Source organism: Mesoplodon densirostris, chromosome 12, assembly GCF_025265405.1.
Source record: "Mesoplodon densirostris isolate mMesDen1 chromosome 12, mMesDen1 primary haplotype, whole genome shotgun sequence".
In the NCBI taxonomy this organism is placed as follows: Eukaryota; Metazoa; Chordata; class Mammalia; order Artiodactyla; family Ziphiidae; genus Mesoplodon; species Mesoplodon densirostris.
Window position 1 is genome coordinate 12103386 of NC_082672.1, and position 140080 is coordinate 12243465.

The 140080-nt window shown below is 39.4% G+C and overlaps 1 protein-coding gene and 1 pseudogene across 1 annotated transcript; both read left to right on the top strand.

Annotated features, from left to right (window-relative positions):
* The first annotated feature begins 40682 nt into the window (after positions 1 to 40682).
* On the top strand, positions 40683 to 59231 carry LOC132499805 (BTB/POZ domain-containing protein KCTD5-like; annotated as a pseudogene).
* A 2777-nt stretch (positions 59232 to 62008) lies between these two features.
* On the top strand, positions 62009 to 120340 carry NOX3 (NADPH oxidase 3). The gene is made up of 13 exons (XM_060114976.1): positions 62009 to 62056; positions 62667 to 62762; positions 62879 to 62989; positions 63987 to 64071; positions 72087 to 72232; positions 74712 to 74893; positions 78414 to 78543; positions 83656 to 83748; positions 85889 to 86142; positions 92410 to 92572; positions 103913 to 104059; positions 108805 to 108929; positions 120214 to 120340. Exons 1-13 carry the CDS (start codon positions 62009 to 62011, stop codon positions 120338 to 120340), a joined length of 1707 nt encoding a protein of 568 aa, XP_059970959.1.
* Positions 120341 to 140080: the final 19740 nt, after the last annotated feature.

Genomic DNA, 140080 nt, shown 5'->3' on the forward strand with positions numbered 1-140080 from the left:
CTATGCCAATAAAATGGACAACCTGGAAGAAATGGACAAATTCTTAGAAATGTACAACCTGCCAAGACTGAATCAGGAAGAAATAGAAAATATGAACAGACCAATCACAAGCACTGAAATTCAAACTGAAATAAAAAATCTTCCATCAAACAAAAGCCCAGGACCAGATGGCTTCACAGGCAAATTCTATCAAACATTTAGAGAAGAGCTAACACCTGTCTTTCTCAAACTCTTCCAAAATATAGCAGAGGGAGGAACACTCCCAAACTCATTCTACAAGGCCACCATCACCTTGATACCGAAACCAGAGAAGGATGTCACAAAGAAAGAAAACTACAGGCCGATATCACTGATGAACGTAGATGCAAAAATCCTCAACAAAATACTAGCAAACAGAATTCAACAGCACATTAATCGGGTCATACACCATGATCAAGTGGGGTTTATTCCAGGAATGCAAGGATTCTTCAATATATACAAATCAATCAACGTGATACACCATATTAACAAACTGAAGGAGAAAAACCATATGATCATCTCAATAGATGCAGAGAAAGCTTTCAACAAAATTCAACACCCATTTATGATAAAAACCCTGCAGAAAGTAGGCATAGGGAACTTTCCTCAACATAATAAAGGCCATATATGACAAACCCACAGCCAGCATCATCCTCAATGATGAAAAACTGAAAGCATTTCCACTAAGATTAGGTAAAAGACAAGGTTGCCCACTCTCACCACTCTTATTCAATATAGTTTTGGAAGTTTTTGCCACAGCAATCAGAGAAGAAAAGGAAATAAAAGGAATCTAAATCAGAAAAGAAGAAGTAAAGCTGTCACAGTTTGCAGATGACATGATACTATATATAGAGAATCCTAAAGATGCTACCAGAAAACTACTAGAGCTAATCAATGAATTTGATAAAGTAGCAGGATACAAAATTAATGCACAGAAATCTCTGGCATTCAAGTTCACTAATGATGAAAAATCTGAAAGTGAAACCAAGAAAACACTCCCCTTTACCACTGCATCAAAAAGAATAAAATATCTAGGAATAAACCTACCTGAGGAGACAAAAGACCTGTATGCAGAAAATTATAAGACACTGATGAAAGAAATTAAAGATGATACAAATAGATGGAGAGATATACCATGTTCTTGGACTGGAAGAATCAACATTGTGAAAATGACTCTACTACCCAAAGCAATCTACAGATTCAATGCAATCCCTATCAAACTACCACTGGCATTTTTCACAGAACTAGAACAAAATATTTCACAATTTGTGTGGAAACACAAAAGACCCCAAATAGACAAAGCAATCTTGAGAATGAAAAATGGAGCTGGAGGTATCAGGCTCCCTGACTTCAGACTATACTACAAAGCTACAGTAATCAAGACAGTATGGTACTGGCACAAAAACAGAAAGATAGATCAATGGAACAGGATAGAAAGCTCAGAGATAACCCCATGCACATATGGTCACCTTATATTTGATAAAGGAGGCAGGAACATACAGTGGAGAAAGGACAGGCTCTTCAATAAGTGGTGCTGGGAAAACTGGACAGGGACATGTAAAAGTATGAGATTAGATCACTCCCTAACACCATACACAAAAATAAGCTCAAAATGGATTAAAGACCTAAATGTGAGGCCAGAAACTATCAAACTCTTAGAGGAAAACATAGGCAGAACACTTTATGACATAAATCACAACAAGATCCTTTTTGACCCACCTCCTAGAGAAATGGAAATAAAGACAAAAATAAACACATGGGACCTAATGAAACTTAAAAGCTTTTGCACAGCAAAGGAAACCATAAACAAGACCAAAAGACAACCCTCAGAATGGTAGAAAATATTTGCAAATGAAGCAACTGACAAAGGATTAATCTCCAAAATTTATAAGCAGCTCATGCAGCTCAATAAGAAAAAAACAAACAACCCAATCCAAAAATGGGCAGAAAACCTAAATAGACATTTCTCCACAGAAGATATACAGATTGCAAACAAACACATGAAAGAATGCTCAACATCATTAATCATTAGAGAAATGCAAATCAAAACTACAATGAGATATCATCTCACACCAGTCAGAATGTCCATCATCAAAAAATCTAGAAACAATAAATGCTGGAGAGGGTGTGGAGAAAAGGGAACACTCTTGCACTGCTGGTGGGAATGTGAATTGGTACAGCCACTATGGAGAACAGTATGGAGGTTCCTTAAAAAACTACAAATAGAACTACCATATGACCCAGAGATCCCACTACTGGGCATATACCCTGAGAAAACCATAATTCAAAAAGAGTCATGTACCAAAATGTTCATTGCACCTCTATTTACAGTAGCCGGGAGATGGAAGCAGCCTAAGTGTCCATCATGGGATGAATGGATGAAGAAGATGTGGCACATATATACAATGGAATATTACTCAGCCATAAACAGAAACGAAATTGAGCTATTTGTAATGAGGTGGATAGACCTAGAGTCTGTCATACAGAGTGAAGTAAGTCAGAAAGAGAAAGACAAATACCATATGCTAATACATATATATGGAATTTAAGAAAAAATAATGTCATGAAGAACCTAGGGGTAAGATGGGAATAAAGACACAGACCTACTAGAGAATGGACTTGAGGATATGGGGAGGGGGAAGGGTAATCGGTGACAAAGCGAGAGAGAGGCATGGACATATATACACTACCATACGTAAGGCAGATAGCTAGTGCGAAGCAGCTGCATAGAACAGGGAGATTAGCTGGGTGCTGTGTGACCGCCTGGAGGGGTGGTGTAGGGAGGGTGGGAGGGAGGGAGACACAAGAGGGAAGAGATATGGGAAAATGTGTATATGTATAACTGATTCACTTTGTTATAAAACAGAGACTAACACAACATTGTAAAGCAGTTATACTCCAAGAAAGATGAAAAAAAAATATATATAAAATAAATAAATAAAAAGATACCTGGAAAAATCACCAACTATTTGGAAATTAAATAACACACTTCTTAATAATCCATGTGTCAAAAAAATTATAAGGAAAATGAGAAAATATTTTCAACAAATGATAATGAAAATACAACATTTGATATTTGTGGAATGTAGTAAAATCAGTGCTTAGAGGGAAACTCATAGCTTCAAATACTTATATCAAGAAAGAAAAATGGTCTAAAAATTATTATCTAAGAAATTAAACTCAAAGTAAGCAGAAGAAAGGCAATAATAAGAAAAGGGACTATGAATTAGAAACGGGACAAACAATAGAGAAAAAAATCAGTGTAACCAAAAGCTGGTTATCTTAAAAAAAGAGAAAGAATATAAATTACCAATATCAAGACTAAAAGAAGTGACATCATTGCTGATTCTGTAAATTTAAAAGAATAATAAGAAAATACTATAAACATATTTATACTAATAAATTTGACAGCTTAGATAAAATGGAAAAATTCCTTGAAAGACAAAAATAATTCACTCAAGAAGAAATAATGTTGAAGACCTATATCCTATTCAAGAAGTTGAATTTATAATTTAAACACCATTCCACAAAGAAAATTCCAGGCTTAAGTGACCTTATTGGTAAATTGAACCAAACATGAAAGGAAAGAATAACACCAAGGCTTCCAGAAAACAGAAGGGAAAGGAATATTTCCCTAAGACCAACACTATCCCAATTCCAAAACAAGACAAAAAAATATTACAAGAAAAGAAAACTACAGTTGAAGATCTTTCATAAACATAGGGGTAAAAATTTTTAACAAAATATTAGGAAATCAAATCCAGCCATATATAAAGACAATTCACCATGACCAAGTGGGATCTATTTCAGGAATGCAGCATTCAAAAATCAATGTAATTCATCATATTAAGATGTTTAAAAAAAAAGCAAAACTACATGATCATTTCAATAGATACAGAAAGAACATTTGAAAAAATTCAACACATACTCGTATCAAAAACTGTTAATAAACTACAAAAAGAAAAAACCTTCCTCAACTTGATAAAGGACATCTACAAAAAAAATTCTTCAAAACACACTGTAAAGAAGTTAAGTCACTCTTGGAGGAGATATTTTCAAAACATATATCTGATAAAGGACTTTTACCCAGAATATCAAAATAACTCATAATTTGTTAAGAGGAGAATCCAATAAAGACTGGGCAAAACATGTGAACACTTCTTAAAAGAAGATATACAAATGGCAAATAAGCACATCAATAGGTGCTCAACATCATCAGTCATTAAAGAATTTCAATTGCTACTAATGCCCACTAAATTGGCTAAAATTAAAGACTAATGCTACCAAATGTTATTGAAGATATGGAATAACTGAACTTTCTTACATTGCTTCAGTGTATAAATAAAACGAAACTTGCTATAGCTACTATGCGAAATAGTTTGGCAGCTTCTTACAAATGCTGCAAGTACATTTACCATACTACCAGAAATCCCACTCCTATATATTTACTTAAGAAAAATGAAAATATATGCCATGCAAAGATATATCTGAACATTCATAGCAGTTTTATTCATAATAGCTCCAAACTGGAAACAAACCAGATGTTCCTCAAGTAATGAATGAATAAACAAATGGTATAACTATACAGGTGACTACTACTCAGTCACAAAAAGAAATACTGAAAGACTTGAAGCATAGATGATTCTCAAATGAATAATGCAAGTGAAAGAAGCCAGACACAGAGAATCTACAGGCCAAATGACAAAGACAAAACTAATGCCATGCAAAGATCAGGAGTTTCCAGGGTCCAGAGCAAAGGAGAGACTGAATGCAAAGGGTCATAAGAGGATTTTAGGGATGATAAAAATGCTCTATATTTTGATTGTGGTGATGTTTACTTAGCAGTATTCATTTGTCAAAATTATACATTTGATTAATTTTATTATTTAATTGTTCATCAATAAAGCTTATTCTTTAAAAATATCAGAAGGAAACATAATAAAAAGAAGCCATCATCATTTATTTAAAATTCTATGTGAAAAGATATTGCTTTTTTTCCTATTATTGTGTGTCCTGAGGTGTGTTTTATCTTTTATCGAATAGGGGAAAAATCAAGCTATTTTAAACTGAGATTATGTGGAAAGAGCTTCAAGTGGTATAAATACATTTATATTAAAATTAGAGTACTTTACAATAACTAATTGATGGTTTTTTAAGATATATTTTAGAATGCAAAGAATACACATGGATGCTTATCTTTTTTAAAATTAATTTTTATTGGAGTATAGTTGATTTACAATGTGTTAGTTTCTGCTGCACAGCAAAGTGAATCAGCCATACATATACATATTGGATGTTTATCTTCATTGTGATTTATTAAGTAGTTGGATGGATCTACTCAAATCTCAATATTTACTACTTTCAGTACTTCATTTGAATTACAGTTTCATTTAGAGAATTCTAATTTTTATAATCAATAAGTCATTACTTTTCATATACAATTATAATGAACATAACATTGGGATAACATTATGTTTACTGTTTTGCAGTTTCACTTCTAGACTATTTCATAAAAATTTGAAAAACAAATTCACTGATGGGAATAGATTTCCTCTGCTTGGCTTTCAAATTCATTGTAATCAATCCTGTAACATTAAGCACATTTCCTCATCAATATGAAAATTAAACTTCAGGGACTGACCTTATAAATAGATCAGAGAAAGCAGAATGACACTGAGAATAAGTTAACATATCCAAATAATCAAGCCCAATAAAAATGTAGTGTTTGAATATGAATTTGCAAAATAAATGAAATTCAAAGGTACGTTCCCAGACTTTAAATAGCCTATGCTGAAAGAGAAAAGAGTAACCTAGTAAATCTTGATCACTTTAAATTGGCAACACCTTGAGTGTGCTCTACAGAAGGTTTGTGTTAGATAGACACACACACACACACACACACACACACACACACACCCCGTGAGTTCATTATTAAACCAATCACAATAATGTAGTGTAAACAAAATAAAACCAATTTTCTCACATCAGGACGTCTCAGAACCTTTAATATGCTAATCTACATTGGGATTCTTACTAGAGAAAGTTGCATGTACCACAAATTATTTAACTATGAAATCTTTTATCCAGGATCAGCTACTGGAGTTTGTATTTGAAAAACGAACTTTGGGAAAGCTGGCCTAAAGTGGTATTTATTTTCCCAGAAAAACTCTTACATATGTGAGCACAGTTCTCTAAACCACATCTCACTTAATCTTTTAATAGGTATGTTGTTTTATTTGTTCTGTTTGGTAAATGCCCGAAATAATTATTTTGTTGCTTGTTTTTTAATAATCTCTTGGAAAGTGTTTATTTGTACACATTTTCAATAAGTAAATAATTATAAAATGTATGTATATAATTTAGCTAATTATGAATGGCTCTATAACATTTTCTAAACCTAGGCAAAGCTAGTCTGCTTTATAGTAGATAGGCATACCCTCTTATCTACAAAGGGACACTTTAAACAAGAACAGTTGTTAGAAGACAATTCTCCATGGATCTCATGCATTTCTGCATGTCTTATGACCAGAGTCATTGACAATTTTTTCAGTACTATCTTTTGAAAGACATTTGTCTAGCAAACAGCCTTGGAAGATACAGAGTCTTCCTCTGGGGCACAGTACTCCAGACAAAGGTTGGGCAGGTTTGCTAGCAGTCCCCTTCAAAAGAATAATTCCTTTAAAGTTTGGTCCCTGAACTCCCTTTAAACACTCAGGGCTTCTCAGCCATGAGACAAATGCACTGCACTGGAGTGTCCACCTGGGCTGCTCCATATCACACCCACGGGCCTCACGGTGCAAGAGAAACATTGTGAACATGAAGTTCAAGCTTCCTGCTGTGCCATGAGTAATAAGATCCTTTGTCTCTGACCCAGGAGTCTCGTATCTGCAAGCATCCATGAAACTGTGACAGGCTAACGTTAGCTTGCAAATAGGATAAAAGCTCAGACTTTTCATAGTTTTTGGCAGCTGTAACATTTACACTGAGGTGACACTTTCAGGTGAATAACTTCCTGTATAACAGCAAGAAAAGTTTGAAGATGTCAGTGGAGGATTGGACAGCACAAGACAGGGAAGGAGTAAGGAGGCTTAGTCTTTGATTTTATTTTATTTTTATTTTTTGGCTGTGTTGGGTCTTCATTGCTGCTCACAGGATTTCTCTAGTTGCAGTGCACGGGCTTCTTACTGCGGTGGCTTCTCTTGTGGCGGAGCATGGGCTCTAGGTGCACAGGCTTCAGTAGTTGTGGCATGCAGGCTCAGTAGTTGTGGCACATGGGCTTAGTTGCTCCGTGGCATGTGGGATCTTCCAGGACCATGGATCGAACCTGTGTCCCCTTCATTGGGGGGCAGATTCTTAACAGCTGTGCCACTAGGGAAGTCTCAAAGGAGGCTTAGTCTTATTGAAAGAACCAAATACATACCATTGTTTCCCAGGAATGACCAATGTAAGACACAATGACAAAGTCAGAAAGAAATGACAGAGGCAGAATTTCAGAACACAGTAGTTTTGTTTTCATGGTCCAGCTGTACCTTCTACACAGTTTATGGGACTTACAAGCAGAAAAGAGTGACAGGAAGAGTCAGGACAAGTCTATTCTATAGGTCTGCAAGAAAAAATCTAAAAAGCTAAAATGGTTCTATGTGTAAACTATAGTACATCTTATTTTGGTTGCTCTGGCATGATCAGAATACATACTTCATGCTTGCAATTCTAGAATGGAAGAAAGGACTTGAAAGGTAACTTGGAATAAGGACAAACTGCAAAGGAGAACATTCCAGAAAAATAAGTGCTCTAGAATTAGAGAAATAAGATCCTACTGTCTACACTCACGGTTAACACCTAACAAGTTATTCCTATACCATTTTGTTCATTTTATTCTTTTAGGACCCAAAAACCAAAAATCCCGAAGTTTTGGATGATGAAACTCTGGGTCTTATTATTCAATACTGTGGTAAGCAGAATGATAACCCCATAAATATTCATGCCTTAATCCTCTGAACCTGTAAGTAAGTTGCAGTACATGGCAAAAGAGACCTTTCAGATATAATCAAGGTTACAAACTTGAAAATGGGGAGATTATTCTGCCTTGTTTGGGTGGACCAATCTAGTCACACAAATTCCTGAAAGCAGAGAATTTTTTTCCAGCTAGAGGCAGTAAAGATGCAGCAGTGGGAAAGTCAGGGAGATTTGAAGCATGAGAGGGACTCAACTAGTTGTTGCTGTAGGGGCACCACATGGAATGCATGAGAAGGAATGTGGGCAGCCTCTAGGAGCAAAGACCAGCCAGGGGCAAGACCTTTGCTGACCATCAGCAAGGAAAGGGAGACCTCAGTCCTACAACTTCAAGGAACTAAATTCAGCCAATGACCAGAATAACCTTAGAAGTGGATTCATTCCAGAGCTTCAGAAAGGAGTGTAACGCTGCCATCACATTGAATTCTGCCTTATAATCCTTTAAGCAGAAGACCCAGCTAAGCTAAGCTATACCTGGAAATTCTGACCTATAGAACTGTGTGATAATAAATGGGTGTTGTTTTTTTTTTTCATTTTACAAATTTAATCAGTTATACATATACATATGTTTCCATATCCCCTCCCTTTTGCGTCTCCCTCCCACCCTCCCTATCCCACCCCTCCAGGCAGTCACAAAGCACCGAGCTGATCTCCCTGTGCTATGCGGCTGCTTCCCACTAGCTATCTACCTTACGTTTGGTAGTGTATATATGTCCATGCCGCTCTTTCACTTTGTCACAGCTTACCCTTCCCCCTCCCCATATCCTCAAGTCCATGCTCTAGTAGGTCTGTGTCTTTATTCCTGTCTTACCCCTATGTTCTTGATGACATTTTTTTCTTAAATTCCATATATATGTGTCAGCATACAGTATCTGTCTTTCTCTTTCTGACTTACTTCACTCTGTATGACAGACTCTAGGTCCATCCACCTCATTACAAATAGCTCAATTTCATTTCTTTTTATGGCTGAGTAATATTCCATTGTATATATGTGCCACATCTTCTTTATCCATTCATCCGATGATGGACACTTAGGTTGTTTCCATCTCCGGGCTATTGTAAATAGGGCTGCTATGAACATTTTGGTACATGTCTCTTTTTGAATTATGGTTTTCTCAGGGTATATGCCCAGTAGTGGGATTGCTGGGTCATATGGTAGTTCTATTTGTAGTTTTTTAAGGAACCTCCATACCGTTCTCCATAGTGGCTGTACCAATTCACATTCCCACCAGCAGTGCAAGAGTGTTCTCTTTTTTCCACACCCTCTCCAGCATTTATTGTTTCTAGATTTTTTGATGATGGCCATTCTGACTGGTGTGAGATGATATCTCATTGTAGTTTTGATTTGCATTTCTCTAATGAGTAAAGATGTTGAGCATCCTTTCATGTGTTTGTTGGCTGTCTGTATATCTTCTGTGGAGAAATGTCTATTTAGGTCTTCTGCCCATTTTTGGATTGGGTTGTTTGTTTTTTTGCTATTGAGCTGCATGAGCTGCTTATAAATTTTGGAGATTAATCCTTTGTCAGTTGCTTCATTTGCAAATATTTTCTACCATTCTGAGGGTTGTCTTTTGGTCTTGTTTATGGTTTCCTTTGCTGTGCAAAAGCTTTGAAGTTTCATTAGGTCCCATGTGTTTATTTTTGTCTTTATTTCCATTTCTCTAGGAGGTGGGTCAAAAAGGATCTTGCTGTGATTTATGTCATAGAGTGTTCTGCCTATGTTTTCCTCTAGGAGTTTGATAGTGTCTGGCCTTACATTTAGGTATTTAATCCATTTTGAGCTAAGTTTTGTGTATGGTGTTAGGGAGTGATCTAATCTCATACTTTTACATGTCCCTGTCCAGTTTTCCCAGCACCACTTATTGAAGAGACTGTCCTTTCTCCACTGTACATTCCTGCCTCCTTTATCAAAGATAAGGTGACCATATGTCCATGGGTTTATCTCTGGGCTTTCTATCCTGTTCCATTGATCTATCTTTCTGTTTTTGGGCCAGTACCATACTGTCTTGATTACTGTAGCTTTGTAGTATAGTCTGAAGTCAGGGAGCCTGATTCCTCCAGCTCCGTTTTTCGTTCTCAAGATTGCTTTGGCTATTCGGGGTCTTTTGTGTTTCCATATAAATTGTGAAATTTTTTGTTCTAGTTCTGTGAAAAATGCCATTGGTAGTTTGATAGGGATTGCATTGAATCTGTAGATTGCTTTGGGTAGTAGAGTCATTTTCACAATGTTGATTCTTCCAATCCAAGAACATGGTACATCTCTCCATCTATTTGTATCATCTTTAATTTCTTTCATCAGTGTCTTATAATTTTCTGCATACAGGTCTTTTGTCTCCTTAGGTAGGTTTATTCCTAGATATTTTATTCTTTTTGTTGCAGTGGTAAATGGGAGTGTTTTCTTGATTTCACTTTCAGATTTTTCATCATTAGTATATAGGAATGCCAGAGATTTCTGTGCATTAATTTTGTATCCTGCAACTTTACCAAATTCATTGATTAGCTCTAGTAATTTTCTGGTAGCATCTTTAGGATTCTCTATGTATAGTATCATGTCATCTGCAAAGAGTGACAGCTTTACTTCTTCTTTTCCCATTTGGATTCCTTTTATTTCCTTTTCTTCTCTGATTGCTGTGGCTAAAACTTCCAAAACTATGTTGAATAAGAGTGGTGAGAGTGGGCAACCTTGTCTTGTTCCTGATCTTAGTGGAAATGGTTTCAGTTTTTCACCATTGAGGACGATGCTGGCTGTGGGTTTGTCATATATGGCCTTTATTATGTTGAGGAAAGTTCCCTCTATGCCTACTTTCTGCAGGGTTTTTATCATAAATGGGTGTTGAATTTTGTGAAAAACTTTCTCTGCATCTATTGAGATGATCATATGGTTTTTCTCCTTCAGTTTGTTAATATGGTGTATCACATTGATTGATTTGCGTATATTGAAGAATCCTTGCATTCCTGGAATAAACCCCACTTGATCATGGTGTATGACCTGATTAATGTGCTGTTGAATTCTGTTTGCTAGTATTTTGTTGAGGATTTTTGCATCTATGTTCATCAGTGATATTGGCCTGTAGTTTTCTTTCTTTGTGACATCCTTGTCTGGTTTTGGTATCAAGGTGATGGTGGCCTCGTAGAATGAGTTTGGGAGTGTTCCTCCCTCTGCTATATTTTGGAAGAGTTTGAGAAGGATAGGTGTTAGCTCTTCTCTAAATGCTTGATAGAATTCGCCTGTGAAGCCATCTGGTCCTGGGCTTTTGTTTGTTGGAAGATTTTTAATCACAGTTTCAATTTCAGTGCTTGTGATTGGTCTGTTCATATTTTCTATTTCTTCCTGATTCAGTCTTGGCAGGTTGTGCATTTCTAAGAATTTGTCCATTTCTTCCAGGTTGTCCATTTTATTGGCATAGAGTTGCTTATAGTAATCTCTCATGATCTTTTGTATTTCTGCAGTGTCAGTTGTTACTTCTCCTTTTTCATTTCTAATTCTATTGATTTGAGTCTTCTCCCTTTTTTTCTTGATGAGTCTGGCTAATGGTTTATCAATTTTGTTTATCTTCTCAAAGAACCAGCTTTTAGTGTTATTGATCTTTGCTATCGTTTCCTTCATTTCTTTTTCATTTATTTCTGATCTGATTTTTATGATTTCTTTCCTTCTGCTAACTTTGGGATGTTTTTGTTCTTCTTTCTCTAATTGCTTTAGGTGCAAGGTTAGGTTGTTTATTCGAGATATTTCCTGTTTCTTAAGGTGGGATTGTATTGCCATAAACTTCCCTCTTAGAACTGCTTTTGCTGCATCCCATAGGTTTTGGGTCGTCGTGTCTCCATTGTCATTTGTTTCTAGGTATTTTTTAATTTCCTCTTTGATTTCTTCAGTGATCACTTCGTTATTAAGTAGTGTATTGTTTAGCCTCCATGTGTTTGTATTTTTTACAGCTCTTTTCCTGTAATTGATATCTAGTCTCATAGCATTGTGGTCGGAAAAGATACTTGATACAATTTCAATTTTCTTAAATTTACCAAGGCTTGATTTGTGACCCAAGATATGGTCTATCCTGGAGAATGTTCCATGAGCACTTGAGAAAAATGTGTATTCTGTTGTTTTTGGATGGAATGTCCTATAAATATCAATTAAGTCCATCTTGTTTAATGTATCATTTAAAGCTTGTGTTTCCTTATTTATTTTCATTTTGGATGACCTCTCCATTGGTGAAAGTGGGGTGTTAAAGTCCCCTACTATGATTGTGTTACTGTCAATTTCTCCTTTTATGGCTGTTAATATTTCCCTTATGTATTGAGGTGCTCCTATGTTGGGTGCATAAATATTTACAATTGTTATATCTTCTTCTTGGATCAATCCCTTGATCATTATGTAGTGTCCTTCTTTGTCTCTTCTAGTAGTCTTTATTTTAAAGTCTATTTTGTCTGATATGAGAATTGCTACTCCAGCTTTCTTTTGGTTTCCATTTGCATGGAATATCTTTTTCCATCCCCTTACTTTCAGTCTGTATGTGTCTCTAGGTCTGAAGTGGGTCTCTTGTAGACAGCATATATATGGGTCTTGTTTTTGTATCCATTCAGCCAGTCTGTGTCTTTTGGTGGGAGCATTTAGTCCATTTACATTTAAGGTAATTATTGATATGTATGTTCCTATTCCCATTTTCTTAATTGCTTTGGGTTCGTTATTGTAGTTCTTTTCCTTCTGTTGTGTTTCTTGCCTAGAGAAGTTCCTTTAGCATTTGTTGTAAAGCTGGTTTGGTGCTGCTGAACTCTCTCAGCTTTTGCTTGTCTGTAAACGTTTTAATTTCTCCATCAAATCTGAATGAGATCCTTGCTGGGTAGAGTAATCTTGGTTGCAGGTTTTTCTCCTTCATCACTTTAATTATGTCCTGCCACTCCCTTCTGGCTTGTAGAGTTTCTGCTGAGAGATCAGCTGTTATCCTGATGGGGATTCCCTTGTGTGTTATTTGTTGTTTTTGCCTTGCTGCTTTTAATATGATTTCTTTGTGTTTAATTTTTTACAGTTTGATTAATATGTGTCTTGGTGTATTTCTCCTTGGATTTATTCTGTATGGGACTCTCTGTGCCTCCTGGACTTGATTAACTATTTCCTTTCCCATATTAGGGAAGTTTTCAACTATAATCTCTTCAAATATTTTCTCAGTCCCTTTCTTTTTCTCTTCTTCTTCTGGAACCCCTATAATTCGAATGTTGGTGCGTTTAATGTTGTCCCAGAGGTCTCTGAGACTGTCCTCTGTTCTTTTCATTCTTTTTTCTTTATTTTGCTCTGCAGCAGTTATTTCCACTATTTTATCTTCCACCTCACTTATCCGTTCTTCTGCCTCAGTTATTCTGCTATTGATCCCATCTAGAGTATTTTTTATTTCATTTATTGTGTTTTTAATCGATGCTTGATTCGTCTTTAGTTCTTCTAGGTCCTTGTTAACTGTTTCTTGCATTTTGTCTATTCTATTTCCAAGATTTTGGATCATCTTTACCATCATTATTCTGAATTCTTTTTCAGATAGACTGCCTATTACCTCTTCATTTGTTAGGTCTGGTGGGTTTTTATCTTGCTCCTTCTCCTGCTGTGTGTTTTTCTGTCTTCTCATTTTGCTTATGTTACTGTGTTTGGGGTCTCCTTTTTGCAGGCTGCAGGTTCGTAGTTCCCGTTGTTTTTGGTGTCTGTCCCCAGTGGCTAAGGTTGGTTTAGTGGGTTGTGTAGGCTTCTTGGTGGAGGGGACTACTGCCTGTGTTCTGGTGGATGAGGCTGGATCTTGTCTTTCTGGTGGGCAGGTCCACGTCTGGTGGTGTGTTTTGGGGTGTCTGCAGACTTTTTATGATTTGAGGCAGCCTCTCTGCTAATGGGTGGCGTTGTGTTCCTGTCTTGCTAGTTGTTTGGCATAGGGTGTCCAGCACTGTAGCTTGCTGGTCGTTGAGTGAAGCTGGGTGCTGGTGTTGAGATGGAGATCTCTGGAAGATTTTCGCCGTTTGATATTATGTGGAGCTGGGAGGTCTCTTGTGGACCAGTGTCCTGAAGTTCGCTCTCCCACCTCAGAGGCACAGCACTGACTCCTGGCTCCTCAATTTGGGATGATTTGTTGTCTATTCATGTATTCCACAGATGCAGGGTACATCAAGTTGATTGTGGAGCTTTAATCCGCTGCTTCTGAGGCTGCTGGGAGAGGTTTCCCTTTCTCCTCTTTGTTCTCACAGCTCCTGGGTCTCAGCTTTGGATTTGGCCCCGCCTCTGCGTGTAGGTCGCCGGAGGGCGTCTGTTCTTCGCTCAGACAGGACAGGGTTAAAGGAGCAGCCTCTTCGGGGACTCTGGCTCACTCAGGCCGGGCGGGAGGGAGGGGCACGGAGTGCGGGGCGAGCCTGCAGCGGCAGAGGTCGTCGTGACGTTGCACCAGCCCGAGGCGCGCCGTGCGTTCTCCCAGGGAAGCCGCCCCTGGATCCCGGGACCCCGGCAGCGGCAGGCTGCACAGGCTCCCGGAAGGGCAGTGTGGGCAGTGACCTGTGCTCGCACACAGGCCCCTTGGCGGCGGCAGCAGCAGCCCCAGCGTCCCACGCCCGTCTCTGGGCTCCGTGCTTTCAGCCGCGACTCGCGCCCGTCTCTGGAGCTCCTTTATGCGGCGCTCTTAATCCCCTCTCCTCGCGCACCAGGAAACCAAGAGGGAAGAAAAAGTCTCCTGCCTCTTCAGCAGCTCCAGAGTTTTCCCGGACTCCCTCCCGGCTAGCTGTGGCACATTAGCCCCCTTCAGGCTGAGTTCTCGCCGCCAGCCCCAGTCCTCTCCCTGCGCTCTGACCGAAGCCCGAGCCTCAGCTCCAGCGCCGCCCGCCCCGGCGGGGGAGCAGACAAGCCTCTCGGGCTGGTGAGTGCCGCTCGGCACCTCTCCTCTGTGCGGGAATCTCTCTGCATTGCCCTACCCAGGTATGTGGGGAGTTTCTTGCCTTTTGGGAGGTCTGGGGTCTTCTGCCAGCGTTCAGTAGGTGTTCTGTAGGAGTTGTTCCACGTGTAGCTGTATTTCTCATGGGTGTTGTTTTAAGTGCTAAATTTGTGGCAATTTGTTATGGCAGAAATAGAAACTAATACAACACTAAACTCCCTCTGATGGACAATTTGTCTGAAGCTTTTATATTTGAGGATTCAAGCAGTGATGACCCGATAAGCAAACCTATGGAGATGGTGCCAGTTTTTAATTCCAGTGTCATTTATTTGCCTACAGACATTTGTCTAGTAAATGAAATAACTTGGTGAATAATTGAAACTTTGCTATTTGATACCTTTTCAATTATTCAGTAACAAAAGAGAATGACAGTATCATTCCCAGAGAGTTTAAATAAATATTTCTCTCCTGAATTTATTTAACTCTTACACTGTGACCATAATGTCAAGGCTACCAGGCTGACAGTGAAGATTGGAAAACTTCCTTTGAATTATTCTTTTGGGCATTGCATGTGAGGTCGCTGTAGGTTAGTGAAGCACATAGGTTAGTATTTTCATCAAGATGCAGTCCTTCTAAAAGGATCTTTCTTGTTCCTTTGAACTAAGGAAGCTAACTTTGAGAATAAAATTCCTTGACAATCTAAACAGTAGAATTGGAGTGTTGTAACTTTGGGGAGATGGTTATATAGCTGATCATTAGTTAACTCACAGCAAGATTATTTTTATTAACAACACAAGAATAGTAGTAAAGCATGGAAAAGAGAGGAGTGGTCTCTCTAGGATACAGTGAGTGGTTTGGAAAGATCACGATTATTTATGTGGTAACTCTGAGTCAATACTCCAGAGGAGGGAATGCTTTTCAGTATCACTAACGAGGTCTTAACCCTTCACATGGTTTCTCCCCATCCTTTCATTTAATATTATAGTACGTTAGCTGATAATAACAGATTACCAATTACCTCCTTCCAAACATAAATTTCAGAAGCAGAAGATTCTATTTTCTGTCTTCTGACCTTAACAACAAAACTAGAAGAGAAAAAGATGCTGGTACCTGCCTAGAAAATGTTCTGCACTGCAGAACGTGGTAGAGAGAATTAAACCCCTGCCAGGAGAACTTCCACTTTGATAATAAGAATACACCATATCTCACTTACAATGTATGGTCTCTAGTAAAGGAGTATCAGAAAAATTGAGGGGAAATTCTCCTTATTGAGTCAACATTTATTTTTTAAATTGTACCCGGACATCTGTAAAGGGCAAACTCAAAGTGGAGCTTAAGAACTAAATGCTATGTAATATGTCCTCTTTTTAAGAAGGACAATACCATCTCAAGTGGATAAAATTTCCTGGTTTGAAAAAGTCCTCTAGAAAGGAGAATTTCCCAGTGTCCTATGGCAACTCATATTGATACAGCATTTTTGGAACACTTACTGTCATATATAACTCAGCTGTTGAAGTCTGCTTCTTCTTGAAAACTCTTTCAGTCAATCTTTATTAAGTACCTACCATGGTCTGATTCTTCCTATCTCTTTAAATAAGAGACAAAGTTATTGAGCTATAATTCACATACCAAAAATGCACCCATTTAAAGAGTTTTTAAAGTGGTTTCAGTGTATTTAGAGTTGTACAGCCATCATCCCAGTCTGTTTAGAACATTTTCATCACTCCAGAAGGAATCCCATTAAAAGTCTTTCCAGCATTCTTTCTTCCCCCCAGCCACTGGCAACTACTAATCTGCTTTCTGTATCTGTAGATTTGCTTATTTTGGATATTTGATAAATATATGGAATCATATCTTTAAGACTGTTTTTTTTTCACTTAGCACAATGTTTCCAGGTTTATCCACACTGTGGTATGTATCAGTTCATCATTCCTTTTTATGGCTAGATAATATTCCACTCTATGAATATATAACATTTTATTTAACCATTTATCAGTTGATGGACATTTGGGTTATTTCCACTTTTTGGTCATTATGAATAATGCTGCTTTAATCATTCATTTGTCACACAAGTTTTTGTGCAGATGTATGTTTTCATTTCTCTTAGATACATACTAAGAGTGGAAAGAGGGATCATATGATGTGGTTAACATTTTGAGGGACTACCAAATTTTTTCCCAAGGTGGCTACACAGTGTTACATTCCTACCAGCAATGTCCTACACATCCTCTCCACACTTGTGATTAACTGTCTTTTTTCTTACTGCCATTCTAATATCCACAATCAACTTTTCATGTGCTAATTAATCACTTATATATCTTATTTGGATAACAGTCTATTCAAATAGTTTGCCCATATGTTAATTGGGTTATTTATCTTTTCTATTATTGAGTTGTAACAGTTCTTAATATATTCTGGGTACAAATATTTTATCAGATGCATGATTTTCAAATATTTTCTCCCATTCTGTGGGTTGTCTTTTCATTTTCTTGATGGTATTGTTTGCCAAAAAAACTGTTTGTTTCTCTGTTGAATTGTCTTGACACCCTTGTCAAAAACCATAAATGTATGGGTTTATTTCTCAACCTTGAATTCTATTTCATTGATCTATATGTTTATTTTTTTTGCAAGTACCACACTACCTTGATTACTGTAGCTTTGCAGTAAGTTTCAAACTTGGGAAGCAAGAGTCCTTTAGCTTTCTCTTTTTCAAGATAGTTTTTGCTATTCTGGGCCCCTTCAGATTCCATATGGATTTTAGAATCACTTTATCAATTCCTACCACGACCAAAGAAAAAGCAGCTAGGATTTTGACAGAGATTGTTTTGAATCAGAAGATCAATTGGGGAAGTATTGCCATTTTAACAATACTAAGACTTCTGTTTTGTGGTTTGCACTTCTTTTGTTAATTTGTTTCTTTTGTTAATGTGTTTTACAATCAGTCCCATGAATTAACTGTCACTGTGCCTACTGACCAGGCAGTTTGACTTGTTATGTATAAAAGCTCTTTAAAGCTGCAAATTCTCTTTTCTGTTGACTTTAAATCTCCCACAGTACCTGGTTAAAGTATAAGATACTCCACAGAAAGTTAATTTGTAAGCATTGAATAAATAACTTTTACTGAAAGTTAATTTATTACACATTGTGGGAGCTGAATGATCCAATGATCACGAACGTGGAAATGAAGACAATATGCCAAAAGATATTGGAGAAAGTCACCCCAGGAGTGGTTGCTGAAGATAAAAGATGCAGTCCTTGACTTATAAATGATCTTTGGCTGTATAGCAAATGCTGTGGCTTATACATTTTTTTTCCACCGCCAGAAACCCAGACATCCATAAAGGCGGGGGCATAGGCACAAGAAGCCTCTTCAGTCAATAGCAGTGGTCAACATTTTTATTCTAAAAAGGATCAGATAGTAAATATGTTTCGGGCTATCTGTCCTCTGTTACAACTACTCATTTCCACCATTGTAGCACAAAAGCAGACACAGACAATACGTAAACAAATGAGTGTGCCTGTGCTCCAATAAAACTTTGTTTATAAAAATAGGTAGCAGACCAGATTTGGGCAGCAAGCAGTACCTAGTCAACTCCTGGTCTATCGTGATGTACCTAGAACACAGTGCTGTCATTACAGACCTGTTTAACTAAACAGCATGGGCAGAGGGTGCTAGTTCAAAGAGAAATATTTTTCATTATTACAACCTAAAGTATCAGAAACACATCTGCATCAGGCATTCAGCTGACCAAGAGGAAGATAGACTGCTGATTCTATACCTTCAGTGACGACTGACTCCTGAAGAGGGAGCTGGGTTCATGCAGCCAGAGAATGGAGAGCTACAACTGCCCAAGGCTTCTGGATTAGTTTGCTAGGGCTGTTGCCACAGACTGGGAGGCTGAAACAACAGAAATTTATTTTCTCACAATTCTGGAGGCTAGATGTCCAAGATCAAGCACGTCAACAGGGGTTGGTTTCTTCTGAGACCTCTCTCCTTGAAATGTAGATGATTGTCTTCTCCCATGTCTTTACATGATTTTCCCTGTGTGTCTGTGTCCAAGTTTCCTCTTCCTATAAAAACACCAGTCATGGGCTTCCCTGGTGGCGCAGTGGTTGAGAGTCCGCCTGCCGATGCAGGGGACACGGGTTCATGCCCCAGTCCGGGAAGATCCCACATGCCGCGGAGCGGCTGGGCCCGTGAGTCATGGCCGCTGAGCCCGCGTGGCTGGAGCCTGTGCTCCGCAACGGGAGAGGCCACAGCAGTGAGAGGCCTGCATACCACAAAAAACAAACAAACAAACAAAAAACACCAGTCATATTAGATTAGACCCCACCTTAATGACCTCAGTCTAATTTAATCATTTAAAGACCTTGTCTACAAATAGTCACATTCTGAGGTACTGGAGGTTAGGACTTCAGCATATGAATTTGAATACAATTCAGCCTGTAATACTTCTCTCAGAGAAAACCCAGAAAAACTTAAGTGTAAAACCAGCCCCTATATTTTCCTTTTCTTTGTTTCACCTGTCTCTGTACCTGTACTTCCCACTTCCCTTTCCATGGCCACCACCAGCTGTGTAGGATCTGGATTTCTTCCCATCCTAGTCTACCAAAGAACAGATAAAATCTCCCAGCTTCTTTCTTATTTCTCCAGCCTATAAAGCATGCTCATAGCCATCTGAAGATTTCCATATGTTTAAAGTAGTGTGTCATAAATATTCTTTCCCTCTTTCAGAACTTAAACCTTGTTAGGACAGACATAGTTATACTAGAAGAGATCGTTTCATATATAATGGACAGAAGAAAGATTTGTCTAGTTTACTGTTAATAACACTGACTCACATTAACATCGAACTTTGCCAGCCACCAAAATATACATATACATATATCATCACTTTTGATCCTTATGGTAGCCTGTGAGGAAAATAGGTCAACCCCAATTTACAAATGAAGGATCGGAGCTTTAAAGAGTTTCAGTGATTTTGCCTAAGATTATACAACTAGGTTATACAACCAGAAAAATCCCATGGCTCTGACAAAGACTTGGGGTTACTTGTTCCTGATATTGCTCAGATATTCAAAGCTAGAAACTTCCTTTTAAATGTAAATGAAAGTGTGTCATTTCTGTCCATCAACAGATGAATGGATAAAGATGTGGCACATATATACAATGGAATATTACTCAGCCATAAAAAGAAATGAAACTGAGTTATTTGTAGTGAGGTGGATGGACCTAGAGTCTGTCATACAGAGTGAAGTAAGTCAGAAAGAGAAAAACAAATACCGTATGCTAACACATACATATGGAATCTTAAAAAAAAAATGCTACTGATGAACCTAGTTGCAAGGCAGGAATAAAGAGGTAGACATAGAGAATGAACTTGATGAATGGGGTGGGAGGGCGAAGCTGGGGCGAAGTGAGAGTAGCATCAACATATATACACTACCGAATGTAAAATAGTTGGCTGGTGGGAAGGAGCAGCATAGCACAGGGAGATCAGCTCGGTGCTTTGTGACCACCTAGAGGGGTGGGATAGGGAGGGTGGGAGGGAGCCTCAAGAGGGAGGGGATATGGGGACATGTGTATGCATCTGGCTGATTCACTTTGCTGTACAACAGAAACTAACACAGTATTATGAAGCAAGTATACGCCAATAAAGATCTATTTTTTTAAAAAGTGTGTTATGTCTGATTGAGAAAAAGGAGGTAAGGATGGAGGATAGATTTGCCCAAGGACTAATGAGCAGATTCAGTCCTAGGAGAAAGGGAAGAAAATAAGTAAGGTAAGTAGGCTGCAATATTCAGAAAGTACAATACAAACCCCAACCAGGAGGGGAAATAGTGGGCTTCCCCTCCCCCCACCTCTGCTAGGCTGAGGGCCCCCAGACAAAAGTCTGAAGTGCTAGCTTAGGGGAAACATGAGGGAGAAGCTAGGCAGAGCAGCCTGGGCTTCCCAAAACCATTTTCTAAAAGGAAAGATGGCAGAAGGCTATCCCAAGAGGTAGCTGCTCCCACGACCACGGGGGAACAGGCTTGCAGACCTGTTTCAGGTGTTCCAGGCCAGTGTTCCTTAATATGCAGCCAATGTATGTCAGACACAAGTAAGCCTGGATCTGCCTGCAGCCTGTTGACAGAAGAAATGGTCTGTCTTAGGTTTATCTTAGCGATGAACCTAAGAAGAAATCCTCACATTGGAATACTCTGTGTTGAAAAGAAATTGTACAATCCTTCCCTCCCTGTCCTCCAGAAATGGCTTTTTATTTTCTAAAGGGCATGATGCTTAAATTGTTCCAACCAAGGCTGTGCAGAGCTCTTCAAAGGGGCTTCTGCGGCTGCCCTTGGGAGACAGTGCCAAAATACATTAGATTTTGAAGCTCTAATTTGAAAAAATGTTTCTAATTCAGATCCTCCAGTTTCCTTTAGTAAATTTCACAGTGTTATTTCTCGTTACACTTCCTCTTGGCACTATATATAATCCTACCCTTCTTCTTACCCTTCAGATAGCAGTCAAGAGTTATTGCATCTCTCCAATTCATCACTTAGTTAAGATGTATAAAGCATAGTGAGTTATTTTAGCCACCTTTCTCAGGCTTAAATCCTTAACATGGTCTCTTTATCGTCCCTAGCACTTTTCTGGCAGAAGATCTCAAAGTTGGGAGAAATTTTAAAGATCACCTTAGTCCAGCCACCTAATTGATATCTAAATCCCATTCACCCAGAAGACCAATAAAAAGAACCCCAAATGGCTACTCAGCCCTCAGGTAACTCAGTACCTTGTGAAGCAACTCTTTCTTTGGACAGTGGATATGGTTTTTCTGTGTGTTTTTTTGTTCTAGTGGGGAAAAAAAAATATCTGTGGCTTCCAAATATTGTTCCATGCTTTAGCACTAAACAAGAGTCTATTCTTTACACATGCAGCCAATCAAGTATTGAAAACAAGTTTCGAGCTCATTGACTATCCCCAAGACTCTAGCTAAGGTCAGATAGCAAGGGTGTACATTAAATTTAACTATGAAGTAAGCAAATTGTCTACCTACTTACTCATTAGCTTGAGTGGAAAAAACACAAAGAAAGCATCCAAGTGCTATTTACGGAATTTCCACCCTCCCCATGCCTTTTCTTGGTCAGTGTCCTGCTTGTTCTCCCTGGAGAGCCTTTACTTTTACCTTTTCCCCCATCATTAACCTGTATTTTCCTTAAGTCCCTACTACGTAATCGGTTAAAAATCTAACATGTGAATTTGGACTACTAAGTGACCATGACAGAATGACTTAGTCTTCTCTGACAACACCATTTTATGAGAGACCATCAGTATTTCACACTAATAAATACAGGATAGTGCAAACACCAGATGACCTAATAGTTTGAAAGGGGTGAGACCCTGAGCTCTGGAAAGTAATTTTGACCTTTTTAAAAGTACATTGTTTGTCTAGCCTAGGGCTCAGTGCTGGAGAATAATAGTAATGTATTTCAGATTCTTGAATAAACCTCCATGTCAACGTTGAAGAATTGCTTATGTTTTTTTGTTTTGGGAGATGACTCAACACTTCCAGGGTAAGCTGCAAATCAGCTCAGCTGAATTGCATTTGCATCTGGGAAGTAAGAAGCTTACCATAAGCATTCTCCCTTGATTAGTCATATATTCAAGGGAAGAAAGGTCTTGACTAAATCTTTACCCTCATTTCTAGAAATCCCTTCATTCTATGGACAGAGAGACCCATTAGCTTAGCTGTTTCTCTACCAAGGCAGCACTCCTGCACCTTCTCTGACTGATGAGAAGTTAAGGGTTTCCCAGGAAGCAAGTGCCACTGACTCCTGTGGTTACCTTTGTCAGCGTGGCACTTAAATATGCCTGTATGTCGCCCTGCACCTCCCACCCTGATTGCAAACCCTCTGAGTCTCCTTGCCTTTTTCTATTCTCCCCATGAAGGCATTTTTCACCCTTCTGGCCCTGACAGATTAATCTTTGCTGGGCCAGCTCTGACCTCAAAGAACTCCAGATGTTCCATTTGCTTCCAGAGTAAAAGCCAAAGTCTAACCAGGCATTCCAGATTCTTCGTGAGTGAGCCTCTTCCTACCTTTTTGGGCTGACCTCCCACATTCCCTTCACAAATCCTCTTAGGCAGAGCTAACCATTGGGATCACCTCCCATAAACACAGACCCTTTCACACCAGCCCTTGATGTCCCTTCTGCCTGGAACTTCCAAAGGGATACGTTCTGCCGCCCTTCAGAATCTAACACTAATGCTGCCATCAAGGATTCTTTGATATTGCTCATAACATTTCCTTCTAAACTCTCAGGAGATTGGCTTTATTACTTTTTTGTGGTACTTACAAATAGCCTAACTTGCACTATTTTATCATCTTCCTACCTGCCTATAATAATGTCTTACACCAGCACCTAGTACTGTGTTTGAATCCATTGGCGCTCAATAAGTGCTTATCAGATGGCATCAAGCTAAAGCCATTAACCTGAGTTTATTCATAAACTTAAATTCCAATGAAAAAGAAATAAGAAAGAATAAATATATAAATGACACATATACATGTTCATTTTAGGCCCAAGACCAGCTTTTTAGAACATTGACCTTGGGCACTTGATCCAAGGCATTTTTGTGGTTGTATCACTGAGTCCTATGTTATTTATATATTTTGCTATTAGAAGAAAATGAAAAAAGCTCATCACTCACTCCCACCAAGTTTTAGTACTGATAAACCACCCTGGAAACTCTTTTGTGTTTCATTCATTGCTGGCTCTGTCACAATGTTGTATTCCATTGGTGCTCTTGCTTTCCTTTTAACATTTCTGCGTTGTTCTCTTAAAGTCCTTGGAGTTGTTGCAGAATATCATTTTGTCTTGTAATCACTGAGAAAAATGGAACAATTCAAGTTCCCACCAACATAACTCTGGGTAATCCTCCTTTGCTGCTAGTTCCAGAAAGTACCAGAAAACACAAAGAAAACATCAAAGTGCTATTTCCTGAAGTAATTCCATTCTCCTCAACACCTTCTCAAAAGTGAAGCAGAAGCAGAAGAAACAAGGTGCAGCTTCCAGAAGCTAATGACAGTGCCGCAATCCAGGACTGCAATAACTGAGTTTTAATGTTCTGAGCTGTTGCTTGTCATAAATCCTCTATATGTAAAACGCTAGCCTCTGCTAGGCGAGATGAATGGTTAGCAGTGTATATATTATTTATTAAACCTCTTTTTATGTTGCTTGGCAGTCTGTGCTACCTTCAGACAAGTTGAAATAATTGACATTTAGCACATCAACCTGCTTTTGACTGAGAAGCATGACATTCATGTAGATAGTAAACATTTGGCAATTGCTGTAAATGTCTCCAAATTTAACGTCATGACCTTTCCTCAGGTAAATGTTTTTGGATAAAATGTAAATAATGATTCACTGTATGTCAAATACCACAGTATGTCAAATACTGTGCAGTGTCAAGTTTACTGTCTTGTTACCCTCCAGAGGTTCATAGATTGGTTGACCTGTTGCATCTTTCAGTGAGTTTTATATTAAAACTCACCATTATTTATTATAATTTATTGGCTTTCCAAACTTTTCTCCCCCACAATAGTTCTGATTAAGAAGAAGTGTGGTTTGCTTTCATTGTTTAATTAAATGAAACTTGGCATTTTAAAAATCCATACTGCGGCATGAAAAAATTAATTCTATTTCAGAGGCTTCTAAGCACAAGGATACACACATGCCTCGGAGTCTCTGGAAGTAGTGACTGCAAATCAGCAAATAGAAAGTAAGACTAACGGATTCAAGGGGCCCATTTTTTACCCTCCAACATCTTTGGGCTCTTCTCCAATCACATAACAAATGCTGATGTTATGAAAGTATAATGTAACTGCATCTAATCGTGCTGCTTTATAAAAATTCATCCTCATTCATCACCATGAAAAGGATCACTCTAATTAATAATCCATAGGGCCTTTGTTACTGCATTTAAATCCTTTCCCTAAGAAGAGTTCTACTTTTCAGATGGCGTTCTCTTTGTACATGCTAAGTGCACATGGAATTTTTTTCATGCATCTTCCATTCCTTTAGTTTAACAAAGTATTCTAGACAGAGTATTTTGCAACTGTTGAAGTGGTTCAATTAGACTCTTTTAATGTAGCAGTAGAAATAGATATGCATTGACATGCTAAGAATAAAATGAAATCTATTTAAATTTTTTTTCTGATGTTGAAAAATAAGATAAGCAATTCGGTCAAATTTCTAGAGAGGTTCCTACAGAGGAACTCAGATAATCAGTTAAAGAAGAAATAGGTATGAATTCTGTTTTTAAACTGAAGTTTAGTTGATTTACAGTGTTTCAGGTATACAGCAAAGTGATTCAGTTTTATACATATATATAATACATATATGTGTAAGTATGTATATATATATATACATTCTCAAATATATATACATATTCCAAAACAAGAATTTTAAAAAAAGAAATGGCTATGAAGACCCATTGTCTGCCTGATATTCATTTTGCATTTTGATGACCCTTTATTCAACAGTTTTTTCAACAGAATTTTATTAAACCCCTACTCTGGGCAAAAAGTCACTCTAAACCTTGTGACTTTCACTCTGGATGAGGCATTGGGGTGTCTTCCTCACAGAGCTTACACTCTGGGGGAAACTTTACATTACACAGACTCACCCTCTCTTTGTTTTCACAACACCAAGGCACAGTTAAAACTGTTGAAGCCTAAGAGATCACTTCTTCCAACACCTTCATTTTCTATATGGAAAACTTTAGTCCCAGGATTTCTCTCTGACTTGTCCAAAGTCACACACTTTCAGCAGAATGAAATGAGAATGGAGTTCTCCCACCTCCTTCAGGGTTTGTGATCATCCCACTGTCCACCTAATTCATCTTCTAGTCCATTTAAAATTCAATTCAAAATGGCACCTCATACAAAAGTTTGGGAAAAATTATCTTATCCTTATGCAATTGCCATTATGGGAAAACACAATAAACTGCATAGATATTTAAATATCTCTTAGGAATACTGTCAAATTGTGGTTAAAAATAATAGTGATGATGATAATAATATTAAACTCCTTTATCATGCCTCTTAGCTTCCAGATATACTTCTAAGCCCTTTACATATATTAACACATTGAATCCTCAAAACACTATGGGGCAGGTCTTATTATCCCCACTTTACACAAAGACACAGAAAAGGCACAAAGAAGCAAAGAAACTAGCTCTTAAAATATTCTTCAATTTAATGAGACAGTGAGGCATTAAAAATAATAAGCTGACAATGTGTACATACTGTACACGTTATTGATACTGTAAGATTTCCATAGTTTATTGTTAAGTGAAAAAAATATGCATTTATGTATGTGTGTAAATACATATATGTATACATATGTACATATATACCTGTATATGTGTGTGTGTTGCTATTGTTTGTTTTCTTTTAATCACCAGAGAAATTTGTCAAAAATATACTTTCCACACTAGTCAGGCATAAAAAAGAATGAAATAATGCCATTTGCAGCAATATGGATGAACCTAGAGATTATCATACCAAGTGAAGTAAATCAGAAAAAGAAAGCAAATATCATATGATATCACTTACATGTGGAATCTAAAATATGACACAAATGAACTTATCTACAAAACAGAAACAGACTCACAGAGAGAACAGACTTGTAATTGCCAATGAGAGTGAGGGGATGATTTGAGAGTTTGGGATTAGCAGATGCAAATTGTTATACATCAGATGTAGAAACAACAAGGTCCTACTGTCTAGCACAGGGAACGATATCCAATATCCTGTGATAAATCATAATGGAAAAGAATATGAAAAGAATGTATATACATGTATAACTGAATTACTTTGCTGTACAGCAGAAATTAACACAACACTGTAAATCAACTATACTTCAATATATACAACACTGTAAATCAACTATACTTCAATAAAATAAATTTAAAATAAAAAAATTATATACATACATGTGTATATACATATACTTTCCAGTGTCTTAAATCTAACCTATCAAATTAGAGTATCTCTGGATGGGGTCTACACCAACTGATTCATAAATAGATGATGCATCTAAGCACTCTTGGTTAGGATTGCCTGCCCTAGTGTAGTCGAACTCAGCAGGGAAACAGCATTCTAATTAACTGATTACAATAAGTTATATTAAGTTATGAAATCCAATAATCTTAAAATTCTCAAGACTTATTTACATATATATAAATATATCCCACATCGTGTACAAGGAAAGAACACATGAACAGGAACAAGAGCTTTCAGCCCATTGCTAACAATGGGCATCCATGAAATCTTTCCTGTCACTAATACACCAGAAAAGCAGGGTTCAGAATTTTAATTGTTAATCCCTGATTTAGACCATTGAACTGCAATGCCCTTTAAGGCTAAACTAAATTTTAAATTCAATTCACTTGAAGGAGTTCATTGGTGACCTTTGAGAAATCAATTGTGTAGTATTCCAGGTAAAAAGATGATCTAACTTCCCTGTAAATTGATGACCTTAAAAGACAAGTGCCATCCCTACCAAATATATTGGGAGCGCACTTTCACGGTTCAAGTTCGATGACAGACTCTTATGTCCTAATGGGAAACTTTGAGTCTCCACAAAAAGAGGGATGAACTCTGAGAGCCAGCTCTGAGTTTGGTTCTCTGGAGAAACATTTAGCAATTTTTATAAACACTATTTTGGCCTCACCCGCTCATTGTTTTGATTACTTAAATAAAAATTAAAGTCAGTCCTTGATTAAAATCTTTATTTTAAAAGTAATAACTGTTCTGTTTTGGAAAAATAAAAGGTGAAGTTTTGTCGCTAGACAAACTTTAGAGGTAGTCATGGAGACACAATTTTCAGTATGTAGATACAGAAAACAGTAGCTGTCACCATGAATTTTCATAACACTCGAATGAGTCCACCTCCCACAAGTTGCCATGGTCTCACCACGTGCTTTCTGTCTGTCAGGGGCCCAGGATCCCTGAACATCCAGATTCAGGAGTTCCTTTCCTATGGCTGAACCTTGTTTCTATTAAATTTCATATCAAGATCAGTGGACCTCCCTACATGATGTATGACCTGTTGCGGAGAAGCTCCCTCTCCAGAGACAGCTGACATCCAAGCAGCCCTTGTCCCATGGAAATGCAAACCAAGCTCCAGTATGTTAGCCGGGGTGGTGGCCATCCCTTGAGATAACTCCATGATTGACTACAACTACCAGTTCCTAATATTACTGGCACTTATTAGTTTAATAAATCCACTAATGAGGTAAACAACCGAGTACAAAGTTTAGACAAAACAAGGAGATGACCCCTGTTTTGTGAGATCAGCAGAAGCTTAGAGGAAAACAGAACTGGTCCAGAAGATAACGAAAGTGTTAAGATGCCCCACGTTTCATTTGTTTTCAAGGAGTGTTTGTGAGCTCCCCTCTGACTCTCAGTAAACAGCGGCCTAGGTCCCTGTTCTATCTGCCCAGCCAGCAGAGTTAAACACTGCTTCTCAGGACAACCTTATATAAATAAGTTATGGACAATATATTGCCAGCTTCCACCACCTAATAACATCATGTATTTTTCATGTATTGTTGGGATTCATAAGTTGGAGGTATATCCATTGAGATGGATAATGGCTGTGCTCTTTTATTTTATTTTATGCACTTAGCCTTCTTACTGAGAACTGCATTAATCTCGTGTTTTATAATGGTGAATGCCAAAGATGTGTCTCTCCTTCTCCGATTACAAAAAAAAATCCTGTTTTGACTTCTAATATACTTGCTACTTCTGTTCATCTCCTGCTTAGACATTTTTTATTAGTATAATTGTTTTTAGAGTCATAAACCAAAAGCTGAAATCTAAGGAGATCAAATTCCTACGGAGTAGATTTATGATCCAATAAGAAAAACTTTTGTACTTTGAGATGCAGTCCCCAAAGTCAAGAAGGATTTGATGTCGGAATGTTTTTAAATCATTTCCTAGAGGAGATCTAATACAAGTGCCTGGAAACGCTAGGGCTCCAACAAATGGAGTTAAATTTCAGATTAATTTGCATTGATATCAAGGAGTATTAGGTGATTTAACCATCACTAGTTTCAAATTGTTATACAGATTAAGTAGCTATTTTATCCTAAATGCAAACACAATGGCAAAACACAGAACTATTATTTAATTGTTTTAAATAGGCTGTAATTTTGAATATTTCTAGTATGACAGATTTTCTCAACCCCTCTGAAATAAGCAATGCTGCAAATATGTGAACAAAAACCAGTTAGTGCAAACACACCATTACACCGTAGAAAAGAAAGCTTCTGCAGATATAGGCTTTCTGCAACTACACATCTATGTGGACTTTCTAACAAATTTCTTAGCTTACAAGACATCAGAGACCAAAGGGACTGAGAAAGATAATCTAGTCTTGCACCCTTATTTTACACTGGACATATCTGAGTGGATAAGTGGTCATCACACAGCTGTTTGAAGGAAGAGATTATGTAAGAATACAGGACTCTGTCTTCTACGACAATATTGTTTCCACCAGACCCTCTCATGTCTACATGACCATAGAAAAGCAAAGTGGTAGAGTGTATGTGAAATTTTTTGCCATCCGTGAATAAAAATTTGAAGGACTCCATGACTACTATAATATTTAAAAAAATAAAACTAGGTAAAAACCAAATTGTTCTTGGGTGTTACATACAATACCAGCCACTTTTTTTTCTATTTTTGTTGTTTTATTTTTACTGATGGTTCATGGAACTTATTTTTACTGTTTCTCTAACCTTGAAACTATCTTTTAGAAAGCATTGTTTTCTGATCTTTGTTGTTTTCACTTAGGGTGCAGTGATTGTGAATACTTTGTTAAGATTTGAAAAGGAATATCTGAGGCATTGTGACAAAGCTATTGAGAGCTATTACATCTATACCATCAAATGACTCTATTAGACATACACATTTTCATACTAAGCCTAAAAATGTGATTAAGACCACCAGAATGAGAACCAAGAGGACAAATCTAATTGTTGTACTTATATCAGTAGTTAAGATTGCACTGTTGCACTGTTGACATGTTGCATGTTAGTAGAAATGTAAATTGGTGCAGCCACTATGAAAAAGAGTATGGAGGCTCCTCCAAAAATTAAAAATAGAACTACCATATGATCCAGTAATTCTACTTCTGGATATTTATCTGAAGGAAATAAAATCATTATCTCAAAGAGATATCTGCACTCCCATGTTAAATGCTGCATTATGTACAATAGCCAAGACATGGAAACAACCTAAGAGGCCACTGACAGATAAGTGGCCAAAGAAAATGCATATATATATATATATATATATATATATATATACATTCAACCATAAAAAGAAGGAAATTCTGCCATTTGTGACAATATGGATAGAAGTTGAAACATTATGCTATGTGAAATAAGTCAGTCAGAGAAAGACAAATCCTTGTATGAGTTCACTGATATGTGGAATCTTAAGAAAGCTGAATTCAGAGATACAGAGAACAGACTAGTGATTGCCAGAGGCAGGAGTTCAGGGTTGGACAAAATGGGTGAAGGCAGTCAAAGGTACAAACTCCCAGTTATATGACAAGTCCTGAGGATGTAAGGTACAGCATGGTAAGTATAGTTACCAATACTGTATTGCATATTTGAAAGTTGCTAAGAGAGATCTTAAAAGTTCTTATCACAAGAAAGAAAAACTTTGTAACTATGTCTCATGATGAATGTTAACTAAAAATTATTTTGGTAATCATTTCCCGATATATACATATATAAAATTATTAGGTTGTACACCTAAAACGAATCCAATATTATATGTCAATTATATCTCAATTTTTAAAAATTAAAATATATATGTGTAGCAATAGTTAAAATTTATTGAGTATCTATTGTGTGCCAAGCCCTTGTGAAGGGCCTTATATATATATATATTTTTTCATTTAGTTCTCAGCACAAAACTACAAGGTGGATAGCACTACTGCTCCAGTATGCAGTTGAAGAAAGAGAAGGTCAAAGAGAACTTGATCAAGATCATATTGCTTGGGAGTTCGGGGTTTTTGAGCATGAGCCACCAATTCTTGCTTGGCCCTGCAATAAATCTTTCTCTGCTCAAAAAAAAAAATAATTAAAGAAAAGAAAGATCATATTGCTAACCAAAGATAGGTCAACGTTCAGATCCTGGCAATCTGGTTCCAGAGACTTTGCACTGAAGGAATCCAATGGAAACTTATTAAGAACTTCACTTGGAGCACATTTAGGACCAGTCTATCTTCTAATATGCAGGTAACAACTTCATGAGATTTGAAAGCTCTTTTTCCAATAGGCTCATCAATTGCTTTCAATTTCTTATGCAAAGGAATTTACAGATATGTAAATGCAAGCTCAAAGCAGAAATGCAAACCTAATAAATCTGTAATGAATGCAACCTTTATCAACAGTCTATGGTTCCAATGAGAACTCTTCCTATAATTTACAGCAGTGGCGTAATTATTCTATTTCCCATAAATGGCTACCATAGTGATACCAAGTTTGTAGCTTGTCACATGGATGACAGCACAAGTCATATACAGCTGTTCATTTTTAACAAGTCAGATACATTGTGGGTATTCCCTAGCAATAACATTATGAAATATATTTATGAATGTATGGGGACATTTACTTAATGGCACAAATTAAAACATTAAATAAGAAGTAAATATGATAAACAATGAACTGCAGCATACAAATAAAATGTTGCTATACATTTTGTCACTTTTGCCTTGCTACCTCTATACTTATTCATTTGTGCCATGTTTTTAGTTAATGTCTGAGTGACAAATGTCACCACAATTAATCCTCCGGTGAAGAGAACTATTTCTATCAATGTAGTTATGAAAGGAAGAATGATATCTGGAAATACTTTGGAGTCCTATTTCTGAAATATTGGTATTAAATACCAAAGAATGGCTTAATTATCTTATGTCATTATTTTACTTCAAAGTCTAAAATATTGATAATGAAGTGATTCACAGAGAGTGATGACAGTAACCTTTTACCTTTGTTATGTCTTGAAAGGTCACTTGGTTTTATGGACTTCTATGGTCACTTGTTTCAAGTAATTGTATACTATATATATCAGTGAAATCAGATGTATAATGCCAGAAGAGAAAAAATGTTCCAGCCTAATTTTACCCTATGTCTTCTAGACTGAAGGTCACAATGATGTGTTTTCACACTCACTTAGTTTGCTCAAACAATTACATCTTGGATACCTTCAAGATGACAGAAAATGGTGTAATGAATCTTAAGTGTGTGATCCTCATGTTTGCCCCATAACACTGTGTTTTCTTCTGTCTTATTGCTCTGTAATTGTCCATTTATTAATTTAGGGGTCCTATCTCCCCCTAAATTATAAGTTCCTTGAGATGATGACTGTGTCTTCTTCCTCTTTGAATCTTCATGGTCCTCTTTGGATTTTGAATACAGGCACATTACCTTGAACACAGTAGGCATGTGACATCCATTTGTGGAGAGAAGAAAGGAGAAAGAGGGAGAGAGGGAAAGAGTGATGGAAGGGAGGGAGAGAGGGAGGGGAGGAAGGAAAGAAGGAAGGAAGGAAAGAAGGAGGAATGAATTCTGCTGCATCCTCTTCTTAAACTAACAGACTCCCTCCTTGTAGTCCTAGCAATGACATACATATGAAGGAAATGTGAATTCTAGATGAAGATATCACACAGATACACTTGATACCAACAAAAGACATCAGCACAATATTCTGCTGCTATGAAACTTAGAGAAAATTCCTCTGGTTACAGTGTACTTGGAGTTCTATTTAATTAAGTTAATCAAGCATGAGATCATACTGATCATTGTTTTATTTTTTTATACATCTTTATTGGAGTATAATTGCTTCACAATGCTGTGCTAGTTACTGTTGTACAGCAAAGTGAATCAGTCATATGAATACATATATCCCCATATCCCCTCCCTCTTGAGACTCCCTCCCACCCTCCCTATCCCACCCCTCTAGGTTGTCACAAAGCACTGAGCTGATCTCCCTGTGCTACGCTGCTGTTTCCGACTAGCCGTCTATTTTTCATTTGGTAGTGTATATATGTTGATGCTTCTCTCACTTCCCCCACCCCCACCCTGCATCCTCAAGTCCCTTCTCTATGTCTGCATAATTTTAAAATAGTCAAGTAGTGTTTATTAAGTGTCTAGCATAAGTCTGATATTATGCTATCCACTGAAAGAAAAGCAAAAGAAGTTGTGCAATCATCCATTCATTCAACATTTATTATTTAGTAATTTGCCAGATGTGTTAAACACTTTCCCTGCCCTTGAGATAATTACATTGTTCCTGGGAAACAAAGGCCTGCAAGTGTAAAAGAGGACACTGAGAACACTGGGATAAATATAAGCATTTAATGATAAAGGTAGTATTAGCCGACATTTAGTAAGTGCATACTATGTGTCAGTCAAGGTGTCAAGCATTATACGTGCATTACTTTATTTAATGTTCACAGTACTTTATACTCATGTCATTGAAATACCCATTTTATAGCTGAGAAGTCTCAGTCCAAAGCATTTAAATAATTTGCCAAAGGCATCACCAATTAATCTGAACCAATGATCTTTCTGGCTCCGAAATTCATGCACTTAAACATTATGCTCTACCATCTCTGGTCACCTGCCTAAATTTTTGGAAGTAGACAATATACTCTAAGGAATAGAGACTCTGTTTTGGCTAAAATTAATTTTTTTAAGTTTCATGGAATAGACAAAACTTGAGATACAGGTCCTGAAGTGTGTGCATGATTTATATTATTTGAATAAATAGAAGAAAGAATTGGTAACATCAAAGTGAAAGTGTGGAATAGTAAATCCAAAAACGTCAATGCAAATTTATGTGAAATGATGAGATCTGTCTAGGAGCAGATAATTTCATGGGATGGAGGCTTTTGGACCGTGAGTCTACCAAGACCAATGGATATGCTCAAGATGGCAACCTAAAACTAATGAACCCCCATTCTCCCCTCCTCCATCAGCCCTTTCTTAATGACACCAGGTTCTGTTCACTTAGCTTTTGAATCAGTTTTCTCCTTTCCATGTCCATCAACAAAACCTTAGTTCCCAACTACACAGTTTCTTCCTTAGATTTGTGCTCCAACATAACTACTTTCATGCAAAGTATTAAATCTCTCTCTAATCCTAAGTTTTCCTATTAGAGAAGTGAATAGGAGAATAAAACCTGTTTCAAGGCTAGTATGTGCACTGAATAAAACAATACATGTAAAGTACATAGCTCACTACTATTTGCCTGGCACATAGTATGAACTCAATAAATATTAGTTTGCCATCTTCTTATCTCATCTTTTTATAATGTCTCCTCTGTTACCTATCTCCTAAAATACTGCTAGAGTTAATGTTTCCCAAAATGCACATCTCATCATTTCAGTTTGCTGCTTTAAAATTTTCCAGTGAGAGGACCTTCAAAATGTTAGAGGAGTAAGATGTGGAGATCACCTTCCTCCCCAAAAATACATCAAAAATACCTCTACATGTGGAACAACTCCTACAGAATACCTACTGAATGCTGGCAGAAGACCTCAGACTTCCCAAAAGGCAAGTCACTCCCCACGTACTTGTCATGTAGCTGACAGTGTCTTGGTGCTCTGGCCAGGTGTCAAGCTTATGCCTCTGAGGTGGGAGAGCCAAGCTTAGGATATTGGACCACCAGAGACCTAATGGCCCCATGTAATATCACTCGAAGAGAGCTCTCCCAGAGATCTCTGTCTCAACACTAAGAGCCAGCTCCACTCAATGACCAGCAAGCTCCAGTGCTTGACATCACATGCCAAACAACTAACAAGGAACACAACCACATCCATTAGCAGAGAGGCTGCCTAAAATCATACTAAGTTCACAGACACCCCAAAACACACCACCAGACGTGGTCCTGCCTACCAGAAAGACAAGATCCAGCCTCATCCACCAGAACACAGGCACCAGTCTCCTCCACCAGGAAGCCTACACAACCCACTGAACCAACCTTAGCCACTGGGGGCAGACACCGAAAACAATGGAAACTACGAACCTGCAGCTTGCGAAAAGGAGACCCCAAACACAGTAAGTTAAGAAAAATGAGAAGACAGAGAAATACACAGCAGATGAAGAAGCAAGGTAAAAACCTACCAGACCAAACAAATGAACAGGAAATAACCTTCAGTCTACCTGAAAAAGGATTCAGAGTAATGAGAGTAAAGGTATCCAAAATCTTGGAAATAGAATGGAGAAAATACAAGAAACTTTTAACAAGGACCTAGAAGAACTAAAGAGCAAAACAAACAATGATGAACAGCACAATAAATGAAATTAAAAATTCTCTAGAAGGAATCAATAGCAGAATAACTGAGGCAGAAGAATGGATAACTGACCTGGAAGATAAAATAGTGGGAATAACCATCACAGAGCAGAATAAAGAAAAAAGAATGGAAAGGAATCAAGGACAGCCTCAGAGACCTCTGGGACAAATTCGAATTGTACCAACATTGTACATGTTAGTACAACATGGTAAATGTACCAACATTCAAATAATAGGGTACCCAGAAGAAGAAGAGAAAAAGAAAGGGACTGAGAAAATATTTGAAGAGATTATAGCTGAGAACTTCCCTAATATGGGAAAGGAAATAGTTAATCAGGTCCAGGAAGTGGATAGAGCCCCATAAAAGATAAATCCAAGGAGAAACATGCCAAGACACATATTAATAAGGCTATCAAAAATTAAATACAAAGAAAAAATATTAAAAGCAGCAAGGGACAAACAACAAATAACATACAATGGAATCCCCATTAGGTTAACAGCTGATCTTTCAGCAGAAACTCTGCAAGCCAGAAGAGAGTGGCAGGAAATATTTAAAGTGATGAAAGGGAAAAACCTACAACCAAGATTACTCTACCCAGCAAGGACCTCATCCAGATTCGATGGAGAAATTAAAACCTTTACAGACAAGCAAAAGCTGAGAGAGTTCAGCACCACCAAACCAGCTTTACAACAAATGCTAAAGGAACTTCTCTAGGCAAGAAACACAAGAGGAGGAAAAGACTGACAATAACAATCCCAAACCAATTAAGAAAATTGTAATAAGAACATACATATTGATACTTACCTTAAATATAAATGGATTAAATGCTCCAACCAAAAGACATAGACTGGCTGAAAGGATAAAAAAACAAGACCCATATATATGCTGGCTACAGGAGACCCACTTCAGACCTAAGGACATATACAGACTGAAAGTGAGGGAATGGAAAAAGATACTCCATGCAAATGGAAATCAAAAGAAAGCTGGAGTAGCAATTCTCATATCAGACAAAATAGACTTTAAAATAAAGACTATTAGAAGAGACAAAGAAAGACACTACATAATGATCAAGGGAACAATTCAACAAGATATAACAATTGTAAATATTTATGCACCCATCATAGAAGCACCACAATACATAAGGCAAATGCTAACAGCCATAAAAGGGGAAATCGACAGTAACACAATCATAGTAGGGGACTTTAACACCCCACTTTCACCAATGGACACATCAACCAAAATGAAAATACATAAGGAAACACAAGCTTTAAATGATACATTAAACAAGATGGACTTAATTGAAATTTATAGGACATTCCATCTAAAAACAACAGAATATATTTTCTTCTCAAGTGCTCATGGAACATTCTCTAGGATAGATCATATCTTGGGTCACAAATCAAGCCTTGGTAAATTTAAGAAAATTGAAATCATATCAAGTATCTTTTCTGACCACAACACTATGAGACTAGATATCAATTACAGGAAAAAAACTGTAAAGAATACAAACACATGGAGGCTAAAAAATATGCTGCTAAATAGTCAAGAGATCACTGAAGAAATCAAAGAGGAAATCAAAAAATACCTAGAAACAAATGACAATGAAAACACGATGGCCCAAAACCTATGGGATGCAACAAAAACTGTCCTAACAGGGAAGTTTATAGCAATACAATCCTACCTCGAGAAAAAAGAAAAATCTCAAATAAACAACCTAACCTTACACCTAAAGCAATTAGAGAAAGAAGAACAAAATATCCCCAAAGTTAACAGAAGGAAAGAAATCATAAAGATCAGATCAGAAATAAATGGAAAAAAAAGAAGGAAACAATAGAAAAGATCCATAAAACTAAAAGCTGGTTCCTTGAGAAGATAAACAAAATAGATAAACCATTAGCCAGACTCATCAGTAAAAAAGGGAGAAGACTCGAGTCAACAGAATTAGAAATGAAAAAGGAGAAGTAACAACTGACACTGCAGAAATACAAAAGATCATGAGAGATTATTACAAGCAATTATATGCCAATAAAATTGACAACCTGGAAAAAATGAACAAATTCTTAGAAATGCACAGCCTTCTGAGACTGAACCAGGAAGAAATAGAAAATATAAACAGACCAATCACAAGCACTGAAATTGAAACTGTGACTAAAAATCTTCCAACAAACAAAAGCCCAGGACCAGATGGCTTCACAGGTGAATTCTATCAAGCATTTAGAGAAGAGCAAACACTTATCCTTCTCAAACTCTTCCAAAATATAGCAGAGGGAGAAACACTTCCCAACTCATTCTACGAGGCCACCATCACCCTGATACCAAAACCAGACAAAAACGTCACAAAAAAACAAAACTACAGGCCAATATCACTGATGAACATAGATGTAAAAATCCTCAACAAAATACTAGCAAACAGAATCCAGCAGCACATTAAAAGGATCATAACCATGATCAAGTGGGGTTTATAACAGGAATGCAAGGATTTTTCAATATACGCAAATCAATCAATGTCATACACCATATTAACAAATTGAAGGAGAAAAACCATATGATCATCTCAATAGATGCAGAAAAAGCTTATGACAAAATTCAACACCCATTTATCATAAAAACTCTCCAGAAAAGTAGGCATAGAGGAAACTTACCTCAACATAATAAAGGACATATATGACAAACCCACAGCCAACATCGTTCTCAATGGTGAAAAACTGAAACCGTTTCCACTAAGATCAGAAAGAAGTCAAGGTTGCCCACTCTCACCACTATTAGTCAACATAGTTTGGGAAGTTTTAGCCACAGCAATCAGAGATGTAAAAGAGACAAGAGGAATCCAAATTGGAAAAAAAGAAGTAAAACTGTCACTGTTTGCAGATGACCTGATACTATACTTAGAGAATCCTAAAGATGTTACCAGAAAACTCCTAGAGCTAATCAATGAACTTGGTAAAGTATCAGGATACAAAATTTGTACACAGAAATCTCTTGCATTCCTATACACTAATGATGAAAAATCTGAAAGAGAAATTAAGGAAACACTCCCATTTAGCACTGCAAGGAAGAGAAAAAAATACCTAGGAATAAACCTACCTAAGGAAACAAAAGACCTGTATGCAGAAAACTATAAGACACTGATGAAAGAAATTAAAGATGATACAAACCAATGGAGATATACCATGTTCTTGGATTGGAAGAATCAACATTGTGAAAGAGACTATACTACCCAAAGCAATCTACAGATTCAATGCAATTCCTATCAAACTACCACTGGCATTTTTCACAGAACTAGAACAAAAAATTTCACAATTTGTATGGAAACACAAAAGACCCCGAATAGACAAAGCAATCCTGAGAAACAAAAACGGAGCTGGAGGAATCAGGCTCCCTGATTTCAGACTATACTACAAGCTGTAGCTTGTAGTGCTCATGATTGTATGGTACTGGCACAAAAACAGAAATATAGATCAATGGAACAGGATAGAAAGCCCAGAGATAAACCCACGCACATATGGTCACCTTATCTTTGATAAAAGAGGCAAGAATATACAATGGAGAAAAGACAGCCTCTTCAATATGTGGCGCTGGGAAAACTGGACAGCCACATGTAAAAGAACGAAATTAGAACATTCCCTAACACCATACACAAAAATAAGCTCAAAATGGATTAAAGACCTAAATGTGAGGCCAGAAACTATCAAACTCTTATAGGAAAGCATAGGAAGAACACTCTCTGACATAAATCACAGCAAGATCCTTTTTGACCCACCTCCTAGAGAAATGGAAATAAAAACAAAAATAAACAAATGGTACCTAATGAAACTTCAAAGCTTTTGCACAACAAAGGAAACCACAAACAAGACAAAAAGACACCCCTCAGAATGGGAGAAAATATTTTCAAACTAAGCAACTGACAAAGGATTACTCTCCAAAATATACAAGCAGCTCATGCAGCTCAGTATCAAAAAAACAAACAATCGAATCCAAAAATGGGCAGAAGACCTAAGTAGACATTTCTCCAAAAAAGGTATACAGATTGCCAACAAACACATGAAAGGATGATTAACAAAATTAATTATTAGAGAAATGCAAATCAAAACTACAGTGAACTATCACCTCACACCAGTCAGAATGTCCATCAACAAAAATCTACAAACAATAAATGTGAAGAGGGTGTGGAGAAAAGGGAACCCTCTTGCACTGTTGGTGGGAAGGTAAATTGACACAGCCACTATGGAGAACAGTATGGAGGTTCCTTAAAAAACTAAAAATAGAACTACCATATGACCCAGCAATCCCACTCCTGGGCATATATCCAGATAAAACCATAATTCTAAAACAGTCATGCACCACAATGTTCATTGCAGCACTATTTACAATAGCCAGGACATGGAAGCAACCTAAGTGCCCATCGACAGATGAATGGATAAAGAAGATGTGGCACATATATACAATGAAATATTACTCAGCCATAAAAAGAAATGAAACTGAGTTATTTGTAGTGAGGTGGATGGACATAGATTCTGTCATACAGAGTGAAGTAAGTCAGAAAGAGAAAAATAAATACTGTATGCTAACACATATATATGTAATCTAAAAAAAAAAAAAAAGGTTCTGAAGAACCTATGGGCAGGACAGTAATAAAGACCCAGACATAGAGAATGGACTTGAGGACACAGGGAAGGGGAAGGGTAAGCTGGGACAAAGTGAGAGAGTGGCATGGACATATATACCTGACCAAATTAAAATAGATAGCTATTGGGAAGCAGCCCCATAGCACAGGGAGATCAGCTCGGTGCTTTGTGTCCACCTAGAGGGGTGGTATAGGGAGGGTGGGAGGGAGACGCAAGAGGGAGGGGATATGGGGGATATATGTATATGTATATATATAGCTGATTCACTTTGTTATACAGCAACAACTAACACAACAAAGTAAAGCAATTATACTCCAATAAAGATGTTAAAAACATAAATAAATAAGAATAACAAAAAATTTTAATTAAAAAAGAAATAAAAACTTCCAGTGATTTCTCATTGCATCCAGGATGAAATTCAAACCGCTTAGTCTTATACTAGCCTTGTAGGCCATTCATTCATTGGTAGATTAGTTTCATTTTAAAAATAAATAAGCACCTCCTATGTGCCAGGAACTATTCTAGATGTGCAAACAAAAACAACTACAAACTTGGTAATTCAAAGTCTAGAGCGCAAGATGAAGTTCTGGACTAGAAATAGTTTGGGGTTCATCATCATTAGGGTGAAACTATAGGTCTGGTTGAGATTGCTGATGGAGAACATGAAGCTTGAGAAGAAAAAAGGGTCAAAAATAAAACCTTTGAGATAACCAACATTTGTTGTGATGTTGATCAGGATAGACAAAGAAGAGTTCATGAAGGAAATTAGAAGGAACAATGGGGAGAAATACAATGGGAACATATGAGGCTGACAGTAAAGTCAAGGAGGAGGAAGAAAGGAAGGAGAGAGTAGTCAACGACATAGGTAAGTAGACCCTGCAATGAGAAAGCCACCAGTAATGTGTGCCCTGGCAAGGGTAGAAACCTACCTGCAACAGCTAGAAAAGAGAATGGCAGGTGAAACATTGAAAGCAAGGTTATGGGCTACATTCTTAGGCGCTTCTTGGTGAAATGAAAGAGATACATCCCTCTATGCCCACCCCTGCATCTCCACACAGCCAAGAGCAGAATTTTCTTTAAAGAAAGATTTCATTTGCCAGGAGCTTTCAACCCTGACTGCTAATTAGAATCACTTCAAGATGGTTTAAGAAATAATGACACTGTGCCAAAATTCTTATCCAGTTGATTTTGAAATAGATCTGACATTAGTATTGTTTTAAAGCTTCAAAAGTGATTCGAATTTGCCGCCAGGTTTAAGGACCATTGTCATAGGCAACAAGGAAGAAACGAACCACAAGTCTTCTGGCTATCTCATGAAAGAAATGGGTAGAATCCTGATGCGTGGCAGGGACTTTGAGTAATAATAACTAATATGTTTTATGCGTTTATGCTGCACTGTGCCCAGGAGTTGATGTACACCATCTTAATGTATCCTTACCATCACCCTGTGAGTATGAGTATGATAATCATCCCCATTATATGGCTGTGGAAACTGAGGCTCAGGAAGGTTAGGACTTTAGCCAACATTAGCCAGCTGGTAAGAGCAGAGCCAGGTTTCACAGGAACCCAGTCTGTTGATTCCAGTTTCCTGTATGCCTAACCTGCTCAATCCCACCACAAAAGCACTGTGGCTGACAACACAGAATAACCAAATAATTCATTCCTGTGACTATACAGACAAAAGCAAAAAACCAGAAGTGAAAATTTAAGACTAACAACACAAACCAACTCTATTGTAGGTTCTACTAGAACATTCAGAAGTACTATGTTGTTAATTTCCAAAGTTATCCCTACATCATTTACTTGGCTAACTCTAGACTGCAGAAATTTAATTAGCAGGTCCAACACAATCCAGATAAACCACTAGACAGATAATTAATTTTGCTTAAACTAACACTGAACCTGAATGGCACTTCTATTCTACCTTCCTAAGTGACCCAAAACCGAATGGATGCGATGACATAAACTTAAATAATGATTTAGTAGAGCAATTACCAGAAGTTAAAAATTTTCTCCTAAATGATCTGCATGATAGAGAGTCCTAAATTTGCATGTAAGTGAAAGTTTATAAATTATTCAAGACAGGTGAGTGGGAGAGTATCACCAGCCGCCCTAAATTGTAACTCATTGTAACTAAAATTCATTTCATGGCACACACATATACAAATCATGCCTGTCCTCAAGGAGTAGACATAAATATATTAGCATGTGTGTGTATGTGTGCAGTATTCACATGTTCCCTAACATGGAAGAGCTTAGGTCAGTCACAGCATCTACAGTCGCACTGACAGCCACAGCATTTTAGGGGCTAAGTAAACAATGGATACTTTTTTAATTTGTAAGTGACAGGATGAAGAATATTGTGGATTTTCCCCACCAGACTATAACAATATTAAGGTAAATCAAATTTTGTACCTCATTTATTTAACAATGTCATTTTTCAGTTGCTATAGGGTTTTTTAGCCTCTCAGAACACAAGGCTGCACAAATTTCCCAGATCTTATTTTTGCAAAGAAAAAAAAATTGTTACCTCTTGAACACTTAATTATAATTGGTTATGCTTCTTTTCTTTTATTAAAAGATAATTTATGAAAGACTATTTCAAGATTGTCTAAAATGCTGCCTTTGGAAAGACTGAAGCAAGGGAATGTAATCACTATGTAATGTAATCAGAATATGTAATTAACATATAATCATAGAAGAAGAAAATAGTCTCACAGCATCTGTACCCCAAAGTCAACAACAGGACTGTATTTAAAAGGCTATATATGTTTTAAAAAATATTTTTAATGAAGATAATACGGTTTTTTATAAAATATTTTCTCAATCTTTTTTTAAAATTTCAAACAGAAAATTTAAAAATTTGACCTAGAACTTAGTACCAGAAGGATACTGCCTCTGGTTTTCAAATCAGTTCACACACCCCTCCATATTCCCCAGCTCTCACTGAGCTCCCAATCATTCTCCGTCCCAAATGTTTCTCCAGTCAGATCCTCCTCCATCCACCCCATACATTTCTTCTTTCTCTTGAGTCTTTGTTTGCTACTGAGGGCCATCCTCCAAAACCAAGACTTTGTTATTTTTAATTTCTGGTAAAATTTTTTCCTAGTTAAGAATCCATAAGAACATAGAGAAATGCAATCACGGAAAATCACTGAGGATGGGGAGGTCACATAATTTTGTACCCCAAATCCATGACAAAACACAGGGCAAGAGACAAATTTGATTGAGTGATAAAGGTAATACTAAGAATCATAATAGCAAACAAAATTCAGAATCAAGTGCCTTTTATACATTCTCCTAGTTGTAGACATGAGGTGGTTTAAAATTTATTTCTTTAAAAAAATGCAACAAAATTCTTGTACATATCTCCTTGGATACATGTGTGAAACTTCTTTAAGGCAGGCACCTAGCAGAGTTGCTAGGTGGTAGGGTGTACAAATATTCCAGACAGCTACGTACTACTCAAAGCCTTTCCAGAGTGGTTTTAACAGTTAAATGGTTGGGGGAATTCCTTTGCCTTAATCCTTGCCAACTCAATATACCCTGGCATTTTAATTTTGCCAATCGAATGTGTCAGAAAGGTTTCTTTGTTTCTTCAGTTTGTATTTCTCAAATTATTAATAAAGTTAAATTTCCTTTTATAGGTGTGTTGACCAATTTGATTTCCTCTTCTCATTGCTGTCCAGATTCATGTGTTTAGTTTTCTAGAGAGTTTTCTGTCTCTTTCTTATGGATTTCTAGAATTTCCTTCTATCTTTATATTAAAGGTATTAATTATATAGCATTAATATATGTTAAAATTTTTTCTCAGTTTTCACAATCCTTTAACTACATATTATGTTTGTTATTGTATAAATTAAAGCTTTAATTTTGTTGTGGTCAAATTTATAAATCTTCTTTTTTGTACCTTGTTTAAGACATCCTTTTTTATTCCCAGGTGATAAATCTATCTCCTGTATTTTCTTCTAATAGTTTCAAATTTTTGGTTTTCATCTTTACGCATTTAATCCATACAGAATTCATTTGTATAGATAGAGTGAGAAAGGGAACCAATTCTATTTTTTCCATATTGAAAGCCATTTATCTTCTTATCACGTATTAAACAGTCCATCTTCTGCCCACTGAGTTGTAACGGCACCTCTCATATAAGTTCCCACATAAGATAAATCCTCTACTAGACATTATATTCTGTACCATTCAGTAATTTGTTCTTATTCCAAAACCACATTTTATATTGTATCATATTTTTAATTAAGCTTTATATTATCTTGGTACGTGACAGAATAATTGTCCTTTCTTTGTGCCTATTACCTTTGCTTAATTTTGCTTTTAGAATTATCTTATTTTTCAATTTTTTATTTTTCAATTTTAATTTTTGAATCTCTTTCTCAAATTCCAAAAACTTAGTTATGAGATTTTAATGTAATTGCATTGAATTTAAAAATTGATTTGGTGGGGAAATGGCATCTTCATTATTGTGAGTCTTCTCACTCATGAAAATGATACATTGTTTATTACTCTAAGCTGATCTCAGTGTTTACATTACAAAGTTTTGTAATTTTTTCCATAACAATATAACATATGTTTTGCTAAATTTGTTCCTGGCTACCACATAAATTTTATTGCCATTGTGAATAGGATTTTCTTACTGATTGTATTTTAGAAATAGAAAATCTATTAATTGTGTATGTTAACCTTTTATATACCAACTTTCTTAAAATCTTTTAGTTGCTATAAGTTCTGATTCTCTTGGACCATATATGTAGATAATCATTCGCAGTCTGCCTTTTTCTTTATAATTCTATAAACTGTAGTTCTATTTCTTGTATTATCTTCTTGGTTAAGTCCTCGAGAACAAGGTTGGATGATTATAATGAGCATCTTTGTTTTATAAAGTACATTAATGGAAAATGCTTTTAAGTTTGTTTGTTTGTTTGTTTGTTTTTGCGGTACGCAGGCCTCTCACTGTGTGGCCTCTCCCGTTGCGGAGCACAGGCTCCGGACGCGCAGGCTCAGTGGCCATGGCTCACGGGCCCAGCCGCTCCGCGGCATGTGGGATCTTCCCGGACCGGGGCACGAACCTGTGTTCCCTGCATCGGCAGGCGGTCTCTCAACCACTGCGCCACCAGGGAAGCCCAAAGTTATATCATTAAGTCTGAGGTTCATTATAACTTTTTGTTAGATGTCCTTCTTTAGTTTAAGAACTCTATCTCATATTCATAGTTTAATAAGAGCTTTCATCATAAATGAATATTGACTTTTATAGAATAATTTTTCTCCAACCGTTGAGACAGTTCTATTGATTTTGATCTGAATTTGTTAGTACAGTGAATAATATTTAGAGATGTCTATTTTTTTAAAAAAACACTCTTGAATTCCTTAAATAAACAGTAGTTTGTCCTAACAATTTTTTCTCTATACACTTATAGTCAATTTGCTAATATCTTACTTAGGAATTTTACATCAAGTTTCAAAACAAAATTTGTCTATAATTTTCTTTTCTTGTACTTTATCTAGTTTGGCTATCAAGATTATACTAGCATAGAATTGTATTTATAAGAGAGACATCTCTTGTAAAGTTTCCATAAAACTTTCTTCTAAAAATTCCCGGGCCCTTTGTCCTATCACTGCTTTGGGAAAGGACAGGGTAAGATTTTGATTATTAATTAATTTCTTTAATAATTACTTTTCTACTCAGGTCTTCTTTTTCTCCTTGAGTACATTGCACTAATGTATATTTTTCTTGAAAGTCATATGTTTTATCTATTTTTTCAAAATTTTAGAGAGTTATTCATAGTATACTCTGATGCTTTAAAAAAATCTATGTTGTTGGGTTCATTGCTTCAGTTTTGTCTTTACTATTTTGTTTTACTTATCTTTCATTATTCATGCTATTATTTAATGATCATCTTCCTCTCTTAACTCTCTATTTTAAACATTTATTTTAAAGTCTCTTTCACATTTTTCTATTATTTCTTTTTCTAGAACTCTTTATTTTGTTAAATATTAGAGAGGGTAATATTATGAACCCCCATGTGCTTGTCCTAGATTCAAAAATAGTAAACTCTCGGCCAGTCTTTATTCATTTGTTACCCCCCATCCACTTTCTCCTACCCCTTGATTATTTTTAAACAAATCTCAGACATTATATATTTGCATCCACACATATTTTAATATATCTCTAAATGATAAAGACTCTTTTTTAAATGTAATCACCATAACATTGTCATACCTAAAGATTATATATATATATATATATATATATATTTGACATCACCAGATCCACTCAGTGTTCAATTTTCTTACAGTCTCATAATTTTTTATAGTTTTATTTTCAGTTGTTTATTAAGGTCCATGCACTGCAACTGGCTAATGTGTCTTAATGTATAGATTTCCTCTAACTTTCATGTTGTTGTCTGAAGAAACTGAATAGGTTGTCCTACAGAGCACCTCTTAGTCTGGAATTTGCTAAATGCCTCCAGGTATTATTTTAAATAATAGAGTATTTTATACTCTTCTATACCCACTACTCCCTGAAAATTGGTGGTTAGATCTAGAAACCTGATCATATTCAATATTTTGCTTGGCAAAAATACTTTATAATGTTATGGACCATGAAGAGATTCATAATGCCTGGATGAATTTCTTTTTTTGATGTTATCGACTAGTGATAAAAGTTGCCTAAGTCCATTCAAGTTGTGTTTCCAAATGATAATTCTAAAATTTTATTATTCCTTTTGCTATCATAAGCTTGAAATCAGCCCTCCTAGAAAGAGAATTTTTCTTCATCAATTATTTGGTTACCCTACAGACAGTTCAAACAGAAAGGATAAAAATGTAAAAATGGTTGACTCTTTCCTTTTAACAGGTTTCAAATGAGCTGGTGTCCCAACAGTTTTGAAAGGTGACAAAGGAGGGGCTTCCTTTTAATATCTTTATGAACTCATGCCTTTAAATATATTTGATATGTGCTGTCTTTCTTGGTCCTCAAATTGTTCCATCTCTGGCCTGTGGGAACTTTCTCAGTTTGGCTCTGAAGTCTCATTGACATGTTACTTGGAGTCTTTGATAGTTCCCTTGTTTTCTGGCATGACAAGGTAGTCCAGGCTCTTGTAAATTTCCTGCTCCAGAACTCAGCCACTTCTCCATGGATTTGTGGCAAATGGTATTTAGAAACCACAACCTGAGCCAAGAGATGTTCATTGCCCCTTTGCCATTTGGTCCCCTCCCCGTCCCCACCACTGGCCTTTTTTATTAGCATAACTAGAAAATAACCTTTTAGATAAATATATCATGATGTTATACTGATATTTCTAGTTCAAATCCATAATTATAGAGTTTCCATTTAGCCTCTTTAAGCTCACATATGTATCATTTTTCCCCACATTGAAAACCTTGGTTCTCAATGACACAAAAATAAATATTCATTTTCTTTATCCTTAATACACACAACAGTCTTACAGTAATATTACCAATAAAAGTATAATTTAGTTCTTTTAGTCCTTACAGTTTATATCTCAAATGTAGTTCAATTACTTTTAAAAATAAGTTGGAATAATTCCTTTTTATGTAGTTATTGCTCCTTTATTCCTAATAATTTAGATGATAATTATCTAATTTACTGTCTATGGACCATCTTGCTGTGTACCGAACCTTAAATGTACTAAAAATTTCCCTATGTAAGGTTATCTCTCAATCTTAAAGGAAACCCAGTAGTTGAGTGCTACCTTCCATAGGACATTTTCCAATGTCTCTGCCAAGACCTTAAAAGTTTTGCTGGTTATGAACCATTTTTACATTAATTCATGGCTCTATGTTTATTGCCTTTTAGCACAAATTCAGGGTTCCAACTCTCAAGGCAATTGTCTCCTCCCACAGTAAGGTATGAACTCCTGTCTTCCAGGATAAGCAAATATCTTTCAGTTCTTATTGACAGACAGGACAGTGATGTCACAGCTTCTTCCATTGGGTAGGGAGCCTGTATCACCTCTTGGGTATGCTTGGGGCATCTTTCCTGACCTGTAAGTCCTGAGGTGAGTTTCCACACTGGAACCCACCTCTCACCACTACTTCTCTGCATACTGTGCCCTCTTCATTTTGCTACCTGGAGTTTTCTCATAAACTTGGTTTCTTAATATTTAAAAATAGTTTAGGTGACAATTTCTGTGTACTCTAAGTAGTAGTGGAGTTCCCTGCATCTATGAACACCACAGCCTTGATCAGAAGTGTCAGAAATTAAACTTGTACAGATATGTTCACACAGTCCAGAAAATCCAGGTGAAATCTGGAAGCTTTCTTCATCCAGATATTTTGATATTTGTAAACATCTGAATAATTGAATTTTTCACCTGGACACTTGAGTTCATGTAGATATATATCCGGTTTAATTTCTGGTACTCATTTTAGACAGTTTTTAACCTTTTAATCTATGTCCTGCAATAATTTGACCTTGAGCTTGATACTTACACTCTCAGTGATTCAATGGGGACTGCCTTCTAGATCGTGTGACTTTAACAGATGCACTGATGCACTACAGGCTAATAGATCCTACAAGTTTGAAAGCTTTTTCTCTGAGTGTGCACCCAGCACAGTTTAGGAGTATTATCTTTTCCAGTTCCTTATTTAGTCAATTGTTGTTCTGAAGGAGACTTCAGGGCTCCTCAAGTGTCTCATTTGCATTTGTTATTAGGTTCCTCAAACTTAGCCCCCATCTCTTCTGAAAAGTTTAATTTTTCAGAAGAGAAAGAACCACATGTTTTCAGCACTTTCTTCTTTTATGTCTTAAACCTATCTTAACACGATTTTTTAAAGATGTTTTAAAATGAAATTTATCCCTCGGCAATTTGATTTGTAGGGTAAGGAGAGCAAAGTTTTACAAATGGAATACTTTTAAATAAATCATAATTAATTAACTATGCAAATATATCAAATAAGTGTGGATACATAGTTAGATGACTAATTACCATTCAGAAAGGTTAGAAATTGTAATACTATTTTTTAGCTTGGTTAATATAATATTATAATTGGGGTTGCTTTGATCATAGGGAATGTCACAGACAATAATTTTTCAAGCTTGGCTGATTTTGAAATCATATGGTTATGAGTATTAGCAGCTTAATATAAAATGTGGTGCTGTCCACAAAGTTAAAAGAAAATTATTTTTGTCATAATAAGCTATATTAATTTAATTAGTTGTGCATATGGTTACATTTTTCATTTGAAAATGAAAGCAGAAGGGTCGTTGATAGATCCAGTTTTTTAAAAAGAGAAAAAAGAATTCTTTGATATTTTAATTTTACAGGAAAAAATTTTTGTCTCCTTAGGTTTTATTATTTCATATGTCCTAGTTTTTTTTAATGCCTGTTAATTCCTGTATCATTCAGTAAGTGTTCACAGGGGTTCGGTGATGCATTAAGGCTGCCACTCCTTGAATTAACTGAATATGCTCTCTCCCAGCCTAATGCAATGACCTTCTACTTTGCCTCCTGGTTTCTAGGCTCATTCCCTCAGATCCATCCTCCACCTTGACACCAAGATCATCTTCTGATGCTGCAATCTGGGGCCTGTACCCTGTGTTTCACATTTTTACAGGGCTGATCATCCCCTACAGCAACAGTTCTCAACCAAGCGTCCATGAGCCATTCCCAATCAACAGATTCATTTCTTGGGCTCATACTGTAATATAAGCCTTGGTTTTATTTTCATTTAAATTTGTTCCCAAATTTTAAAATAATATTTTATGTAAAATTCTAGAAATCTGACTTTTCTTCAAAAATTGAAAAGATATAATTATGCTGGCCCACGTTCCTTCAGGAGCTGAGTAGCGGCTGCTCCTCTCAGATGAGGTCGGTCACAGTAGGCAACTTGGGCCCCAGCTCACTGACATTAACCACCTGGAATCTGAATCTGTGGTCCCTGAAAGCAGGCTCAGATCCAAATCTGTCATTTTTTTCCTACAAGGCTGTAGTGGATTAAATTGTTGCCCCCAAAAGATACGTCCACCTGGAATGTCAGAATATGACTTCATTTAGAATAAGGGTCTTTGCAGATATAATAAAGGTAAGTATCTGAGATGAGATTATCTTGGATCAGGACAGGCCTTAAATATGATGATGGGCTGTCCTCATAGGAGCCAGAAAAGGAGAAGACAGACACACACAGAGAGCAGAAGGCCAAGTGAAGGCGGAGGCAGAGATTGGAATTACACAGTCCCAAGCCAAGGAGAGCCAAGGGTGTTGGCAGCCACCAGCAGTGTAGGACAACACCTTTCTGTTGTTTTAAGCTTCCAGCTGGTGGTAATTTGTTACAGCAGCCCTAGGAAACTAACAAAGTCCCTCTGTGATCGCCTGGTCTGCCTCTCCAGTCTCTGCCCCTGTAACACGTTTGCCGTTCCCTCACAGCCACGTGGTTTTGTGATTCTGTTTTTGCACCTGCTGCTCCCCCTGCCTGGAAAACTCTTACATCTCTTTCTTCCTGGTTGAATTTCAATTCACTTTAAGGCTCTTATCAGAGGGCAAACTCCTTGGAGAACCCCTCTTCCTTAGCTGGGAAAATAAGCAGACTGCTGCCTCCTAGTGGTAACAATGTTCCTTGACCTACAACACCTTTTAGCATTCGCCTCACTAGGCTGAAAGCATGCCAGAGTAAGAAAGCTGCCAGAGGTGCTCATATTTGAACTAATCCTTGATGGCGGTGAAGGTTATGAGGCATGTGATGGTTAATTTTATGAGTCAACTTGACTAAGCTATGACTAAGCTGTGACAATGTTGTTTGGTCAAACACCAATCTACATGCTACCGTGAAGGTATTTTTTTAGATGTATTTAACATTTAAATCAGTAGACTTTGGGACTTCCCTGGCGGCGTAGTGGTTAAAAATCCGCCTGCCAATGCAGAGGACACGGGTTCGAGCCCTGGTCCAGGAAGATCCCACATGCCACAGAGCAACTAAGCCCATGCACCACAACTACTGAGCCTGCGCACTAGAGACGGCAAGCCACAACTACTGAGCCCATGTGCTGCAACTACTGAGGCCTGCATGCTCTAGGGCCTGTGCTCCGCAACAAGAGAAGCCATCACAATGAGGAACCCATGCACCACAACGAAAAGTAGCCCCGTTCACTGCAACTAGAGAAAGCCCACACGCAGCAACAAAGACCCAATGCAGAAAAAAAAAAATCCATCTATAAAAATATATATAAATAAACCTCAAAAAAAAGTCAGTAGACTGTGAGTAAAGCAGATTATCCTCCACAATACAGGTGGACCTCATCCAATCAGTTGATTTGTTCTGTGCTTTAGAAAGGTAGATACTTTGATTGCAATATCAAGATGGAAGCAGAATAACTACAGACAGATATATCAGTTATGGACTGCTGCAAAAATGCAAGTAAAATGTAATAAAGACTTGTAGTGAGGGACCTGGAATGAATGGGATGGCTGGCGTGCTGCACTGTAACTTCTTGAAGTCAGGCTTATGTCTTATTCCTCTTGGCCCCCCAGGGCCCACACAGCACTCATGGGACACAGCATGCAATAACTTGTTAAATGAGGGATAAATGGAAGAATATACAGGAGAAGAATGAAGAAAGGTTTAAAGACAGCCTTGATGCTTCTATTGATACATCAGAATATCCATTCTGGATGAATGTTCTCTGTATATCTATTAATTTCATCTGCTTTAATGTGGTGTTTAAGTCCAATGTTTTCTTATTGATTTTCTGTCTGGATGATCCATTGAGGTAAGTGAGGTGTTAAAGTCCCCTACTATTGTTGTATTGCTTTCAATTTTCCCTTTTAAGTCTATTAATATTTGCTTACATATCTTGGTGCTCATCTGTTGGATACATATACTTTTATAAACGTTATATCTTCTTGCTGGATTGACCCCTTTGTCATTGCATAATGCCCTTCTTTGTCTTTTATTACAGTCTTTGTTTCAAAGTCTATTTTGTCTGATATGAATATAGCTACTCCATGTCTCTTTTCATTACCATTTGCTTGAAATATCTCTTTCTATCCCCTCACTTTCAGTCTGTGTGTGTCCTTTCTACTGAAGTGAGTCCCTTGTAGAAAGAATATAGATAGCTTTTTAAAAAAAATCCATTCAGCCATTCTGTTTTTTGATTGGCAAATTTAGTTCATTTACTTTCAAAGTAATTATTGATATGTATGTATTTATAGCCATTTTTATAAACTTTTTTAAAAAATTAAATTCCAAAGCTTCATTTTTAAATTCCCCTCCCTCACATTTTATATTTTCGATGATACATAGGCAAGGCTGCCCCTAGACCAGCTGCAGAGCCTGGCCATGGCTGCTATGGCATGCTGGTGGGCAATGCTGGCCCCTGGAGGGGCTACAGAACCTGACCACAGCTGCTGTGAGATGCTGGTAGTAGGGCTAGCCCCCAGAGGAGTCTAGGCAATTTTGATTCTAAGTATGAAGTTCTGAAGACCATCTTTTAAAAAATTTTACTTGGGACTTCCCTGGCAGTGCAATGGTTAAAACTTTTCACTTCCACTGCAGGGGGCATGGGTTCGATCCCTGGTGGGGATCTTGCATGCCACACAGCATGGCCAAAAAAAAAAAAAAGTTATTACTGAGTCTTTTGTGTGTGCATGTCCTGTGTTGTTGGATGATGGTTGTGGTGATGGCTGTGGACAGGTTTGTCCCTTTTTGCCAGTTTCTAGTTTAGTGTTTATTGAATATTCATAACAATTTTGTTAAGCTACCAAGCAAACATACCTCTTTTCTGTGCTTACAGTTCTTTCTTCTATTGTCCATTTTTTTAATTTTTGTATTATTATGGTTCAGCTTCCTAACTGAGTCCTTTGTCAACAAAATGAATCTTTAATGTTGTAATAATACAAATATTGATAGCTGAGCAGAATAATAACAAATTGCACATGAGATGACGAATGAGCAGCAAATAATTTCATCCTAGAAGAGAGATACCATTGAGCCGGTTGAGTGACATTGACATCCTTCAGAACAAATGTACAATGCTTTCTCCAGCTAATACTTTCTTATCTGATGGCTTTATTTAAAAAAAAAATACAAAACTTTTGTTTCATCTTTCTGTTCTTTTCTGAACTCTGATCAAACAGTCCTACAGTTTGGCTTAAAAGTAAACTTTCCAGCTTGTCTAAATGGATGATGAAAACAGAATATTTCAATAGGTGTTCATTTGCTTTTTTATTTGCTACCAGAAAATTCATAGCTTTTACAAAAAAAAATTTATTTTTAGGAAGCTCGTTTTATGTTGTTTCACCCCTCCCCTGTCTATTAAATCAAATGGATGTAATCCACTGCTTGATTCCTCAGAAACTTTCCTGCAGCACACAGGGGATGAGGAAGCATGCAGTGTGAAAGAGCAGCAAGAGAGATGGTTTGGAAGTGCTCTCCTCATCACAAATATGTGTCTTCAATATTTAGTTGTTGTGGCAGGAAAACAGCAACAAATACATGAACTGTAAACCATCTGGCTTGAAATATGTTCAAATATGAATGTTCATCTTGAAAAATGAAATCTATGGAATTCTGGCATCCACTTTGACTTTTGAGAGATGAACAGCTTGGATATGCAAAGAAGGGATTTCTAGACTAGCCTTCTTAAACTTTAAATTTTCCTGAGCTAGAAGTTAAATAATTCACTACCTAGACAGGAGAACGTTCCTCTCACTTTTAAACTTTAAGGAAAAACGTTGCTCGAAAATCCTGCAGTTGCATCTGCGTAGGGATTTGTACAGAATTGTCTTATGTTTCAGGAAGAAGAGAAATGAATGTGGTTCTGTGTTTATTAGTTAACATGTATTAAGTTTCATTGTATGCTAGGTATGTTATAAAACACATAAAAAGCATGATAATTCTGACTGTCACCAAATTCCTAAACCAATAAGTGAAAACTGGCAAAACAGGAGGCTTTGAACTGTTCCACTTAGTTTGGGGGTAAGAAATGATGAGTTAGTCGCTCTGTTTGCTTTTGAACTATGATCCTGAGGCTACCCAGCATCCGTGCCCTATAAGAAGTAGCTCTCCAAATGACTCTCAGAAATATTTTAGGTGACTCAGTAAATGTAAAGATGAAATGTGCTGCAAACATATGTGAGCAATAAGATGAAGGAAAACAAAGCACAAAGCCCTCTGGGCTTAGCAGACTGGACCAGAGGTAACCACAGAAAGAGGACTAGAAGCAGGAATAATTTTTGCTTGCTGTTTGATGTTTTGGGAGCTTTTCAAATCGACCCTTTGAGAGACATAGACATTCAAACTTATTTGCCTCCTTCTCTTCTTCACGTTATATAATTTTTTTTTTTTTTTTTTTTTTTTTTTTTTTTGGCGTTACACGGGCCTCTCACTGTTGTGGCCTCTCCCCGTTGCGGAGCACAGGCTCCGGACGCGCAGGCTCAGCGGCCATGGCTCACGGGCCCAGGTGCTCCGCAGCATGTGGGATCTTCCCGGACCGGGGCATGAACCCGTGTCCCCTGCATTGGCAGGCGGACTCTCAACCACTGTGCCACCAGGGAAGCCCCTATAATTTTTGACAAAACCCAGATTGATCCCCATCTAGAGAGAATTCTCCCTACAGTAAATCCTTCAGCTAGATCTCTTTGTGCTTCAGTGACCCTCAGGTGGACAATCTCTACCACTCCGGGATGTACTCACCTTTAAATGATTCTTTAGTTGCTGCACATATTCCCTGCTACATCGTAAGCTTCTAAATAGGGGACTATTCACTATTCACCAGACTCTAAGACCCTCTGTGCCTAGCATCATGTGATGCACACAGCAGTTTCAGTAAGTATTCATTTGAAATTATGAAACTTGGATAAATGAAAGAATTATGCCTAGGTGGGGAAAAAAAGGCTTGAACTGGATAATGTTAACAAAGTTTGTGAAACAAGCCATTTTTATACGACATTAAGAGAGCATAATGTTTCCTAAAACAAAAATACAGTATACTTAATTCAGCAAAAGGTAGGGTTTTGGTGATATATTTAATTAAATTTTATTTTAAAATCAGATATATTTCAATGCATGGTCTTTCTTTTTTCTTTTATTCTACTTTTTCTTTAAAAAGTTGAATTTATTCAACATATGATTTATCTAACAGAATTTCATAATTTTCACAACAAATGTTCTTCAAAATAACTATGTAAAGATCTGAGATATATGTGTTTTATTTTTTAATTTCTTTTTTTCACCTCTTTTCACTTTAATACTTAGTTGTTTATAAATGCTTTTAGGAAAAGGGGCAAAAACATGTTCAATGCTTAGAAGAGGAAATTTGGCAATGCTATTTTTATGCTCTGTGAACTCTGCTATATCTACAGGAAACTTAGATTTTAGTATGCAGCAGCAAAAGCTACTAGATGATCAATCTTGCCCTTGAGGTGTTTCTTTGTTTGGTCAACTGTTCAACTAAGAAACTAAAAAGAACTAAAAATATAATGCAGCAAATCCAGTCCAGGAATGTATTGTGGGCAGCATGAAGTTTGTGTCATACATACAAGCAATTAACCTGCCTTTGTAAACGTATTTGTTTGGTTTCCCTCCTACTTTTTCCATTATAGAAAGTTTGTTATTGGTGATCTTTACAAGAGAAAAAACCCACATCTTTTGTGTAGTGAGCTGGAAGAACCAACGAGTATATCCATTTACTTAGAAAGACTGTATCTGCCTTAGAAACACATAATGCAGATTTCACTTCATTTGTTCTGAGAAAATTCTGGAAATGAAATGGACACAACTTATTAGCAACGAAAAACAATTAGATGAGACTAGATCAAATTCTGAGCGTTTATATCATTTTGGTAGATTTCGTACAATTCCCTCTCCTTAGGTGCAACTCCATTCACTTGGCCCCAGTTCTTGGGAAATGATTCAGATAGTTCTGATTTAAATTCTGATCTGTACAGATTTCTTCACTGAAGTAAAAACTGCGGCAGACATTTTGGGGCATGATAGGCATCCTCGAACTTCACCAAGTAAATTAAAAATAAAGAGCGCAACCACAATATCTTAGTTATCAAAACTGAGAGCTTCTGAGGAGCCCAGAGGCTGAACTGAGTTGTATATGGGTGTGTGATATAAGGTATGATATCTTGTGTTTTATAAAATCTGATTCCAACATTGTAAACCAACCAGTGATGTCAACAGATTATTCTTATGTGTGAATACAGAGAAGATGAGAAGAAAAGGTATGTCCATCAATTGAACAAGTGTTGAGTTCTGAGTGAATTGAATAAAATTTGAAAGTCACATATTTTTTAATATGAGTAAACTAAATATCATGCAAGTTCTACAAAAATAAAATCTATAAAGAAAAGTGCTGAAGTTAAATCATGATTTATACTTTCATAATACAACTATGAACCATTTTCTACGCTATAAATGAATAATAGCTTCACTTTAACACAAAGTATCTTTACATATTCAAAATGAGGAACAAACACATCACATTTTAGAAATAAGAATGGTGCATGCAAAGATGTGTTTTTAAACCTAAACCTTTATATTTTTATTGTAGCACTAGAAATAGTCTAAGCAATTAACAACAAAAATGTGACCACAATTATTATTCAGCAATATATGCCTCTCATTTGTAACACTGTGTGAAGAATACAGAAGGCTAGAAAAGCCCAACTCTTCCTGACACTCATTGAATCTAAAATAGACAAGATAGTATAAAATTCTGGAGGTAGTCTCTCTGAATTAATTTTTATAGCCCAACTGAATAATGCCTCTAAGACATGTAAATCCTAAACACTTCAGAAATAACAAGTCATTTCATCATGGAAGATTATTGGCTTAAAGAAATGAATATGAAGACTTTACACCTTTGTTATTTCTCACTGTTAAAAAAGCTACTGAGGATATTTCACTAGCTGCACGCTTACTTCAGGTTAATGCTGCCAAAATACATGTACTTTTATCTATTTCTAGATAAAAGTACAAAAATGATATCTTTTTCTAAAGAGAAGCAAATTTGCTAATTTTTTGTGGCTACTCTAAAACTTCGCATTATCTCACATAAGTGTGAGTGTTTTATAACTGTGTGGGTGTATGTGCCTTGGTTAGGGGGACTGGAAGTGGAGGAGGAATGAGGTTGAATTCACGAGGTAGATATTACAATTAGCCTCTCTAAGCAAATGTATAAACTGAGGCTCAAAAGAGGTAACACAGCCAGTTCTGGGTGACAAGGACATCCATCAAAATGCTTAACTTATGATACCAAAGTTCAAAATGGTTAGAAATATGGGTGTTTTAAAAGGTACCTGGGATTTGTTCCAGCCAAGTATGGTAAGATGACAGACATGGAGACATCTGCCTTGAAAGAATAGTTTCGTACCTAGAGTTCCCAAGAGGAGGGGACACACACACCACACAGGGCCACATAGGGAAGCACCAGGGTCAGTCAGGAGGCAGGAGAAAGGGGATGAGCATGAGCCAGAGCCTTTATTGAAGTTTTTGTGGGAATGAATGGGTGAGACAGGGAGGGCAAACTCAGCAAGCTTAGGATTGGGTAGTTTGAATAATTCCAATAGGCCCTGGGATGGAAAAGTGGTGCCTAGTTGTCCAGTATCTGGCCCTCAGGTGACTTAGGGAAAAAAGAACATTAGATTGGTGTGTGAGAGTTTGATCCAGGAGACGTTTGGGGAATGGGCTCTAAATTGATTGGTTTGCATATCAAAGGCTGTTCTCTGCAGATTGCTTTCTATCGCTAGGAATTAGCCAACCCTGGAAGGTACAGTTCCTCCCCTGAGTCTGCAAGTCTCCAACATGTCAAAGACATCTTCCTATATAGAAAATTAAAAAGAAAATGGTTAATAAAATAGGATAACATATATTCATTTCTCTATAACCTATTGGCATTATGCAGAAATAGATGGCATACTTAATCACATATAACAGCATACAGTTATTGCTCTGTACCTGCAGAATCCACATCCATGGATTCAACAACCATGGATTGAAAAAATTTTTTTTTCCATTTCAGAAAGTTCCAAAAGGCAAACTTGAAGTTGAGGCACTTTGGCAACTATTTACTAGCATTTTCATTGTATTAGGTATTATCAGTACTCTAGCGATGATTTAAAGTATACAGCGTGATGAGTATAGGTTATATGCAAATACTACACCATTTTATATAAGGGACTTGAGCATCCGCAGATTTTGGTAGGCGAGGGAGTCTTCAAACCAATCCCCTGCATTTACTGAGGGAGGACTGTGTTTATTCACAATTAATTATTAACTAAATTAAATTAATTCCTATGACATAAATGTGTCCGATTACAAGAATGCAATTTATACTGTATGTTAAGTGTGTTTGATGCACAAATCCATTTATTAGCACTTCATAAAAGGAGATGTTTACGGAGCTGTGCTGGTGTTTGCCGCCATCTTGGCGGAGAATCGCTGCGAGCTCCTGGGGTTGGGGGTTGGCCTCGGGGCGGGGTTGGGGGCGGCCAGGGGCGTGGCTGGGGTGGCCTCGGGGCGGGGCACTGCGCCTCAGCGGGGCTCTGAGCCTCAGCGCGGCACCTCCCAGAGCGCGTCCTGCTCAACGGCCGAGGCACCGCTCTGCAGGCGTTGTGCCGGGATCCGAAATCCTTCCTGCACCGTCTGTGCCAGGCCCACCTGGACCCGGACTCGGACAAGCATGAAACAGGTGTCTCCTTCATGGTCAGAGACCGCACCTAGTTCGGGCCCGTGGTGCAGTCCCTGAGACACTGGTCGTTCACAAAGACCTCGCAGAGGGGGCGGAATTTTACAATATCACCTCACTAGTAAAACTTGCAAAGGACAGAATTCGAGAAGGAGACAGCAAAACTTCACAGCTGCGGGTGACGCACGTGCCCCGAGGGCTCCAGGGTCCAGGGGCGGAACTCCCGCAGGCCGGGTCCACCAGGCCGCCGGCGGGAGGTCCGAGCAGCTGGGCAGCAGCATCGGCTCTTCCTGCAACGACAGGGGTGCAGAACAGGTAGGTTCCTCTGCGGGGTCTCCCAGGAGCTGCTCGACTCCCCCGAAGGCCCAAGCAGGGAGCCCAGCGAGAAGGCCACCATTTTGTAAGAACGGGGTTCAAGGAAGGATGTGAGGAAGACAGTATCCACAGCTTTAGAAATATTTTACCTTTTCCCAAGACGCAATGATCCGCCATGTCGAGGAAGACTGGCTGTGAGAAGAAACCTGCTTTGTACAATTTCTCGAGAGAGGTCTGGGTGTGACTCCTGTGCCCTCGAGGTGGGCGGTGAGGGACGGGGCCAGCTGTCCGAGGCCGGGCGTCCCCACTCAGGAGGCCTGCTGCCCGGGTGGGCGTCCCCATAGGGACCTCCGTTTGGTTTTGCCGAGGGCCGCTCGGGCCTGAGGCAGGGCGCTCCTGACTGACCCTTTTTTTTTTGCGGTACGCGGGCCTCTCACTGCTGTGGCCTCTCCCGTTGCGGAGCACAGCCTCCGGACGCGCAGGCTCAGCGGCCATGGCTCACGGGCCCAGGCGCTCCGCGGCATGTGGGATCTTCCCGGACCGGGGCACGAACCCGTGTCCCCTGCATCGGCAGGCGGACTCTCAACCACTGCGCCACCAGGGAAGCCCCTGACTGACCCTCTTAATCACCGAAGGTCGCCGAAAGGACAGCGTTCTTGGTGCTACATAAACAGACTGTAACGGAGCCTGGGCCTCACTGGTGGGCAGTGGCAGCAGCGCCATGGCCCCGGGCTCTGGGTGCCCGCTGGTCACCCTGGCAGCACCAGGCCCTGGTCCTCGGGGCAGGGGGTCTGCGCTGCCTCCTCGATGAGATGGGTTGGCGGTTTCTCCTGGCCTCCTTCCTGACCCGGCCCGGAATAATCGAGGCTTCTCCATTTGTCATCTCCAGGCGAGAGCCCTGTGCATCCTTTCTTTCTCCGTGTGCACAGACCACACAGTGCTTTTACTTCTTAGAAATGCCCGAAAGTGCTGCTGCCTTTGGGGCTGGTCTGTTAAGTCAGTTAAAAGGAGGTACAAGTTTTGCCTCGTCGGACCCACCCGGGACCTCGGGGGACCTGGCGCCCATCCCTGCCTTGGTCTGGCATGGGATGGAGGTCAGGGCGGGGTGTCTGTGCAGACAGCTTCTGGAGCCGAAACTCCGGGTCACGTTGCAAAGCGGACGTTTACAGCACATCGCAAACATCTGTTTCCCACAGGCCCTCTAGTCCTCTTGTGTAACTATGCACGTCTCCCTGATATTTCTGGGGCGCTGGGGACACAGCCTACACGGGCCCTGCTCCCCGACATGACGTTGGCGCTGCTAGGATTCCTTTGAAAGCTTCCTCGGCTTGTCGTGCGGCCTGTCAGTCCGGGGGGCCTGGCTCAGAGGGCAGCTCTGCTACCTGACCTTGGGCTTCTAGGCAGGTCTGGCTCCAAACGCTTCCAGAGGCTTCTCGCCTGTGCCCTCTTCTCCTTTGCCAATATTACCTGATGAACCAAGTTCTGCAGCACCTAGGACTTACCTCCTCCTTTTTGTAAGGTCTGTTGTATGTTGCTAAATGTTTGGCTTCATTGGTTTATAGCAACCTTTCTACAGGGCACACTTTGCCCTGCTGACCCGCCCTCCCCGGAGCCTGCAGGCGTGGGCGGCCCCTTCTTGGCCCGTGGGGCGCTGCTGTGATCCTGACATAATACATAGGCTTGTGGCTTTTTTTTTTTTAATTTAAAGATATCAAGACTTAATTCACTAAAATTTATTCTAAGTGGATATTTTTACTTTTGTACTTCTTTAAGTATCCATATTTTATCGGCTTACAGTTCATGCCTAAGTTTCCCCTGAAAATAGCAAACAAAATTGTGTATTTGTGGGGAAAAAAGAAATGTTTAGGGTAATGGTTAAAAATGAAGATGCTAAAATCAGAGAGAACTGGATTGAGGTCCCAGCTGCCCCTACTGTAAGTTACTTCATTAGGCCTGTTTCCACTTTTGTGTAAGGGGGCTTATCATAACCTACCTCATAGAGTGAGTCAGTGTATGATTTAATTGGACAATACTAGAAAAGTCCTTAACCTGGTGCCTGGATTATTGATTTAGGATTTAGAATTACTCTTATTATTTAGGTCAGTGAATACTCATAATTATTATTCTCGACAGGTTTTTTCAAAGTTTTATTTTTTTTAGGATAACTAAATAGATTCACCGTATGAAGATGCAGAAAGCTTAAGCAATTATTCAAATGATTCACATCTCCCCCTGTTTTCATCTTAATTGTCTGAAAAATTTAAATGAAATATTTGAGTCAAAACTAGCCAAAAATTTGCTTCAAGTGGGCCAAGTTTGCCTACCAGAGCAACCATAGTCACTGTTTAATAACTATAATTTACACAAAATCAGAGAATGGACCAGGCCTATGCACAGCCACGCCTGGGATCACTAAGGTATGAAAGAATATTCTCACTGACCTCATGGGTGCACCAAGTGGGATTAGGAAGAAAATATGGTTTATTCCATCAATCCCACAAAAATGTCTCCTTTATTCTTCATAGTCACATGTTAAATTTATGAAAATTCTTCCATCTGTGTTTTTTTAAGATCCTTTTCTTTTTTCTTCACCGTCTTCTGAAAGATTGTTTAACTTATATTTATTTACCTGCTGTTCTATGTCTTCTATAAAAAGCTTTTTTCAAAGAGGGAGAAAGGAAGTAAAGAAGCTAAGTAGAGAAAACTCTATAAAAATGTTTTGCTGTATCCAGCCATCAGCAGCTAGGTTATTCTTCAAATTTCACAAGGATTTATTATCATCTTGACTGCAATCATGTAGAAAACGAATGGGGTACAAAGTACATGAGGCTAATTTAATAAAACGAGCTTTCTTTGCTTGTGAAATCTTTGAAGAAAGGAATCATTAGACAGAGACTTGCCTTGTTTTCACCAAGGTCAGGAGGCATGTCAACTTGGAGATGTGCCTTTGGCGAGAAGTCCTTAATTAGAAATTCCTCCAGAGCTGCTCCCAGTAGGTGCTTCCTAAGACGAAAAGACAAAATAACTTAGCAGGGAAGCCCTTACTAAGGATAAGGTTACAACGTCCAGGTTCAGGTGAATGAAAGAAACAATTTGCTGACAGCAAAAGAGCAAAGCTGTCATGATGGGTTGCTGGATTTTGAATGAAAGTCTCTCCATCATATTAGTAGTAAGTATCATTTTTGTTATTTAACTTTAAATATATACATTGAATATCTTGATTCTTAGGATAACGTGTATAGTGATATGAAATAACTTCAAGTATTGCTCTGGTTAAAGGACTAAAACTTGATAGAAAACATTCAATAGATCCATTTAATTTACCCTTGCAAAATCATGTAAGTCATGACTTTTAAAGTCAAGTAGTTTGCTTTTGCATCATGTATGAATGTTTCTCTAAATCGAATGAAGGCTTTGAATTAGACTATGAAATTGGGGTTTTTCTAGAGTACTTTTCTGAGTTGTTTTTAAAGATTTCCTCCTTCTTGACATCATTGACTTAAAACGTTATAGCAATGTTGATTAGGATGGTTTTCATTAATTTCCTTAAAATATACCCATATATGTTTAAAGTCTTTTTTTATAAAGTTAACAATTTCTTACCATTACGATCACTGTTAAAAAACTAATCTATGAGAAATAAGTACTGTATATTGTGGTTGATATTGAGAAGCTCTTCATTTCACTTTAAAAGAAGAACCCCAAGAATCCCAAGTGATTTTGAATAGAAGAAAAGGTTGAAGACAGTATTGATTGGTTCTTTTTTCATTCTACTCTAGCTCTCATGGCTGGGAGTAAATTTATATCTGTTTATTGACACATTCTGTTGGTACGAAGAGGAAGAGTCTTTCCTTTATACACGAGTTATTCTGGGTGTAAGTAGATTTGGGGACTACACATTAATTATCATTTCAGAAAGAAAATGCATTCTATTTTCCCCGGCTTCCTTGTTTTCACTGTATCTCTTTCTTGTGTGTTTATATATGGACAGTCAACACTGGCTTGGGCTCGAGCATCTGCAGTGTGCCTGAATTTTAACTGCATGCTAATTCTATTACCAATCAGTCGAAACCTCCTTTCACTCATGAGAGGGACAAGTAGTGTAAGTACTAAATTATTTGTAATAATTTCAGTTGTTATGATCTAATATGTGTCATTGAAAACAAAGATGTACTTCACTATGAAATTCCCAATAATCCTGGTTAGACTGAGGTTTGTTTCTCTGTAGTGAGCACACAAGGACTAAGAGTGAACGTCTGAAATTGGTACATCTGATTTGTCTTTTGCTTTTGCCGTTGACTCCCTACATGACATTGGACTCATTGCTCAACCTTCCCCTGATGCACTTGCTTCATCGGAAAAGAAGAGCTAATAAGATTGACCTGACTCATGAAGGTGGAAGTACTATAACAGCTTGAATTACAATTTCTGATTAAAAGGAGCTAAATAAGTAGATGAGCCAAATGCACTAAAGAAGCATCTCTCTGAGTTTTCAGCCCAGGAAAACACAGTCACTGTACATAGATTTTAGTATGTAAACTTTAGCCCCTACCAGACGTATTGGGGCATTTCCTAATTATGTAGATTTCACCATGTTGGGTACTTACCTGTGTTTCCTGCCAAACAGAATAATGCACTGTACAGAAAAATAAGACCTTCAATAACCCTTCTAGACTACATAATTTATTATATTATCATCTTTATAATTTTATGAATATTTCATTGTAGATGAATATAGAGCCTTTCTTTGTGTAGTAGGAATAATTTATAGACTACTTAAACCATGTCGCTGAGGATGATGGTTGTCATCTTCATTTTCTAAATTAGCTGAGGCATGATTATTAGCAGGTTTATTCTAGAGTTTTGGCTTATAGCCAGGCAACTACTAACTCAGTCACTTTTATTGAGTTGAAATTTCAGCAAAGCCAGTAATAACCATTTGATTTTGCTTGTTTAATTAATGGCCACTAATTTTTGTGTCCTGTAGCCTCACCTTCAGTAATTTAGAGACAGGGCCTGAGTCTTGCTTTCTTAACTCTTATGACACTGTTATTGCTATGATTTTCCCTGAATAAGACTTTTAATTTTTGTTATTCTAGTGCTTCAGAGGACCGTGGAGGAGGCAATTAGACAAAAATCTCAAATTCCACAAACTGGTTGCCTATGGGATAGCCATGAATGCAAGTAAGTGCTTGTTATTAATTGCCTGATTAATTTTATAATACCTCCCATTCACTTTATAGTTTTATTTCCTCCCTGCCAAAGACTCACCCTTAGGTGAAAGAAACCTGTGCCTTCTATCTGACCGTACAAACCTTACATAAATGGATTTTTAAATGTCTGATTTATACGCATGCAGTCTTCCCTACCAAGCCTTCAATTTGTCAAGGAAAAGTTTATGAAACTTCATTTCCATTTGTGAATAACTAAGCTTGTTGATAATACCATGGTAAAAACCCACTTGAAAAATGAACACTTTGTTATTCAGTATAATTCACATCAGAAGTAAAATTGACCTATACTCAAAATCCCATTCAGTCACAGGAAAATGACTATCAAATGGTATCATGGGCCATAAAAGGAAAAAAGAAAAGCAAGATCATGTGAACAAGGTTCTGAATAGTATGGAGCTCGTGGATATAAAAGGATCTTGAAAAGAGAGGAAGCTTTATAGGTATATAAAGTGTTATCACTATTTCTTGAATAGAAAACAAGAGAATTCAAGATAAAGGCACTAGAAATTAGCATCAAAGGTCAAGGTTAAACTCTGGTGAGGAAGAAAGGAACAGGGGCAATAACCAACTGGCTTGTGGTTTTGTTGGGCAACAAAAGACATTGAAATAAAAAGCTATCTGAACAATAAAGAGTTATGATTCAGGACTGTTTCCCTCAAACTAATTTAACAATAAACTGTTTTTCTCATTTGTTTTTATCCTCTCATGCATAAAAAATAGCAGAGTAAAAAGAACACTCAAAACAAATGCGGGTTTAATTAAGCAACAAGACATGACAGACGGTGCCCCAGTGCCAATTAGCACAACTTCGGGTGTGCACTGAGATGTGTGGGGAGAGTTCCCTACCGGCTATCTTCAATGTCAGATTAAACCAACCCCGGAAACGTGTGCAAAAGGTCTTTGGAGTTTGTTAAGACTTAAGCGTAAAAATACATCATGTCTTAGAGAACACTAGCGAAGGGATGGGGGACAAAGAACAGGGCTAATTCATGTTCGTGTTCCAAGGCCTGCAATGGCGCTGAGTATATGTAGGTGCCAATAACCTTTGATGAATGAGTGAATGGGGAAAGAATGAAGACTCAGGGAAGCAGATATCAGCTCAGAAATGGGAGTCTTTGCCAGACCTTGAAAATTATCTAAAATTAGAATGAGGGTCCCCTGAGAGTGCTGAGTTCCCTGTTGGGGGAGGTGTCCTAGTGGAATCCAAATTGCTCCTTGAAAAGCACTTCAGAGAAGTAATTCAAGGAATCTCTAGGCTTCCTTTAAAATCTTAAGAATCTTTAATTCTGTATTAAAAGAGGAGATAAAACACAGTACAATGGCAGGAAGAATATGATCACTTGCAATAGCTTTAAGGCAGAATTGGACTCTAAGAGAAAGTTACAAAGATATTACAGAGAGAAGGAACAAAAAAACCCCACAGCATCAAAACAATCAGAAAAGAAATCAAAGCATAAAGGGAAATATGTATTATACAATAGGTTTCTCCTTAAACCTTTGGGTATGTATATTTCTTCATCTGGAATCATATATCAATAGGATACCTGCATCAGTGATGTGTATTGAATATCTCCCTCCCATGTGCAAGATACCCTGATAGGAGCTGTAACCGTCTGAAAGTGGTACAGTCAGTAACGTTTTCAGATGGAGTATAATTCATAGGGACAGCAGTTGACTAGAATCAGATAACCAAGTTATTTTATACCCCTGCTAGTGATGGGTTGTGTGATCTCGGATAAGTTCCTTATGTCCTCCTCTGTGGAATTATAAGAACAACAATCCAATCTATCCATCCTTATAAGATGCACAGACCAGTTGTCAGGAGTGGACCTCTAGGAAACCGACAGACTTCAAGGTCATTCACTGCTGCTATTGCAAAGAGAATCAGATCCAGGTTTAACACGGCCAGCAGGCTCCACTCGTCAAGCCCCGCCCACTGGTGCTCCCTCTCACCTCTCACCGCACCCCTTAGCTTTTCCCTAGCTCCTGGCGGTCCCTGAGCCGCCTGTGCCTTTGCCCTTGCTATTCCCTTTGTCCAAAATGCTTATCCTCTCCTTCTTCACTGGGTAAGTGGTTGCTGTACCCAGGACTCGTTGCCTGGCCAGCTTTCCCCTGAGCCTCCAGGTCTGGGCTGTTGGCCCTCCTCACCTGCGGGTCCAGCCACACCTCCTGCCCTATAGTACTATTTCTCAGACTGATCACCTTAAAATTTGTGACAGTGCCTTATGCCTCTTGGCTTTCCTGGTCCTCGCACATAACAGGTCCTGAACAAATTCGGTCAAACCTGAGGATGACTAGAGAAGTCAGCTAGCAGGCAAAAGAGATCAAGAGAATTACTGAAAAAAGAGACAAGATGTGAGAATGCGGGAGTTCCCGGGAACCGGGAGCAGTTTGGGGTGGACGAAAGAGAGAGAGGGCAGTGAAGGGGTTCAGAATAACGCCGGTCATCCAAGACAATCAGTTCGCATTCTGCTGCGACAAGACAGAGCAGGCTGCTCTTTCTCCTCTTTCCCTCACAGACCCCTGGAGAGAATCAGGTATTCTCCCTGGCCCCCTTCTGCTTGAGTCCCCACTGTTTGCCAGGCTCCCAGACATCTCCCGGGGCTGTGCCAGCAGGGTCTGACTGCTTTTGAGAGCAGAGCGCCCGTCTTCTCCCACCTCCATGGCAACCAGCAGCGCTGCAGTTGTTTCCATTCCAGGCAAACGCAGGAAGGTGGGGAGATCACTCTCTGCTTCTCCCAGACCCTGACAAAGCAATTATTACATTTCACATTAACTGCAAAACGCGGCTGGCAACGGTGCTTTTAGGAAAAAAAAAAAAAATGCTAAGCCCTGGTTTCATAGATATACCTTTGCTTTTCACATTTTGTCCTTCCGGTGTATTCTCTTGGGAGCAGCTGAAAATGTCCCCGTGCTTATTTTATTAGCATCGCCCATGATGCTGCTTTTCAAATAGCCGACTGGCTTAATAGAGGTGTGTAACCTTGGAAGAAGTGCATCCGCATCGAGGTTTGCGTGCCAGCCTCTCATTTCTCATCCGTTCCCCTATAAGTTGAACTGCAGGCTTTAATTGGTCAAATCATTAAAGGATGTAATTAGAGCCTTGTGAAAGTGGGCTGGGGAGGAGGAGGGAAGAGGCAGACAATGGTATCCATAATCAAGGGCATCACCGAAAAGGCAGTGACAGGAACTCTTCTTCCTTTGGCTTCCTGCCTGCCTGCATGCCTGCCTATGATAAGAGCTGCTGGAGCCTCCTTCAACCACTAATAAATCATTTTCAGAGCCCTATAACCTCACTGGTATAAAAATCATAGTTTCGCAGCTTCTCCGTTCTTATTAATGCAGGTCTTTCTGGGCTCTCTGGTCCACAGTAGACCTTGAAGACACTTCCAATGGAATAGTAGTCCTTTGAGCCCGAGCTTCCTTCAAGGGGTCTGTGAATAGTGACCAAGGCAGCTCTCTCTGGCAAATTCTGCAGCTTGCATCCGCTAGGTTCCGGGGTGGACAGTGACCCACGTGTAGTTCCTGATGAGTTGCTGATTAAACCTCAAGAAACACAACACAGACAGGTTGAGAGAAACGACCTTAGAATCGGGGTGCTAAGAAAACGTGATTTGGAGGCCTCACCACAGAGAACAGTCCCAGAGGCCCAAACTCTTCAGGACTTGATCCCAAAGGAATGGCTACTCGTTCTGCTTGAGGCACGGAGAGCTCCAAGGGGGCTCTCTACCCCGTCCCGCCTATAACATGATTTAATGTGATTCACAAACGAGTGGCATGCACAGGATGCCAGAGGATATGTGTATTCTTGCAGAAACCAGACCACAGATTTGAAAGTTTGGGGCCAGGTTCTGAAATGCAGAATCAAGAAACACAGCCAGGATTTGTCCCAGCATCCTTCTTTCTAAAAGCTGCTTAATTAGGAGGTGACTGACTTCGGAATGACAGTTATCACTGACAGGCAGGCAGAAAGGTAGCAAGAACTGACCACACTTCCAAGATTCTCCCTCAATTACACTCCCTTTGATCTCCTGAAAAAGAAAAAGAAGGAAAGAAAGAAGGGAAAGGAACTTTCTCAGGGCAACTGGCTCTAATTGTAGCCTTTATGGTTTTTTTGTTCACTCTTCAATAAAATCTCCTTATGTGAGCTCAGAAGTTCACACACCAATTAAATGTGCATTTGTAGTGGGTCTAAGACTGCGGCTCTCTTTTAACTGTAAAAGTACTTTGGTAAGAAAATAAAATTGTGGGAAGACCCAGTCACAGCATCTTTTCGTCTGGCATTAAGGTGGGATCTGGAAATGCGTACCTAGGGCTCTTCCAAGGGCTTTGGCAGAAAGTGCCCAGAGGCACCAGGAAGAAGGAACCTGTGTAGTTGGTGACACTGGATTTGCCGTAAGACTTAAGAAACCCCTTTGAGACAGTGTTGACTTTGAAAACATAAGTTTCATGTTTGCATTGCTCTCATATTGGACTCCAGCTCCCTTTTAGATGACAAATACTCCCAATTAACTTCAGATGGAGACACAGGAGCCAGACAGCTGGAAGGGAGCCTAGACATCAAGGTTTAGTCCAATCCACACATTTTACAGATGACAAAACGGACTGAAAGAAGTTAAGTAACTGAGAAGTATCCTCTTCAGTATTGTTCCTCCTACATGCTCATATCAAATCTAGTAACATGATATGATTTTGATGACTAAGAAAGAGGAAAATAAAACCATATCTCTATTTTATCACATACTTGAAGCAACCGTCACTGTAACTATAGCATGGCTATTCATATTAAAATAACTAAAATGTATAAAGGGAAGAACAGGAAATAAAATGTCTGAAAAAGAACAAAATCAGTATCTCTCCTGGTATCTATCAAGTCCCAACAGTCCTGGATTTGGTAGCTGGGATACCTTTGGTTCCAAGCCAAGACCACAGTAAAATTAGGGTCTGATCTAAGAGGAAATAAAACATTTAGACAAACAAAATGGGCACAAGCAGTATCCTCTCTGAGAATTCCTGAGATAAGTAAAATAAGATATTCTACTTTTTATTTTCTACCTGTGAAAAGAAAACAACGTGGAGGTAGCTGGAGCAAAGGAACATTTAAGACATGAATTTTAAAGTACATAAAAAAACTGGAAAGAATAGTTTTCAATATATTCCCTCAGGACCTACCTTTTGCAAAGCATCTTGGGATTTCTTATACTACTTCATTAGTTTCTTCATCTCTGTTACGGGAAACCTGGCAAGAAGAATAAATAAAGGGTTCAATATCTTTGCTCATTCAATAAATGTACTTAAATTTAGTTTATCGGTGTCAAATTCTCACGTGGAAATCAACCTAACAGAAAACAGATTGTGATCAACAACTCATTACATGGGAGAAAGATGTTACAGAACGTAAACTATAAAAGACCTAGAATTTATCCTGTGTTCCGTTTCTGACCATCACATGTGGATTATGTAATGGTAAATACATCACTTAATTTTTTGCTTGAAGCTCAGTATCTATTTCTGTAAAATGGGAACAGCTCCTCTCTGTCTGGTGTGCTTTAGTCCACAGAGGGAGAATTGAAGAAAGCTAGGAGCAGGGGAGTGAGGGTAAAGGGATATAATGTAAAAGGAGTATTTACACCTACCTACAAAGAGGACTCCAAAGGTCATAAGTCTTAGGAGCTATTTGACTAGATTAAAGACACCAAGTGAGCCATTCAAAGAGTCTAGCTAAGCCCTTAGGAGAAATTCATTTTCAGTAAACTGTAAGGGTATAACAATTATTGATTAGTGAAAAGAAGCAGTATAACTTAAAGGTCAAAAGATGGGGCCCTGGAATCAAGCAAACAGGGTTTTATCCTACCTTTGCCATTAATGGACTCCAGGTCTCTTGTTATATACTGGTCTGTAAAGTGGGAATAAGATTAATACCTGAGGGTTACATGAGATCATATGCCTAAAGAATTTATAACAGTGTTTGTGGTATAAGTATTCAATATATGTTAGCTATGAAAAATATTACCTATTTTTTTCAAAACTTTAAGATACCAGAAAACAGCACTTAAAAATACTGGACAATGTTTATGTTCAATTTAGCAAATAGTTCCTATTTTATATACAGCATATTGCAAGAGACTGCTGCCGGGTGAGCTTTTCTAGCTCTGTGGACGCCAAGACCAAACAAGGCAGCCCCTTCGTAGACATGGCCGCATATAGTAACAAATCGAACATAACGAGGAAAGCCACTGCCCCTTTGGTGCTAACTTCACCAAACCCGTAAGGAGACAGTCAACAGCACAGACTCAGAAACACTATGATGTGCTTTGCCTTCTTAAGTGAGCTTCAGCCAAAAGTATATTTGAATTGATTTCTAACTAAAAGGCTGTAGAAAAATGTGCTAAAACACGTATTAGCAGGGAAAACACTACAACAATGTTGCACACAGATTGACTCCCTGGACCTTTCTCCCTTTCTGTAATCTTATGGTCACTCTGCAAATCATTACTAAGGACAGGCTGGTGCTAAGCATGTGCCAGGTGTTGAGGTTTCAAGATGAACGAGTCTTGAGGGGTCAAAGTCCATCAAGAAACACAGGTATAAATAAATACTCAGAACCATAGTATCTGGGAAATGTCATCAAGGTATGACATCCGTGCTTGTGGAATCAAAGAATGCTTGAGAAGACAACTTTTGAATTGGGTCTTCAAGCATGAGGACTACTTTGCAGGGCAGAAGAGGGAATGGCTCTGTTAAAAGAAACTCAGGTGGCAGAGGGAAGAGGCTAAATAGAAGATGTCATTTCTAAATGTATCTGATACTGGGACCACAGGAATCAAATGCCACCGATATTCACAGAACTTTCTGCTGTTTCTTTTTCCCTCACTCCCCATACCTCAAGCCACAACTTACAGCCATGGAGGACCCCAGAATTCACCCACAACTGTAGAGATTTATAATAGTAGTAGACTCTGCTGCTTTTCACTGTGGGTGCAGGAAAAAAAGAAAAACATATCAACTGGGAAATTATCTGTACTCTGGGTAATGAATTCTCATTTCACACTTGAATCTGATCCCAATGGCAAGTATCAACTGGCCACCCAACAGGGCTTCCATTGGTAGGAAAAGACTCAGTATGTCTTTGTCTGGGTGTTGTGACTGCTGGCTTCCCCACAGATTTCAGAAGACAGGGAAGAGTAGCATCGGGCACAGACTTCTTAGGCTGGATGATGCTGTGTTCTGAGTTTATTCTCTTCATTTGGAATTTAGACATCACCAATTCCCAGAATTAGAAAGCTGAATTTTCTTCTTAAGAATATACAGAGAGGCTTAGTTCCATAAATACTAGCTTATTTCAGTCCCCTAGGAATAACAGATGCAGGTATATGTGTGTATGTGTACATGTAGGTATATATATACATGTACACTAAAATGTATAAAGTAAGAATAAAAAATATAAAGTCTGAAAGAGAACAAAAACACTGTCTCCTCTGGTATCTATAACGTATGTTGTATGCATATATATTAATGTGCATGATGCACAGTATTCTAGAAAAATGCTTTCTTATTTCTTGGGAAAGAAGGTGTGTGTGTGCGTGTGTGTATCTTCTTATATATATAGGTATAGGATGGTATATATATATATATATATATATATATATATATATATATAATTAGCTTGTATATCATAATATCTATTCCAGGTCCAGAATGATTATATGTTTATAATTAAATTATGGTGAATTGAAATTTAATTTATGTGAATATAATTAAAATGAATGTTGTGAATCATACAATATCTTCAGAAGTATTTGGTTCATTCCATTCAAGACACTGGGAAAGATGCACAAATTACTCTTCCTTAGATATTACAAAAACCAGAACAGAGAAACTTGACCAGATAGGCACTGAGTTTCTGAGTAACTACCAAGGAAGAAATCCACATGGTGCATGTCCCATGTCATCCCCGGCCCGTAGCCATCCACATCTTGGCGCATTTGTGTAACCTGGAGCACTACCACTGGAGCCAGTCGCCGGAAGCAGAGGGACTTGTAGCTGTGCTTTCCAAACTTGGCGACACCCCAGATGAGACCTACCTCAACCCCATCCGGACCTTCCACACAGTGAGTTCTCCTTGCATGTCACCTAGCTCCTCATCCCCCAAATTCTTCCTTTTCTGATCCCTTTCTCAGGAATACTGTATTTCAAAAGCTTTTAATGAAACAAAAAGCTAGAGAGTTTTTTATGCCAAATGCTAACATCAATTTCACCTTTTAAAAAAAGTTATTTTCTTCTGCCCTCAATGTTGCTGAGAAGTTATGAACAAGAAGAAAAACCGATGCCACTTAATTAGTTTATAACAAAAGATAGTAAATACACCTAAACAAGAAATGCAATAACCTGTTAAAACCCTAACATTAACATTTTTTAAAGTAGCTCATGATTAGATTTTTTTTTTGCCTATGTTAGAATCATAAAGAATGTGAAGTGCCATCTAAATTCAGGGAGGAGGAATTGGATGTCTTCATTTTCAGTTTGCAAATTGTTTTCTGGATCCCTTCTCCTGTGTCATTTTTGGCACACAGGTGACTAGCTAGTTTGGCAAATCTGATGCTGGGCAAAGCAGCTAATTCCAGAATAAGACCTGCATGGCCAGTGACATCATTAATGCTAATTAGCTGTATGCCCATGTGGGAAACAAAAAAGAATACCCAAAGTGTAGCCACAGAAAGCCACCTGTAAAGATGAAGACATTTCTCTCCCTTAATCCACCCTCTACCTCTCTTTTCCTGATTGATTTAAACTTTTGCCATGTACTACCTACTATATTGGAACATATATCCAGCATGTTGACGAAGCTCAAAAATCTGTACTGCCCAAGAAGAGCCCTAAGACAATACTCTCCAGAATGGAAATTTCTCCACTACCATCTGGGCCATCCCTTTAAGTGACCCTTTTGCCCACGCAGCCTGATTTGAAGAAGCAAAATTCAAAGTCTCTTTTTGGGGAAATTCTTCCATGTCATGTCCTCTAATTATCTTAAGATGATTTTGAAAAGCAGGCCACTGATCAAGTAGAGCTACGTTTTCTTAGCTGACAACAATTAGAAGCTACAGATGCCCGAAGCTTGTGGGAATGGAATGCCTTTGGTGTACTCATTTGAGCTGCAGGATTTGTCTGGGCACCTACTGGGGTTAACTCTTTTCCCCACTAAGGCTCTGGCAAATTCATTGCAATACACACCCGAGAATAAATTTCAACACTTTGAAGAGACTATGTAATAAATAGCACTTATTATAAATATTTTTAAAGCAATTTAACAAGATGATTAAGCTACTCCCTATATGGTTATTTCGTAATTTTAGAAGCAATATACTATGTAAGTACTAATTAAGTTCAGGAAACCCTCTAATTTGGGATATTTAGAGAAAGATGGGTATCAGTAACACAATGTGTACATTACAGAGTATTTCTAAAGAGACACAGTGGAATTGTTTAGGAGGAATCATTGCAACTGAAACCAGTCTATAAATATGTCGTGACAAGAGAGAAGTGGGGATTTACTTTAATAAGCAAAGAGGAATGATTTGTCATTAGCACATCATATGATGTAAATGGATTTCTAAAATGCCTGAGTACACTTGAAAAAAGTCTTTTAAATGTGTTACACATACCCCTTTCAATTTTATTGCCACTGTTTGCTCTATGAAGAAAAAATAAACAACAGAGAAGTCCCTGTCCAAATTACCTTAAGATCTCAAAGCAGCCCAAATTAATGAGATTTTATGGACAAAAGCTATAGTGTGAGTTCACTGAGCTCATTGTTGTCTCAAAGATAGTAACACAATGTGTGAATACTAACGGTACTTGGCCAGAATATGGGAAACTCACAATAAAAACAACATGCTTTGTGATTCACATTCTAAAAAGCTATTTAACCATCCTCTACACTCACAGGGCAGAATTCTGGCCTTTTGGCAGGGTCTATCTGATAAGGATAGCCGTATCTTTATTGATCACCTGGGATTTACAAAGCCTTATTCCAAGCCTCCTGAGGTAACATGAAAGAAATGCAAGTCATGGTCCTTCCAATTAAAAAGTGAGAGCAAGGAATAACCGCCAGGGGAACAGAGTGTGCAGCTGCTTTATTAGGAATGCCCCTGAGGGACCTCTCCAAAAAAGTGTTTATTAATGTTAAGACGCAATTAAGCATGGACATTCTCATTTTTATTTTAAAAATTAAAAACTTGAAACTCGGCTTTATTTTGCAGTGTTGTATCTTCAAATGCATTTTCATATATTGTCGTAATTTCAATTCAACATAATAACTTTGACATGACAATTGATTTATACAGATGGAAAAAAAATGTAGTTAACAAAATGGCATTGGGCAAAACTTGAGCAGAGTGAATTTCCACCCTGAGGGGGAGTAGAGGGAAGGGCAAGGAAGTTCCCTCTTGAAGTGCATGGGGATGCTTTTCAAGGCTAATATGCTTCTGATTAGAACACTGTGAATTGCTACCTGCTTGGACTCTCAAATATTGATCCTAAAATGGAAAAGCAGGACTGAGACATTAATGTCGTGGTGCTTGTTTCTTTTAGAACACAGTCACTGAGTTGCTAACGACAGTCGCGGGTATGACTGGCCTGTTGATCTCTCTGGCTTTCATCTTGATCATGACCTCTTCCACCGAGTTCATCCGGCAGGCGTCCTATGAGTTGTTCTGGTACACACACCACGTTTTTATCATCTTCTTTATCAGTCTGGCTATCCACGGGGCAGGGTGAGTCCTTATGACGTTCAACGTGTAAGATTTTATCTCTGTGAACCTCAAAATAGCCTTAGAAAGTCTTTTAGATGGAAAACCATGACATGCAAGACTAATGGACACATAGAATGTATGAAAAAGCGCATTCTCTGTGCCAAACACCTTTTTAATAATACTGAAAATAAGCAACATAGATGGTGAAGGATTATACTTTTCCTAGCTAACTCTGTTGGAGAGTCTTGACATGTATATAAGAATTTTAATGAATGCTGAGTAACAATAGATCTCTGTTTCATTCAGAACCTATTTTCACGATCCAATTTATATGGGATTCATTGGGATATATATTTTTGACACCCAGAATTTACTTCTGCTTGACCAAAATCATCCCAGTGTCGGGGAGGGGACAGTGTGTGAGATGACCAATCTGACCTAGGCTCTGCCACTAGTCTTCAGAGTGACCATGTACAAGGCTTTCAATTCCCTGAACCTCAGTTTCCCCGTCTGACCTCTAGGAATCCTTTTTCCTCAAACATCCAATAAAATGTTGTGCTGGCATTCAACACCTGCCTGATACTCTTAATTCCTTCATCAGGAAGCTAGAGCAGCAGCATCTGAAGTATAGCACCTTCAAAGATAATGTTTTCAATTCTTTAAATATTACCAAAATTGCTCTAGACCAATTAACCAACTGATGTCTGTGAACTAGGTTGTCCCATATTAATTATTTCATAAATTGATGCCCTTTTTTCCCATGTTAAATTTTCAAAATACATTTATGTATATCCATGATCAATTTGACCTTGAAAACTGTCCTGCCCAATAGAGACGGTGCTGTTATCCCCATTTCATAAGGAGGAAACAGATGTTCAAAGGGCTAAGTGATTCGCTCAAGATCCCAGGACAAATAAATGGCAGAGTCAGACCCAAGACACTGGTCTTCAGGCAACCAAACCTTTACTCGTAACAAGCCCTGAAGATTGGGTCTCTACTTTCGTGAATAAACCATTCCTCGACACTTGCAGGACTGTGCCTGGTGATATTGCAAAGCCCTGTATGGCTTGCCAGAAGTTCTTCATCTGCTACCCACCCTCGCATGATACCATGTCCTGCACCTTGTTCTCCTACCACGGCAGCTGCTGAGTGCAGGGGGGCCGAGTCTCAGAGGTGGGCTCTGTTTCTGCCCAGACCTGGAAGGGCAAACACATGGCCCAAGAGGCTGGATGGCCAAGCAAGTCACACACCACGCGGTGATTGTGGATCCCATGCGGGGCCCTCTGGGAGCTCTTCTCAATCCGCACCTCCCAGCAAGTCAACTGCGTCCTCCAGTTTCCCTCCCACACTAGAAGCACCCCTCATCTCAGCCCTCCACTTCTTGAAGGGGGTCCGAGCAGCTGCCAATGACTCTGCCCAGTTAAGAGCTCCCACATCATCTGTCAGCTTGTCTAACACATAGACATTGTAGGAGGAAAGATTGCCCCAGGGATGTATTTTACCCTAAAAAACTGGCCATGCCTCTGCTAATCTTTAGAAACCTAGTCAGTCAATGTTCATATTGATGCTGCTGCCTGGCTAAGGGCTTTCTAGCCTCTTTTAACTTTAAAATACCTGCAACTGACTCTTCTGAATGTTGCATCCCTCACCCTGACTTTTTGTATCTGGAGGGTGGGGTGGATGGTATGTAGTCCCCAAGCCTTCCACCCCAAAGACTGTCAGGCCTTCCTTTTTCTGTGGGCTCTTCTGCCGGTGCCAGGGTGTTAACCCCTCTAGTTCATTTGAGAGGCTCTTCATAATTCACATGTGTCTAGAAGAACTCTTCACAAAAATGACGCGTGCATCACCCTCCTCCCCGGCATTCACACCCTTGTCCATTGTAGAAGCACAAGAGGATTTCAATGGGCAGTGTTTCATTGGAGATATTTTTTAATATCCAAATAACATTTCATAAGATGAAATTTTTTTAGTCATTTTAACTTAGTTGGAAGGCTTATTTTGGGATAAGGGCCTCATTTAATCTTCTCAGCGTGAAGTATTCTACAGCTACTGTTTACAGCAAAAAGTAATTTGCAAATTCTCTACAAAAATGCCAAGTAGGATTATTGGAATGTGTTAAAGCCCACTAATCTTCTTATTTGGGGATGGCATAGATGAAGACATAAAAAGTTTTAAAATTTTTAAAAAGATACCTACTGCATTTGAGAAGTGTTCTGAGGTTCCTTTAGGTAAAATAAGAAATGTTGTCTAAGGCCTGAGAACGAAGGTGTTAAAATTTACAGATTCTTTTCCTCTGGCTTCTATTTTTTATTCACCCTTCCTCTGTCTGGGTATCATCTGCTCATGGGAGATTCACAGATAGTTTGGTTCATCTAACTCAGTGGGGTGTTATCAAGTTTGGATGACTTCCATAAAATAGACTGGGACAAAGGCCAGGATGGCAGTCCTCCAGGCTGTTTCCAAGGGCATTGCCGTGCCCTCCTCCCAGGCCCTACAATGCAAAAGGAGACATGTTACTCCACAGGCTACCCAGGACCTGAGCTGTGTCATGCTAAATTTTCTCTGTGAGGGTCATGTTCCTCAAAAGTTAATCCATGTATTTTACTCATAAACTGCTAGGAATTGAGCAACACCTGGATTACATGACCTCAGCATCACATGCTTCACAGCCTGTGCACCAGTGGGTAAAGGGAGGAATTTGTACCTAAGCAAATTGTCCAGGGTCGATGGGTACTGCATCTGTAGCAAATATAATATAGCAGGATCAGAACTTCCCTGGCAGTCCAGTGGTTAAGACTCCGTGCTTCCACTACAGGGGGCATGGGTTCGATCCCTGGTCACGGAACTAAGATCCCACATGCTGCATGGCACGGCCAAAAAATGAAAAAAAAAATAATAATAATATAGCAGTATCACAGGACTCTTGATCCAGTATTCCATTCACGAAGGCCAGCTTCCTTTTTCCCTCTCCAATTCAACAATATCGTCTTGAAGGCACATTTCACACTGACCTATTTTTACCCTGTCAAATACTAAGCCTGCTATCGGTCAGTGGCAGGAAAAATACCATTATTCAGGGCACTTCTTTTGACTTCTTCACTTGATAACTTCTAGATGCTCAGAAACAAACCAGGAAGGGTAGAAGTTCAATAAATTTGCAAAAGACCCAAATAGTACAAAGTTAACCAATTAGCCCAAATCAGCAATCAGGACAAGACGTAACCTAATTAAATTCAACAGTCTACAAAAGGATGTGTTCCAACAATTTTCCTTCATTATGAATTCTCTAATACAGACACTTTCAATTTAACACAGGATACCACCGAGGAGCACTTCTTTTCTGGTATCTTCGAAGTTACTCGAAGCTTCTTAAATTCCTATTTTTAAAGATGCTCAGGGAAATACACCCCAGCCCAGATTTCAAGACAGTGGAAATGTTATTGTAGAGTCCGTCGTAGACTATGTATCTGTGGCATCCCAAGACTGCACAAAATCAGTTTCAAATTTGGCGGTTTTCTTTTGTTTTGTCTTTAATGGCAAGTCGGATTGTTCGAGGGCAAACCGCTGAGAGTCTTCTGCTACACAACGTCACCTTCTGTAGAGAACACCTCGCTGAGTGGCAGACAGCTGCCCGGTGCCCCGTTCCTCAATTTTCTGGCAAGGAACCTTCGGTAAGAATGAGCCCAGGAGCTTTTAAAAATAGCTGTCGCCACAGTTAAAATAGCTAGAGCTTTTATATGCTTGAAAAAAGAACAGCGCATGTCACCATGAGACAAAGCCAACTCTTTATTAAGTGTGCTAATGGGGAACTCGAGTTATGGATCATTTTACGAGAGGTTGCCTGCCAAAAGCACTTTGTTCATTTTGAAATGTGTTCTTCCACTTACATTTAAATATGGATGGCTGAGAGGGTGGGAATTCAGAGCCCCCCCCTCCACAAGCACAGTCCTGTCTCCAGAGGAGTCAGAAAGCTGTTTGGCTCACCTCCCTCCACCCTCTGCATTCAGCTCCCTACCCCCTGAACAACTGCCCTCTCCATTCTGAGAATTAATGGCATCCCTTCCCAAATGAACATTAGGCGACGACCAAATGAGAATCATGCCCTCTTTATAAGCTTGCCTTCTTTCTTTCCACAACTTTCGAGATGGAAAAAATTGAGTTTACACGCATTTGCTTCCTGTTCTAATTAAGCTTTTACTACTGAAATAATGAGAATATTAGCCTCAAATGGATTTAATTAGAGTAGATGATAATGTCCACAAGATCTCAAAAGTAAGATTTCCAGGGTGTGCTTTAAGCATGACACTTGGTGGCATAGATAAATAGAAATGGTAATTCTCTTTGGTGTCCTCACAGGTCTTAGAACAATGCAAACCTTGGGGCAGCTGGGTAATGCATGAAGGAAAGTAAATGAAGCCAGCAGATTAAAACAAGGAGGAAACAAGTGCCAAAAAATATGTATCATTAAACAATGGGAAGATAGTTTTCAGTATATAAATGGTGAGGATTCGGGAAATTATGTCATCAGCATATGAAGAATTAATGATTGACTTTTTCGAAAATGCTTAACTCTGTTAAATTAAGCGCTGGATTTTAAGAGTGGAAACAGTTAGGAAGAATGTTTAAAACCGAGAGAAGTAGAATGGATGTGTCCATTAGACTGTGGTTCTTTTAATGGCCGGTATAGATTGTCTCTGTCTTAAACCCAACCATCGGGAGCCACTACCCAGCCTGCATATTAATGAGGAATATGAATGCCTCACTAAAATGTTCAGCTACAGTGTCTCCATAAAAAAATCAATACTCTCCCACACCTCATGAATACAGACTAGAGCCTGCTCCCAGCAGCATATGCTGACTTTAACTATCACGAAAAGGGGAGAACGTACCCACCTCTCTGTTCACTCTCCCCTGCTATACTTCCTTGCACACCTTCTCACGTTGTCACTCTTTCCCATTATTTTTAATGGATCCTGATTCAAAGCGTGTGTGGGCTCTGCAATTACCGCTTGGCTGAGCTGTATGATATTCTCTCTGATGTCTTAGAGACACTGAATACAAAAGGCATCCCAAGGACAAGTGCCCTCGCTTCACTGCACCACACCTACCCTGTCTTTGCAGGAATCCATCTCTTCCTCTTTGCCTCTCTTAACTCCGTGCATTTTCATGGTGCTTTTCTCAATAGAATATTTATCAGTTCACCTTTAGGGGTGTACTACTCCCATGGTAGAGCTAAGGATGCTTTGTACATCACCTCATATAAACTGAACCGATCAAAGGAAACAGTTATACTTTGCAATCCCCTTTTCCCCCACTTGTCTCACTCCGCCTTTCTACCCAAACTCACAGATACATGCAAGACTCCAGACTCTATAGAATTCCTCATGCAATCCATCTCAAAAGATGCCTGGTCTTCCTTAGCCAAAGAAGCACCTTATTTCATTTAACTGCAACATTAACAAATAATAATAGTAATAAGACTGGCACTTTTTAAATTACTAGGGAATGGTGTCAATGGTAGAGGAAAAAGCTTTAACTGAGGTAGATCAATTCAGCAAACTTTTGCCGAGTGGTTATTATATTCTTGGCGTCGCAGCAGACGCAGGATTCAGGGATGTGGTTTCCGCTCCTGGAAATCTTATTGTCTAGAAAAAGAGGCCATTCATAAACACATACACGAAATAAAATCAAAGCCAGCATGTTCTTATTTCTGGTAGGAATGAAAAACCAAGAGTGAAAGTGGAGGAAACAAGTTTCATTACTGCAGCTTTTAAATCAACATGGTTTTATTTCTATCATAAAATACTCACTGTACCATGACTTTTTGAGTATTTTTAGAGGAGAAAAAATAAAGCTAAAAATCCACAGGTCTTTTAACATTAAAGAAACTCAGATACTAAATAGACCTGGCCCTTTATTTAATAGATGGAGAAATCGAGGTCCAAGGAGTTTTTATTTCTTACCTATGGTTGCAAAGGGCATTCCTAGCAAAATCACATCAAGGAGCCAGAGCTCCTAACTCTGTGGCCGTGAACTTTCACCTCTCTACTCTTCGACATTCATTCTGAACCTCTGGCGTCCTTCCACTCCTCATTTTGTCAGCTCTCTGCTGCTATCTACAGCTCTATGCCCCCGACATTGTGTTTATCTCTGTGAGTAGAACTAAAACATTTAAGAGCTTGGAGGGAACCCAAATAATAATTTCCTTCCATTCTCCCATTTTATAAAACAGAAAATTTGAACGTAAAAAAACCCAAGATTTTCCTAAAGGCATAGGGTGAGGGATGGTTACCCCAAGACCAGAAGCCAGGTCTTCTGGGACCCAATCCAAGTTCTACCTTGCCCCTCCCGCTCTGGGCCGTGTCTCCGCCTTGTTTATACTTGCTCTTGCCTACCCTGGTCATCACTGCTGGGATATTTATCTTTGAATATTCATCTCTGGCCATCCTCTCCCTCCATTCCTACCTTCCAGGGGCCCCAGGAGTATCACAGTGTAACTAAACTGGGCTTTCTCCTCCTGGAGCAATTTATGTACTAGATAGAGATAGAGCCAAGGATTAATAGCTTACCTTCTCCTTCCTGACTAACCGTACAAAGAAAAATAATCCATTCCATTTTATCAACGTGGAAAAAGCAGAGACCATGACTGACTTGACACCAGCAAAATGAAGTGTATGATGTCGCAAACTTTCTAAAATGGGTGTGGAAGATTACGTGTAAAATTACGTAGAAACTATGAGAGTGTTTTTGCAAATCTCTCTCTAAGCTCATATAGAAAGAATTGCATCCTTGTTATCATTTCTGTAAGTATCCAAGCCAACTCTCAAAATATTTTTTGGTTCATTCGCGCATAAGAGACCTAAGGATTCACTGCTTGGGTCCAACCCCATCCTTCATGTCTACCGCTTCCTGCCTTATCCCTTACTCTGATCATCATCCTCACCTCACCCACAGCATAGGTGGACAGAAGGTTTTATTCTCTCTGCTATTCTGAACACGTTGCTGAACCCCACTGAGGCAGAAAAGAATAAGTGGGTCAAATTGCTTTGTGTTGCCTACATAAATCGAGCCTTTGTCAGGCAAACAAGAGGCTCCCAGGGAAAAAGCACAGAAGGTTGGTGTAGGTGAGAAAAAGTGCTGTGCAAACAGACCTAGAAATAAACAAAAGAGATTTAGAAGAAACAGGAAAGATAACAAAAGCAAAAATGATGCTGAAGGGCTTGTGACCTGTCAACAGAAAAGAGGGAGAAGGATAATAGATGGGGAGTAATGAACAAGGAAGGTGATGAGTCAGTCGGTGAGGTCTTAGTGAATATCTGGGTTCAAGAGAAGGGGACACCCTTTCTGTTCCTGAGATAGGATTCTAAGAGTAAGGTCGGTGGATTTAGAATTCCAAGGAGGGAATTCGGGGAAGTTAGGAGAAGGCTTGGGTTCTCGTCCTGGCTCTCTGTGACCTCCTTCTGTGTCCCTAGGCAACTCATACTCATTCCCAGAACATTATGTTATTTTTTCTTTAAAAGAAGAACTAGACTAGATTTCCAAGAACCCTTACCATCCTAAAACTCAATGAATTAATGAGTCTCTAGTAGTTTGTAAGATACGTACCCTTTCTAATGTCAGCATTGGACAGAAAGAAGCATGATTACATGGGAAGAGAACAGGCTGGGTGGTCAAAACCAGTTCATGTCCTCACTGTGCACCTTGTTTATCACCTTTGTGACCCTGGACAATTTGTTTCATCTTGCTGAGACTTAGTTTCCCTTTCTGCAAAATAAAGAGAATATCATATGCCTCAGAAGGTTGTTTGATATCAAACCTAGTATAAATCTTCAAAAATTTTAAGTTCCCATCCCTTGCCTTTTAGGGGAAGCACACACCTAATGCTGTAACCCAACCCATGGTACAAGAGTAGCCTGCTGGTAAACTGATCCTGAGTAAGGCAGATTATACTCATAAAAGGTTAACACAGAATGGAGAAGTTCCCTGTCAAAATTCTCCAGACAAGTGTTGAGGCTTTTGCTCTGATTCTGTAAACCTAGATTTAAAGTGTTGAAAACTGGGGACTTCCCTGGCATTCCAGTGGTTAAGACTTTGCTTTCCAATGCAGGGGGTGTGGGTTCGATCCTTGGTCGGGGAGCTGTGATCCCACATGCCTCGTGGCCAAAAAAACCAAAACATAAAACAGAAGCAATATTGTAACAAATTCAATAAAGAAAGACTTAAAAAAAAATAAAGTGCTGAGAAACTAAGTTTGTTTTATTCCATATAACATTGGCTGCACGCACGTGTGTGAGTGGGAGTGGGAGGGTGGGTGTGTGAGTTGCTCGAGGTATATGCCCCAAGTTGTGATGCATTGTTGGCCCCCAGAATTACTATTCGAAACATTTTTTATTGAATTTTCATGTCCTATTAACTCAGTAATGTAGTTTGTAAGCCTTTGACTTTGGCTGAGTTTGGGAGCATTTATGACCCTATCATATATAACATAAACATCAATCTGCTTTCTATTTCTTTGCAAATGCAATTATTTCTAATTACATAAAAGCATCATTGATCAAGTAAGCCTAAAAACCAGTACAGAAGAGTTTAGTCTCTTAAATAAGCTTGTAGACTTCAAGGAATAAATGAATGTCATAATATTTAATACAAGGAGATATCTTTGTTGTTGATAACTGGCCCAAACTTAAAGGAAAATGTCTAAACTCCATCGTGTTACATATTGATTGGTTCAAATTGAAAATATTTGGATTCTATTTTCATTTCCTTTTCCTCTCTCTCTGCAGGCTTGGAAATGGGTTTTAGGCCCTGTGGTCTTGTATGCATGTGAAAGAATAATTAGGTTCTGGCGATTTCAACAAGAAGTTGTCATTACCAAGGTATGCATGTAGGTTTATGTCTGAATAAAAACCTGAGTGTAGATGAAAATTTTTTATTAGCCCAAGTTTTTAATTTGCCATTTTTATTGCAGAGCCATCTGTAATTTAGAGGCTCATCTTCTGTTCTAGTAATTTCTTGTATCCTGTGCATCTTTTAGTGAGACTAATTTTACTGAAGACAGGGATCAGGGCTCTGACTGGTACACAGAATTCTGATAAAGGTTATGGTACAGCCCTGGAATCATCTGTATTTCTCTTTATTTCGGTGTCTCTCCAGGGGGAAAATGCAGGAGGGCTGAGTGTGCTTTACATGGATCATAGTGACTTAGAGTATAATCACTTCCTCCACAGCATAAAAATACGAATGTTGAAACACACAAATAATGTTCACATATTTTCAAATACACACACTCTCACTTGGAACCACTAAACAGAAGTTGTGGGAACAGTCACCCTCAGGTTCAAAGGGAAAAAGGGCACTGGAGGTGGGGGGGTTCAAGATGGAGAGGAAGGGCCCTGCCCTAAGGAATGAAGGCGTGGTGGTAATATTTTCCAATCTTGCCATCCCTCCTCACCGCTCTCCAATTTTTACCTCGTGCTGGAGGAAGACCTCAGCAGATAGATCAAGAATACATGCCTAGGAGGACTTCCCTGATGGTCCAGTGGTTAAGACTCCATGCTTCCACTGCAGGGGTTCAATCCCTGGTTGGGGACCAAGATCAGGCATGCTGAGCAGTGGGGCCAAAAAATTTTTTAAAAAAGAATAAATGCCAAGGAAACTGAAAGCTTACCCCAAACTCTCCCCCTAGTTGTTTCAATCTCTTAAAAGAAATTCTCTGCTAACCAAACCCATGCAGCTTTGCTAATACAATATTAACAGAATACTCTGTCTCTTTAACTGTCTTCATGAAAGCAGATGCCCAGAAATTGCTTCATATTTCTGTTTTAAACTGCTTCTCTGTTGCTGTTTTTAAGTTAAGCACCAAAGGATATCAAGCTGTATCAAGAGCCAGACAGTAAAACTTCTGGAAATCTACTCGAGCTGTTACTAGGGAGACCATTTAACAGCAGAATCAGAACGAGTATCAGTAGGGAGAGGAGAAACTAATGATTACAATGCTGTGAATTTCTCTTCTGAATGGAAAAATACTGTCACAGTATCCAGACACTAGATTCTGCCCCCTTATACCTCCTGCCACAAAAGAAGACATGGGGGCCTGGAAACAAGAGGGAAGTCTAAGAAGGGAAATTAGTTCATTGTCTCTGATAAGTAGCAAGTTATAGAGCTCTTTAAAAAGCAGTAGCCTTAGGCTTCCCTGGTGGCGCAGTGGTTGAGAGTCAGCCTGCCCTGCACGGATGCGGGGGACACGGGTTCGTGCCCCGGTCCGAGAGGATCCCACATGCCACGGAGCAGCTGGGCCCGTGAGCCATGACCGCTGAGCCTGTGCTCCGCAACGGGAGAGGCCACAACAGTGAGAGGCCCGCTTATGGCAAAAAAAAAAAAAAAAAAAAAAAAAAAAGCAATAGCCTTTGCATCACGCTTTCTTACATCTAAAACTCAGAGCCTACGTAGGAGATTGGATGAGACTTGACTAAAACCAAACCAAATGAATAAAACATTTCAGAGTATGAAGGCTGTTTTTTACTCAGAATGAAGAAATACCAGGGTTAGTTCACAAAGAAGCAGGAAAAGATGCACGTCACTGAAAATAGTAACAAACTGGACCCATATTTTAAAACACGAAGTTGATTCTGTGGCTATTTGATCACTTTAAGCATGATTAAGTGCTATGGATGATATGCTAGTTTATATTCTCTTGCACCTGAAATTAACTGTGCTATCGAAATAGTGGCCACTTGGGACAAACAGTCACGTGCTGGACACCACTTTGCCCCTGGATGCAGCTACCCAGATTTCCTACCTAGCACACTGAAGGAGGTCAATGTCATTCTTGCTGGAGTTGCCATCACTTTCCTGTCCGGGTTGGAACGATTCTTGAAAACTCATAATGAATGGCCTATGTCAATTATACCTCAGAAAAGTTGATATAAAAATTTTAAAACCTTTGATGGAATGGAGGCCTTTGTCTTAGTATTTAACCTGAGCGAAAGAACCAACACCTCTCTTGCTGTGATTTAGGTGGTAAGCCATCCATCTGGAGTGCTAGAACTTCACATGAAAAAGCGTGACTTTAAAATGGCACCAGGGCAGTACGTCTTGATCCAGTGCCCATCCATATCCTCGCTAGAGTGGCATCCCTTCACCCTCACCTCCGCTCCCCAGGAGGACTTCTTCAGTGTGCACATCCGGGCAGCAGGAGACTGGACAGAAGCTTTATGCAAGGCCTTTGGGGCAGAGGAACAGGCCCTGAAGGAGCCCTGGAGCCTGCCAAGGTAGAAGCCCATTTCTTTTTTATGTGTAAGTTAGAATATTATAAAAACTAAGGTCCTTTAGGGCATCAACATGCTAACAACTTCTGCAATATCTTATTTTGTATGGTAAATTTGAATCCATTTATAAAATCTGAGAACCTCTATTAAAAAATATAACTCAGCATATTTCCATTAGGAGCAAGTGCATTTCTTTAAAAAACAAATGTTCGATGAAGACAGGTGATGATCCAGGGAGAGGAAAGATTTTGCTTTTCCGGGTCCAAAACATCACTTTGGCGAATTATAAGCAGCTTGTGATGAGTAAGGCAGCCTGGTGAACTTTTTGCTGTCACGGTCCGAGGTTTTTCAATTATATTTGTAGAGTTTGGTCTTTGTAAAAAGGATGCTTTACAGTCCAAATTAATCTGGCAGCCTCCATACACTGGAGAAAGAGCTAAACAATTAGACTAAAGCTCAGAAAATGACAAAATAATCTGAGAATCAAGAAAGTTAGTGGTGGTGTGCATTGTCAGTCCCACATGTGTGATTGCAAAAAGTATTAATTAACCTCCACTGTGTGCCAGAAATACAAAGATGGCAAAACATTGCCTCTGTTCTCTAGGACTTCTGAAATCAACACTGGTGTGCAAACAAAGGATTTAAATTTGCTACAAGGAAGACAGGTAGACCTGAGAAAGTGGAAGAGCACTGATACCATCTGTAGTTTCCTAGAGTTGTCGTAACAAAGTACCGTGAACCAAGGGGCTTAAAACAACGGAAGTGTATTCTCTCACAGTTCTGGAGACTGCAGGGCTGAAATCCCGGTGTCAGCAGGGCTGTGCTCCTTCTGGAAGCTGTAGGAAGGGTTCTTCCTTAGCGCCTCCCAGCTCCTGGTGGTTTGCCAGCCATCCTTGGCGTTCCGAGGCTGCGGCTGTGACAGTCCAGTCTCTGCGTCTGTCATTACATGTTGTCCTCCCCTCTTGTGTCTGTGTCTCTGTGTTTCTGTGGTCCCTTCTTGCAAAGACACCAGTCATACTGGATTAAAGGCCCATCTTCCTGAATGACCTCATCTTAACTTGATTACATCAGCAACAATCCTATTTCCAAATAAGGTCACATCCTAAGATAAGATTTCAACATATCAACTGGGCTCAACAATTGAATCCAAAACAACATCCTATTCAGAAAAGCCAGTGTCCTTGGCTCCTTTTAGTAAACAATGGCTTAGAATTGATTCCCACTCTTGCTGCAGGATTTCCCAATAAGCACTCAAAGCCCATGTGTCGGGACCCAGAAAAACAGGGACACACGCAAAAAAATGTTGAGAAAAACTTTGTGAAGGAATTTGATATTTCAAAAGAAGCATCAAGACATCCCCTCTTCTGCCTTCCTTGGAGGGTATCAGGAACTGCCAAGCAGTGACCACAGCTACAAGACTTCGGGTGGTGAACCCAGTAAGGACACACTTAGAATGGAACTTCCTAAGGGCACGAGGTTGTCCTCCTCTATACGTCCCATGCCTAGAACAGTGTCTGACACGTAGTGAATACAGAGTAAGTATATGATGAGGAATGAATACCTGGACCCAAGATGGACGCTTCACTCGTTTAATTTAACAAATATTTACCGGTGGTAAACTAGGCACCAGAATAAATTTAAGGCACAGAATCTACTCAGCTTATTGTCCCTCCTCTGTCTTCCCATGGGACACTGAACTGTGACTATGTAGCACTGGGCTTGCTTGTGTTGAGTGGGTGGGAAGAGCCACAGTCTTCATTTCAAACACTGGTACTAAAGAGCAGTGTGATGATAAACCAAGTACAAACATCATCTATTCAGACTAGAGCCCCAAGTCACAAGACAACATTTGACTATTCCATTAAGACCTTATCCTTTTTATCATGGAAAGGAAGCCATGTAACAGAATTCTGAGGTTCAGAGTGTAGTGTGAATGCTTAAAATCAGGAATGAAAGTAAACACACATACGCACACGTGCACGCATGCACACACACAGGTCCCAGCCCTCCCTTGGCATTGCCAAAGTGGATACCTTCATCCTATTTGCTAGCCTGGTTTCTGCTCTGAGTGTATACAGTTGTCCGGCCTATTGACCAACCTTCCTCTTCCCAAACCAGCTCTCATTTCAGCCAGTCCCCAAACAAGAACTTGGGAAGTGTTTCTCCGTAGTCAGTATGCTTTCTTTCTTTTTGTTTTATTGAGGTAGAGTTGATTTACAATGTTGTGTTAGTTTCAGGTGTACAGCAAAGTGATTACGTTTTACATAGATACCTATATCTATTTTTTTTTAGATTCTTTCCCCTTAGAGATTATTACAAAACACTGTGTATAGTTCCCTGTGCTATACAGTAGGTCCTTGTTGGTTGTCTGTTTTATATACAGTAGTGTGTACATGTCAATCCCAACCTCCTAATTTATCCCTCCCCCACTTTCCCCTTTGGTAACCATATGTTTGTTTTCTATGCCTGTGGGTCTATTTCTGTTTTGTATATAAGTTCATTTGTATCTGTTTCTTAGGGTTCCACATAATATCGTATAATACTTGGCATGCTTTTATCTCCAGAGTGCGTCTTCAGCGCAAGGCCTGACACGATCTGGCCCCCAGACCTCCCTGGGCACCCCTGCTCCACCACCTGCTCCCTCGCTCACTCAGCCACTCTTCCAGCTTCTTGCTTCCCTCCCACACCGAGCACACTCGCCTCAGGGCCTTTGCTGCTGCAGCTCCCTCTCCCTGGCACACTCTTCCCCCGGTCTCTGCTTCGCCGCCCCCTCACTGCCCCCAGGCCTCTGCTCTAATGTCTCCTAATGAGGCCTTCCTTTCCCGTTTCCTGTGGTCCAGCAACCCCGACAGACACTCCACACTCGTCGTGGTCACTGTGCCCCGCGCCTTACTTTCTTCCTCTCCACCTGACACACTAAATACCTGGTTGTTTATTTGTTTACCCTTTATCTCCCCACACGAGAATGGGGACTTTCTCTCTTTGATTCACTTTGTTGTCCCCAGTGCCCAGAACGGGCCCTAACTCTCAGCTGGCACTCAATAAATATTTACCAAGTGAATAAAAATGAGTCGTTGTACACAGTGCAGCATCCCTTCATTTGTTAACTTCGTTTGACCTCTGCCTCTATATACGTGTAGGCATAAGAAACCCCCCAAAACCTAGAATTTGTTTAAATCTTCAACACATGGCAAATCAGAATTTTATTGAACTTCCTTCGATGATTTTACCTCTCAACATTGTTTTAATTTTGGATTAAACAAAACAATTTAGGGAGAGCACCATAATTTTTCACTACTTTGCACCCAGAAAGGATTTAATCCAGTCCCAGGGACCTGTGAGACAAGCAGTGACTGAGGACCCCAAGAGGAGATGCAAAGCTTAGTGAAGAGCAGGGCAACTCTTCCTCTGAACTCAGGAAAAAGACAATGCAAGCTCTTTTAAAAGACTTCGCATTAACAGGTACACACCACTATATATAAAAGAGACAAACAACAAGGACCCACTGTATAGCACAGGGAACTGTATTCCATACCTTATGATAACCTATAACGGAAAAGAATCTGAAAAAGAATAGATATATATGTATGTATCACTGAATCACTTTGCTGTACACCTGAAACAATGTAAATCAACTATACTTCAATAAAAATAAATAAATAAAATAAAAGACTTCACCTTCTGAAGTAAAATGGAGGAATTTCTCAGAGTCTGTGTTAGAGTTTTTAGCGATTTAATCTACTGCCCAGAGCCAAGGGTTCCAACGTCCGACAGCCTGGGTTCAAAGCCCAATTTTGCATGTGATCTTGGAGGATGTATGTAACACCTGCCTCAGTTTCCTCATCTGTAAGATGAAGATGACAATAATAGTACATAGGTTCTGTTTAGGATTAAATATGACAGTCCATATGAAGCCCTTAGCATAATGTGTAGTAAAAAAAAGTTAGCTACTATTGTTATTGGCAAAATAAGAAAGGTCATCTACCACAGAGGCGACAGTGAAAGTGCTGATGACACAGGAGGGACAATGTGGATGAATAAAGTTCATGGGTTCAGAGAGACAAGACAGGAGGTTGATGAGGAGGTGGTGGGTGGTGCTGCTGACAGGAGCAGCAAGGGCCAGGTGATGTGGCTGCTGGAAAGGGGACTCACTTCTAAGCTGCTTTATTAGAAACTGTATCCACATCAGACAGGAAGTAACTGAGTGAACTTGACAAACGAGAATTTGTGCAAAGGAAGCCAATTCAACATTGTGAGAGATGGAGATATTTTGGTACAAAAAAGAACAATTGGGCTGTCATGATAGCTAGATCAACTAGTTTAAGGGTTGAGAGGCAGGAAAGGGAAAATACCTGGTTTGTTTCTCAGGAAGGCAAAAGGCATGAGTTGTCAGAAGACAGATCCCAGTGAGACACGAGGAAAAACTGTCTAATACTTAGCCCTCCCTGCCCCTCTATGGAGCAAGGGGCCCTACAATTTCACGTGGGAAAGTGATTAGTGATCAGGGATGTGAAAGGAGGGCATCTCTGTATGAAGCAGGAGGTAGGACTCAATATTTCCTCCTGATGCTTAGATTCTCAATTTTAATTATGTAGAAATTTGTTTATTATGCATTTCTATGAATTATATGACACAATTCTTCTTTAGGTTTAATTGTTATCGTTTAAAATCAGTGTCAAATAAATCCCCAATACAACTAATTCTAAAAACTATTAACAATAAGACATTTTATTCGTGGACCGTTTCATATTTTTTCTCTTTCTCTCAGTTCCCCTTATCTAATTATTTATAAAAGAATCTACCATGGGCTGAGATACTAACCCTTTCTGATTAATGACCTTTTATTTTTATTCTTCTATTTCCATATATCAATATGTAATAAAGCCTTATTAATTAAGATTAACTTGAGGAGAGTTAATTTGAATTGTTAGGAGGTCTGGCATATGGAATATTTTAAAATAAACCCAATTGAACTTTCATGAACACATAGTAAGCCCAAAAGGGGCAACCTCGGGTGCCTTCAACAGACACTCCTTAGGGAATGGTTATGAATAACTTAGAAGCTTCTTAATTAGCATATCTTTGTTCATATGTAAATGTGTGCTTTTGGAATAGTTGAGGTTATTTAATACATTCCGTTGACTGAAATATTTTAAACATTCCCTTTACAATTTATTCAATAAATTGTTATTGAACAACTCCATGTAAGGTGCTGGGATGCAGTGGTGGGCAAACACAGACATGGTCCCTCCCTCTGCAGACCTGAGAGTCCAGTGACCAAACAGACACAAATTAAGTCATGCACACACACGCACACACACCACCCAAAACAACTATAAAATTACAACTGTGATAAGGACTACAGAGGAGAGATGCATGGTGTTATAAATTATCTAAGAGGGGATTTAACCTAGTCTAACAAATCCATGAAGACTTCCCCAGAGAAATGATAATTGGGATAAGACCTAACGGAAGGGTAACTATGAACCAAATAAGAGGATAGGAGAGAACTTGGGGCAGAGCATTCCAAGTGATTAGTTGGATTATCACGTGCAAAGGCCCCTTAGCCAAAGAGGGTCCTTTATGTACGTTAAGAAACAAAAGAAAAGCCAGTGTGGAGAACTGGCCATGAGAGATGGAGCAGAATCCGGGGTCAGTCCATTTAGGACCAAGTTAAAGATGATTGCACTTATTCAGTGAATATGCATTATCCTTATAAAGAAAAATTTGCTAAGCAAAGACAAAACATCAGTGCAACTCCTGGCCTAATTATCACAGATTTTTGAGTTTGCATAATCTAAAATAATGAGTTTTAGAAATTCCACACAACTGACAAATTATTCCAAAATTATGTTTATTCCAAATGAATGGCTTCCATTAGACTAAAATTATATAAACATATGAAGAGGTAGGAACAGGGAGAATCATATTAGCAAAAAGACAGATAAGCCTTCTAAGCTACCTTGTTGATTCTGTTTGTTCCCTCTGAGGGCAGATGGGGAAAAAAAGGAAAAGAAAAGGCATCTTCTACCAATCTTCATGATGCTTGAAGGCAAAACAAACTCTTAAGAACTGTAAAAAAGAGCTGTGCCATAAGACCGGCCACCATATCCCTACACTATGTGTGTCCAAATAGGGCATTCTCAAGCACAGAGCCAACTTCCCTGAACACATTTGCTAACACATCCCATACAAAGCACTCGTTTAAGATGGCTTTGTTTTCAAGAGTGGAGTGTCCTGAATGTCAAACGGCACACTTTGTGATTGCAGGCTGGCGGTGGACGGGCCATTCGGAGCTGCATTGACAGATGTGTTTCACTATCCAGTGAGCATGTGCATTGCCACGGGAATAGGGGTCACTCCCTTTGCCGCTCTTCTGAAATCTATCTGGTACCAATGTTGTGAGTCACAAACCCAGTGGAAGCTGAGCAAGGTATGGAAAATATCATCAGCTTACCCTTCCATGAATTCAAAGGTTCAACATCCTTCTATCTATCATCTGCCGATTCCTGGGGAGGGTTTTAATTAACTGTGTGGGATAAACTCAAGGATCCTTAACTACACTTATGTTCTTAAAAATCTCCATTCAGTATTACATTTATGAGAAGGGTTATGTCTAATCTTGTTAAAGATGACAAGACATAAATTTTATTGCTTCATTGCCATTACAGGACATGTAATTGCTCATGTCAGTAAAATATGGACAGGCTGCAAATGGCTATGTGACTGCGCTGCAGTGAGTACTATTAACAGGCAGCCTTAGACTCGAGCTTGATACTGTGGTTGCAAGTGTACGATTCAACATCTTCATCTCATGGACTCGGGGTCTTAATTGAGAAGCAAAAATGCCACAGTTGGGATTCATTTGTCTGCTTGCCTGGTGTTGCCATCCAGCTCCAAATCTCCTTTTTGTCATTTCTTGTATGTTCTCTGACTAGCTGCCTCCATGGTTCCCTTGCTCCCTTTGTGCATCCCATGTTTTAACCCTCTTAGGATCAGCAACAGACACTAGAGCAGCAGGAGAAAGGGAGCCATGCTAACACTAGATGGTGTCAACTCAGGAGGGCCAAGGACATCAGGCAAACTTGGTTCTGGTCCTGGTTCTGCCACTTCTCTGATTGACACTTTGGCTGCAGTCTCCTCGTCTATCCCAGGAAGATGCTTGATTAGGTCAGCATGTCTATGGGACGTTAGTCATATGAGAAGGTCCACTAAAGAGAACTGTGTAGTGAAATGATTTCAGAAATGCTGTCACAGATCCCCCTTTAGAAGATTCACATCTTCTCTTAGCCTATTAAATAAGTTCTGCAGAAAAGAACCTCATTCAGTTTCATTTCACCCACGCTTCCCAAGCATATTTAGCCATGGAAACTTTTTTCATCTATCATTCTTTAAGAAATGGCACTTTGCGAAGCACTGGGGCAAGGCCAGAAGGGAAGACCTCTACAGGTGGGGCTTTCTCAACCAAGAAATTAGAGTAAAATTAGCTATCATTTCGTGAGTTTCCAAGTGACAGGCGCTTGACATGTGTTTTTTCATTTTATTTTTATAATCTTCCCAACAACCTTAGAAAGTAGATAGCACAAGCTCTGTTCTCCAAATAAGGACCCTGAAGCTTTAGAGACACTAAAGTCACTTTCCTGAAAATACACTGTTAATGAAAGGCAAAATCAGGGTTCGAACTCAGGTCCCTCTGGCTCTCTGGTTTGACATAACCAACACATGGTAGACATGGCTTCCACCTACTGTATTGTAGGAAGACTGTGGGATTCCTGGTCAGAGAATCTACTTCAGCCTGATTCCTCCCTCACTAGAAGCATCGCCTTGAGTGCATCAGTTCACCTCTCGGAGCTAGGTTTCCTGATATACACGATGGAGAAATAAGAGTCCATATCCATCATGGAGTTTTAATACCAAATAAGACAAATAAATAATGTAGAAACATTACTATGTAAATGTGTATAAGATTATATTAAATGTGCATTATATCTGCCAAAGATATAAATAGATTACTAGTACTACTACTAATACTAATAGCCTAGATTAATCAATCATTGACTACCTAGAAGGCAGGGAGTTAGGCATTTTACACATACTATCTCACATCATCTTACACATACTATCTCACATCATCTTTACTTACCACTTTCCCATTTTACAGATGAGAAAACTGAAGCTGGATCACAAAGCTAATAGGAATGATAGAATCATATCATTGAATTGTTATAATACCTCTTGCAGATAAGTAGTATCCTCAGATTACCAGTGAGGAAACAGAAGCACAGAGAGCTAGTAAATATCAGAATGAGGGTTTGAACCCGGGTTCTTCTTAAGCTAAAACCCATCTTCTTTCCTTTATACCACAATAAGATTAACCAAGTGTTTTAGTCTGTTCGGGCTGCTATAGCAAAATACCATAGATGGGGTGGTATACCATACATACAACAGAAATGTATTTCTCCTACAGTTCCGGAGGCTGGAAAGTCCAAGGTCAATGCACCAGCATCAGACTTGGTGTCTGATGAGAGCCCACTTCCTGGTTTATGGACGGTCATCTTCTAGCTCTAACTTCCCACTGCAAAAGAGGGCAAGTTTTTTGGACACTGATGGTCACTAATCCAATTCAAGAGGGCTCTACCCTTATGACTTAATCACCTCCCAAACTCCCCACCTCCAAATACCATCACACTGGGGATTAGATTTCAACATATGAATTTGGGGCAGGGGGCACAAACATTCAGTCTAGGGCACAAAGCAAGCAAAACAGGCACTGTTTCATACATTTGGACTCCACTGCAAAGCTTTGTTATGGTTTATGTTGATTTCCCCATCTCTGTAAGCTCTTTCCTCTTGCTGTCTACCAAGTCAGACCCACTTATAGCAGCGGCTCATTGCTTCATGGTTCTCACTGTACAAAAGGTCACATTATGCTTCACATGGAGATGGTGATGGAATTGTGTGTCTCACTTTCATTCACTTATTCACTCAATAAGTATTTATGCAGCACCTACTATGTGCCAGGCCCCACTCGTACTGACTGAAAAACCTATCACTCTCCTCTCACCAGACTCACAATACCTGACCCTTCTCTCAACATCCATTACCCCTGTGTTGTTCTCCTTTTATATCATTTATCCTTCTTTTTTTGTTTTAACGTTCACAAAGTACCTTATTTCCCTTAACAGATTCTGAGCTCCTTAAGCGTGGCTTTTCTCGATATCTCCATTATTAGAAAGATATATATTTATATATGCACACACACTATAAATTTTGAATAAATCAATGAGTGAATAAATGTCCACTTGGCCAAAAGAATTAACAAATGGCTTCTGCACAATTTTCTGTAAAATTCTAGGTTACAAAGATTAATTTTTTTTAATTTAAACAAAAGACTATTAGTTCAGCAACTTTATAATTAAAATAATACATTCCAACTATTTTATCACAAATAGGAAAATTCTTCTAAGAATCCACAAAATCTTAAAGTCCATATTGGAACCCACAGAATATTACTACCACCTTCTCTCTCACCATTTCATTGTTATTCCTGGGCTGTTTATGGGTTTTCTCAAAGCTGTTTCAGTGGGAGGGCTAAGGAGTTACCACAAAAGTATAAAACAGGGGCTTTGATCTCTAGTCCAAAAAACAGAAATCATAGACTTGGAAATAAAACACAATGTTTTAATGACTTATAAAAATTGGGGGTAATATTGAGACAACCCTCAACTGAAAATAAAGGCAGGAGTTATAGTATATGGGAGAAAAGAAGCTAAAAGCACGGAATCACAAAATTGAAGGGGCTTGACCTCCCAGTTTTGCATAGGACAGTACTTACAGTGGGAAGTGATTTGTCCAAAGTCCCTATCTGGCTAGCCACTGAGTCAGGACAGGAGCCTGTGTTTCTGGTTTCAAAGCTCTTTTATGAAAGAAGTGAGGTTTCATGCTACAGAAAGTTCAGGGTGAAAATCACACTTGACATCCACTTCCTCAGAATCTGCATGCTTGAGAAAAAGCTAAGGAAATTTCTCTGTTTTAAAGCAATTCTGTGTTTATTTGAGTACAGCTAACATTAGGCTTATGTAACTAATATTTGTCAGGGGCGCCCACATGCTTTTGAGAAATAAACACTACTTCCACTAAACTGTCATCATCTCTATAATTTTTTAAGTGTGGGAGAGCAAAACAGTACATTCTTATCTAACAGCATCTTCACAATTATAGATCTGGGCTATAGTTTTAGAGTGTTCTTTTCTGCAACAAGGAAAGGGGAGAAAACAGCATAGAGGTTCAGAGCTGGAATTTTAAGCTTAAATAGTTAACTGCAGTTGGTTGGGATTTTCTCCTTCCTGTGTAAAAGTTGGCGTAAAGGCATTTGTTTTTATGAACAAGGCTTATATTGCAAGTCTAGAGTAAAAAATTTGCACCAAAGTTTTCTTAGTTGTGACCATTGCAAACTACATCTCTTTCTCCTTCTCCTCTGCCACATTATTCTAGAACTCTTCTGAGTAAAATGCAAAAGGATATCCAGTAGGACTCCTGCATCTTCTTTGGGGTCATATGTAGCACTTTCTGTTTGAAGCTAGCGTTTTTCAAATTTTTTCTAGCTATGTGTTATTACTAAAGATAGTGGGGACGAGGGGCAGAGGAAGAGAGAGAAGTGGTTAGGAGAAGACTTCCCAAGAAGGCAAAATAACAATAAATATAATGATGCCCTGCTGTGAAGAAGATGGGAAAAAGTTGTAATATATTAAAGGGATATTTCCAACCCAAGAGTAAGAGCCAAACTTCACTTAGTTGGAGGCAAATGAGAACACAGTTCTCTTTTGGGATGAAGGAAGGGGGTGCAAGCGGCTGAGACATCCCTGTGATACAGTATGGAGGAAGCCGAGGGTTAAAATACCCCTTGGGGATGAATGTCCCCCCAACTCCTGCCTAACGGGGATGATTAATTCTACATCACACTCAATTTGTGAAAAGAGCTCTTGAAAAAAGTTAGGACAGTTTGCTTGTACAAACTGTCAAAATGATGAATGGAAATAGGTGTGTACAAACTGGGGTGGTTGTGAGGGGGGGGCAGATTGCTGACATAAATGTACTGGCCTCCACATTTTAGTTCTCCTAATATCACAGCCGTGCAGTCAGAACCGAGAGAACGGCCAACTGGATGATTTGGTTCATTTTCTTAACTGCATATGTAATCTTCAGTTGATAATAAAATAGATTCTAGAAAAACTGAGATAACCTAATTTCTTCATAAATTGTCTTCCTTCATCAGCTCAATAATATATAACCATGATAATGAGTATTTATAGTGTGTCCCACGCAAAATGGCCTTTGGGTTCTTAACCTAATATAATAAACAGATAATTCAAATAAAAAGACAGCATGGGCCAGTGGGAACAAGGCAAAGAGGCCAAGAAAGGCAAAAATCCATACTCTCCTTAAATATATTAATAAAACAAAGGAGGGCCTGCTCTCTTTTCTAATGAATGAAAAATGCATTTAATTTAATCTGTTTTGAGAAATCATTTACTTTCACTTTCCCTCACCCTGCTGCTCTGGCTACTCCTGGAATTGATCATCTCTGGTAACCGCTGAGAGTGTCCTGATAAATTGAACCAGGGAACATGAGGCCAGTTTGCATCTCCAGGAGACACACGTGCTTCTCACCTTTCACTAGGCAGCCTCAAAAGACTCCAGTCCCCCAGGAGGTCTCCCCATTGCCCTGTGGGGAAGTGACCAGTATTAATATTTTTAATATCTTGGTTTATTAACCACACAAGCCATACATGACTACAGGGTCCTTGTAAAAGATTCAAATGAAATACTCAAAAATCTCAATCAGAACAGATTTGTGGTTGCTGTGCGGGGTGGGGGGGGTGTGGGGGGGGGCGGTGGCGAGGGATGGACTGGGAGTTTGGGTTGGTAGATGCAAATTATTACATTTAGAATGGATAAACAACAAGGTCCTACTGTAGAGCACAGGGAACTATATTCAAATATCCTGAGATAAACCATAATGGAAAAGAATCTGAAAAAGAATGTATATATATATATATATATATATATATATATATACACAACTGAGTGACTTTGCTGTACAGCAGAAATGAGCACAACTTTGTAAATCAGCTGTACTTCAATTAAAAAAAAAAAAGAATGTGTAAGCATGGCTTTACAGAGAGGAAAGTACACTGTTCTTGGGACCCTTGCAATGAAAGACATCAAGACTTCATTTAGCTGTGTCTTTTTTAAACCTCATTTCTGTTTAGAAATAAATTGATTTAGCAGTTTGAAAAAAACCTCCCTTTATTCACCTTCCTTCCCAAATTAACCACCACCACCACTTGACCCTCCAGGGTTCTCACCTGAAATGGTTGAGTGCATCTTATTCCATTCCTTTCCTGCACTTTTGTGTACACATACGCACCTACACACATATGCAAGGTGTTACTTTATTTTTACATAAATAGGGATGTGGGGATGGGGAAGGAGGGAGAGAAAGAAAGGTGTGCAATTTGTGTTTTTGTTTTTCATTCTAACATGGCCTGGCGCCCCTTCAAGTGTCACTGCCTATTTATTGACTTTATTTCATTTAGCGCCTTCAGCAAATTCTGTAGTATGACTATCTCACAATTGATTTTATCATTCTATTATTAATGAACATTCCAGTTGTCCAACAACTATAATTTGAACAAACTGAGGCACAATAAACTTTAGGCCCCAGTCAAAGGGCAGAGCAGCAGCATAGCCATGAAATAGTTAACATTAAGGATAATGGCTTTAAACAAAAGTCTTAAGGACTAAAAGTGATTGACAAAGGCTGGTCTTAGTCTTACAATGGAGAATGGGAAAAACAGTTTTATAATTTTATTTCTTTAAAACCAGATGTGGAAGCCATGTTAGGGAAGCTTCTCAAAACTAGTTGCTTCAAAATCTGTTTGCTCTTGTCTTCACCCACGATGACCTTGGTAACAGCAACCACAAAATAAAAACCAGGACAATAATAGTTACCATTTATTGAGGAGATATTATGTTTTCTAAATATCAGTCTCAGTCTTTATCTTTTCAAAGAGAAAAGTTCTCTTTTTAGAAAATATTCATGATTCCCTCCATGGAAAGTCACCATCACCCTCCTTGATTGAAGCTTCTATCAGTTCTGTTACATTGTATAGGGAGCGTGGAATCTTCGCTCAGGCTACTATAACAAAATACCAAGGCTGAGTGGCTTAAAACAACAAACATTTCTTATAGGTCTGGAGGCTGGAAGTCTGAAATCAGGGTGTCAGGATGATTGCGTTCTGGAGAGGACTCTTCCTGACTTGCAGATGGCTACCTTCTTGCTGTGTCCTCACATGATGAGAAAGGGAGCTCTGGTCTCTTCCTCTTCCTATAAGGGCACTAATCCCATCATGGTGGCCCACCCTCATGACCTCATCTAAATCTAACCATCTCTTAAAGGCCCCATCTCCAAATCATCACATTGGCGGTTAAGATTTCAACACACAAATTTAGGGGAGATGCTTTCATACCATAACAGTGGGGAACATAGGATGCTGCCCAGGAGGAGGCAAGGTCACAGTGCAATCCCACTGGCCTCCTAGGGGGAGCTGTTGGTCAAGGTCAAGGTCAACCCTGGCACCCAACATGGATCTTAGGGTACCTTTCACTAGTGAATGGGTTCCTCTTTCAGAACTACATCTTTATAATCAATGCTGAGGTTTCGAGACCAGTGCTAGAGATTTTGGTTTCACCTCCTGTCAGTAACCACCATCTCTATAATTCAGGAGTGACGGTGGACACAGACCCCCAAGTAAGGCAAGTGTCCCCCTTTGCTCTCTAATATCAACATGTGGCATTCATTCTGTAAGCTTCTCCAGATGACAGTGAGGTAGTAACAATATCTCAGCTAACATCTCAGAGCACTTAATGCATCTTTAGACTTTGAGCTAGATGCCTCCATGAAACCTATCCTTTCACCTTCAAAATAATCTCATGGATTATTGTTCTGTGTTTTTGTTTTTGTTTGGGTTTTTTTTGTTGTTGTTGCCATTCCAACGTGTGATAATCTAGACTCAAATTACATAACCTGCTCCCAGTTACACAGCTTGAAGATGGTGAAGCCAGGAGACTAGGACAGGTTGCAGGACTCCAGGCTCACAGTGGTTAACTACTATGTTATATTACACCTTCAACCTGCACCCTCATGTGCAATTTCCTTCCTTAGAAAGGAAAAAGCCCCTTGGGTGCTCTGGGCGATAGATAGATGATAGATAGATAGATAGATAGATAGATAATTTTTGTCCCCATTCCATCCTCAGGAAATTGATTTTTGGGTCTAAAGAAATGCAGGTTGTATTTGAGGATGTGTCCTCTGCTGTGTTGGTGGGTACCTATCCAGGCCATGGCACGGGAACCTCTGATGGAAGAGTCTGGTGCTCTGGTAGTAACATAGATAAGTAGCTTTTCTTATTTCATTTCCTGGAATTGTTTATCCAAAAACAGCATGGGGACATTTCCTACTGGGCCCAGATGACCTGGTCCAAACTCTCTTAAAGAGAAGCCCAGGCTGTGGGAAAGGTGGGGATGAGCTGGAGCTGAGACCCAGGCCCCCCCCGAGATTGGCCGTGGCCAAGTTTATCTCATGGTTCGTGCTAGGAACAATGTGACAGCGAAGGCCTGTGATGGGCCACATGCATACAGAACTCCCTCACCCCATAACAACGTCCTGGAGTGGTGCCCTACAACATCTGGGGATCCATTAGATCTACAAAAATGTGTGGGCTGAGCCCTGTAAAAGAAAACTTCATTACTACAGAAGTTCAGAACTTTCATCATTTTACTGAGGATGACTTTCTGTGTAACGAAACCTTTTAAAGTTACCTGAGGTATTTTAGGCCTCTGCCATCTACTATAGAATTCTGAAAGCCATGCTTTATACAGGTAACCGATTTTAGGGTGGTTTTATTTTTGGAGACTGAGGCGGGGCGAGAGTTGGGAAGCACACATCACAGACGTGTAGCCTATTGTTTGGGACGTTTGTTCTACCATTGACCAGACCCTTCCTACTGGAGGAAACACAGAGGTGGGAAGCCTGTGTCCCTTCACAGTGAGCGTCCCTCACTATTAGAAAGATGAAAGGGAGTCAAAGTAAATGTGCTTTTTCCTCTCTTCAAAGTCCGTTTTCTTCTTTTTCTGCCCGAGGCACTTCACCGGAGCCCATTCAGTGCCCCTCCATTGCCTCTTGCACCAAAGCTGCCCAGTGTCACCTGTAAGTCAGTCACAGAGGGAAAAACACACAAAGCCATTGCAAGGAAGCAGAACGTATAAAAGGCTTGGCGAACCCTCAGAACACTGACACACAGCTAAGCCACAGGAAAGTAAGGACAGGAATGATTTCTGTTTGAAAGAATAAGGGTCAGTAAGTGGAGGAAAGCTAAGATGTGACTGTTTTTCAAGTAAGGGTGATTGGGACTGGATTTGAAATTGACAGGTTTTTTTTAAAAAAATGATTTTTTGGTTTGTTGTTTCAGATGAATGTATTTTTAGCATGTTTCTTAAAGAGTGAAAATAGTAGAAAATAAGGCAATGATGTTTGTTTTATACCAAATGCACCGTTAATATTCTTCGATCAAACAAGCTACTAGGGGCAGGAATGAGGGGAGGAGCATAGGTGAAAAGGGCATTAAATTCACTTGGTTGGTTTTGATTTCCACAGGGAGCAAAGCGAGTTAAAGGCAGGGCTGCGGTTTTGAAAGAGTAATTTAAATGAGGCGCTATACACGGTGGAAAGAAAGAGGGTGGCAGTATTCATCACCTACACAGCGTATAAGATCAGCCTCTGTCCTCCATTCTTCCTTCCTTCCCCTCCCCCTCCCTGATTCACCGCCCAGCCTATAAAAATGCTGCCAGAATGGTCCGCCCGGGATCCTTCCTCAGATGACGTCATTCCCCTGCTGGGCACCCTGCAGTGTCTCCCCACCTCACTCAGAGTAAAAGTCAGGACAGCCTCACAGCCCCTGTCTGCACCTCCCCGCCTTCCCCTCAGACCTCACCTCTCGCTTCCCACCCCCCCCCAACTCCGGTACACCAGCTCCTGGCTCCCCTCTGACAGCTCCCACCCCAAGCCTCTCCCCTAACCATTCAACTCTCCACGTCTTGGCTTCAATGTCCTCTTTCCTTGTCCATTTGACTTAATATTGCAGGACTTTCCAGCCTGCCTTTTTTTTTTTTTTCAGAGTACCGATCACCCTCTGACATAGTCTATATTTTAGTTGTTAATTTATCATCTTTCTACAATCACCCTCTGACATAGTCTATATTTTAGTTGTTAATTTATCATCTTTCTTCTCCCTCTAGAATGCAGACGCCATGAAGACAGGGAATTTTTGTCTCCTTTGTTTGCTCTTCTAGCTCCAGAACTGAAAACGGTCTTGACATAGAGTGAGCATTCAGTATGTTCAGTACATTCAATTCAATTCTTTGAATCAACAAAGATGAACAGGATCAGGAGGGAACCACTGACTCAGTTTCACAGCTGAGAAGAAGCTCCTTTTGGGGTAGGGGAGCTAAAATACCTAGGGATTATTATTAGTCCTGAGATTAATATTCCAAGAACCCTTCCAAGCAGCAACTGTCCAACAGATATGTAGGCTCTAAGCTTTTGTTCTTCTTGAGTATTAATTTCATAAATTCCTGCACAAACCTGGAGAGAATAGGCAAGATACTTAGCCTTGAAACACGTTCTGTGATTTCTTTTTCCTCATGAATATGATCTGTTAATTAAATCTCGCCTGTAAATTTCATTATATGATCATGGTGAGCTTGCAGCCTGGTGGGGGAGGGGAGGGTGAGAACACTGGCCATTGGAGACGATATTTCCTGGTGGAGATCAAGGCCGGCCCCCTCCTCTATCCTGTTAATCAGCATCTCTTTTGGGAGGGGGTGCAGGAAAGAGCAGTGGACAGTAGCGGGTAGGAGTGTGAGAAAAAGAGGAGAATTAATAGATCTATCTCCCGTGGTTTCTTCTAGATACAATTATCTGAAACTCAAAGCACAAAATCTAAGCCTTTATTTTAGCAAAGCCAAACTACTTCTCATCACATGCCGTTTGCTAAACACAGAGAGTTAAAAAAAAAGAAAGAAAGAAAAGAAAAGAAAGAAAAAATGAAATGTTCCTCAATGTAATTTCATTATAGCAGTTGACACACAACCTCAGCCACCACCCACCAGCTTCCTTGGACACTGATACGTCTGGCTGATGGGACACTTCTGGCCTGTGTGGCTTGATTCTGCAATTACCATAATCTCCACCCTCCGGAGGGCATGGCTGGTGAAGTGGATTAGTGAACAAGCCTTTGGGTCTCTGAGGAAGGTTCAGATCCAGAGCTTAGGTCATAAGTGAAGATGAAGGGTGTTGGTCTAACAGTTTATCCCCCTTTGGGAAGAGAGAAAGGCACAGCTAGTTATGATTATTAACCTCATTCAGAAGAAGCACAGCCAGGAATGGGGTAAATTGATCCTCATCCAGAGAAACTGGCAACAGCCCACAGGCTCCTGACTCTGAATTCATTCTGGGCCTTTTCAAACACAATGTGAATTTTTTCAAAAGAAATCACAGTGTGACTATTCGTTCACTGGCAGAGAGAAGCGTGTTATTTTGCAGAAGTGCCCATTTGGGTTCAAATAATTTAGTGGAGATAAAGTAGTCTGCGATTATCAGCACGTTATGAAAAGAGGGACAGATCTGTTTTCTTGCCTTCTCTCTTGACAGGTGTATTTCTATTGGATTTGCCGAGATCCAGGAGCCTTTGAGTGGTTTGCCGACCTCTTACTCTCGCTGGAAACAAGGATGAGTGAGCAAGGGAAAACTCACTTCCTGAGTTATCATATATTCCTTACCGGCTGGGATGAAAATCAGGTATAGATAAGACTTCGAGAATGAGCAATATTATCTAACTTGTCTCATGATAGAGCAAAGAGAAGAGGAATAATTTCAATAATGAGCTACACGGTTATCTAGCAGCATGAAAGTATTATTTTTATGTTCTTTAAAAGAAAAAGAGAATAAAATAAAACCAGATAAGAAACAGCTATTCAAATTGTAGCAATAAAAGCTACAGTTAATTTGCTGAGGAATAGAAAAGAAGATTGGAAAAAGAGGCTGGTTAAAGGGATAAAACCCCAAGTTTGGAAATCCAAGAAAAATTATGTCATTAAAAGTTGCATTGGGGGCGGGCTTCCCTGGTGGCACAATGGTTGGGAGTCCGCCTGCCGATGCAGGGGACGTGGGTTCGTGCCCCGGTCCGGGAAGATCCCACGTGCCGCGGAGCGGCTAGGCCCGTGGGCCGTGGCCGCTGAGCCTGCACGTCCGGAGCCTGTGCTCCGCAACGGGAGAGGCCACAACAGTGAGAGGCCCGTGTACCGCAAAAAAAAAAAATAAAAGTTGCATTGGGGGCTTCCCTGGTGGCGCAGTGGTTGAGAATCCGCCTGCCAATGCAGGGGACATGGGTTTGAGCCCCAGTCCGGGAAGATCCCACATGCTGCGGAGCAACTAAGCCCGTGTGCCACAACTACTGAGCCTGTGCTCTAGAGCCTGTGAGCCACAACTACTGAGCCTGTGTGCCACAGCTGCTGAGTCCGCTTGCCTAGAGCCCGTGCTCTGCAACAAGAGAAGCCACCACAATGAGAAACCCACACACTGCAATGAAGAGTAGCCCCCGCTCACTGCAACTGAGAAAGCCCACACCCTGCAACGAAGACCCAATGCAGCCAAAAATAAAAAATAAATAAAATAAATAAATTTTTTTTAAAAGCTGCATTTGAAATTTAGTAACATCAAGCAAACATTATGGATTGGCTATATTGTCTCATTGAGCTCCGAATTGGTTCTAATTCTATGTTTTGAGCTGTTCAGAGTTAAACAGAAAAAACTGACAGGTGTTGACATTCAGCATTTTGTATTGTAAACCATGTGAGTTCCTACAGAAAATAATTATTATGAATACATGATTTATCTAGAGATTTATTTTTCTTAAGCCATTCTTAGAAATTGTGTGCACGTATGTTTATTCACCTAAGATCAAAATGATCTTCTGTTGGGGCAGGTGTTCTGCTGTGTCCATTAATATGTATTAATGACATATTAAGGTTGAGTTTACCAAAAATAATGCATATCAAAATATTGCACTATGGTACTATTTCAGTGATGATAGTATTGAATGATAACTATTACATTTCCAGTCTTTTTTAACTCCTCAAATATGGAAACTAACAATGAAGTGATTACTAGGTGATGACATTTATGTCCTAATCAGCACTTCTGTGACAGCTACTATAGATATTTAAGGAAAATGTGTTTGAGCCAGAGATTTGCATTCGTTACTAAATTTACAAATGAATGCACTCCTGAGAGCCTCTCTCTCTCTCTGTCTCTCTCACACACAGACACACACACACACACACACACACAAACTGGCCCTATAGAACATCACTGTAATTTGACTCTGCTTCTGCAAATGAATAAGACCTTGCTTGAAATTCAGTAGCTAAACAATTTTTTAGGGTCTTATTTGCAGTTGGCCTTACATATTTATTCCTCTGGGCTACTCTGAAATAGAGGTTTCCTGGGAATTAGGCTTGAAACATCTTCATGAATTAAATAGTGTTAATTATATTTTCCAAACAAATGCTTTTTTCTTACTCACATGGGATTTTTGACTAATGATCCACTTGGTGAAGTACAAACACAGCCTTTGTCTTCTGCTTGCTGGTCCTGGGCTGCCTCTTCTGCTTCTAAAGTGAATTGATCCCGAGTGTCCACCTAGGCAACCCCAGTCACTTGGAAGTTGCAAGACCGAGGCTCCGTCTGATTTTGTGACAACACAACTCTACCCCATCCCATCCCTGCCACTTCCGAAAGTACGCTGTTAAGAGAGAGTTTTCTTCTGAATACGAGCAAATTAAAATAGACATGTTCTTCAATTTTTGCCATGACATGTTGGAAATTCTTGAGATGCTTAAATTTCAGGACAAAATAATTGCTACATGCTGTCAGTCAGGAATCAAGAGGCTGTTTTAGAAACAGCCAATTGCTAAACTGAATTCAACCACCTCAAAGTGGCAGCGTGACAAGAACAGAAGGCACAGATGGAAAGGGCAAATTATTATTATTATGAAGGGCAAATCGACAGGGTTTGGAGATTCATTGAACACTGGGCTGAGAAATATGGAGCAAATACAATTCCAGATGTTTGAACAGCAGTGATTGGTAGCTAGAAGGTACCACGAGCTAGAAGATACCACGGACGGAAGTGGGAAAAACTCTTTTTTCTACTGAATAATGCCCAAACTTCTTAGCAGATACTTCCAGGCCCCTCCTGACCTGACGGCAAAACCCACTTGTTCTATAGAATTCCCATCATTTTCCCCTGACACCAGAGCCACCGAACAACACATGTTTTCCAATCACACCAAGGACTTTCTCACTTCCATCTGCCCTCATACTGTTTCCTTTCCCTGACATGTCACTCAGTGCCCTCTGTCCCTCGTGCAGCCTACTGCATGGAATCATCCTTTCAAGACCAGTCCCCACTACCGCCTTCCCCAGTTCTCTTAGTCAAAATTACGTGGGGCTTCACCAGAGTGACATGCTTACTTCTCCAGAGCACTTCGCTTCTGTCTCTGGTAAAGAAGGGTGGTGGTCTGAATCAGGGCATAGAAATCGTGCACATGGTCTGCCTCTCCCTCCAATGACCAGTGCTTCACAGAGACCCTCTGTCTGTCTTCTTTGTACCATTCCATCCATAGCACTCTGCCTGCCTATGGAAATCACTTAACAGTTGTATGTGGAAGTAACTTGAAATCACAAATTATTTGGAAAGTGAGATGATTCATTTTTAGCTATGATGGTCAGTTTGAAGGAACAAAAAGAATTCTACATAAAAATATGTTTGGGGAGTTTGAGATGCAGAATTCTACTCATACAGGAAGAGGAAGGCTTGGGAGAGAAAGTTTGAATTCATCTTTGTAGATTATGCTTATTGGATTGTGAAAATAGAAGCTCTTTGGGGAGTAGTGGTCCGAAAGAGATGCAGAGAGCTGAGCTAGAGACTGAGAAGGCAGCTACATATCAAGACAGGAGAATATGATAAGAAAATAATAACTACTGTTTCTTTCTTGACTCAGAGAGAAATAGAAGAACTAGGATTTTGTAATGCAAATAGAATCAAGAAGAAGCACTGTTCAGCCACATGGTGGAGAACCCAAGGAAAATAAAGCCTGGGTTGGTCATTAGATCTGGCACTTAGTCAAAAGGGAGTCAACTGTCTCTGCCTTCTTATTCTGCCCACTGCTGGAACGTGCATCCTCTAGAGCACCAATCCATCCTACTGTTAAGCAAAAGCCTGTGGAGATGCAACAGTGCCCTTCTAATCTGGAGGCCGATACAACTCTGACCCTGAATTCCAGTTCTGATAATGGGGCTTCTGCCAGTTTTCAAGGCTCTGTCCTCAACTACCACCTCCGTTCTTATCCCTGAACTCTTGTCTCATATTTCGTGCTTTGAAAACCTTGCCTAAGAAGGGGGTCCTGCCCCACTCTTGCCAGTTTTCCCTCTCTTGCCTGGAGTCCTCTTCCCAAATTCAGTTCCTATAGTAGCCCTGCTACCTAGGCTCAGACTTGCCTGGTGCCCACTTCCTGCAGCCTGGATATCTGAGACTCCACCAAAGTCTGTCACTGTCTACTGCCTGTTAAGGTGCAGCCTCCCTACCCCTGGCTGCTTTCCTAGACTGATGTGAAGGCCAGCCGGGGAAGCCAGTCTTGCAGCAGGATCGTGGGGTAAGAGTTGGGCCAAGCAGGGTTGTTACCCATACTGGTCAGAGGATGTGAGCAAATGAAGCACCAAAGGGTAAAAACCCATGAGCTCAAGAGCTGTGGTGGGGTCTGAGCAGAGCAGACACATATCCCAGCAGGTAAGAAGCAAGAATCCTTCTTACCTACCAGAGTTCAGCATGGGCTGAAACAAATCATAGCAACTTAAAAAAATCATCACTAGGCACGGCTATTCCCCAGGCTCTTATTTTGTCGACCACTTGATGCCTGGGTGCTTTCGTCTAATTTGAAGGCAAGCCGTTGGCCACAGAGCTCCAGCCATGCCCCTTGCTACTTCTGGCCACTTCTCTGCCTGCCAGACTCAACATCCTCCCGGCACTTGAACCTGGACACAGACCGTTTCACTCCAGTAGGCAGATCTCACCGTAAAATCCAGCTTTACCCTGGGCGTTTTCTATCACTTTAATCTGTCAGAGCCCTTCTCAAATCCCCAGGATTTACTGTGAAGTGAATGGGGACAGAGCTAGAGATTACTTTTTGAGAAATTTGGCAGAAAAAAAAAAAGGAAGTAGCTTAGTGCTTGCTTTCCTTTACCCCTTTTTACCGTATTACTCTCATCCTTTCAAGAAAAATCTTTCCAGGCTCACGTTTCTGCACATCAAGCACATAGAAGGCACTTTGTTTCAATAGAGCCCAAGGTAGACTACAAAGAATTTCCTATAAAAAGTTGTGTATTAAATCTACAAATGAGCATAATTACTTCATCCTTCATTTATTAGAGGTTCGTTTTCTTTTTCCTCTAAATGTCATCTGATACCACAATTTTTACTTTAGGCCTTTCACATAGCTTTGCACTGGGATGAAAATACTGACGTGATTACGGGCTTAAGGCAGAAAACCTTCTATGGAAGACCGAACTGGAATCACGAGTTCCGGCAGGTAGCCTACAGTCACCCCAGGTAAGGCAGCTCTCTCTCCTCTGCCTGTTGGGAGCCTCTGTGGAGAGACAAAGCCTCCATTGCTGCTGGAATGGAAAGCTCTCGGGCACAAACCGGTTAATCTGCAGCAGTGGGCCTCTTGTTTAGAGATAAAACACTCACCTTAGAAAAGGAGGTCATGGGATGTTTCAGGAACCACAAACCTCTGCTTGAGCAGATTACAACATCTGACACTTATCAATTCCATTGAAATTTTTCACACTTAAACCCAATCGAAGATGGTATTTCTTTTTTCTTAAGTTTTATTGAAGTATAGTTGATTTACAATGTTGTGTTAATTTCTGCTGTACAGCAAAGTGTCTCAGTTATATATATTCTTTTTTATATTCTTTTCCATTATGGTTTATTAGAGGATATTGAACATAGTTCCCTGTGCTGTACAGTAGGACCTTGTTGTTTATCCATCCAACGTATAATAGTTTGCATCTGCTAATCCCAAACTCCCAGTCCATCCCTCCCCCACCCTCCCTCCCCCTTGGCAACCACACATCTGTTCTCTATGTCTGTGAGTCTGTTTCTGTTTCATAGATATGTTCATCTGTGTCGTATTTTAGATTCCATGTATAAGTGATATCATATGGTATTTGTCTTTCCTTTCTTACTTTCTTCACTTAGTATGATCATCTCCAGGTCCAGAAGATGGTATTTCTTTTTCTTTTTATTTTTATTTAAATTAATTAATTTATTATTTTTTTTATTATGATCACCTCCAGGTCCAGAAGATGGTATTTCTTTTTCTTTTTCTTTAAATTAATTAATTAATTTGTTTATTTTTTATTATGATCATCTCCAGGTCCAGAAGATGGTATTTCTTTTTCTTTTTCTTTTTTTTAAAATTAATTAATTTATTTATTTATTTTTGGCTCTGTTGGGTCTTTGTTGCTGCACACGGGCTTTCTCTAGTTGCGGGTACTGGGGGCTACTGTTCGTTACAGTGCGCAGGCTTCTCATTGCAGTGGCTTCTCTTGTTGTGGAGCATGGGCTCTAGGCGTGCAGGCTTCAGTAGTTGTGGCACGCGGGCTCAGTAGTTGTGGCTTGCGGGCTCTAGAGCACAGTCTCAGTAGTTGTGGCACATGGGCTTAGTTGCTCCATAGCATGTGAAATCTTCCCGGACCAGCGATCAAACCTGTGTCCCCTGCACTGGCAGGTGGATTCTTAACCACTCTGCCACCAGGGAAGCCCAAGATGGTATATCTTAAACTCCCTATGCCTTCAAGAAGTCTTGGGTGAACACAGTTGACCTCTAATTACTCAACTGGAGAACTCACTTATGCCAGACTCTAAACTATATCTAGCATATCTAGCAAAGCAGACAAAACTACTCTACAGCCAAGCAGGGACTTGGGGTGGTAGTAAGGACCCAGAAACTGGAGTCCTAGTGCCTGGGTATAAATCCTACCTCTGCCGTTACCACCAATTTACCATGAACAGGTTATTTAACCTGGCACTGACTTAGTCCCCGTCTCCGTAAACTGCAAATAATAAAACTGTTTACCTCCTAGGCTTCTGTGAGGATTAAATGTGAGAATACTTATAAAGAGCCTAAAACAGTGCTTTGAGTTCAGTAAATGTTAGCTGCTATCATTAGTATTATTATTTTAATTATTACTATTATTATTATCATTATATGTAGAGGAAGAAGAGCATTTGCTCTGGGACTATAAGGCAGGAGTGAAGGCTGATTCTAGAAGATACTGGCTATGTGACCTTAGACAAGGCCTCACTATAAAACATGAATGATTCTATGCATCCACAGTGTTATTTTCATATTTTATTTTATTTTATTATTTTTTTTTTTTCTTTTTGTGGTATGCAGGCCTCTCACTGTTGTGGCCTCTCCCGTTGCGGAGCACAGGCTCCGGATGCGCAGGCCCAGCGGCCATGGCTCACGGGCCCAGCCGCTCCGCGGCATATGGGATCCTCCCAGACCGGGGCACGAACCCGTATCCCCTGCATCGGCAGGTGGACTCTCAACCACTGCGCCACCAGGGAGGCCCTTATTTTCATATTTTAAAGACGCATAGTATGTTGAAGAGTTTCGTAAAGGGCCAAGCACTAATATAAATAGTTGTTGTTATTCTATATCACCTAAATCAGTCTTTGTTTTGAACCCAATCATCTACACATCTTGAAAGTAGCCTGTCCTAATATTGTCTTTGTTTAAAGAATAGTTTCCACATTTGAGGAAAGTCCTGGAGGGAGCAAGGGAGTGTGCCACGTGGACAACTGGGAAAGAGCAAAAGGGCGGCACGTGCCAAGGCCCTGAGGCAGGATACACTGTTCCTGGCATGATCCAAGAGACCAGTGAGGTTGCGGAACACAGCGGTTGAATGAAAGAGTAGCAGGAGAAGGCATTTAGGAGAGACAACTAGGGAAAAGTACAGGTCATTTTACTTGGATTTTACTCTGAGAGGGGAAGCTACTTGAAGGATTGAGCAGAAGAGTGAAATAATCCATCCATTTTATGTTTAATTGGATCCCTCTGGCTGCTATAAGAGACGAGATTGTAAGGGGCCTTGGACGGAAATGGAGAGGCCAGTGAGGAGGTGGCCTGGATTGGGGGGGCCACAGTGGAGGTACTGAGAAGCCTTTGGATTCTGGATATTTTTTGACGGTAGAGCCAGCATGACTTGCTAATGGGTTGGATGGGAAACACGGCCCAAGCTAGAATGGAGTTCCCAACAGCCGAGATGAGGACAGCTGTAAGGAGTGGTTGGCAGGCATGGGATGTCAGGAGTCCAGTTTCTCAACATGTTTAGCTTTAAGATGCCTGTTATACATCCAGGCAGGGATTTTGAGTAGGCAGACGAATATGAGTCAGGAGTTCACGGGAGAAGTTCAGAATGGAGATACATGCTTGGGAGGTGTGAGTGTATAAATTGTGTTTGGGGCCATGAAACTAGATGAGATGGAGAAAGAAGCAAATATAGATTGATGAGGGTTCCAAGAACCACAGTATTTGGAGGATAGGGAATTATATTGTCTATTTGCAGGTTATGGAGTTCAATATATATTATTCATCACTATTTTATTAATCATGTTGTTTAGGTCTTCTGTAGAACCCATTTTCTATCCATTTTATCCATATTGAACCAGTAACAGTAAAAAAAAAAATCTACTAAGGTATTTCTGACTAATTTCTCATTTCCTGTGATTTCCCTGTTGTCTTCACATCTTTCCCCCCAGTTCTGGCATTGATGCTTTGTGGCCTGCCTTCACAGAGATTATTGCTTCATTCAACTTTTTGTAGTTCCCTAGCATTTTTCTGCTCTCTGGAATACTTTTCTGGTGAATATTATTCCTCTTTTGGTCAATTTGGATGCTGTTTTATACTTTTTCTTATATTCTCTTTGTGCCAGAACTATTCTACTTAAAAAAAAATTAGTTGTCACTGAATCTGTTAGACTTCCCTGGACCAGCTATTTGAAGGAGGTTTGGTGAGGAGGGAGGTGTGCAGGAGGGACCAGATGGCTGCCCAAGGTTCATAACCTATCCAATTCCAGTGGCTTCCTTTGTGTGAATTCACTCTGACCTAAACTGTCGTGCACTGTGAGGCCCCCGGCCAACCCGTCTGCACCCTATGCCCAGGCAGCCTTTGGGAGAAACCCTGGACCCAAAACAGTGTTCACTGCAGAGGCTCTGACCCCCTGACCCCACCATGCCAGTGTCAACCCAGGGAGGAGACAGAAGGAGTGCCTGTGGGGACTTACTCCTGATCTTGAATTGTCCTGAGAATAAAAGACTTCCAAAGGGAAAGGCCCACAAAAGCTTAATCTTTGGCTTCAGGGTTAAGGGAAGGAACGAGTGGACCAGCTGCACTACCTCTTCCTCACCTCGGGCTCAGCTTCAGATGCCCTGTAAGAGCTGGCCAAGCCCCATGAAAGTGGCCTTGGGACTCTGCAGGCACCACTCCTGAAACCCAGCTGCTTTATTTCACCTCTTGCCTTGACTCTTGCTGACATTTGGTCTAGAATCCAATTCTCGCCCTCCATCCGTCCAAATGTGGTGCTTTGAACCCATCCCGGCTTCTGGAGCCTCAGAATCCAGTTCCTCTGTGCTCCTTACTCAACACCCAGTCCTGGCTCCTAGACTCCCAGCCTCCTCTGAGCCCTGAAAGTCACCCTTCATCTCACGCCCATCCAGTACTTCTTGTCCAGAGGCAGAGACTGGATTATTATATCTGCAGTTTCCTTTAAACATTATAGGTCGAAAACTAACAAAATGTTACAAGCTTCTATGTTACGATCGCATTGGTATTTTCTCCTTTTGGAAAAAAACATCTATTCATGTGATAAATGTTTTACACTCAGTTTTCAATTATCATGAATGTTCCCACGTTGCAGGCTTTTGACGCGGACACGTATATCTTGGTTTTTAAGTTTTTATAGATGAGACTGCTCTTTGCTATGATTGTCCCTCATTGACTCCTCACATTGTATTTGTTTATTTGTGTTACACATGAAGTTTGCAGCCCAGTGGGAAGGCCTTTCAGACCAAACCATTTAACTACCTCCCTTCCCTCAGAAAGGTGTGAGCCAGAAACACAGCATCAAGAGACCAGGAGTGGAACTGAGTTGGCACACATTCTGTCTCCAAAATTATATTGCATCGTGCTGAAAAGTGAGTCTGCCTAATTTTGCAGGGAGTGAGGAGTAGAGAAGAGTTTGAAGGTGGGAAAACTATATAGCTGTCACTTTTCTCGTTGCCCTTGTGAGGAGTGTGTTCATTCCTTTTCAAAAGCCATAATCAACGTGTAGTACAAACATGTACCTAAAGCCCAGTTGAATCATTCCGCACAGCTGAAAACTTGTGGAAACTCTCTCTTCCTAATGGATGACTTCATCTCTTCCAGAGTAGAAGAAGGCCCCAAGATTTGGATGTCACTGAATCAAGCCTCTATATTATACTCCCTAGCCCCAAATTCTAAAGATAGTGTATTTGTAATAGATTTAGACTCTAGAACACTGCAACTTGTTATATAGCTTCAACTATCAATGCACTTAGTATCAGACATGTGTAGGCAAAGATCAATGATCATTTTATCCATAGAATGCCAGATCCCTGGGAAGAGACAAGTCACCAGTAAAACGCTTAGCACTACTCTTCCAAAAGACCTTTTAAATGTCCTCCTTAAAATTTTGTTTTCTGCTGTGTAAAGAAGATTTATGTTTAATGAAGCTTTTAATGAAGAAATCTCAGAAAGAGAATGCCAATAGAATCTAATTTTTAAAAAAGAAAATCTAATATTGAGAAGTATTTCAATATCCTGGCCTTTGTCCAGATATAAATAACACACACAATTCAATTATTGTTCTGCACAAAGGACAACGTCACATTAATTTTCCTCAAGATGGTTATTAAAGAGATAAACGGTATGTTTCCCCCTGATTATGTCAAGGAGATGTTTGTTCGCTCCCAAGCCTTCTTGGCTACTCTTATAAGACAGGTCTGTCCTGTCATTAGCTCAGATCTTTTGGCAAAGATGGGCCATAAAGAATTGGTGTATTTGTTCGTGGCCTCAGAAAAGGTTCTTTGTTCTTGAGGGTCTTTGAAATAGGCTGTCAACCATTTCTACTCATCAGCATGAAGCCAAGGATTCTTAGGGCTTACTCTTTTAAAAACATTTACCTGTTCACTTAAAGCTGGACTCTGTTCTTGTTATAAGAAGAAGGAGTTGAATCAAAAGACTAAAGGGAAGAGGGGCAAAAATGTTTTTTTACAGAACATGAAAAACAGCACCAAAAATAAAGCTTGAAGGGAAGCAGATCAAAGAGAACAGTGCACGCTATAAAGGAAGCAGAAAATTGCAATAATAACAGTAATAGAGAAACAAATTGATGGGCATCAAAATGAAAACAAATAAGGAAAGGGAAAGAAAAAATTAAAAAGAGATCAAAGACCAAGAGTAGAAAATAGGAAAGTATATTCTGTTGTTTTCATGTGCAATTAATTTTCATAATTGTATCAGCTGTATTACAAAAACACAAGTATATTTTAAAAAGAAGATCAATAAATAGCAAGTGGATATGTAAAAAGTAAGTCTTTTACTGATACGGCCAAACTCACACACGTGACAATTGTTGTATATTGCTTAAGTTAGACAAGCACAGAAAATTACTCTAAACACAAAAACAATGGAAATTATTGTCTTAATTAAAATAAAATAGGTTAGTTAAATACATACAATACATACACTGATACCTATGTCTTATTAATCTTTAGAAATGTGTATCTTATACAAAAATAGAAGTTATATTTCATTTTTTGTAGATGTTCTCAATATGTTCCCAAGCTTTTGGCAAATGTTCAGAAAATCAGGAAATCGTTTCCAAGAAGATAAACAGAATGAAAATAAATATATCTTGATCACATCTAGCTACTTTTTTGATAAACACACATTATGTGTGTACCCAACCTTCTGGATTTGTAGATCAGTTGTTTTTAATTAATTGAATAAAATGATTCCATAAGACTTCAATCTTCGATCTTACATTTCACATAATATTTATAGTTTGCCACTTTTGACTTATCTACTAATAACTTCACCATGCCTTTTAGGCATAAAACTTTATGCAACTAATTACCATAAAAACTTTGAAGGTTTGGCCATTTTTTTCATAACTTCAGTAGAAGTGTTTCTTTTCTCTTGAAGGAAAAAATAAAGAAGAATACTACCATTTGTTAGAACAGCACAACCCAGCCCAACTGTGAAGGAAGGTGCCAATTTACCATAAGATTGGGAGCTTCTAATCCATGCTGCATGAATGTATTTTAGAACACCCATTGTTTTCAGAAATATAAAAATACCTTTATACTAAATCGAGTAAATGTGTCCATCTGGAACCACATTTGCTTGTGTGCACACCCTCCAATTCTCATTTGTACGTGCATATGTGCAAAATGTTTTCAAATGATATTTTTAAGAAATTAACATTCTGATTATAGCACACAAGTCTGCCTATCTAAAAGGATATCCTAAACATTCCTTACATGACTAAATTGTTCAGAATATTCAAAGAAATAGACTTAAATGGAAATCCCACACAAAATAAATTATAGCTTCATAAGAAAAAGAAAGCCACCATAAACTTATGACTGGATATTATTAGCATACGTAAATATACCTTTGCACCAGAGGACATCCAGCCCTCCAGTTATAATCAAGTGAAGATTCAATGAAAATTACTGGCACTATTCCATTTGTGGCAGGTGGGATTAGGGAGGTGGGTGAGCACAGGGTGGATTTATCACTATTCTGCAAATTTTCTTTGGTGATATTATCTATGAAATCATTAGATATGGCAAAAATATTTGGATATTTCTGGATGAAGTATTTCAGTGTGAAGGTGTATATTTTTTAGTGTCTTATCAGAGAAGGGGAGGGGACAAGATTGGCAGAAACATGGCTCTACCATTCCCAGGGATCCAATACCACGAGTCAACTGCTTTCATTTCTCTCCCCTCTTTAACCGTGACATCCTCAAGGGAAGCAACTTTATCTGTGCTCCTCAGAGCCAAGCACAGTAACCAGCATCAGCAAGTGAAGGGACCCCAAGAGGGATGAGGAAGCTAGGACAAGAGTGCTGACTCGACAAAGAAGATGGAGCTGGTGGAAAGAGCTAGAGAAGTGTCTCAGCCGTGAGCAAAGCACCATTAGGGACGCCTGTAGCCCCTAATCAACAGCTGAGTAATTAGGATGCAGAGAAAAGTAGTAGAGCAGGCTGCTACAAATCAGTTGGGAGATGGGTTTAAAAAAAAAAAAAGGCCAACACAATTATCATCTGTGGTTATGAAAAAGAAGGTGTTGTACAAAATATAATTATGTGCTGAATCATTTGGAGGCATTTCTAATGAAAAACATTCTCTAGGAAAGATTAACCAGAAGTTGTGTCCATTGTCTGATACCGAGCTTGTAGCTCTTGTTGTCTTCTTTCTAAGCCTCCATAAATCCATGGGAAGCTTCTGTTTATCGATTTTATTTGCAGAATGCACTCAGGGCATAAAGTAATTTGATTTTTTTTAAATGGGGTTTAGGGTCTGCCCCTACAGGGTTATAACTTACCAAGCATAAAAGCCAACACAGAAAAGCAAACATACAATTTAAAGAGAGCAGGGCTCAAGGCAGCAGAACCTGGGAAGTCAGCAAGATGGTGGGATTACTCCCAAGCACACCCACTCTCCCATATATCTGCTGGGCGGAAATCTCCTGGGAGGTGACATTTTGGCTGCCTTTCAGGCATGGCATCGCTGAACTGTTCTGAAAAATGCATCAAGCCCACAAAAAAAAGCACAATAGTTATCTAGCAAATAAGAGGGGGACAGGAGGATTTTCTTTATTGTTTATCAGAGCTAAAAATAATGCTGTTCATGTTAACCATCTTTGCAGCTTGTGTAAAATGTGTCCTTTTCCCATGAAAGTCAGCAGCCCAGACTGATCAATGCCGCTAATGTTGTCCCTGATCCAGTGCTTCCCGTGTGTGCAAACTCTGCAGCTTGCAGGCTGTAAACTGAAGAATAATGCCTTGTGTTTTTATACTTCTTTTAGAGAGAATCTCTTTTTTTTCATTCTGCGCAATCGTGGATAATTAAAGTTTATAGAAGAATTTTTTCTTTACCAACCCCATTAGGGTTCTGTTGCAGTTGTCCGTTGCCTCATAAGAGAAAAAAAAAATGCTGTGGCATCTGTGCCTTTACCACTTTGTGGGGCTTCTCAGCTCCATGCTTCACAGTAAGCCTTCGTGATGAGAAAGCTCCATATTTGAAACCACAAACGCCGAGGAGGGGAAGCAAGACAAGCAAAAGAATGCCATGTGTGGGGACAGTGATGCAGAGAGAGGTAGTGAACCACCGGCCTTCCCGCCTTAGTGGAAGGTAGATAATGAATGGCCTTTGTGAGACTTTTTGGTCATTGCATAACCATGACAGTTACATAAATACAGAAACGTGTGTACTCAGCTGTGTAATGTAGTAGCCACAGCTTCACAAGAGGCAGGGTGACTGTGAACTGCTGAGGACACCAGTGGTACACCTGGCAGCCAGCAATCAGAATCCTTTGAAATGGAGTCTTAAAGGCAGAGCAGCAAAGAGCATCTTCACGATCTGCAAACAGTCACCATGGCTGCAAACAAAGGGGCAATCTTCGCCTGTTGGGAATGGGCCAGTGGGCAATCTCTTTGGTGACACCTACACTAATGGAAAAATATCACCACCCATAACAATGTCTTTGAATATATAGATGCAGGATGCCTCAGGACAGCAGACTCCCCACTGGGAAGCGTTTTGCCTGACCCATGTATCATTCAAAATGTTGCAGTCCAGAACTCAAAAAACCTAGTGCAAGAGTGCTGATCCAGGAAGTCTGTAATCACTGCTGGGTTAACACCCCACATCGCATCTTGTGGTCAGCCTCGTGGAGCAGGCAGACATCGTGTGGGTCATAACATAAGACAACGGTTCCCAAGAGCTCACCGTGTGCTACGACTGGTCTGACCCTCACAGAGGCACTAGGAGTTTGGCATAGAACTGTCCCCATGGAGAGATAAAGAAAGGGGGGCTTTTAAGAGATGAATTAACATGCCCTAGGTTTCCCAGCAACGAAGTGGTGGAACCAGTAGCACTCTTAACCATTGGGTGATATTTCCATAAACACCTTGAAAGTGCTTCATTAAGTCATAAACATAATTCTTCCAGTGGGCAATACTTTCTGAAAAAGTATTTTCTCAAATTTAGCCATGGGAATGATGTCTTTAAAAATAATACTTATACATTTTAAACATACCGTCATTTACAAATGAATCCACTTGATAAGTTCCTTTGAAGCTAGAGTTTGAAGTGTAATTGAACCATCAATTTCTACCATGGATATTATGGTCCTGGAACACATAATTAAATGTGGATTCAATACATGGCAGAGAATCATATTAATATACAAGCTAAGAAGAATGAGACTGTAGAGGCATTTCCCAACAAAAACGGTCTGAGGAGGTAAAGGTGGTGTAATGAGCCGGTCCCGGAGTCTGAGGAATTTCTCTAAGACAGTGTTTATCAAAGTGTAGCTCATACTGCCATGTGCTTTAATGTCACCTGGGGGCCTTGCTAAAAATGCATTCCTTGGATTCAAGCCTGGGACTCTATGTTTTAATCATCTGCCTAGATAACTTTATGCACAGCAAAGTAGGAGAACTTTTGATCCAGACTAGAGCAACTAATTAAGCTTGTGCCAGAGATTGCAAAAATACTACAGGGAATAGTACAATGCAAGCTAAGGGGAAAACCTGGTCTCTACAAGTCCCTGTAGAGACAGGCCCCTCCCGATTCCCGGAGACAACCTGAATCCTGGTGCTGACTCATTGTTTATATATAACGAGAGCTGGCAGTTGTGTTTACAAGAGAGTTGAGCAGCCCTGGGATAGTCACTATATGCAGAAACACCTCTTCAACACTGTTTTCTGAAATGCCATAATTAGAGATGACAACTTTGGGGTGACTCCATTTTCAGCCATGTGATTTTCCTTTCCACCTCTTCTTTTTGACCTTCCTTGAAAAGTAAAGTAATTCCAAAGGGAGAAATAAACTAAGTTGCTAGAACTTTTGTGTAAATGTTATCAACTATGAAAAGGCAGGGTTGAATAACAGTAATAACTAACACTTTTAAAACCTTTTGGAACGTATCATTTCATTTTGCTTTGGAGAAAACATACCACGTAGTCGTTATTAACTTGGCTTTAATCATGCGGAGATTGAGGTTTAGAGTCTTACTCAAGACCCCGCAGATAGTAATGAGCAGAGCCCTTTATTCATTCCTTCAACAAACATGTATTGAGTGTCTCCTCTATGCTGGATACTATTCCGAGCGGTAGGATTACAGTGATGAGTAAAACAGACCAGGTGCCTGCTCTCAGGGAGCTTACATTCTAATCACCAATCCAAGACGTGGACCAAAACTCCAGGCGTTCTCACCTCTATATTGAAATGCCCTCACCTGCCCTCATGGCCCCGGCCAGCCTCAATCTTCTTGGTCTCACCTACCTGTGTGATGCAGGGCGTAACAGCACTCTGGGAACCTGTGGGAGAACGTGGTACTGAAAGTAGGAGAAAAGAGTCTAGGAAAAAAGGAAGTGGGTGGAGAAAAACAAATACATAAAGTCACAACCACGGCTACTCACGGACTGTACCATTCTGTCTTGGTTCCTGGCTGGCCTTGCCCTGTGTAACACGTTCTACCCTTTTCTTACCTCTATTGCAGCAGTAACATTGGAGTGTTCTTCTGTGGACCCAAAGCTCTCTCAAAGATAATTCAAAGAATGTGCCGCTTATATTCATCAGCTGACCCCAGGGGCATTCATTTTCATTATAACCGAGAAAGCTTCTAGACTTTGGAGGAAAAAATCCACATGTTGTGTAAGCGGCTACAATCATATAGGTCAAGAGTTGGGAAACTTTTCCCATAAAGGACCAAGTAATAATTATTTCAGATTCCGTGGACCACATGGTCTCAGTGGCAACTACTCAACTCTGCCATTACAAGCACCAAAGTAGCCCCAGGACCTCAACAAATGGGCATGGCTGTGTTCCAGCAAAATTTTATTTATGGACACCGAAATCAAATTTCACAGTATTTTTCTTCTGTCATGAAATATTCTTCTTTTGATTCGTTTTCAACAATTTAAAAATGTAAAAGTCATTCTTGGTTCATGGGCTGTCCAAAAAACGGTGGGCCAGATTTGGCCTGTAGGAGGTAGTTTGCTGAGCCCTGATATAGGTCATCTTTCCCAAGCTTGTTTTCATGCTTAACAATATGTCCAAGTGGAGACCAGCATGGCTGCTTGGCTCGAAGCCTCCTTTAGAAGTCATTTCAAATTTCATCTCCCTGATGGCAGAGACATCTGCCTTGTATCTAAACCTGATCTTTTCTGCTTTAAACTTAAGCTCCTTTGTGCTTTTTTTCATCCTCTATAGATCTGAGAAATCACCAATGGAGGTTATCTTTCACAAAAATCCTTTCTATACTTGAAAATGATAATAAAATCATCCTTTACCTATCCCTTTTCTAGTCCAAACAATACTGAACTCTTAACTTTTCAGCCTAGGATATCTACCCTAGCACTTCAATCATTCTTGTTGCCCTTCCTCAAATCCATTTTCATTTCTTCACATCCTTTTAAAACGTGTTGACTAAAATGAGACAATGTTCTAATCTAAGCATGACTAGTAGTGGCTAGAAGTGTGATGTTTTTTTAGAGCTTGTGTGACGTATGCTTTTCAATACGACTAAATTCTGTTTGCCTCTCCTTCTTTCCTTCCTTCTTCCCTTGATTCCACATTCTTTCTCACTCTCTTTTAACAAATACTTTTCATTACTATCACATTTTGATCTGTGATCATCTTGACACTTATACCCCAGCTCAACTTCTGCCCCACAAACATACTGGGATTTTTTTTTTTATACTCACACTGAGCCAGTCTTTCCATGCCATGCAGCTCTTTTACCCCCAAAGTGTTCACAAAATAATCCTCATAGTGTATAGTTTTATCTACTATTATCAATTATTTTTTTAGAACTTTTCTTTCTAATAGTTCAAGATTGTTTTCAAGTCTAGCACCTGTGACTAATACTGGTATTTAGCTCAGTAATATCTATAGATTTAATTAGTGATATCTCAAACCTTTTGTTTAGATGTTCAAGTTTAGATTCTTTTGTTTAGATTCAAGTTATCAAATCCAAAGAACTCCATCATGAATTCTTGTAACTGCCTGTTAATGTGAGCACCCACTTGGGAATATGTTAATAATAACTAGCCATTGAGAATGGCACATCACCCTATACTTTCTTAGCTTAAAAATAACATGTCATATACAATGAAACAAAAGCATTTATTGAAATTAAAATAGACTGTTTTACAAATGCTTCTTATCTTTGTAGACTGCCATTTTGCCATAGAACAGAATTAAATTGGTCTGACATGATTTGTTTTTACAAAGTCAGGCAACCACTTAAGCTCTTTCAGGTATTTCTACATTATAAATTGATCATTTCTTTTACTTTGTCCTCAGATATTAATGTTGATTCTATAATTTCTAGGTATATACTTAACTGTATTCTAGGAAAAAAGTTGGGTATATTCTCTGATGTCTCAAAAATTATTTCTACTAATTTTGCATTGGAATTTATTAGTATCTTTAAGTATTCCTTGGTGAATATTATTCAAACTCCACTAATTTTAATATACCCAATCTTTCTGTCTATTTATTTCTCCATTTAAACTTGATTCAGGCTTTACAACTAGGAATTTCTGCAGTCAAATGTATATATCTAAAATCTTTAGCAGGAAAATTAAATATATTAAAAGATTTTCTCTTGATCATATTCAGTTATTACTTTTCTTTCCCTGTCTATTTGTAAATAAAATGCACTCTCTGGTCAACTAATTTTGTCTAATAAGTATACTTGTCATTAAAAATAGATTTCAATCTCTGTACATTTCTCTTAATGTTGTTATAAACCTAAAACTGTTCAAAAATAAAATTAGGGCCTCCCTGGTGGCGCAAGTGGTTGAGAGTCCGCCTGCCGATGCAGGGGATACGGGTTCGTGCCCCGGTCTGGGAGGATCCCATATACCGCGGAGCGGCTGGGCCCGTGAGCCATGGCCGCTGAGCCTGCGCATCCGGAGCCTGCGCGTCCGGAGCCTGTGCTCCGCAACGGGGGAGGCCACAACAGTGAGAGGCCCGCATACCGCAAAAAATAAATAAATAAATAAATAAATAAATAAATAAAATAAAATAAAATTTAAAAAAAAGATTTTGCTGCATTTTTTTAAATCTTTGCTGTTTGCATCCCTTTTTAGTTTTGAGCTTTATGTTACTTCTCTACATACTATTTAGAATCTGACTTATCTAGATAGAAAAATTACAAAAAAAGTCAGTAGATTTCTTTAATGCAGCAATAATCAAATAGGAAATGTGGATTTTTTTTAAAAAGAAAATACTATATTCAAAATAGAAACAAAAATGTAGCAAACATAAATTTATTTCACAAGAATTATGCAAGATGACTTGATAATGAGCAAACATTTACAGAGAGAGATTTTTAAATGGGTAGAAATAGCATGTTCCTAAATAGGAATATTAAACATACCAAAAATATTGATTTGTTCCAAATTAATTAAATAAAATTACAATCGAAATTTAAATTCTCTTTAAAACTTTTTGAAATGGTAGATATGCTAAAGTTTACCTAGGAAAATATATAAGCAACAGAGAAGCAAAAACATGTGAGAAAGAAAAGAGCAAGCAAAGGGAAGAAAAGAAAAGAGAGGAGAGAAAGAAAAAGAACAGAACAGAAAGGAAGGGAAGAGAAGGAAGAGAAAGGAAAAGAAAATTCAACATCCAGAGCATCACTGTAAAACAGAAGACTGTAAAGTAACCAGAGAGAAAACGCTGTTACTTACAAATAAACAACAATAAATTGGACAGCTGCCTTTCAGAAACATCAGTAGAGACCAGATGATACTGAAGTAATAACTTCAAAGTGCTGAAGAAAAACAATTGAGAATTTTGTGTTCAGTTAAATTATTGGTCAAAAGTGAAGGCAAGGGCTTCCCTGGTGGTGCAGTGGTTAAGAATCCGCCTGCCAATGCAGGGGACACGGGTTTGAGCCCTGGTCTGGGAAGATCCCACATGTTGTGGAGCAGCTAAGCCCATACACCACAACTACTGAGCCTGCCCTCTAGAGCCCGCGAGCCACAACTACCAAAGCCCACATGCCACAACTACTGAAGCCTGAGTGCCACAACTACTGAAGCCCGCGCGCCTAGAGCCCATGCTCCGCAACAAGAGAAGCCACTGCAATGAGAAGCCCACACACCATAACGAAGAGCAGCCCTCGCTCACTGCAACTAGAGAAAGCCCTCATGCAGCAACAAAGACCCAATGCAGCCAAAAATTAATTAATTTTTTAAAAAGTGAAGTCAAAATACAGATATTTTCAAACAAAAGAAAATCCTATAATTTATCTCCCTCACTGAAACAACTACAAAAGGATAGATTTAAGGAAGGAGGAAATTCAGCTAGTGAGATACAAAAAGCAGTGATGAGCAAAGACAGTGAAAAATATTTTGTCAAAATCTCTAAGCATTGGCTGTAAAAGAAATAAATGATTATTTCAGAAGGAATGCTTTTAAAAAGCAAAACTAAAATACTGGATGACGATAATATGGAAAATGGGAAGATGACACTAGAACTGAGAGATTCTAAGGTCCATATAGAATTGTTCAGGAGGATCCAAGAAATATTGACTAAATATAGCCTTTTATTAAGTTCTATAAATAACTCTAAAAGGGATAACCTGAAATGGATTCCCTGCTCACCACCATTCCTTGTAATATAATTTCTCTATTCTTGAGTTTTTATTCAGCCTAAATGACTAATTTGTTGAATTGTCAAGCAATATGTTTTAAGAAGGACTCATGAGTGTTATATTCCCTGACTTAGTTCATATTTGAGAATGTCAGTCTGTTGCTTTTTCACTCAACTGACAGTTGGTTGCATCTAGTGCTCTTAGACCATATTCTTTTCCCCTCAGAAGTTTGCAGTATTACTCCGGTGTTTTCTGTCATCTAATATTGCTCTGCTGAAGTATGAGGCCAATTATATTCTTTTCCCTTTGAAAATAAATTCCCTTTTTTGCCTAGATGTCTAAATAATTCTTCTTTATCTTTGAAGCTCATAACTTTTTGGTATTGAATACTTCATACTGATTTTTCCTGTATTACAGTGTGCTTTTCTGAATATTTTTTCTTCATTTCAGGAGAATTTTCTTGCATTAGGTCTTTGAATACACTTCTATTTCCTTTGTCTTCTTATTTCAGAGACTTCAGTTATCCCTATACTGGATCTTTTTTCTTGTACATGAATTTTTCTAATTAATCTCATTGTCTCTTTAATTTACTTGTGGCTTCTCCTATCTTCTTACTGGTCCACAATCTCTTTCTGAAATGCTTAGAGCCATATATGTTTTGGAATTCAAAATTATTTTGTATTGTAGAAAATAAATGTATATTTCATATATTGCATAAACTCCCAGTAGAATCAGGGGCAGCACCCAGCACTCAAAAGCTCTAATGTTTTTCAGTGAAAAGTATAAATATGAATATTCAAATTAAGTGGGATAAATAAAGATCATAAGTAACTTCATATCTGTTCAGGACAGGTTATGCTGCCAAGTAGATGACCAAGAAAAACCCTCTAAAATTCTTCACTTTAAAAATTTTGAAAGTTCAGCTTAGGGAGAGATTATGGGCTTGGAATATGCTTTCAGCAGTAAATCTTACTGTTGACAATTTGTTAATTAGTTCTGTAAAGAAGCTGTTTGGAGCCCTTTGTTACTTTAGACCTGCAGTATCTCTGTTGATCTCATTTTGTTGTTTTATAATTCTGTCTTTTCCTCTTTCTTATTAAATTAATGTACTCGTTAAGTTCTCCATTACATGAAGGAATATTGAGGAATTACCTGAGTTATAATTTCTACTAGATTTGGTTAATTCATTCTTATGGTTGTTTTCTCTTTTTTCCTGTAGTACGTCTGCAAAGTTGCTATGCTCCTTGTAATTTTTTTTTACCTTGTTCAGGTTAGTTGACTCTGTCCAGTTATTTTATTGATTCTTCCATATTATGAATACTTTCTTGGTTTTTTTTTTCCATGCCATCTCTAAAACCACCTCTCTCTCTCTCTCTCTCTCTCTCTCTCTCTCTCTCTCTACTGTAACACCTTTATTGAAGTGTAATTCACAACCATAAAATTAACCCACTTAAAGTGTACTATTCAGTTGTTTTGTATATTAACAGATTTGGGCAAGCATCACCACCATCAATTTTACAGCAGTTTTACCACTACAAAAGAAAACCCATATCAATTAGCAGTCACTGTTCAGAATGTACACTATATTCACGTACAGGTTTTTGTGTGAATCATGTTTTCTCCTCCAAAGTTTGGTTTAGCCTGAGTATTTCATGTTTTATCCACTTTTCTGTCATCTGAGAGAACAGCAGCTGGGTTGGAGCACAGTGTAAGAGAGGGGAGGGAAGCTCAGCTTGGGTGGTGTACAGACTATCTTAGATTTTCTGGGCTCCATTTTATCTTCTAAGAGTATACTGACTGTCTTGTATCTTGGTTTACTCCAACTAACTGGGCGAGGGAGGGTGTAGTGTATTTCCAAGGGGAGATACTCCCAGGCTTCAGACCATTTGGGGGAGTTAAGTGTGAAGCTTGGATCTGTCTCAGCTCTATTGATTTCTTTTCCTCTCCATTCATAGCTTCCTAGCGGAAGAGGAAAAAGATAAGAATACCCTTTCTCTTCACTTCTTTCCAGAAATAAGAGTATTAGTGACTCAGGAGTGAAGCTTCAGAGAAGTAGAGTGAGGTCTCCTTTCTCCTCCAGAATCCTCTGTGCCTTGTCTTGTGCACAAGTTTTAAAAATTTATTCGATTAGATTTGCCCTTTATTTTGTCTATGGGTGACTGTGTGTGTGACTGTGGCAATATCAATCTACTCTCTGTGGTCGAATGTCCGCAACAGTCTCTCTTAACGCACTCCAGTTGGATTGTTTACCTCCACAGCTATAACTATTTTCAAGAGACATACCTGCAGAATGTGAAATTCAGCTCTTTTTTATTGTTAGCAGCAACTGAAACAGTTGACTACTTCACCCTTCTTCTGACTCTGGTGATATAGTAGCCCCTTAGTTTTCTTCTCAAGGTCCTCTGTCCAACTTTACAATGTTGGGGTCTCCTAGGACTTGATCATAGTTCTTGCCTTCTTCTGTCTCCCCTCTACCCTTGACTGATCGCATACATTGCCATGGCTTTGAACACTGTTTGCTGATGAGTTCCCAATTTAAAACTCCATTATAGACTTCTCCTTTGGATTCCAGTCTGGTATATCCAACTGCCTGCTCCACCATTGGAAGTATAACAAGCATCTCAAATTTTACATATCCAAAACCAAACTCTTTATTTTTCTCCTCATAATTCTGCTCTTCCATGTTTTTAAGTTTCAGTTAATGCCACCGTCCTCTACCAAAATGTCTATGCTAAAAATGCTAAATACATCTGAGTCATCTTTAATTCTTCTCTTTTTCTCATCATGCCCTCAAATCCCTATCCCAAACCACTGTTTCATCATCTTATTTCTCCATCTTTTCCTAAAAACATTTCAGGAAAGCATATGTAGTGCTTTTGTGACCTGAAATATGTACAATAGAAACTTCCAGGTTAATGCTTATGGATAGTCCAACTTCAGGCAATCTGCCCATATTTATAGGCAAAGCTGATCCACATATAGGCACAAAGAAAGGCCTGATCATCAGGTTAACTATTCTTTCCCTTCACTAAGAGATGGATGACATCCTAGTTGTGCATTTCATCTACACAGGTCACCTTATTACCAAATAATCTAAAGTGTTTTCTTATACATCTATCAGCAATTATCATGCTGGATTTTTTTTTCTCTCCTCTTTTTCTTTTTTCTTTTCTTGAATTCTTAAATTGTTCTCCCTATCAATTTTCATACGAATTCTGAATCTGTCTAAGTTGCTTTTTCTCAGTTCTCTCCCTCAGACTGAACAGAAGAAAAGCTGCTTTAACCATTCTTTATCAATTCCAAGCACCTTCAGTTTATTACAAAACTTCCTGATTGATCTTAAAGAAAACAGCTCAATAACGATCCAGTTTTGATTTACTGTTCAATTAAATAATCCACTAACCAAGGAAAGGACAATCACCATTACACTTTTTTTTGCGGTACGTGGGCCTCTCACTGTTGTGGCCTCTCCTGTTGCGGAGCACAGGCTCTGGACGCACAGGCTCAGCGGCCATGGCTCACGGGCCCAGCCGCTCTGCAGCAAGTGGGATCTTCCCGGACCGGGGCACGAACCTGTGTCCCCTGCATCAGCAGGCGGACTCTCAACCACTGCGCCACCAGGGAAGCCCACCATTACATTTTTTATGTGACAATCTTGTGCCACATCCTCCAAATCTCTAACCAACTTAACTCGAAATTCAATTTTATTTTTTTAATGTTTGGAGTGTGTAGAAACAGCATCAACAATATATGGTGCCAATAAATAATTCTGGCAAAATACATGAAAACTTTACAAAGAAAATTATAAAACTCTATCAACCATATCCTCATCACACTAACATGAACAGAGGTGTTACCCCTTTGCTGCCCCACCTCCACCTTGAGACTGTGTGGTGGGGACCTGTCAAGTATTCTTGCCCTACACTAAACAAATATCTAGAAAATGTTGAGAATCAGGGCCTGGGGAGAGGGCGGGGAGAGGGATATCCCAGAACTAAGATTGCTGAAGAAAAGGATTCTTAAATCTACATCTAAAGTCCTGGGCAAATTCCCAAAAGGCCAGTGTGTAAAACCAACCAGAATCAACAGCAAATGACTTGAGACTTGTACTCTGGTGAGGAATATTATCCAGTTTTCAGATTGGCCTCTGGGCTGCACACAAGTGAAGCATACCAGAATAGCATTGCAAAGGCTTTAAAAACTAAATTGATATTGGAACCACAAACCACAAAAGTGGGCCAGGATGTGTGTTCTGAACCCAAACCTGTTAACTGCCAGCTAAAATAGAAGATCTAAATAAGAACCAGAGTGTCATAACATTATACTCAAAATGTGCAGGATACAATCCAAAATTTTTGTCATACGAAGAACTAGGAAAATCTCAACTCAAATGAGAAAAGAAAATCAACAGATGCCAACACCAAGATGACACAAATGTTGGAATTATCTAACAAGAATTTTAAAGCAGCTATCATCAAAAGGTTCCAACAGGCAACTGCAATCACTGTGAAACAAATGCAAAAATAAATAGTCTCGGCAAAGATATAAAAGATACAAAAAGAACCCAATGCAAGTTTTAGAACTTAAAAATATAATGACCAAAAGAAAAAACTCACTAGATGGCTTGTGGTAGGTAGGATAAGGCCCCGAAGATGCGCACATCCTAATCCCTAGAACTTGTGAGGTTCTTTGGCAAAGGGGAATTAAAATTCTGGATGAAATGGTGGTTGCTTTGAGATGATCCCCTTGAGATGGGAAGATCATCCTAGATTATCTGGGTGGGCCCAATGTTATCAAAAGGGACTTTAGAAATGGAAGAGGGAGGCAGAAAAGTCAGAGTCAAGAAACGGAAGTTGGAATGATGTGATGGATGGCTTTGAAGGTGAAAGGGGCTGCAAGCCAAAGGATGTAGGCAGCTGCTGGAAGCTGAGAGAGGCAAGGATACAGATTCTCCCCATGACCCTTCAGAAGGAAGCACAGCCCTGCCAACATCCTGATTTTAATTCAGTGAGATTCATGTTGGATTTTGACCTAAAAAAATTTAAGATAGCAAGATAGGGTTATGGAGTTAAGAGATACAAACTGCTATGTATTGATATAAAAAAGATAAGCAACAAGGATATATTGTATAGAACAGGGAAATATATCCATTATTTTGTAATAACTTTAAATGGAGTATAATCTATAAAAATATTGAATCACTGGGACTTCCCCAGCAGTCCAGTGGTTAAGACTCTGTGCTTCCACCACAGGGGGCATGGGTTCGATACCTAGTTGGGGAATTAAAATCCCACATGCCTTGCAGCACAGCCAAAAACAAACAAACAAATTGAATCACTATATTGTACACCTGAAACTAATATAATATTGTAAATCAACTATACTTCAATTTTTAAACTAATTAATTTAAATATATATATGTAAGATAATAAATTTGCATTATATTGTTGCAAGGTGCTAAATTTGGGGTAATTTGTTATAGCAGCAGTGGATAACGGATACAGATAGAAAGGTGCAATGTTATCAATGTGTCAATTCTCCTCAAAACAATCCACAAATTCTAAGTAACTTCAATCAGAATTCTGAAAAGGTTTTTTATGAATCTTGATAGGCTTATTGAAAAAAACATATTTAGAAGAACACAGGAATAAGAATAACCCAGATGAAATTAAAGAACAAGAATCATCAAACATTTTCCCATAAAGGGCAAGAAAATAAATACTTTAGTCTTTGTCTACCTCTGTCATGTCTACTGCTTTGATTTATTATTCAATCCTTTACAGATGTAAAAACCATTCTGAGCTCAAGGGGTGTATAAAAATAAACCACCAGCTAGATTTGGCCCATGGGCCATAGTTTGCCGATGCCAGAATTAGAAGGACATGAATAAGCCTCAAGATCATATTGAGAAAAAAAAAAGTGTAGAAGAATAGATATAGTGTGGAACTACTCAAATAAGATTATAAAACATGCAAAACAATATTATTTACTCATACACACACATAATCACTTGCACGTAAGTGTACAGAAATGCACAGAAATTAAATTATTCACCCCAAATTCAGAACACTGTTTGTTTCTAATAAGAGGAAAAAGACAAAGGACCTGAATAGTCTCTGTAATATTTATTTCTTAAGTTGGATTTTTTAATATGTATTACTTAAGCTGTAATTTTGTATGCACCTGATATATTTCATAATATTAAGACATTCTTGGTAGATTTTTTGCTCTACTAGGCAAGGGATGACTCCTCAAGTTATCAAGGGACATGTGGATTGTCCTCGGTGGATGGAGGTTCCCAAGTTCATCCTTCTTGAGGGTTTACACACTTATCCCATATATTAAAGATAAGGGTTTGAAAACACTTGGTTTTCTGGAACCCAGGAAAGCATGCTCAATTCATCATTGTGTCTGTGTCAAGGAAGCCTGGCTTGTCTCTCAACAATAGATGTCTAGAAATTTTCCAGAAGCCTGATGAAAGAGACCCAGGCTGTCTTAGCCTCTCCCACCACTGCCATCTCCCAACCCACATGATCACTTGCCCAGTCACTGTGGGATTTGGATTTTGAGGACAACACACCAAGATCCTCCAGTCCACAAAGATGCCCTTTTCTAACACTCCCTGTCTTGGCCACCATCACACAGTGTTGAGTTCTAGGACCCTCCACTCTGCTCCTATTCATTTACTTTCTTCAAACCCTAGAGTCAGTGTCAGAATATGGTAAAAACACAATATGGAAAGAAAATATGAGAAGGGATCTGGCACAAACCCCCCAAAGTACAGCAGTTTGGGGGCCTGGAGACAGACCCAGCCTACGTGCAAGAGCAGCTGGGCAGGAAGACAAAGTGTAGTGCCCAAAGAAGGGCTGTGGGTTGGGCAACGGTGGACATTAAGACTTCCAAGAGATAGGCATGTCCCTGGAAGGAAAGTAGACCAGGGTAGTAGAAATCCCAGATGGGTAGCACATTGGATTGAGGATGGCAAGTGTCATCAACAGGAAGCATCACACCCAGGAATCAGAGTACTGGCTGCAGGACTGTGTATCAGAGGCAGAGGTGCCTGGACTTGACTGAGGATGGCAGGGTAGCGAGAACCGAAACAGAGCTCAGTTCTCAGCAGTGGAGCACACAGGAGCCCAGGAACATCACAGGGCTCTGGGGTCTGGGAAGCTGGAATCTTCAATTCCATGGGATGAAGCAATGGAGCTGTTTAAATTCTGCCCATCTGTCGTTTGAATTGGTCCAGAAACCAGGGCAGAGCTCAGCCTTGCGGTGAATGGCAAGACTCAGCCTAGCTCCTGTGACCTGGGGAAAGTCACAGGAAGAGAAAGGGGAGGGCAGCTGCCTGTTCCTCTTCTTCTTACGCTTGTCAACTTCCTCCCACCTCTCCCTCCTGTCCCCACCCAGGTATTAATGATTTGTACTAACATCTGCAGCACATTGTTCAGATTCACTGCTGGTACAAAGAAAGTGTTACAAAATAAAGTCGTGTTATTGTATTGTTTTAAATGGTGCATCTTGGTTTGAAAAGTGCTTAAGTTTTGGAAATGTCTCCATCCAGCATGATTAATGTGATACATACAGGAAAGCAGCAGAGTGAGTGGAGAATTAGAGTTGGTGCCAGTTCACCTCGAAGCATTTATCTTTGCTTTTTTTTTCCCCCTGGTGCCTGCACTGAGCCTGAGGGTAAGCTGACACTTTCTTTTTCTTTTTTAACAAATTAAGCTTCATTTTCCTCTTCACACGTGTGTTAAGAACCTTGAAAGGAATGAGCAGTGTCTGCAGCCTCCAATACCAGCTGCTGTGGCAGGGAAGAAAGAGGTGACAATGTCCCACAGATTCGGAAAGATTGTTTTAATGGGGCTGTGGCAGAGGTAACAAGCACAAAGATACTGTGCTGCCAGGAAAAAGCAGGTTCTCTCTTCCCCCAGCCTCGCACTACATGATGTAACATTTAGCTTCTGGCTTAACGTGGCATCTCTTCCCGGCTTTGATTTATTCCCACTTTTGCAAATCACGGAGGTATGTTATAGGAGATGCATTTAGAGCCGTTGTTATAGATCATTGAGGAGCCAGGTTGTATCCCTACCAGAGGAGAATCTCCTGCATAGCAGGGTGAGTGACCTAGAATAAAAGGAGAAGAGGGGGAAAAAAAGAGGGACAAAGAGAGCAGGAATGTAGATGTTACACTGGGGTGAAATTGTATTTACCTTGATTGAAAACTCTTTTATTATGAACATAATTTAGATCAGAATGGAAAATAGAACAACTGGGCTCCTTGCCTGGACGGGAGTGTTGCTGAGTGCACAGCCGCTACAGTAATGTAAGTGCATATGTGATGGCTGTGTTATTGTGTTTATATACGAAAGCACTATGCTCCATCAAAGGAGATGAAAAATATCTCCATGCGTTTGCTCAGTCAGCTTCTTTGGCAGAAAATGCTTGGAGGTGTGGAATTGTAACAGTGGCTAAAATGCAGAGTCTCAAAGAACTATGCAGGCTTACATGAAAGTCACACGTCCACTGGAAACAGTGAAATGCTGACCAGACCCTGGCATCCTCAGAACAGTTAATCCCGTATTGTGACTTGGGCATAAGTGCTCCTTGAGCACGAATTATACCCACAGATGATGAGTTGGGCAAAATAATGTGTAAGGCAGCAGTACTGTCTGCAGGGAGCTTACAGTCCAATGGAGCAGGCAAAACAAATACAGATAGAGAGATAATTAGAATTGCGGGGCGGGGGGTGGATTTCAAATGAATTGCTGAAATGATCCAAATTCTAAGGGGAATATTCTAGGAATTTAGCCACTCTCTCCAGAATGTCTGTGAGTATGTGTACATATCTATACATATACACCTATATATTAACATTTTATTTACATAGATGATATGTTTTTTACCTTTTTATCCTAACACACTCAATTAGGAAGTCTCTGTTTCCTTATTTCTAAGACTTTCTCCATGTCAAAACTACACTCCGGACCACAGAACTGAGAGAGAGTGGAAGACTTTCCTTCACATCCCACTCTCAGCAGCATAAAGGAGTCTCTAGATGTTTTCCTTGTCAATTCAAGTTGTAATTGACACCCCCACCGGCCGTGCCCCCCCCCAACCCCGCACAGTGTGGACTAGTGCTAGTGCTGGAGGCGGAGTAAGGCTCAGAGGAGGGCAAAGGAAACAATCAGCTCCGAGCTTCACTCTGTGCTAGAACCATGGAATGATGCTAAAGGTTTCACCTGTTATCACATCTGATTTATGGAATTTCAACAAGAGCAGGGGCCTTGCCTTATAATCAACACTGTATCCCCTCTACCTAGAGCTGGTCTTGGCAGATAGAACATGCTCAGTAAATATCTGTTGAATGAATGAATGAATGAATCTTTATAGCAAACTCTGTGAAGTGTATCATTACCTCATCTTACTGATGATGAAACTTCAACTCAAAAGATTGAACCATCTGCACCTGGTCACACAACACATGGATACAATTACCCACATTCAAGACTAATTAGGTCTGACTCCAAAGGCCAGCTTCTTTCCACATAAGCATTGTTGCTGAAAGACAGAAGGTCTAAGCCTGACCTCAAAGGGCTTACCATCAAATAGGGAAACAATACTTAGCATGTACAAGATGAGAACAAATGGCCCAAGGTAGGATGTGATTAAGAGAATGGAATGCTTGTGCAAATGATTTTCCTGAGCACGCCTCACACTCACACAGCCCCTGGCAGCAGCTACTAACCCACTCACTCCCACATCTATACCATGAGGGGGAAGGAAACTAATTACTCACACACGTGGTCTTGTCGACCCATGTTTTTCCAGGCCAAAATAACTTACGAGTAAGAATGGAAACAAAAATTTTAAACTTATGATACCAGTTTACACAAACTTTTCTTTTCTGATTTTGCTCTCATAACTTTCTATCAGATGCGTCTGGAATGCTCAGAAGAGTTCTCTGCCATTTTCCTCTCTTCTTGTACCAGCTCACTGTGGTGACATGTATTACTTACAAAAGGTCAGCCATGCCTTGGACCTGGGTTAAAGGTACTGCTGACAGGAGACAGGAGAGGGGTTAAGCACATAGAATCTGGGGTCAGATGCCGGTCAAATGTGTAAAATAACCACAGTTGTGAGACTCAGATGATAAATGCCACCATAGGAAGATCAGACTGTTACCACTTTAACCCGGTGATAAATTTTAGTGTCACTAATGGTGCGACAGCCAGAAATTAGGTACCTCCCAATGTAACATAAAATGAAATACACAGCAACGCCTGTGAAGCATTCTTGCCGGAATGTTCAACCTAAATCTAATTGGGCTTTTCAATACAGGGGACAGAGGAATAGGTTAGGTGACACCACAGAAAACAATCAGACAAATACAGAAGGAGGGACATTTTCAAGATAAAAGACCTACTCTCTTCAAGCCAAAGTCATGATTTAAAAAAAAAAAGAGAGAGAGCAATGTTGTACTGTAAAAAAAATGAAAGGGAGGATTTTCTAGATCAAGAGATATTTAAAGAGACATAATAGATGTGACAATTTAATTCTGGTTTAAACAAAAGAGCCATAAAGACGTATGTGGAGAAGAATTGGGGAAATTTGAATATACACTGAGTTTTAGATATTGGAGAATTGTCAAGGATGATAATAATGTTATGGTTATGTAGAAAATGTCCTTACATTTTGGAGGTGCATACTGAAATACTTCAGAGCGTAACGTCGTGATATCTGTAACTTAAAGTACTTCCACCAAAATAAAAAAGACAACAGTGCAGAAAAGTATGAATAACTATTAAATATAGATGATGGGGGGCTTCCCTGGTGGCGCAGTGGTTGAGAGTCCGCCTGCCGATGCGGGGGACACGGGTTCGTGCCCCTATCCCGGAGGATCCCACATGCCGCGGAGCGGCTGGGCCCGCGAGCCATGGCCGCGGAGCCTGTGTGTCCGGAGCCTGTGCTCCGCAACGGGAGAGGCCACAGCAGTGAGAGGCCCGCGTACAGCAAAAAAAAAAAAAAAATATAGATGATGGGGACTTCCCTGGTGGCACAGTGGTTAAGACCCCATGCTCCCAATGCAGGGGGCCGGGGTTCAATCCCTGGTCAGGGAACTGGATCCCACATGCCGCAACTAAGGAGCCGCAATTGAGACCTAGCGCAACCAAATAAATAAATAGATAAATTTAAAAAATAAATGTAGATGATGGGTTTATGGGTAATTTTAATTCTGACTTTCTACTTTTTAGCACATAAGTTTTTGTAAAAAAGAAAATTTTAAAGGATGATATGATGCATGTGAATTGTTCAACAGAATTCCTGGCACTCCGTAAATGCTTATTAATATTGGCTTTTACTACGATTATTGTTTTTATTATTTCCAGTTGTCAGTGCTGCTACCAATGCCTGCCAACATTACCATGAAGGCCGCTGCCCCCCAAAGCCCAGAGCACTGGTGTCAGTGTGGACTGCTGCTTCCAGTCCCTGCCTAAGCATGAAAGCCAGTGTTGCTGAGGCCTGTGCTCTCAATAACCCACATTTTGTTGTTGTTTTTTAGATTTTGGTCATTCTTAATGCATCCTGTTCCCTGGAAACTGGACCAGAGAAGAGTCTGTGTGGTGGGTCCTGGGCTCTATTCAGCCAACAGCTATGAAGATACTGATGAGCCAGCTGTGTTGGAGGTGGTGAGGGTTGGAGGAGGGAAGGGTCCCGGCTCAGGCTTCATCTTCACCATGAAGGGACACCAGTGCATTTGGATATACTCCTCTTCCTCACTCACTCTTCTCCAACAAGGAGGATTGTTTTACCTTACTGGCAAATTCAGGAGCAAGCACTTAGGCGTGGACAGCTCAGCCTCTGCCTGTGCAGGACACATTATGTGTTAGGCTTTCCACATGCCAAGGCTTGTTGGCAAAGGCTCTGTGCCTACAGGAGGAGCCTGCAGTGTCACCTGTGATTGGGTGGATGTTTGTCCAATCCTGAGATTCAAGATGGAAGTCCACGTCGCCACTCTAAAGCCATGTTCTTCAGTATTATAAAAAAACAAACAACAACAAAACACCCAAAAAACTGCTATTTCCTCCTCCAGCTCCTTATTCCACTTTATTGTTTAGTTTCAAAGCAGATGGGAGAGAAGAGGAGTGTTATATGTCCATTTTCTCAAACGCAACATCCTGCACCAAACACTTGAGCTTCTAATGTTCCTACTGAGGTAAGTTCTTTCCCAGATCCTAGATACACATTCTACGCTCTAAGGCATGCAGATATGCCCGGTAATGCCTGAATATTAAGAAAACACAGTTGATCTGGGATTTCTGTTCTATGTGTTCTAACTAAGCTCAATATACTAGGTATTACTAGTTATCAAACTTAAAGAGCTGGGCAAATGGGTTTTATATGAATTATAAGAAACTTTCAAGTTGGAGAACATTCTGAGTGAAGCTGAGTGAAATATGAAATGGCTATTAGTTCTCCTAGATATTCTAATGTTTCAAATTAGAAAGAGGAAGAGAACAAAGATCCATATGCTACAAGTATAGAATTAGTAAGTCCTTTAGTAATTACTTTTTCTATGGTCTGAGGAAAATGCTAAAGTTAATCTTTTTTAAAAAAATTTTATTTATTTTTTGGCTGAGTTGGGTCTTCATTGCTGCGCACGGGCTTTCTCTAGTTGCGGCGAGCAGGGGCTACTCTTCATTGCGGTGCACGGGCTTCTCTTTGCGGTGGCTTCTCGTTGCGGAGCATGGGCTCTAGGCGCGCGGGCTTCAGTAGTTGTGGTTTGCGGGTTCTAGAGCGCAGGCTCAGTAGTTGTGGCACACGGGCTTAGTTGCTCCGTAGCATGTAGGATCTTCCCAGACCAGGGCTCAAACCCGTGTCCCCTGCATTGGCAGGTGGATTCTTGACCACTGCGCCACCAGGGAAGTCCAACTAAAGTTAATTTTGAAGTTGAAATACTGGATGCCCTTCCAGTAACCATCTCAACTTGCTCTTCCTTGCCTAATAATTTCAACTATCAGGAGATATATTTCCTAGGAGGATACGTCACCAAATTCTTGAGGTAAAACAACTGATACAATGGATTTTTTTTTTTTTTTTTTTTTTGCGGTACACAGGCCTCTCACTGTTGTGGCCTCTCCCATTGTGGAGCACGGGCTCCAGACGCGCAAGCTCAGCTGTCATGGCTCACGGGCCCAGCCGCTCCGTGGCATGTGGGATCTTCCCGGACCGGGGCACAAACCCGTGTCCCCTGCATCGGCAGGCGGACTCTCAACCACTGCGCCACCAGGGAAGCCCGATACAATGGATTTTGATACGAGCAGAAAACACCTACACGTAAGCCAAATAAACTAAAGACAATGATTTTTAATACATTTTAAAATGTGGTAAAATATACATAAGATATATCAACTTAGCTATTTTTTAAGGGTAGATCAGGGTTATTAAGTACATTCACGTTATTGTGCAACCATCACCACCATCCGTCTCCAGAACTCTTTCATCCTGCAAAACTGAAACTCTGTACCAAGTAAACGACTTCTCATTCCCTCCCATCCCCCCAACCCCTGGCACCCACCATTCTACTCTCTGTCTTTATGAATTTGACCATTCTAGGCACCTCCTATAGGTGGAATCATACAGTATTTGTCTTTTTGTGACTAAAGACAATTATTTTTAAGTGGCTTCTTTCCTATGTTCTGCCCATCACTTATGTGCACTTGGCCATGGGTATTTGCCCAATAACACCCCCAGCAATTGTACCAACACATAAGCCAGGCAATTTTACATTCAGAAGACCACCTCTTTCCACTTGATTTTTGCATTTAGCAATCACCGTGTCAAATAAAGCCTCTGTGCCATAGCCTGTTTTCTTTGTTCAAAGATAAATTTGTAAGATCAAAACACTCTCCAATTTGTCTGTACCAATCTCTGGAAGCCTCCTCAACGTAGTATCAGCCTGGGTCACGGGCAGCAGACACCAAAAAGAGGGACCAAAGCCAGACTCAGAGAGTAAAAATAAGCAGTCAGGAGTCTGGAGACAAAGCCATCAACAAAAGATGAATGTCAACAGGCAACATCATAGACAAAGAAGTCTCAACTGAAGGAAGATCCACTGTGCATTTTCAATAGCTCCGCTGGAGTACAGCAAGGCATCACATGTGTCAGAGGGTGCCCTTTACCAGCAAAATGTGTCCAGTGTATAAGATATATTAAGAAAATATTCTACATTCTCTACTTTTATTGTTTAATATTAAACTAAATCATATTTCTTAATCATCTAATTTCTACCAACAGAAGACACTAAATCCAAAAGCTGAATGGAATCTCACTTAATTCAAGTGTTATTTCTTCTATTTAAACACGTTGCTTTATATTAAATAACAAAAACCCAGGTCTGAGGACCCAGAGGGAGGAGAGATCTTTTGTCTTGGATAGTTGTTTCTCTTATGAAAAGTGATTCTGGGAATAAGAAGTCAAAACCAATTTGACCTTTGGCCCTGAAATAGCACACACTGAATATCATGAAACCATAATTAGAAATAGTGTTCAGGAACTAATAATAATGTATTTTTCAAACTGATATTACTGTATATAAAACTTTGTAATTAATTCTGGGTCCCAGAAGAATTAATTGTTTCTCATTTTGGGAAGAGTCTGCCTTTCTGTGCCTCAGATTCTTCATATTCTTAGTCAAGGCAGTAATTTTCAAAGTTCAAGTTTCAGAGTTCAGAGTTGAAGTCCTGACAGACATAGTCATTTTCATAATCACTGAAAAAAATCTTCCATTAAAGAACTAAGCAATTAAATCTTGACTTTACTTCATATGAAAGTGTCATGGTCCTGAAAATCGCATCTCTAGATGTCAATTCTTATATAGCACTTGGGCACATCATTATTCTTAATATACAGTTTGTTACAGAACCTCAGAATGTTGGAGACAGAATTGGAAGCTAACTACAACAAATTCTTCATTTAAGGAAACTTTGGTCCAGACTAGTTTAACTCAGTTAAGTTCATGTAACTAGAATAAAAATTCCCGTCTCTTGAATCTTATTTCAAGCTATTTTCCTCACACCAAATAAAAATACCTAAATAGTGAGGAAAGAAATTGGTCTTTAGTTAGAATCCAACTCGTAAGACATTGCCAGAGTCCTCTTGCCTGACCAAACTTCTCCAAGATGAAGGATGCTAGTTTTGGATAGTAGCTAGTTTCATTAGTTGATTGGACAACTGGCTCAAAAATAGACTGTGTTGGCCATGATCCATGTACTGAAATGTCCATCATAACACCTATGGTGCCCTTCGTAAAACAAGCTGCAATCCCTGGGGACAATAAACAATTAACAATCATAGGGACTTAATTTGAATCATGCCTGGGTCAAATTTAAGTTACAAGGCAAACAGCTTCAGTCCAACCTCCTGAAGTAAGGTAGATTCTATGATAAATTTTCAAGAGAGCAGATTTCCAGAGTCTGAATATATAGAGAAGATAATGGTAAAAGGAAGAGATTTATAGATTCACCAAGAACCAGGATATCTTTTGGAAAATTAGAGTCCATACAGAAAAGAAAAAAAAAAAAAAAAAGTAGGCTATCATCTGCGGTAAAATAGCACCAGACTGTTAAGGTTACTTTTCAAATTTCAGAAAGTTTAAGATTAAGAAATGGGGAGAAAAATGTCTAGAAACATAATATCTGAGTTATCCAAGATTCAAATAAAGCAATCAAGGAGGAAGTGCAGAACATATCTGAGAAAA

Coding starts and splice junctions, on each gene's coding strand:
- NOX3 (XM_060114976.1), top strand. CDS start 62,009: ATGATGGGTTGCTGGATTTTGAATGAAAGTCTCTCCATCATATTAGTA. Junction 72,233..74,711: donor CCATCCGGACCTTCCACACA/GTGAGTTCTCCT, acceptor TGTTTCTTTTAG/AACACAGTCACTGAGTTGCT. Junction 92,573..103,912: donor CCCAGTGGAAGCTGAGCAAG/GTATGGAAAATA, acceptor CTCTCTTGACAG/GTGTATTTCTATTGGATTTG.